The sequence below is a fragment of the Patella vulgata genome, chromosome 8 (genome assembly GCF_932274485.2).
Source record: "Patella vulgata chromosome 8, xgPatVulg1.2, whole genome shotgun sequence".
Lineage (NCBI taxonomy): Eukaryota > Metazoa > Mollusca > Gastropoda > Patellidae > Patella > Patella vulgata.
In genome coordinates, this window is record NC_065886.2 from 15583445 (window position 1) to 15727623 (window position 144179).

At 34.2% G+C, this 144179-nt stretch overlaps 6 protein-coding genes and 1 long non-coding RNA gene across 11 annotated transcripts; 5 read left to right on the forward strand and 2 right to left on the reverse strand.

The window, feature by feature from the left end:
• The first annotated feature begins 1346 nt into the window (after positions 1-1346).
• Positions 1347-84627, forward strand: LOC126830627 (arf-GAP with Rho-GAP domain, ANK repeat and PH domain-containing protein 1). 5 transcript variants are annotated; one of them, XM_050561027.2, is made up of 45 exons: positions 1347-1471; positions 14967-17450; positions 27445-27551; positions 31571-31614; positions 34429-34507; positions 34711-34773; positions 36933-37014; positions 37382-37440; positions 41031-41075; positions 41630-41716; positions 42089-42201; positions 42546-42630; positions 43151-43211; positions 43818-43871; positions 44477-44562; positions 45202-45384; positions 45804-45872; positions 46561-46594; positions 48244-48312; positions 56439-56464; positions 57891-57954; positions 58543-58604; positions 60790-60804; positions 63956-64023; positions 64341-64449; positions 65974-66063; positions 66574-66630; positions 66836-66881; positions 67842-67917; positions 70092-70164; positions 70711-70801; positions 71349-71426; positions 71769-71894; positions 72595-72700; positions 72975-73065; positions 73476-73559; positions 74044-74124; positions 74266-74346; positions 75198-75306; positions 75604-75734; positions 76138-76337; positions 78128-78169; positions 78550-78637; positions 79544-79599; positions 80032-84627. In XM_050561027.2, the coding sequence occupies exons 2-44, from the start codon at positions 15059-15061 to the stop codon at positions 79568-79570; spliced, it is 5733 nt and encodes a 1910-aa protein (XP_050416984.2). In that variant the 5' UTR covers positions 1347-1471; positions 14967-15058; the 3' UTR covers positions 79571-79599; positions 80032-84627. The 5 variants fall into 5 exon arrangements, with proteins under 5 accessions (XP_050416984.2, XP_050416985.2, XP_050416987.2 ...); XM_050561028.2 differs by lacking the exon at positions 60790-60804; XM_050561030.2 differs by lacking the exons at positions 1347-1471; positions 14967-17450 and adding an exon at positions 24238-24441.
• A 9300-nt stretch (positions 84628-93927) lies between these two features.
• Positions 93928-100187, forward strand: LOC126830636 (uncharacterized). Its single transcript, XR_007683893.1, has 4 exons — positions 93928-94009; positions 95239-95368; positions 97477-97588; positions 99698-100187. It is a non-coding gene; the product is annotated as an uncharacterized LOC126830636 (long non-coding RNA).
• Positions 100188-104119: 3932 nt separating this feature from the next.
• On the reverse strand, positions 104120-105916 carry LOC126830538 (uncharacterized). The gene is made up of 2 exons (XM_050560933.1): positions 105716-105916; positions 104120-104713 (listed from the first exon to the last, which is right to left on the reverse strand). The coding sequence occupies exons 1-2, from the start codon at positions 105914-105916 to the stop codon at positions 104120-104122; spliced, it is 795 nt and encodes a 264-aa protein (XP_050416890.1).
• A 2707-nt stretch (positions 105917-108623) lies between these two features.
• Positions 108624-111893, forward strand: LOC126830537 (uncharacterized). The gene is made up of 3 exons (XM_050560932.1): positions 108624-108824; positions 109461-110024; positions 111888-111893. The coding sequence occupies exons 1-3, from the start codon at positions 108624-108626 to the stop codon at positions 111891-111893; spliced, it is 771 nt and encodes a 256-aa protein (XP_050416889.1).
• A 2653-nt stretch (positions 111894-114546) lies between these two features.
• Positions 114547-116318, reverse strand: LOC126830536 (uncharacterized). The gene is made up of 2 exons (XM_050560931.1): positions 116118-116318; positions 114547-115140 (listed from the first exon to the last, which is right to left on the reverse strand). The coding sequence occupies exons 1-2, from the start codon at positions 116316-116318 to the stop codon at positions 114547-114549; spliced, it is 795 nt and encodes a 264-aa protein (XP_050416888.1).
• Positions 116319-118527: 2209 nt separating this feature from the next.
• On the forward strand, positions 118528-119852 carry LOC126830534 (uncharacterized). Its single transcript, XM_050560930.2, has 2 exons — positions 118528-118728; positions 119259-119852. Exons 1-2 carry the CDS (start codon positions 118528-118530, stop codon positions 119850-119852), a joined length of 795 nt encoding a protein of 264 aa, XP_050416887.2.
• Positions 119853-122495: 2643 nt separating this feature from the next.
• Positions 122496-137578, forward strand: LOC126830635 (uncharacterized). Its single transcript, XM_050561039.2, has 3 exons — positions 122496-122625; positions 135648-135849; positions 136697-137578. The coding sequence occupies exons 2-3, from the start codon at positions 135649-135651 to the stop codon at positions 137270-137272; spliced, it is 777 nt and encodes a 258-aa protein (XP_050416996.1). The 5' UTR covers positions 122496-122625; position 135648; the 3' UTR covers positions 137273-137578.
• The last annotated feature ends 6601 nt before the right edge of the window (positions 137579-144179 follow it).

Sequence of the window (144179 nt, forward strand, 5' to 3'; positions counted from 1 at the left end):
AACATCGGAAATGTATTCAGGCCATGTTACTAATTATAGTATTAGTCACAACATTCGACACAACATTTAAAAAAAAAAAGTCTGAATGACTAGACACAGTTCCTTTGGTAGACCCTCCATCCTGCATGCACCACTGACAAGGGAAAACAGGTTTAAAATCCCAAGGACCAAGGAACTCTCTTGGAGGATTAAACCTGAAACCTCCTGCATAGTTACCATCCATATATCAGGAGTGAGATTTTAATATAAGAAAAAATTTAGGTATAAATTGAGTCAAAATATGGTAAAAATTGACATTTTTGAGATTTTTCAAGTATTTGGCAGGTTTATCATGTAGAAGATTGTGTTTCAACTTGACAAATCGGCCCCGTTTGTCGCGACGCAGGAGCGCCATCACGTAGTGATCTCTAAAACTATTATGGCCACTTCCGCCTTCATTTCCATAGGGTTTGGAGCTCAAAGTACGGCAATATAAACTCGCTCTAACTTGACAGAATGAAAAATCTAACATAGCTTTCGACTTTGTGGAATAACAATCTATAATTCTACTGATCTTTTTTTTGAAAATCTTATCGGATTCCTGAGAACAGATGTAGGCCTATTTTCTTCATGATCACCATCAAAACATTGAAGAATCCATTATGTCGTAAATTTTATGTTAATTAGATTGCCATTACTTAGATTTTCCTTTTTCTCACTGTTTTATTGTCGATTTGGGATGACACGAATATTTAGTATATATTAAAGACGTCTAGAGCTATTCATTTGACCTCATTTGACGTTTAAACCTATTTAATGTACATGAATTTTAGGTACTATTTTTTTTTGCGGATGAATACAGCTGTTCTGTATTGTATTCTGTTGTAGACTGTGAAAATTTGGGATCCATGTGTCGACGCTTTAAATCACATGGATCCATTAAACCTTCTAACTGTTTAATTCCATTTTTTTCATTGAAGATTCTTATATTACAAATCTTTCCTTACACTAGAAACGTTATCACTGGGTTTCGGTAAATACCTGTTGGTTTCGGTCATTGGTCGGACCAGCAAAACCACTGGAAATTACACTAAAGAAAGCCAAATAAAAGGTTTCAGCGTACATGCTATGGATTAAGCACCTAAAAAAAACCCACACCTTCGGGGCTAGTTTCATGAGCAGCAGCAATTCAAACTCAATTAGATCTCTTCGCAAAATCCTGGTATGCTACTGTTTTTTCTCCAAACTGGGTTGTTATCAATGACGTAGATATATTGGTTGTTATTGTTTTTCTCCACTTTCGGTTTAGCAATAATATCAACCAATGATACTCCCTGCAATCTGTAGTCCGGATGTAGATTGCTGATCACGGAAGTGAGTGTAATTTTATAAATATTCGGTGGATAAAATCTGTCAAGTGGTGAAGATTTATGATGGAAAAGTGATAAAAATAATTAAGATTATCACCCAGACCACCTTACTAATTGAACAGGTAAAAATCAGTCACTGTCTTGTTAACATTTTTGTATCTTATTCTTCCTTGTAACGTGTTTGATTTATTGATAATGAATGCAGCCTGCCTTTTGCCAGTTCCCTCTTCACCTCTTGGCATATTGACATAAGAAGAGTCATGTATAGATTGCCCAGATAAAGCAGTTTTATTATCTCTGACTGGTCCATTCATGCACCTTATTATGATTCATTCATTGTTCTAATTTAGTAATTAAAGGAGCTGTAACTTCTTGTATGGCTTCTTGAATGCTTGTTTGTAGAAATATACTATTCAAAAAAAGTAGGGGATATTTGATTTTGGGGGCATAATACTAAAATATGCAAATGGCTACGAAAAAAAGTCACTATAGAACCTAACAGAAGAAACATTTCCAGTTACATGTGACGCCCAAACGCACCAATAGCTACCGCATGGAATGCAGGTGATGCCTGGGATCATCATGGGGGTCCAACCCAAGATTTGCACGACTCTGACTTTGAATGTTACAGTCATTGTGGCATTGAATTCCAGGGTGGAAACATCAGTTTAATTGTTTTAGTGACCAGAAAACAAATTTTGATATGCGTCGGCTTACCCAAAATGAAAGGTTACGTGCCCTTGGCATGCTACAGATCGGCACAACACAGGCGGTTGTGGCGCGGACGATGAATGTTTCTCAGTCTGTCATAAGCAGGCTATGGTCCAGATACCGTGATACACAATCTGTACAGGACAGACCACGCTCAGGTCGACCAAGGGCGACAACTCAAGCCCAGGATCGATTTATCCGTACCTTGGCCTTGAGAAATCGTGTCATCACAGCAAATCAGATCAGCGCTCGTCTTCAAACAGACACTGGTGTGAGAGTGAGTGGCCAGACGATTCGGAATCGACTGCATAGGGGTCACCTTCGCGCCCGACGTCCTCGCGTGATCCCTTGTTTGAGAGATCATCACATTCAGGCAAGACGTCGTTGGTGTAGGGATCGTCAACACTGGGATAATCGACGCTGGAGCAATGTGATGTTTTCAGATGAGTCAAGGTTCACTGTTGATTTTTGGGACAGACGTAGGAGGGTGTGGCGTCGTCGAAACGAGCGCTTCCAAGACGTTAACGTCATCAGACATGATCGATTTGGGGGTGGTTCTGTTATGGTGTGGGGAGGCATCACTGTTGCTGGAAGAACGGCTTTACATGTTGTTGCAGGGCGTGTTACAGGCCAGCACTACCGGGACAACATCTTGGCAGTCCATGTTGTGCCGTTCGCACGACATCATGGCCCCCGTTTCATCTTCCAGGATGACAACGCAAGATGTCACAGGGCCAGGATCGTTACAGGTTACCTCCAACAACAGAACATCACCACATTACCTTGGCCAGCACTGAGTCCCGACCTCTCCCCCATCGAGCATGTCTGGGACATGCTTGGACAGAGGTTACGTCAACGTCAACAACGTCCTGCCAATGTCAAAGAACTTGCTGCTGCAATGCAACAGGAATGGGACAATCTGGACCAAAATGACCTTAGACGTCTCATTAGGAGTATGCCACGTCGGATCAATGCTTGTTTGGCAAACAGAGGAGGATTTACCCGTTACTGACTTGGTTGTGATGCTGTGGTAACTTTGCTGTTTGACCCCGGGTATCATTTTACCCTTATAATGGTCAGTCTGTGCCTTACTTAGTCTAACGATCATTTGGAATAAATCGATGAATGTGAACTTCATTTCATTTTGTCATTTGTTTCTTCGTCAGTTTCATTAGGTGACTTTAATAACACTTAAAAATCAAATATCCCCTACTTTTTTTGAATAGTATATACATTAACTATTCGACAATTAAGAAGACAGGAGGAGTAATAATACGGGGCACAGAGAGAGAAAAGGGGTTTATAAAAGAGCTAAATCGCTATTCTTTGGCAACTAGAAATGGACACAAATGGGTTGCAACGTATATAATAATGTAACATAAATAGCGAAGAATGCATATTGAATGGCAGTCTTTGGCATCTGGTTATTCCGGTAGTCTTCCCTTGTGGGATATGTTTAGCTTAAATTTATTCACTGAATCGCTCATTACATTCTGGCATGTGATCCGTGTGCCAAGTTTAAGATTTTCATTCAATCATTGTGTCTTAAAGATGGGTTCCCGAGTACAAACTGGGTGATTTAAACTGGACTAAAAAAATATTCAAACTAATTAATTTGTTATAATTATGCTTCAATTATAATTGCGAAGGAATGCCCTGCTATTAAAATTCGATCAAACCAGGTCATGTTTATGTCACGTCTTGGAAATCAGAGGAGAATTCATTGCATACATAAGACGATGTTGTCTTTAATCGCTTACTATTTATTACAAATATCCAATCCTAATTAAATTCTCGGATTATCCACTACCTGCGTCTTTTCCCGTCATTTTTATCTCAGAAAGTGTTGTACGTCTAACTCTTCATAAAGTTTATCAACTTGTACACCAAGCGCTCAATGTTCGCGTGTGACCTTTAACATCACTTGTGCAGAAATTCTTAATCATTGTCGGGAACCCTTACATTTTTGTCCTGTATAGGCTCCATGAGTGTTTTTCGGGGAATCCAGTATTTTTCTATTAAGATTGGATATCTCTACTTTCCATATATACATGTACCAAAATTACCATACTTTTATTGGAAATAACCACCTGATAAATACTTTTCTGGGAACCCATCTTTAAATATTGGATGCCAAAACAGAAGCCCATGTTTTCACGATAAGACAACAACATTAATGTTGATTTAAATTGACCAATAAGTCGTGTTTGCAATGCCGAAGACTGTGGATGATACTGAGGTCAGGCAGGTGACCCTACTCCTTAATTATCAGGTACAAGTTTAGGATTGAAACCATGTCATCAACGGCAAACCTTATGATCTAAAGCACCTAGACTAGTAAGATCACATTATCGAAATTAATGATATGAAGCAACTGGTGGTGTAATTTTGTAGTGTATGTCTTGATCCCAACCAAGTACATATTGGGCTTTTATCATACAATCTATGCAACAATAGACAATGTCATTATCACACTCATTCATGTACAGTTCCGCCTACGGCTTCCAATAGATGCTCATAGTTAATCGAAAAGAAATTTGGCCAAAAATGTTTAAGAATCGAATGACTATGTAAGAAGGTCCTTTCATCAAACAGAAACTCTAGCAAATATACGATAAATGTATAGTAGGCACTGGTATTAATTTGACAGGTTGACACAATTTAACAGAGATTGGTGTCAAGAAATTTTAATTCAAAGTGTACAGGACCTCGGTTTTTCATCCCATCTGAATGACTAGATATTGTCCTTGTCAGGCCTTCTGTCCTGCATCAAGGGGAAAGCACGCTGGAAAATCCTGGGTAACTTGTCGACAAACACTTGGATCGAACACCAGACCTCCTGGTTAGTAGCCTAAACCAGTGCCTTACTCACTGAGCCACCACAGCACCCCCAATCGATAGGAAAATGAACGAGTTTCAGATAGTCTCTTTTGACTTGGATGAATTTTTCTAAGACATTGTCACACAGAATTAACCATTTTTGTTCCCATAATTATGCATTTATTTGCAATGGTTCCTCTTACTACATACAATGTACATGTTATTATTCAGCATCTACATGTCTTTTAGATGACACTTTAACAAGGCTAAGGGTTTGTTTACCAGGTATAATGTTCTCTAACCTTCTTTCAATATCATTATTGTACAATCGTCAGCAGATAGTTTTATAATTGGAACACAAAAATTTTTAACAGTGGCTTATATACATGTAGTAAGTTTGTTTGTCATAAACATATAATTAATTCACAAGTAAGCGTGTATATAATTATCTATATTGACTCGGTCTTATCAATTATATAATGAGGTATTAAAGATATATTATGGAGGATTAGATAAAGAGCTGGCAGTTCTCACTATAACTATAAAAGTTAAAAACTAGATACTGTCAAGGGAATTTGCTGAAAATTTCAGTCAAATTGATCTACTATGAACCGAGATTTTAGCAGTTCAATCTGCGGCCTAGCCTCGATCATCATTACTAAAGTTGGTAGGATAAAAAACATAGTCTTGATTATCCATTTTTTGATTTTATTATGAATGGAAGTTGAACAGCAAATCGGAATATAATCCAATAAACATCCAATAACATTTCATGCCTATAGAAAGACCTGCAATAGGCAGATTTAGCTCTTGCATAATGTATGTTTAACTAATCTCAAACTTGAAAATTAGACAGATTGGTCTGCTAATAATGGTACATATTATTAGTAGAAAATTTGACTCAATATTTTATTAGATGACAGATTTTACCTACATTTAATTACAATGTTTTAAAGGAGCATTATGTAAGTTTAGATAAAGAGCTAACAGTTCTCACTATAATAGTTAAAAAATAGATAATGAAAAGGGAATATGTTGAAAATTTCAGTCAAATTACTTCACTCTGAGCTACAGCTCTTATATAATGCCTGTAATATAGACCAGACAGATAGATAACAATAATTTCAATCAATCAGAAAATTGTTTCACCCTAATATAGCCTGAAGTCAATTTGTTAAATTTAACAGTGACAGTGTGTACAATGTGCACTATGACTATGAATCACCAATGTGTTAATCTGTGGGGCTGTTCGTTCATACTGAAGTATAACTAACTTTATTCGGTTTCGAAATAAATATTTTAATAAAGTTTTCACATACTCCCTCCTCCCCTCGAGCTAGTAGCCAGGCACTGTCACTTCTGGTTTCAGAGTTATACTAGTGCCGGTTCAAGACTCTACCCATGCAATCCTGGGTCAACCGCTAGTTTAAACATAAACAGGACTCTTTTTTTTTCTATTTACTCTATACTTGTTGCGTTTCACATAAAAGTTATTTTAATAGGTTTTTATGTTTATGAGTCAGTATACATATAACAGGAAGATATATTTTAAAGAGGGAATTAATTTAAAGCATAATCTAGTGATATGATTCATATGTATGTATGCATGTCTAAACACCGAGGAAATATGAAGTTTTACCTAATTTCAATAATACATGTAGATATAGCACACTTTAAATTAGGACCACAGTTTATTCATTTTTAGTTCAAAAGTAACATGATAAGCAATGTCTCCAGAAATAAATCTTTCAAGTAACTTGTATTCCATATAACTGTGTCATGTGTTATATAAGCAAATACATGAATATTATTATTGATGGGTTTATAATTTGAAACAGACATTTTTTGTTATTAAATTATTTAATTTGATTTAAAAAGTCAGTGAATTAAAGATTTATTCAGTTATGCTCTGGTGGTTTGTTTCATGCTGATAATGTATCCCAAAACTATGTACCTGTATCAGTACTGACAGGTTATTACAATGTACAAGCATACCTACATGTACATGATCTTCCTTGTTGCTACCTGTATGCAGTAGTTCTCCTTAATCAGATGGGTGTGTCCCTTACCACAATAATTATGATGGGAGAGAACTGTGGTGACTTAGTGAGTAAGACATTGGCTCGCTAATCTGGAGGTCTCATGTGTTGACCGACATGGCTCACCCTTGACAGAGGGCCTTGAAAGGGACAACGTATAGTCATCCAGATGGGACAAAAAACTGGGGTAAAAGAGCCCTTAACAGTTGGAATTAGAAATAAGAGTAGGCCTTAGCGCCACTATGTAGACAAAATTTTCTTCATAGCACACATGTACTTTATGGCGCATACCCGTATTCATTCGTCTAGACGATGCAGAAAAATAGAATGTTAAATTTAACCTCGTTTCAATTTCATTTCATTTACTGATAACTGAACATTATTTCAATGGTATGTATAATGTACAACCCAGTTATTCATAAAACTTGATTAATTAGGAAGCCAATTTGACCCTCATGTCATGATTCTAATTATAAACCAGATAACTATTGAACCCTCAGGTCGTGAAAATGTGCTATATATACATGTAAAAGATGATGACATGAGTATGTATAGGGATTGATGATACCAAACATTAATCAGCTGGACCGCTTGTTTTAACTTGATTAGTACAAAGGAAGAAGATGACCTGTCCTCTCTTCTCATGATTTAACATCACGTTTTATAGTGACATTTTGATACATATGAACTTTGTTTTATGTTTTTACCCTGTTTTTTAATATTACACCTTCGTATGTAAATAATTTAATTAAGCATGTCCATAATATAATATATAATGTAGGCCTACATGTATTGGACGTTAAATTTGTAATAAACATCGATGAGTTCGAAGTACTGGTCGTAGATGACAAAACAATTAGTCAATGACCTCAGTGCGTAGAAACATCAGAGAGTAAATTCTAGTACAATAAATTCTCACACATATCAAGCACGCAAAGTTCATCATATTCTGTCATATTTGATAAGTTAGGAAGTAATGTGGACAAGTCGAATGACATCATGTACTAGAATTTACATACATTAAAGAGAAAATTCTCCTTTCAAAATCCAGTACAAAAGGTTAATTAAAAAAGGCTTGTTAGCTATTGTGAACTACTCAAATGGTCTAGAAGGAGATAAGCATACAGAATTCATACAAATTGAGATTTACATGTAAGCCATTGGCATGTTTTTTTAATCCTTGTCCATTCTTCTTTCAGCATTCAAATATCAATACAGTTTTGTGAACTTAACATATTAGAGAGAATGGAGAAGAGAAGAGAGAGAGAGAGAAATAGGGTTGTTTAACACCCACTCAATATATGCTAGGTCATTTTGAGACCAACATATGGTGCAATTTGATTTCAATAATTCTCTTGTATATGCTGTGTGGGTGTTTTGCAGTGATAATGGAACTCATGAAGTTAAGCATTCATTACCATGACTCAATGATAGAATTTATAATCTAAAGCTCGCGCCACCTAATCCCGTTCTAGAATCCTAATCCATTGGGTATATAATCGCTAAAGACATGTATCATAATAAGAAATAAAATATTATTTAAACCAAGCATAACCTGCACATGGACGAAACTTGACTTGTCACTACAGGTACTGCGAAATAAAAGTTAATAGGGATTGTCAATCAGATTATTCAAAAGATTAAGCAGGATTCTGATTGTTTTTTAGTTAAATTTTTGGATTTAACTGTTCGCTGTTGAATAGAATGTACATAATCCTTGATAGCTATACATGTATGTAGAAATTTAAACAGAGGCTCACTGTCATGTTATGAAACAAATCCACACATAAAATACCCAAATCATTCAAACCAAAATTGTTTTTTTTTCTTTTCACCAATCATCAAAGATGGAGTATCATTTTATAATTAAGTACAGTGTAGTTAAACCCATTTTTAAAATTGAACCATTTCAAAAATATTTTAAAATTTGACTGTCCTGTGTCATGTCATTCATTCTCTTTAGTGCACAATCTCTTTAAATGATTCAACAAATAATTATCAAAATATGTCATTGTACAGTCATTCATATAACAAGGGTCAGTTTTCTGGGGGTATTATTTAATCCATGTAGATATGATTGTATTGTACTTCTATAAAGACTTCTGGTTTATTTCTGTGGATGTGCACTGTATGGATACTTTCATGATGTGTGACATTAAATTCTATTTGTGAATGAGTTCGGATCTAAATAGTTACGGTATATTTTAGTACTGGTATACATATATACATGTAATATGGTAATTTAATATTTTATGATCTTGAGAAGGAGAAGGATACGACCAGTATCTCTTTGAATTGGGTAAGAAATATAATGTCAGGTTAATTAAATGTGATGTGTTGATTTGCTTTGCAAGATGGGCAGACCCAAAAAGAGGGCGTGGCAGTCTGTGAGGCTCATGAAGCCGCAGGGGGTTGTACCACGGAAGATAGATTGAGATGATATATTATAGTTCAGTGCAAGTAAACATATTTCAGTCATAAAGAAAGATTGTTAAACAAAAAGTATTAGTGTATTGTGTAGCGTACATTGTATTTACTTTGTCTTGCTTTAGCTCATAAATTTCTCTCGGTGGCCCTGAAGATGTGTATTTTGCGTATAAATTTAGATATTTGAGTTCCAATTTTGGGCTGTATTCAAATAATTTTCTGAAACTTAAATTTAAAATCTTTAATTTTTGCGTTAAGCATATGTTGCCATTACGTTGAGTGAAAAATAATTTTTGAAGTGCGCTATCGTCGACTTTGGACCAAGAAAAACTGATCAGTCAGAACAATATGGGAGACATGAGTGTATCTAAAACTAATTGGGAGTCAATATGGCTCAGTGGGTAAGGATTTTCCAGAGTTGTCTCCACTTGTCACTGGTGCAGGATAAGGGGCCTGGCAAAGAACATTATATGGACACAGATCACCAAATATTCCTACGCCGTCACCCACGAAACAAGGGCCAAAGCTATTTTTAGTCTTCCTCTCCCTTTTCCTTTTTCCCCCTTTTGCATGGCGATTTTTGTTGACTTTTTGGTGTAGAATCGAAGAAAAGGGTTTGAAAATACATTTTTTGCCAGGTTTTGGTGAAAATTCATAATTTTGATGCGGAAGGATACAAGAGTTGAGAGGTTGGTTAGGTTGAAATGTAGTGCCTGAAATTGCATGTTTACTTGTCTCTACTTCCAGCTTGTGTATCTCAAGTTTTTCATGAAGAACCTTATACGTGCTATTGGGCAAGTGGTTGCCACATGTTGCTCCATCTGTGGTAGAAAGCGTTCTACCCAACGAAAATTTGGGAAAAGGTTAGAGCCGGTCTAAAATACGAGAATTAACATTGGAGTCAATGGGGAAATCTTTAGTGATCTGTGGCCTGTCTGTGTGTGATAAGGCTGTCACTGATATGCCTTAGTTTTGAAAATATGAAGATTAAATTCTCAGAAAATATGAATAAAATAGTTACAGAAAAACTAAAAAAAGTTAATTGAAAAAAGTTTTGAAGAAAAATTGTGATTTTACTGCAAATTTCTCAATTTTCAATTTTTATTGAATTTTTAACAGTAAGTAAAATATTCTAATGCCCAATGTTGGCTTATTCAGTCTCAGAAAGCACAGATAAAGTGAACAGTATTGAAATTTCACCAAATTTTGTCTAAAAATCAGAAATATTCACAAAAAATCTCGAGATTCCCCCCATTTCGATGTAAAAATTAATATTTTCATGACTACTAAAATGAGTCAAAATGTCTAGAAATGCCCTTATTTTCATTGCTAATATAACTTAGATGGGATCTACATGTTTGTCAGGTTTAGAAAAAGCTCCAGCTTTCCTGCAGAAAATTGAAAATTGGTAACACTGAGTTAATAATGTACAGCAGATGGGTTTGTACAAAATGTTCAAAACAGGGGTTGGCTCAATTTTGCCACTATTTTACCCAGAATAAGCTTTTTTTTCTTGTTTGAAACATTAAATTCTTGCATTTCCTTCATGTAGGAAGCAATGTCCCAGCCTTTCTAGACATTTTTTACTCCATCATTCTGTTTAGAGAGGCTATAAATGCCCCACCCCACCCTTTTTTTATTAATGTGTTTTGAAAGATTTAAATGCACCTGTGTTGACATTTAAATGATTGTAATTGGAATTTGTGGTTGAATTTTAGCTAAGAATGTTATTTTTCACCCAAAAATATTTTTTTTTGTGCATTTCAAGGATTTCTAACCCTTTTTGTTCAGAGTCAAACGTAGAACCCTGAGGCATTTCAGGCCAATGAGACCACACCCAGATATAAAACTGGTGTAGATGTGTAAATGTCAGTTTAATGTTCAATATTTTCTTATCAAAATCCAGCATTTGTGGTGTTTGTTGCATTTATGTTGCCTATAGAACAATAAAATGTTAATTTTTCTCCTCTTTAGGCCTCTTTTTATGTTGTCAACTCTGTCATGACTACTTTTTTGACTTCATTTTTTCAGGAAATTAATGTAAAGTTCAAGACATCTTGCTTCAGCACAAGGATTGCAATACAAATTTGTAACATGCCTCTGAGGTTTGAGATGTTGGAAACATTGAAATATTCCCAAATTTGTGAAAATTGTGTATTCTGTGACCCTTCTGTTAGAGAGGGGTGATCATAGACCAAATATGGCATTTTATTCATTCATCAAGGCCTATTTTTAACCATAATTCATATTTATTGCACCTATTTTAGTTTATATGTGCATATGTTAGCCAGGGATGGTAAAACATAGCTGTTAGACAGATTCCTTTGGTAATGTTAGTTCTGCAACCATAGATTAGATTAATTCAATCATTGGCATGTTCAGGGGGTAGGGATACATGTTTCAGTATAGATCTCTAATATTACAATCATTGCAACTGGTTTGCATTTTTTCTGTTTGCATATTGTCCACAGATTCTAAAAATATATTTCTTGTCCGTCCGGATATTTAAAAAAGTGGAAAATTATTGGTATTTTGAGAGATGCTACATGTAAATTTTGTACATTTTTCATCACATGGCAGTAAAAAATTATATTTTTGAAAAAAATTCCAAATTATGAGTGTTTTCTATGTAGTTTCTTTGTAACTTGTCTAATTTTTTCACAGAACTCAGATACTGCCTTTCATAAGAAAGATTTTTAAATTTTAGCACAAAAGGCCTATGGACCTGAGATGCACCAGTGTACATAAAGCAGCATGTGTACTTAAAGGGCCATCATTTTTACAGTTATTCTTTGATTTTGATTTTCTTTCACCGGCATGTTGCCAGAACACATGGGAAGGAAATAAAAAAGGCCTTTTGGTGATACCTGAAGTTTCACCCCTATATAGGACACAGATCACCAAATATTCCTACGCCGTCACCCACGAAACAAGGGTCAAAGTTATTTTTAGTCTTCCTCTCCCTTTTCCTTTTTCCCCCTTTTGCATGGCGATTTTTGTTGACTTTTTGGTGTAGAATCGAAGAAAAGGGTTTGAAAATACATTTTCTGCCAGGTTTTGGTGAAAATTCATAATTTTGAAGCGGAAGGATACAAGAGTTGAGAGGTTGGTTAGGTTGAAATGTAGGGCCTGAAATTGCATGTTTACTTGTCTCTACTTCCAGCTTGTGTATCTCAAGTTTTTCATGAAGAACCTCATACGTGCTTTTGGGCAAGTGGTTGCCACATGTTGCTCCATCTGTGGTAGAAAGCGTTCTACCCAACGAAAATTTGGGAAAAGGTTAGAGCCGGTCTAAGATACGAGAATTAACATTGGAGTCAATGGGGAAATCTTTAGTGATTTGTGGCCATATATAGTCATTCATTTATTTCTAAGTATATCCTAATCTCTAAAATGCATGTATATATTCACAAAGTAAGTGAGGTAGATACAGCCAACAGAAAAATAAATAACTTTATCAAGTCTCTGCATGTCCTATATCTAGTATTTACTTTTCAGTTAACGTCTATTTCAGTTTATGATTTTCTTGGAAATTTTATTGACATGACCTGAGTTTATCTTCCTATTTTCACTCATCCAGCTAGCAATACAATATGGTATTCTCAGAATTGACAGTAAAATGTATTGTGTAACCTAGTTTTGAAAAGAAAGTGACTTTTGGGGAAATACATTTACATAAAGCTATGCACGATGTATTATAATACTTGACAAATCTCATTGAATGTGTAACTAATTGACATGTATTTTATTGTATTAAATTTTCCTTTTTCTACATCAAGGTTCACGCACATTAAATATCTTGTGTATTAATGTATTTTTTCTACAAATATTCTGCTGTGAAGTATTTTTTGGGATGATAAACTGCTTTTGTAAATCTTCTTCCACAGGCCATCTGTAGTTAAAGTTATTGCACTATGACCCAGGTATCATTTAAACTTGGGTATTTAGCCCTAATTTCTATCACATTAATTCAATATCTATTCTTTGTTTAAAAATTCATAAAAAATGTCTAAAATCACCCAAAATAATCTTATTTGTAATTGATTATTGATGTATAATGATTATCCTAATTATGCAATATTAAATGATACACAGGTTACAGAGTGAGTGGCCAAGTAGTCTAACGCATACACTAAGGTTTGTCATTGAGTCAGGTTTGGTTTTATTCCAAGGCTTGTAGTGTAAATCTGCTCACCTGCTTATATTAGGTTTTCCCAGGATCCCTCCCACTACTAAAGACCTATGCATGCAAGTGATCATGACTTATTGAAACAAAATATGTCAGTCCCAAAATGACCTAGTTTGTGTTGTTGAGTGGATGTTAAACCCCATTTCGATCTACATGTATCTTTAATATAGAAAACTAGTTTCAAAGAAGGAAGATATTTATATAGTGTTTATTCATAAGCTTCAGTTATTACATCAATGAATCAATGTTTCATTCAAATTGAGAATGACTCAAAATAAGATGCATATAAATCAAATAATTGAATAAATGAGAGAGAGAGAGAGAGAGGGAGAGAGAGATGTCCATTTGATACAAACTAAGACATTTCAGTACTATGCTATAATGTTACTTCAATAATTCATTTGCACCCAGTGATCTTTAGCAGTGAGAGAAAACCAAAGGATACAGAGAAAACCCACAAGGTTGGACACAGACATCCATTTACTTTTCATACTTACAGAATAGATCTCTGCCCCAAATGGCCCCATGTCCAACAATTAGCATTCTGTTCTGTAATACGGTCCTAGTGTGGTTCACATCTGTGATACACAAAGAGACTAATTAAATTTTTTCAAAGCAGAATATATACTTCTCAAAATATACTTAAGTGTTTTGGCTAAAATATTCGATTTAGGACTTAAAATGTCGATCAACTAGCTTAGTGTCTGTTCTCAAGCAGAGCGAACTGTAGACGGACAACTTAAGTTTAGTATGCCAACTTCTGGGATCAAAGGACAAGCCTTCTGTAACCTGATGTAAAGTGCAGGTTAAACCACTAGTACACCCCCAGCCACAGTCAGTATAAGTGAGAAACAGGTGACTGGATGACATATGATGAAAGCAACTGCCTTTGAAATAATCTCAAATGCTCCTGCTGTTACTTTAAACAACTGTACTCACTACTGAGCTTCACCTTTGATGCATGCAAAGAAAGCATCCATAAATGATTGCTAAATCCTCAGCTGTAATTTCAATATAATTATTTTAAACTTTTATCAGTTTAGTCCATGTACATACTTATTAAATATTAAACTAAACTAACATCAGAGAATATACCAGTAAACATTTTTACATTTTTCTTCGAAAAGTAATTAGTCCGCAACATTATCATTTATTATTCTGCCCCTCACATTATTCTGAATGTATGGACACTGTAAAATTTGTAGACCAATGTTTCTGCAACATAGGTTAAATATGTTTCTGCAACATAGGTTAAATATGTTTCTGCAACATAGGTTAAATATGTTTCTGCAACATAGATTAAATAAGTGCTAACTGGATCTCATAGAAGCTAACTGGTTACGGTTAAAAACCTCTCTTGCCGAAATGTTCTTGTAGCGCCAATCTTTAGATGTATATAGTTTACTTAACTTTATATTGTTGTCTTTTCAGGTCACAGCAACTAACAGGCTGCCTCAACATCATCTGAGGGGCTGTTAGGAGGATGGAAAGTACATATTACTTAGAAAGACAGTAATCCTAAAATGGCTACCAAAGATATTGGTGAGATGGGAGACAACTCTCCACAACCTCCTGACCTACCTCCTAAATCCAGGAAGTCTTCCATTAAGGAGAATGAGGATTTATTTCACAAGAAAATACCAGATACAACCACAAAACCTGTGCCTAAACCACGTAATAAAAGCTTTTTGAAAGTGTCAACCAGTCCTACAAAACCTACACCAATACCACGGCTTAGAACCAGTTCATCTAAATCTAACATCAGCGTTAATAGTGCGAGTTCCTCATTAACTGAAGCAGATCAATCTTTTCTTAATATAAGTACGGACAAATCAACTTCACTTTATGCTAATGAATCCTTTAATGACTTTGAGAGACCAGAATCGTTAACAGGCCAATCAACTTATGCTAATGAACCCGTTGCTGACACAGCTGAGAGACCAGGGTTGATAACAGACCATTCAACTTCAATTTATGCTAATGAACCCGTTACTGACACAGCTGAGAGACTAGGGTCGATAACAGGCCAGTCAACTTCAATTTATGCTAATGAACCCGTTACTGACACAGCTGAGGGACCAGGGTCGATAACAGACCAATCAACCTCAATTTATGCTAACGAACCAGTTCCTGACATTCTGAGACCCGAGTCGATAACAGAAATAATCAAAGGGTTAAAAGTAGATCTTGAATCAGAAAATAAAACCGATTTGAATTCATCTTCTGCATCAAAAACTTCCTATACCAAACCATTTCCTTCAATCAAACCATTTACTCCAATTAAAACTACCAGTGAGAAGTTTGATTGGAATGACAATAAAAGTTTACCAGAAGGAAAGGCAGTTCTTTCTCTGTTTGACCCATTAAGTCCGGTCAAAGCAAATCCAAATAAAAGTGTATCAGAAAAAAAGGGCTTTGATTCCTTTTTTGATCCTTTAACTCCTACAAAAGCTGTCACAGAGACACCAAAGCTTGATCAAAGTGTATCAGAAGAAAAGAGCTTTAATTCCCCATGTGATCCCATAAAAACTTCCACAGGAACACCAAAGGTTGACTGGAATGATACTAAAAGTGAAGCCAGTTTTGATTCTGTTGTTGACCCCTTTTCTTCTCCACAACAAAGTACTGAGGGAAAAAAACTGGTATGGAGTGATAGTAAACATTTATCACAAGAAAGGAGGTTTGAATCTTTCCCAGATGCCGATTCCGTTGAGCAAATGATAGACTGGAGTCTGAAGCAGAAGAATGAAGCCGTTCCAGAGAGCAAGCCCACTAGACCATTATTAGAAAGAGTCAATGCTTTAGATGAACAAAATGGAAAACTTTCAAAGTCTTCAATCAAGGATCCAATAAGAATAACCAACACAGAAACAAGCCACTGTGAGGAAGTGGTCAATGAAGATCAGATTTATGAAACCTTGTGGGTGAGCAAGAAGCAAGTATTGGGGAGAAAAGAAAGTTCTACAGATGATTTTTCTGTGACAGATGAATGGGATAATGACACAAGTCTAACAATTGTTAATCATAGAACAGTTGAACCGGATCCAGACACTAACATACCAACCATACCAAAACAAAGTATTAGTGGTCGGGAAAGTTGGGGTGAATACGCTTATCTTGATCCTAATTCTGATTATGTTTCTCCCCCTCCCCATTACCCCCCTCCCCCCTTACCTTCATCATCAGATTACATTGGAATGCCTTCAGCGCTTCCACCTCCATTACCCACTATGCCACCACCACCACCATCGTCTCATAAAACTGTGACTTCACCAGATCTGACCCCTGTAAACGCTCCTCCTGTTCCACCTCGCCCCAAAGCTGAAGGTAGTAGCAGTAAATCTAGCAGCCCAGTTCCTCCCCCTATAAAACGTGATCGACCAGTACCACAATCCAAAAAACTTGAAACAAACACTGTAAACAAGCGAAGCAGTCCAATACCCCCGCCTTTAACGTTAGCAGGCAACAGTGACAGCCCCCCACCCCAGGCCTGCCAAGCAACTTCTGGAGAGGATTATATTGCGCATGATCCAATCGAAAGACAAGAGTCGGATGTGTTCAAAGGTTTACCGACTCCTAAACAGGATCTGTTTCAAGATGATCCTTTTAAATATTCCGATTTTGCTACAGAATGTTATCAGTTTAATAAATTTGAGGGACCACAAGCATCCACAGGAATGACAGATTTGCCTTTAGAGACAGACATAGATGCAAATGGGGACAATAATGTATATTTAGTTTGTGACAAAGGCACAGAAAGAAACGATAGTGATAATGTGTCAGATCAATCAGCAGAATGGTTCAACAGAGTCTCATTAAGTAATATCCCCCCACCTCCCACTACCAGTAGAAAGAGGAATGTCCAGTCCAACGATGATGAATCAGATTATGTCAAAGCGAAAGCTTTTGCTCAAGGTAGGTAACATTACAAATGTTTTATTACTTTTTTCTCTAGAGATTTTGTTGTTTTGTTAAAAATTAATATTGTAAGAATTCACACATTTTCTAATGCTGTACAGGGTGATTGGGTAATCCAGTGGTCTAACATGCACTTTAGATCATAAGATCTGTCATATTGAGTCAAGTGGAATGCTTTTTATCCCACACTTGTACAAGCTAAGGGAGTAGTGTCTCCTTCCCAACCTCGTGGGTTTTCTGCAGGTGTTCAGCTTTCCACCTACTGATAAAGACCCCTACATGTACATGAACAATGCAAACAAATTCTTTTAAATGAAATTGTGTCATATTTTAGTCCCAAAATAACCTGGTTTGTGTTGAGTGGATGTTAAACCCTATTTTCCCCTCTCTTATGTTGATGTATTGAGTTTCAAGTGGCTAAATTCTTTATGCTGTGACTGGTAATCTTGAACTTACATGTACATGTAGGGGGTGGGGTGGGGCTGAATTGTTTAACATGTGCACGTTAAATCATAAGGTCTGTCATTGAGTCAGGTGGTGTGGTTTCGATTCCCTGCTGGGGGGTTGGATGGCCGAATGGTTAGCACGTGTGTGCTATATCATAAGGCCTGTCATTGAGTCAACTGGCGTGGTTTCGAATTCCCGGTTGTACGTGACAAGGAGTAGGGTCGCCTGTCCAACCTCGTGGGTTTTCTCCGGGTCCTCCGGTTTCCTCCCACTGCTAAAAACCATATGTTAGTCCCGAAATGACCTAGTTTGTGTCTAGTGGACGTTAAACCCCATCTCTCTCTCTCTCTCATATCGATTCCCTGCTTGTACGTGACAAGGAGTAGGGTCACCTGTCCAATTTCATAGGTTTTCTCTGGGTCCTCTGTTCCCCGCCAACCCCCCCCCCCCCACACCACTATGAGACCCATACACTCAAACAACTAATTGAAATAGAATTGAATGTTAGTCCTGACATAACATAGTTTGTGTCCAGTGGATGTTAAACTCAATTACTCTCTGCCACATAAGAGGATGACTTTTAGACCAATGTCCCTATTTGTAGCCTACTACATGTATAGCAGTAGCACGTAGGGGTCTTTAGCAGTGGGGGGAAACTGGAGGACCCAGAGAAAACCCAAGAGGTTGGACAGGTTAGGTATTGATTTTCAGCGATTTCCGATAATTACTGCCAGAGTTATGGCCCTTGACCACTTCAAAAAATCTTGTGGACGCTCTAGAGGTCAAAGTTAATATTCGATTGACTTTAAATTTATACACAGTGTTTAAGGTCATGAAAGGAAGAAGTCTATTGATTTTCATCGATTTCCAATAATTACTGCCAGAGTTATGGCCCTTGATCACTTTGAAAAATCTTGTGGACACTCTAGAGGTCAAAGTTTATATCCGATTGACTTTAAATTTATACACAGTGTTTAAGGTCATGAGACGAAGAATCCTTTTGATTTTCAGAAATTTCCGATAATTACTGCCCGAGTTATGGCCCATTATCACTTCAAAAAATCTTGTGGACGCTCTAGAGGCCAAAGTTAATATCCGATTGACTTTAAATTTATACACAGTGTTTAAGGTCATGAAACGAAGAAGTCTATTGATTTTCATTGATTTCCAATAATTACTGCCAGAGTTATGGCCCTTGATCACTTCAAAAAATCTTGTGGACGCTCTAGAGGCTAAAGTTAATATCTGATTGACTTTAAATTTATACAAAGTGTTTTAAGGTCTTGAGACAAACAAGGAAATTGATTTTCAATGAATTTTTATGACTTGAACAGCTAAATCCATGATATTAAAAGTTTCGTATACTAAACGTTAGCATGGGGCAAACTTTATAAAAAACAAACAAATTCTAATGGTTTTTTGAAATTACTTAATGAGTTGTTACTCTCAATCAGATTTCAGTGTATTATAAATGTTTCAATACCGAAAAAAATAAAAAAATGCGAAAACTCTTGTTGACTGCCCGGACGATTTAGCTGCTGTGGACTTATGTTTCAACTTTCATTATGGCAACTTATATTTCTATTAGTTGTCCAGTATTAGGTGAAAAGTGATTCAGACATTAGTGTTTGTATAATTATTCTTATTCTAACCCAGTGGTTGTATATTGTTGTTGCTCCCGTCCATCTGTCCATCGTCCCTAATTTCAATTGAATACTCTACAGACTACATTTATCATCTGATCTTTTTGAAATTTACGTATGCTGTTTACATTAATGACATGAAGAAGTCTATTGAATTTCAATTTTGTACTTCTTGTTTCTAGATTAACACTTTGTATAACCTTCTGAACACTCTAGTTATCATCCGATCAGTATTAAATTTATATGAATTATTTAAATTTTCTGTAAATTACTTCTAGAATTTTACAAATAGTAACATTACTGTAGAAAATATTATTTTTATGCTAAACAAATATATCAGTACTTGCCTGTGAAAATGAAAAGAACTGGAAGCAGAAATCTCATTCAATTATATCTCCATCTGTATACCACACATGTACATAGAGGTAGTCTTTTTTCAATTCCTATTATACTGCAATATAGGTACATATACCCTAGTGAAAATAATCATAACTGGTCCTAAGTATTTGATGAATCAACTTTATTGTAATCTTTTGTAAAGATTTTTAACATATAGTGATACATGTATACATGTAGTGCCAATATTCTTTTATTGTTATCAGTTACATGTACTGACTGGCATTTGTTCAAAATTATATTCAAAAGACTTTATTTTATTATTAAAAGAAACTTTGGCATTGATTTGACTCAGAGCTTTGTAAAGTTTTCTTTAGTGCATTTATATGTTCAATACATTATGTACGATATACAATTATACAGGTAGACTTTGATATGTTTTGATTTTGCTAAGCCCTCCCAAAATACCTGTTTGAAGAAGCTTGTAAAATATTGGGATAACGTAGATATGGGATTTGTTTTGTCTATGTGAAGCAGGTTTCCGTGAATATAATCTGTTTTTAACATAAAAAAGACTACAAATTGGATTTTTTAGTTCTTTTCGAGGTGATTTAATTGTGATGAAGTAGAACTTACTGTCATTTAGTGAATTGACTGACCATTAGAATTCTCAGATAGATGTTTAATTAAAGTTAAAAAAAAGTTAAACCTCGATCAATTGTCCAAAATAAACCAATATGTATTTGATGTGTCCATTGCAACTCCTTCAATTGCATTGGTATGAGACTTTATGAGATATGTCTGGTATTGTTACGTATCAGGTTTACATATAGGTATGATATATATATACATGTATATAAGGATCATGTATTTATCAGTTATTTACATGTACATGTAAGTAGACTCATGTTTAAGATTAAACAACTAGTGAAGAAGGAAGTACTTATTATTGTTATCAAGTACAATGTACAATTGATGTTATAGATATACTGCACAATATATAAGTAAATTGTCATCACGCCAAGTATTTTAATACCAATCAATTTAGGTGGAGAGAAATTTTTAACCTGTTTCAACTTTCTCCGTTATGCGACCCATCTTGATATTGACATTGTGATGGTCTTAACTATACATGGTTAAATGCCAAGTGCTTTGTACACACAGGAAATCAACAGGATATTGAATATTGATCTTTAAATTTTGGGAGAAGAACATGGATGTCGATCAATATATGAAACTGTTGATAATGGCAGAATAAGTATTAGAATTCAGGATTTCTAAATATGAATCAGGATTCGGGATCAGATTAGTGGAAATATGTGGAGGTGGATTTAAAATTTGTTTTGGAGTCTTGAATTATTTTTTTAGTTGGGAATGTGCAAATATGGATAATAGATTGTTGTACTGCTCAGAGAACTGTTCGTACAGGTGTTTATTCTATTAGAAAAGTTATGGAAAGTTTTATTGTTTGACGGCTGTTATAAAGTTACTTATTCATTACCTGTAAACAGTTGTGTACGGATATATTTGAAGGCCTACATGATATTAAGACTTATTAATCATGTCTACTAGTGAAAGTGTGTCAAGTTTTAACACTAGAAGCTCTAGTCTACATTCAGGTAAAAAAAAAAGATGTTTTGTTTATCCAAAATAATGAAATTAAAACCACCTTTTAGAAATTTAGAATTGTTTTCAACTTTGACTTTGACAGTGACACTGATTGTAGCATGACAATTTTGTGTCTATGTGACAGAAGAACATTTTATAGATCATGTCCATGTGACACAACTTTCTATAGACCATGTACATGTATCCTGAACCAAGCCCAAACCTAGAAATTTATAGGTACATGTAATGGGTGTCGCATCTGCAAAATGTTTTGTTGTGCTGAGATTTTTTCCCATGTAAAGAAACAACTCAATCTTCCAGCCTGTTTTAAAATAATTTTATTTTTCATCACAAATTATCTATGCTCGTTATCTAACATATAAACAGCAGGTCACAAGTTACTGAATATTTTTTTGCCAATGATATCACCTTTCCAATTTACTATTATCAGTAGGCCCTACTATTAGACATTAATTAACTTATCCAGATCATAATCAACTCTCGATGCCATCGGATGCCTGGATTCAAATACGTTTTGTGCTGAATGCACTTATCGTAAGAATGGATAATCGAGACAAATGTATATAGCACAAACTGTCAGCTCTTTATCTAATTCACCATCATATCAATTCCATGTTTTGGCCATTTTGATAAACATATCTTTGTCAACATTCAATTAAGAAAACAAGAACAAAATACTATAACGCTAGATTATGTCTAGCTTGGATTCAATCGGATTTAATAAAGGCATACCAACAAATTTTTCCCTGACAACAAAATTGTGGACCGCTTTTTACATTAAAAAACAGCATACATATACATCAATAAAATTTTAATTCCATGACTCTTTGTAAATACTGCATAGAACTGAAACATATTTGGACTGATATACCTATTAGAGATTCACAATATTGTAGTTTACAAGTGATTCATATTGTTTAAAATGGTGCATCAGGACTTTGATAAATTTAAAATCTATTTCATTTATCTAATTAATTCTCCTGAATTAAACTAAATGACATTGGCATGAGTGACATATTGTCCTTGTAAAAACATACATGAACAGTTAAAACTCATTTTTAATCAAATAACAATGACCCCCTGTACAGAACTTTCTTTTGAAAGTTTAGGATTCTTATTAATCCAACCTATAGTTATAATTTAGACTGTACATTGAAATCTAAATCTAGAGGGATTAACGACAGATCATTAATCATTCAATGCAACTCAACTATTGTTTTAGACCTCAACAAGGAAGCACTATTTTATATTTTAATTGTCAATGTGTCACTTAATTTTTTATTATTATATTTTGTAAAATTGTAGATTGAAATCACAGTGAGCTGTGATTTAAAACAGATCGGGACTCTCTTTATTCTTGTAAATATTTGTAAAATTATCGATCTATGTTTAATAAATCACATAACGGTACTTTGACTCCATCTTAATTTAATATGACCAAATTTTATGTGATCAAACAAATGACACCAAAATGAATTAGTATGTGTAGCTGTTTTCTATAAGTATTTGTTATTACTCTATCCAGTTACTACATATGCCTCTAAAAGATTGATCACTGGTTTATTATACACAGACACAAGATTTTGATAAGTATTTTCTTATAGAGTCAACCTGATCAATAAATATTCCCTTGTCCGGCTTCTACTATAACTGAAATGGATGACATCGGGACTTGTTAATTAGCTTACAATATTAACTTTTTTTCATACATCCACATTTTCATGTGGACCTATTGTCGTCGCACCTAGCTGTTCGTCCGTCTGTTCACATTTTACTTGTGGACACTCTACAAGTCACAATTTGTATTCAATTTTGACAAAACTTGAAATATAGGTTTGTCTCCAAAAGATCTTGGCATGTATCGGATTATGGCTCCTGATTGTACAAATAATCTCCTTTTCTCTGTCCATCTCTTGCAAAATGTGGGCATGTCTTGCATTACAACTACTTGTTTGAATTAATAAGGAAAAAAAAGTGTTGGAAGTATATATCGGGATAAAAAATATTTCCTAATAAGTGTAAATGGGTATGTAAAATAGTATGTCAGGTTGTGTTACCACATCCGATGTAAACAATGCACATGTTATAATGTGACATCATACATAGACCTACATGTACATGTTTACCGGTAATGCACATGAACTTAAAGGTCACTCATCTTGCACAGAGTTAAAAGACAGCTTGCGCATTATCACTGTGAATTAGATGGTGTCTGAGTTTTTGTCAGGTACATTTGTACATGTACATGTACAACTAGTTTTATTAATTCCAGACAGAATAATACTATAGTTAATCTTGTAAATATTTTGACATTTTAATCTGACAAATAACAGGGTTGTCATATATTCATCAACTTTAAGTTAATTCTCATCAACTTTTAAATGACATGCACATATTCTTATTAAAAAATTATTTTATGCCTGGGGTGATTTTAAGTTATAATTTTAGTTTAGATAATTTGGTTACATGTAGTAGACTGCATATAACAAGGAGACAGGAGTTATGTGTTTACCTGCATATATTAAGTGTTAATTTGAGTTTTACATAATTTAAAAGTACCAGTATTGGACAGATATTTAAAGATCTGAGTGATACAAGAAGTGAATGAATTACTAATAGTGTTGATGTGATGATAATTTGAGTTTTACATAATTTAATCAGTGTTATAAGTACTGGACAGATAATTAAAGATGCATATATATGTGGTACAAGAAGTAAACAAAGTACTATTGTAGTGTGTACTTGATGGTAATTTGAGTTTTACATAATTTATTTTTGTAAGTAAAGGACAGATAATTGATACAAGAAGTAATACAAGAAGTCAATGAAATTACTAGCAGTGTTTACTTTAGTTGAAGGTAATTCAAGGTTAATGATTGACTAATTTCTGCTCAATCACAGCATGATGGCTATAGAAACAGATTGGACTCTGGGTAAATAATTTTTGTCAGTTAACTGTAGTTAGAGTCTAACCTTACAAGTTACATACATAGTTCTGGCCACGACCTGTCTCGGAGGAAGACATTTATCATCTACCAGTGTTGTTCAGTTGATCAATGAAAATAAAACAAAAAGAAAAACACAACACAATTTCTATGGAAAACAATCGTTGGTTTATACACATATAATAGCATGACGTTTCAACAAGTATTCTCTTATCGTTTTCAAGCACATTTTTTGAAATGTCATGCTATATGTGTATAAACCAGTGATTATTTTCCACATCAATTGTGTTGTGTTTTTTAATGTGCTCAATCGCTAAATGCCACACAAGGATTATAAAATAGAACAATATCGCAGATAGATTCTATATTTAAGTGTCATATTATACTTTGTGAGAGGTAATGGGATTACGATGTCTGCACATGTACGCCGATGACTTCTGCTTGAAACACACAAGGGTTTTAAACAATTTTATTGATTTAAGAAGTACCGAAGGACAGATAGAAACAATGAAACGATTTTGTTGATTTATTAAGACGTAATAAGAACATTGTGAAATTCAAGCCAATTAAATTTTTGACAAGATTATCACTGAAGGATATTTTAATTTTTAACAGGATAAGCTTTAACTGTGTATGAAGATATGAACTACTTGTAATCATGTTACCTTCCTGTATAGGGTGGTGTGCTATATTCAATCAGACACAGTTGAGTGGAATAGAACGTCTAATTAACCGAATAATTATTTTATTTTTTTAATTTGTTATTTTTGTGTTGTGTTATTACAAGAAATATTTCTAGTGAAATGTTTATGAAATCTACGCAAGGAGTGAATAGTGATATTAAGAATTGTGAAAAGTCCTTCACTTAATTTTGTTGATTTGTTATTTTTGTGTTGTGCTGTTTTGTTACTGGAAATATTTTCTGAGTGGATTATTTATGGTTAATGTGAAGGTCTGCAAGGAGTGAATATAGTGAGTGATATTAAGGATTGTAAAAAGCACTTCACCATATTTTTTTGATTTGTTATTTTTGTTTGGTTGTATAACTGCCTTCTATTTTGTTACTTGAGATATTTCAGCTATCTGAGTGGATTATTTATAGTTAATGTGGACATCTACACGAAGGGAATAGTGATATTATTGAAGATAGAAAGAAGCACTTCATTTTCAAGTTGATCTAATTTGAATTTTTTTTAGTAACTTTTGCATACCAAAAATATAGACTTTGAAAACCTTAGGGAAAACAGTATTATGTTAATATTATTAAGCTGTTGATTACCATTTTAAGAGTTTTTAAATCCCTTGCAACTACGGTATTGTGAAAGTTGATTCTCTCAAAGGATAGGATAAAATTGACAATTTCAAATTCTCTATACAGAAAAAATAAACAAGACAATATCAACTATAAAGTTTAGGTAAAGTAATTTTAATCCAATTGATTCCAAGCCAAGAGATATTTTGGTTTTATTTTCATAATTAAATGTTAAATAATTAATTTGAGTACCAGTATCGGTACATGATAGTGTGGATTTAGCCTTGGAAAAAAAAAAAGATATTGTCGGAAAAAAGCATGATTTGAATCGGTGACTTTAGTGGTTTCGTGCCAGTTTTAATTATTTTTATAGTGACATATTGCCCTAAACAAATTCTCCTTAAATCTGAAGCACAGGAACATGAAATCAGCGTATTTTAGTCTCAAATTACATTGATTAAGTGTTAATAAAACCCTGATAATTTATATCAGTGCAGCTTAAAATACATTACTCAAATCTCATAGCAGGAAATTGTAAATGATTAACTTAATATTTGACATTTCATTCTATAAATTGGAATGTCATGTTATTAGTATCATGTCTATTGAACATACTGGCCGTGATGGATATAGGGAAAGAGTCCTGAACTTCATGTTGTAGTGGATTATATTTTCAAATGAATGTTTTTCCAGTGGGCACATTATATTCTCTACAATTTCCCATCTTATGACATTTGAGGTTTGATCAGAAGCTTTTTTTTTTTGAAACTTTGGTGCAAATAAGACACTTTCCTGGCCATGTCTGGGAAAACCAGATTGGAGAATCACATTAAACTTTATGAGCCAACACCGGGATCACACCCAGGACCTCCTTGTAGTTGTCAATGAGCCAAGCACCATATTCTTAGAAAGACTGTAGCTCCAGAATTTAAAAGACAAATATTGAATTATACATGTTGAAATATCACTGTTTGAATAAAATAATAACGTCGAATTGTCCTTACCTAGATCGCTAACAAAACACCTTAACCATACATATACATTTAATTCTTTTCTTTTTTAATCACATATAAACAAAAGTAGCTTCTTTTAATCAAACTAGAAAAAAAATCAAATGGCGTGGTTTCGATTCTCCTGCTTGTACGTGACATGGAGTAGGGTTGCCTGTCCAACCGGGTCCTCCAGTTTCCTCCCATAGCTAAAGACCTCTACACGTAAACAAGTTATTGAAATAAAATTGACCACATGTTAGTTCCGTCATGACATAGTTTGTGCTGGGTGGATCTTTTAATTAAATAAACACTGGTATTAGCAGGAATGCTTGAGGTTGTATGATGATTGAGAGATAAAGATAGTCTGTGTTTATATTATACTAATGTTCAAATGAAAGTCTACACTGTGCATTTCATCCTGCTTCAAACAAAGTCGTTTTTCAATTGTATGCAGGATTTGGGTACGATCTCCATTTGTTTTGCCTTTTATTTGCTTAGAAATATTGAGTTTGGATGCACAAGACATGTTCAGAGTAGTTTTATCACATTTTGTTGATTTAAATAAAACTTAGTCATATTTTTAGTGTGTATACTTTCTTTTGGACATTAGTATATATTTTGATATTTATTGTTCATTTATTTAAATGTCTGTGTAGTTTGCCTTGTCCACAGGTTTGTCTTAATGTTTTTGTTTGTGTGTAGTGTGGTCCTCCTGTAATTACTATTATATCTGTTTTTGTATTTCAGAAACAAGTTTTTCTGATTTAAGTGATACTGATTCAGAAGAACCATACAATAATACTAGTAATGCTAGTAATAATCAGAGAGTTCCAATTATAACAAGAAGTCTTTCAGTAAGTATATTTATTACATTTAAAAGATTGATATGTGATTGATTGGCTGTAGTTAAATTGTGTATTAAAAGAGTATTAAATTTATATGTGACATACATGCTTATGCAATTATCTTTAAAATATACATGACATATTTAACTTTGAAATTGGTGCGGTTTGCACCATAAGACAATTTTCAGAGAAGTATGATTGAAAATTATTAAAGCATCAAAAAAGGGCAATTTTCAAGCATTTTTGCTAAGTTTTCAAATTTGAGATTTGGACAGAATAATGTCATTTTTGAAGACAAATACAGTTAAACTTGTTTTATTTTTACGTTTCTGGCTGTAATTTGATTTTAGGGACCTATTTGATGTTTCTTATTTAGTCAGATATGATCACACTTATACATCTTTCAAAAAAAAAACAACTTATACATGTACATCCTTCAAAAATACATTCAGCTTTCAAAATTTAGAGATCATTTCATTTATTTTATTGCTTAAACTAAATGGGTTTAGGGTATTACAAACTCTCAATGAATAATGACGACTTCTTATTTTCTCTAGCCATATTTGGTGGGAACTGAACAATGCGTTGTTTGTTTATGAATTTGGTTATTAATGACCAAGTGTTTTCTGCACAGCTCTTATTTCTCAAAACAAAACTTAAGACTAAATTACTGTAAATATTCTAAAATATTACCGAAATCTTGCTTTAGTTAAAGTCATTTAATACAGATATTATCATTTTAATTTTTATTCTTTAATCATTGTCGACAGTACATTTATAATTTTTTTTTTTTTTTAATTTTTGCTTGCAAAAATGTTTTATTCCATCTATGTCATTGTCAAGTACATATATGCTTTATATTTATCCTGAAAGATGGAGAAGCAAAGATTAACATCTGTGTAGAAAACTAAGGTTATTTTTTACTGGGGGTGGGGGGGGGAGGTGGTTGATATGTCTATTGTTTGCCCTTTATATAATAAGGTGATCAGATGGTGTTTAAACGTCCTATTGTTGTGCACTGATTGGGCTATTAAAGACGGGAAGGTCAAGTGACATGGTATCAATCCTAATCTTGTACGTGACCATGAGTTGGATGCATGCCCTACCTCTTGGGTTTTCTCTGGGTCCTCCTGTTTGTGTCTAAGGGACGTGTCTCTCTCTATTTATCTATAATAGTGAAGCATGTAAGATATTGATAGGTTTACAGTATTGGCCGTAATTAATAAATTCCATATTAAACTGCGTCCTACTAATTAACATGTCATAATTATACTGTTGATACATTCATCATTCACCATCTTATGATCATAGCAATGAAGTGATGAATTCAAAATGGCTACTTCTTTCTTGTATAAACTATAATTTGTGATTATTTGTGTGTGAAAATGGAGTATCTCAACTGTTTGCATTCGCCGGAACCGGAGAAAAAAGCGAAGAAATATACGTCGCTAGTGCGGATGTGTTATTTACCGTATTGTTTGCCTACGAATGACATAGTAAGTGAATGAATGTAGATTTGTTTTGATGTGGTCAGTTATTCAGGAATCCTAGGTACATGTACATGTATTATACTAATGGACAGTTGCTGATAATGTGTATAGGAGATCGGTCATATTGTGTTGGATATTTAGCAGTTCGGGTTTCTATTTCTGATATCACTCTGAACACAGTGAAACATCTTTGCGTTTGTTCTCAGATGACAGCAAATAATTTGCTCTGGAAAATCAAGTCTATAGTCGTTGCTGTTTCTTTTGTTTAAGATTGAATGTTATGGATAGTATGTGTTGAAATATATATTTTGTCAATCAGAATATGGAGCGATTGTCCTGCAGTGGAAATATTGTTGACAGTGCCTGTTATGGATAAAAGAACAATTCAATTAGAAGATTCAAGCATGGATACCCAATTACAAAGTTTTACATCTTAAAGTTATCACTGTTTATGATGACAAAGGATATATAAGGCTGTGTATTTCATTCCAAATCATATTGCGATACATTGAAATATATTGCTAACAACTTTTATACACCCACATTTTCATGTGGACGTATATTGTCGTTGCCCATGTCCGTCCGTCCATCCACAATTGTTTGTGAAAACTCTACAGGTCACAATTTTTATTCGATTTCAATGAATATAGGTTTATCACCCTAAGATCTTGGCTCCTTTTGATATGGGCATGTATCGGAGTGTAACTTCATGGATTATGGCCCCTGATTGTACGAAAAATCACGTTTTTAGCTTGTGAACACTAGAGGTCACAATTTTTATCCGATTTGGTTTAAACTTGAAATATATGTTTATAACCCACAGATCTCAGTTCCTTTAATATTCACGTATATCGGACCATAACTTCCTGAATTATGGCTCCTGATTGTACGAAAAATCGCGTTTTTAGCTTGTGGACCCCATAGAGGTAACAATTTTTATCCGATTGAAAAAAACGTGTGAATATATCACCGTTACACCCTAAGAATGGTTGAGTTCGAACTTTGTAAAAATCGGACCAAAATGGCCTTAGCTCGTTTGCAAATAGTGTCAAAATATTGCGTATCAGGGTTGTGGACCCGCTGGAGGTCACAATTTTCATCTGATTTTGATGAAACTTGAAATGCATGTTTATAACCCACAGATCTCAGTTCCTTTCGATATTCGCGCATATAGGACCATAACTTTCTGAATTATGGCCCCTGATTGTACGAAAAATTGTGTTTTTAGCTTGTGGACCCCATAGAGGTCACAATTTTTATCTGATTTACAAAACCGTTTGAATATATCACCGTTACACCCTAAGGATGGTTGAGTTCGAATTTCGTAAAAATCGGACCGAAACTGACTGACAAAATCGCCGTCCCTCGTTTGCAAATAGTGAAAAAATAGTGTGTATTGGGGTTGTGGATCCTCTGGAGTGCACAATTTTCATCTGATTTTGATGAAATTTGAAATGCATGTGTATAACCCAAATATCTTGGTTCCTCTATATTTTCATGCATATCAAATCGTAACTTCCTGAATTATGGCACCTCATTGTACAAAAAATCGCGTTTTTAGCTTGTGGTCCCTTTATAGATGAACACTTTGGAAGCCATATAGGAGATAAAACAATAACAACAAATTGATTAACAAGATGAAAGATATAATATATAAACAACAGGTAGAAACCATTTAGCAGATAACACAATAACAACAATTAATTAACCAGATCAAAGATAACAATTAGAAACCATTTTGCAGATAATCACTTGCGGTCCATGTAGAGGTCACAATTTTTATCTGATTTAAAAAAAACTTGTGAATATATAACCATTACACACTAAGATCTTGGTTCCTTTTGATATATGCATATATCCGAACATAACTTCCTGGATTATGGCTCCTGATTGTTCGAAAAATTGCATTTTTAGCATGCAGATTCTCTAAAAGTCACAATTTTTTTTTCCGATTTTAAAAACCGTTTAAATATATCACCATTCCACCATAAGGAAGCTTAAATTCGAATTTCGAGAAAATCGAAATGTAACTGACCGACAAAATGGCGGCACTTTGTAAAAGTAAGCTACAAAGGTTGTGGACCCTCTAAAAATCACAATTTTTATCCGATTTTGATGAAACTTAAAACATATTTTTATATCCTAAAGATCTCAGTCCCTTTTGATATTTGTGCATTCCAGACCATAACTTTCTGGATTATTGCCCCTGATTGTACAAAAAATCCTGTTTGTTTTTAGCTTGTTCTCTATCCATCTCTTGCAAAATGTGGGCGTATCCTGCCTGACAGCCGCTGGTATATGAATTTATGGACTTTTTAAGTAAAACTTTAGAATGAGAACCATGAATATTTTTTCGTTAAAAATGTCTAAAATTATCAATATTGTACATCTTCTTAACAAGCAATATGTGAAGTATAATTGTAAATTGTGTGATGATTGTTATTTATTAAGGAATAGTATTGTTCAGGGGCTACAGGTTCAAAAGGGGTTATTAGTTTTATTCATCTAAAAAAAATGTTTTCTTTTTTTTTCTTTCAGTCACCCAAGAATGATCGATTTGGATATTTATATAAACAAGGGGGGTAAGTAAGATCCATATTACAAATTTCTTCTTCTTTACCATCTTCAGTTTCGAGTGGAAAATAGAGCATGCACAAGTAGATTTCCATTAAATACTATCAATAGTTATTTTCTTATATTCTCCCCAAAAGATACCTGCAATTGGCTTTAATTCAGTGTTCAGGTTTCTTCTCCAGAGTGTCATTGGACAATCCATACTTTCGCTTCTCTAATTGTTTCTGAAGCAGTGAGTTATGCTATTGTAAATTTTCTAGTCCAACACATAGCTTACCAGAAATTTACTTCCTTCGATCTCCAGGAGCTGTTGTGACTCAGTAAGAAGACATTGGCTTGCTAACCTGGAGGTGCCGTGTTGTTATTCGGATGGGACAAAAAAAGCCTGAAGTCACAGGTACTCATCGGCGTGCACATAAAATAACCCTTGACATCTTCTGTTGGGTTGGACTTTGGGATCCCTAACAAATTTACAAACTTTGTTAGGAATTGAACTGGAAAGAAAAGAGTCTTATTTTTTTCCTCATAGTTTACACCATGGACCTTGTGTTGTCTTTTCATTATCGATTCTGTTGTTAAAGATGTGTAGAAAAAGTTAGCCATCGCTACCATATATTTTCTATAAAGATACAAATTTAAGGAATAACGGGGAATGAAGGTTGATTGAGAAGTAAGCATGTCCATTTAGGGAATGACGGGGAATGGAGGTTGATTGAGAATAACAGAAGTTCATTTAGGAACTTTATTTTTTAAAAGAAGTATTCCATATCCGAGTTGGTCTATCTTCAGACATATTTAAGTAAATTCCGTCTCTCCAAGCCTGAATTATCCTTGACCTACCTGATAACATTTCTCTTGGTCACAGGGGGTGGGGGGTTCCCCAAGTGTACATGACAAGGACTAGGGTCGCCTGTCGAGCCTCATGGGTTTTCTCTGGGTCCTTCAGGTCCTCTAGGTCCTACATTTTTCATCCCACTGCTAAAGACCCCCTACGCGTAAGTGAATTATTGAGAAAAAAAATATATGTTAGTCCCGAACTGACCTAGTTTGTGCAGAGTGGACATTACTCTCTCTATCTCTCTCTCTCTCTCTCTCTCTCCCTCTCTCTCTCTCTCTTGGTCACCTTGTTATGTATACTATTAAAATATTATTTCACACATACATATTATATTAGTTTGTCATATTTTATAAACTTTATGACAGGGAAACCGATTTTATTATCCCTATTTGTTCTTGTTAACCCTTGACTCATCTAAATCATAATGATCTCAACATTTAATTCTCTAGTGTCATGTCATTTATACTATTGTCATTAACTTACATAATAATTAGATTAGAAATTATAAAGGAGTTCAAGAATGTGAATCATTTAATCTTTAAATCTTTTTATATGGACCTGTTTATATGGAACAATATATGTAACTAGGACCAGTGTGTGTTAATATGTAATAATGTAACTTGGAACATTGTTTGTTTATATGGAATAATCTAACTGGTACCTGTTTATATGGAACAATGTAACTAACACCTTTTTATATGAAACAGTGTAACTAGGAATTTATATAGAACAATGTACTTAGGACCTGTTATATGGAGCAATGTAACTAGGACCTGTTTATATGGAACAATGTATTACTATGACCTGTTTTAGCTGTTTATATGGAATAATGTAACCAGCACCTGTTTGTACAGAACAATGTAACTAGAACCAGTTCATCTTTATATAGAATAATGCAAATAGGACCTGTTTGTACAGAACAATGTAACTAGAACCGGTTTATGTTTATATAGAATAATGTAACTAGAACCGGTTTATGTTTATATAGAATAATGTAACTACGACCAGTTTTTATGGAACAATGTAACTAGGACCTATTTTTATGGAACAATGTAACTAGGACCTGTTTATATAGAACAATGTAACTAAGCCCAGTTTGTGTTTATATGGAACAATGTTACTAGGACTTGTTTATATGGAACAATGTAACCCACTTTATATTATACATACACAACAAAACAGTTAAAACTATACTGTATATATTAAAGTTAAAAAATGTGAATCCCTCGGGCCTGTTTATATGGAGCACCGAAACCCAACTGGATCGACAAAATTTGGAAATTTAACACTTGTCTGCAGATTTAGACAAATAAATTACTTAGACTATCCAAGATTCCAATCATAGTTAAAGGACAATATTGGTGCCAGTCATTATCACATATGTGTTAGAGCTGGTTAAACACATTCCAAATATATTTTTAACACAGAGATCATTGCTACGATAGCTGAGTAATACAGGTTTCCCGTATCGGAAGTGACGAACGTCAAAGGAAAACACGAGTTGCTACTCTATATAACTGACTGAAGCGACGAGTGATAACAGATACACGGCCGAATTTCTACTCACTAATAATTCCCCCCAAGACCAAAAGTTGTTATATGGGACTGTAAGAGGATATCTGACAATTCAATAAAGTAATTGAATGTCATTAGATAAGAGAACACTAGAAAAATAGAAATAGTCTGTACATTTTCTTGTTTATATTCATTCTATACCTTATAAAAACATGGTAATGCACGGACTTTTTCTGTTTTTATTACGTGTTCTCTTATCTAGTGGCAGTCAATTCTTTTTATGAATTGTCAGATATCCTCTCGCAGTTTCACACAACAACTTTAACAAGGTGCAATATTTTCTCCTCAAGAACAATTTTTGTAACTCGAAGATGTGTGTCCTCTTGCATTAAACTTTCTGCACTGTAGACAGTTCATATTTCCTGATATTACCATGTGTATCTGTATGTTATATATTATTTGATTGTAGAGTGAAGGCTAACAAGGGTTGGAGAAAACGTTGGGTTGTGTTCAATGGAAGAGATTTAAGATACTATGTTAATAATAAGGTAGATTTGGTTTCATGTTCATACCGCCTTTTCTTTTATATGTATCCAATAGTGATGATCAAAATCTATTTTTAGACTTATTTTTGTTACATAATGGTTTATGAATAAAAGTGCAAAAACTATTATGGATTTTATTTCACCTAAATATTTAATCAAGAAACATATATATCTGAACATATTTGTTTTTTGTTTAATTTTTTCAGAGTCAGATATCTAAGCGGATCATACCATTAGCCTGTATGACAGATGTTGTCAATGATGTTAAGGTATGTGCTGAATAAATTGTATTTGATACACCTACATATAATGTACATGTATATTGTTATTACCTTTCCCATTGGACAATCCACAATTTCTAGTCTGGAATTCTTCAGTGAGTACTAAAGAATACTTTGTAAACCCCATTTCTCCCTCACTTCCAATATCTATAAAAAATATCATTATACTGTATGTATCTATAACACATGTTATTATACAGTAACATGTATAACACATGGTATATAACATGTATCTATAACACAAGGTATATAACATGTATCTAAAAAGTATAATGTGTGTTACTATACAGCATGTATCTATAACACATGGTATATAACATGTATCTATAATGTGTGTTACTATACAATATGTATCTATAACACATGACATTTAACATGTATCAATAATGTGTGTTACTATACAGTATGTATCTATAACACGTTATATAACATGTATTTATAACACATTATTATACAGTACATGTATGTATTTATAACATGATATGCTGTCTATTTCTGTTTAATATACAACCGCTCAAAAATTAAGCACCACCAGATTTTTTTAATATGATTGAAATGACCCCCACTGTGTATCAATAACTGCTGCAAAACTTTCCTTGAATATGTCATCTCTGTGTTTGTATGACAGCAAACTTGTATTACACATGATAAATGACTACATAAATTGACAAAGAAATGTTTAATGAACAATATTTCAATACATGAATATTTCAGCAAATTTGATAGCCAATAAAGTATCCCTGTTTTTCATCCGAAAGGTCTTGAAATAACTTGTTAATTGTCTCACTTCCTTCACCCAAATTGCAGTTAATATCGGGTGTAACCTCCTCTGACACCGATGCAATTTTCAACATGCCTCCTCATGCTGGAAATGAGTCATCTGATTTGATTTTGTGGAATATTATTCCATTCCTCTTGAAGAGCCTGTGTAAGTTCAGCAAGATTTTGCACACCAGATACCCGTGCTCGCACCCTGCGACCCAAAATGTCCCATAAATGTTTAATCGGATTGAGGTCAGGGGTTCCTGACGGCCAAGGGAGGGTGTCAATGGCATTACGTCGAAGATATTCCCTCACCACATTGGCTCGGTGGGGCCGGGCATTATCGTCCATAAAGATTGGTCGACTTCCCAACGGGAGGATTTGATTTTGATATCTGTCGCCATTGAGGTTGCCATGAACTTGAATCAGCTCCAGTTTGCAGTCATATGAACAGTATCCCCAGACCATCACAGAACCACCACCGAATGGAATCTCTGGCTGGATGTTATGCTGTTGGTAAGCAGTGCCTCGACGCCAAATCCGGGCTCTCCCGTCAGTTACATGTAACAGAAACCGACTTTCGTCCGACTAATGGACACGTCTCCAAGACCGGATGTTCCAACCACTCCTTGCGTAGCACCACTGTTATCGTTCTTGGATATGTCTCTGAGTAAGGAGAGGACGTCTGATAAGTCTACGTGCTGCCAGTCCACCTGCTTTTAGTCGTTTCACCGTACTAAGGGACAATCGGGTGTTGATTAGCCACCTGTCTCTGAGACTCCGACTTGTCGATCTTGGGTCCTGCCTGGCATGTCTTACAAGGAGACGGTCATTACGAGGTGTGGTATTTCGTGGTGTTCAAACTTCTTTGACGATCTTTGACATCCCCCGTAGCTCTGTGCTTCCTTACAAGACGACTGATGACGCTGTGGTTTATGTTACGTTGCCGTCCAATTTCCCTACATGACATGCCAGCATTTCGCATTCCGATGATTTGCCACCTCTCATTGTTATTAATAGGCCGTCGAGGCATAGGTCCAATGCGTTTTTCAATCGCTTTACGACTCTGAAACCTCTTAGCAATGACAGGACTAAACTTCAATTTTTACAGTTGTAGGGTCACCTTGGTACAGTGACTTTCACCGGGCACGTGCATGTCATGCAAAGTTGTTTTTGCATGTTACCTTTCTATAACGTAACCTAGTTTTAAACTTCATTGACCGTTTTCTTCTATGCTTCAAAATTTATTATTGAAGTTGGTGGTGCTTAATTTTTGAGCGGATGTATATAATATGTATCTATAGTAGATGTTGCTATATTGTCTTGGTTTATATCTATAATAGATGTTATTATATCTGTTTAATGTAATTGTTTTTATTGTACAGACAGAGGATACATCCAGATTTAAATTTAAACTGATCACAACTTTAAAAGACAGAGTTTTCCATTTTGCAGCTGATGAATTAGGTAATTTGCTTCATTTAAGTCAAGCTATTTAAGTCAAATTATTTTGTGAATGTTCATAATTAGTTGTTGCTGTTTTTTTTTATTTAAGTCAGTAAAACTCTATTCCTACTAACAAATAGATCTAGACAATTATTAAAAAAGTGGTTTACCAGTTTTAATCTTTTCTTGAGTGTGTCGACAGCATGGACAAATATGAAAAAGATTATAATTTAATCAACAAAATCAATTTATGTGAATACAAAATGTTATTGTTGTGACCTAATTTATTTGCATCTTGTAGTAAATTTGATGTTGTTTTCCCTTATTTTTGTGTTTGTTTATTTTTTGTTGTTGTTTATTTCCCCCGTTTGCTTGTATTTTAATTTAGATGATTGTTTGACTTGGAGTCAAACTATTATGGCAGCCATTTATCAGAAAAATGGAGGGGTATGTAATTTTAGTCTCAATTTTTGAAACATTGTATGTATGGTTATTTTATTATCCATATTTGAATAAGTTTGAAATGAAATGTGAATGAAATTATATTCCTTGATGAGGCACAATGTTTATTGCTTATCAAGCACTAAATCATAGTTAGTAATTATAAATTAAAAGGTATGGCCATACAAACCAAATATTCTGGTTCCTCGACGATCCTTACCAAAAACGTGATGCGAAAGTGAGGTTTATATTATTCTGTTTTATATTATCAATGGATTATTGATGAGTCTGTTTTTAATTTTATTTTTTGAAATAAAAAACGGTCATGACTTGGAGTATCTGAGAACCAAAATATTTTTTATTGGGCCTAATATATATAGTTATATAATAAAAGGAAGCCACACAATCGATGTTGTTACAATCTGTAGCAAACTGACCAAATGCACTGTTAGATAAATGCTTGTTGTGAGTAAAATTCTTTTGCAATTTGTGACACACACTGTTAAAATGCAAAACAAAATATCTCGGGAGTTCAAAGGTCAACAAACAACCCACTAAATAATTATGATGACTGAGTGAATATAGACAACTGATAACTATACTTAAATTTGGAAATATTTAATAATTTAATATCCTTAAAAGAGGCAGTCCCAAATTTTACAGAATATTGTAAATAAAAGTAGTTTTAAGTATGTAAATCAAACACAAGAATGCTATGATATTAGGGTATTTATCTTAAGAAGTTTTAATCAAAATATGGAGCCAATCTGGAAATCATCGCTAGATTTGCTTAATAGGGTTAATAACAACAATCAGTTAACTTGATCATCACAATGCCCATATAATTTCATTATACAATGTGGCTAACCCCATATGAAAACATAAAGTTTATTTTTTTGAAAAAAAAAATCAGAGAGCCACAGGTTTTTGTATAGGAATACGATAAATCAGTTTTATTCACTAAAATATACATTATCTGGGACTTCTTCTTTAAATCAGTTTTATTTACCAAATTTATCTAGGACTGCTCCTTTTAATCAGTTATATTTACTAAAATATATCTGGGACTTCCCCCTTTTTTTCACAAGAATATACCTGGCACGGCTCCTTTATAAGTTATATTCACCAAAATAGTACATAAATACTTGGATGTCACCAGACATTTCTATATTTGGTTTTATTATCTGAACAATTTATAAGCATGTTATAAAATAGCACTTCCTTTATAGTGTATATATCTTATTTACTTTATATGATTAGTCTCCATTATATTATATATGCATAGCAGATCTGTTTAGTATACGTTTTGTATTCCTTGTAAGAGGAGATGGGTGATATAGGCTATGCCTGTTCCCTGATCATTTGCCCTTGTCAGTGATACAGGATGGAGGGCCTGACAAGGACAGCTGTCTAATCGTTCAGATGGGACCAAAAATCCCTTGGCAGTTGGAATTCAATATAAGAGTAGAATGTAGTGCCGCTGTCCGGACAAAATGTCCCTCATAGCACACTGCATTGTATATGTCCCTCTTCATTATCCCAGTTCGGAACGGAACAGTAGAACGTTAAACCCCATTTCATTTCATTTCATTTCATTTCTTTTCCCTAGTCCATTTTCATGCATTGTTTACTAAAAAAGAAATTATCTGATGCTGCTTTTTTAAATGTTTCTATGTTGTATTATTATTAATGTTATTTTTGAATTTTGATGTTTTTCCTAACAGATTTACACCTGTTTCTGTATTGATGCATGACAAACAATTTAACCTGTTTACATATAGACATGTAATGATTTATAGATAACAGATATCCTGTATACCTACATTTGACCTACTTAACAAAACTATCATAATGAAGCAAATTAATCTTGAAGTGTAAATATATATTGAATTGATCAGGCTTGAATTGATAGCTTGGAAATTGATAGTTGATAGTATAGGTGTAAATAATATTTATATACATAAAGTAAATTTCTGTGTCATATTTAGGATTTCAAAAGGGGGCAGAGGTGTCACAAAAATGTACTTTAACAACTACCTTTAGATTAATATGGATTCTTTAAATACCTCTAGATCAATATGGATACTTATCTAGTCTTAGTTCACTACTTAACTAACTCTAGATCAATATGGATACTTGAAGTACCCTTACTACACGATGGGTACCTTAATTACCCTTAATACACTATGGGTACTTTAACTACCCTTAAAGGGTCAATCCCGATAATATGTTGGAGAATAAAACTGCTTAATTTTGTGTTAAAATCCCTGAAAATCCTCTACCTCAGGGCTGAACAACTAACTCAATATATGTGATACGCTTTCAAACAATTGAAACCTGTCAGTCTTCATCTGGAAAAGGAGACTGGCGTCACAAGCTGTATTATGCGGTGTCTGGATAAAACTAGACTTTTATTTCATAAAAATAATGTGTAAGTGAAATTACCCTAAATATTTAGTTTATTATATGAGAGGAGAGCCTGATACAGCTATACATGTAGTAGACATATTGTGAGGAAATAACTATATGAGTTTGTAATAATTGAGCCTACAAGAATTTATGTCAAGTGTAATAGGAAATTGTTTAAAATAAATCTTTCCTTTTATCAAGCTGCACTGATTTCACTCATTTAAATTACACTCACTTCTAATTTAATCAGAATTCAACAGTTGTGTTTTACACTTAATTAAAAATTTATGTTGGTCTATTGTGTGTGTGTGTGGAGGGGGAGTTGGTCTTAATTCATCATTACTATCAAATTTACAGAGTTTAAATGAAATATATTACACACATGAGTCCTACTTTTACTGCAGAGCAATTGTAATTTTGTTATCCTAAATGTAATTGCAGGAGGAAAGCACTAAACACAAACAAAGACAAACATTCGACAAGACACAAACTACACTAACACTGCAAGCAATAATTAGTTTGATTTGTTCAGATTTGTAAATGCGTTAATTAAATATCTAAAGTCGTTCTAAAGAACCCAAGTTAAAAATAAACTGTTTTTTGTTACAATGATTTAAATACTCTACAATGTCCTTGTTATTAAACCTTTTTCTTTCACATTTATAAATATACACCATCTTTTTCAGACCAGTATTTAAGTAGGTTATATGTATATATACTAAATCAATATGGCTGCAACCTGTCTGAGGTTGTGCAGAAATATACTTGTAAAATGTACACTACAACTCATGCAGGTATCATATTTTTATGCTGTTTCAGTGGAAGCTACTGTATTTAATGTTAAGTTTTAAACCATTATCGGGAAAGTGAAAAGTTGTAAACCCAACACTGTCTAATGTAGTCTAACTCAAATTTTTCGATGATTAACATAATATTTATTAGCCCAGTCGGGGCAGAACAGTAGGACATTAAACCCCATTTCATTTCGATGATTTTCAACAAATTTTAAACATTTACCAACAATAAATTAACATTAAACGTTAAATACAGAAACTCCCGCTACAACAGCACAACTGAACAATACCTGAGTTGTAGTCATATAGATGTGAAGAGGTTTAAAGGATTAAATGAGAGTTTATACAGTATGTCTGTGAAGTTATACTTATTGTATTTTTTGTTAATTACAGACTAATTCAAGTGAAGATCTTGGAATACGAAAATCTGATAAAGAAGTAAGTTATTGATATGTCTACAGATTATACTATTATACCAATATAGTTTACGTTTTCTTGCTATTCCTTTCTTATAAAGTTTATTCACATCCACAGCTGAATAGGAAAGAAGTTTAATATCTCTTCAACAAAGTATTTTAGTCATTTTGAGATAGAGTTCATTTTCTATGTTCATGTGTGTAATGCATATAGAATAGACTATAAGAATAGAGCTCAGTATCTCATTAACCCAATATTTTGTTCATTTTCTATAGTAATGTGTGCTATACATAAGGAAAGATTTTGCTCAGACAGCAGTAAAGGGTTCTTTTTTGTTTACTCCAACATGCACATGGATGGACCTCAGTTTTTTGTACCATCCGAAGGACTAGGCAATGTTTTCATTGTCAGTCTGACAGGATTTAACAAGGAAATTCTAACCTGGTGTATTACATCTTCTTGTTTTGACATTGTAAGAAATTTGGAAAATTATTTATAGAGAATAATTATTAGTTGCATTAATTGAAATTGCTCTACTCACAGTATAATAATATATTTGTTTTCTCTGATTACAGGGATTTATCAAGTTTGAAAATGGAGGTGGTAGAAAATATTTTGTATCTATCAGTGATAGCAGGTTGTGTTATTTCCATAATAGAGATGTAAGTTCTGTGACAAAAATTATAATTACTCATTTCTTTTTGACATATTCATTGAGTCTTTGCCATTGATCACTTTGAAGAATCTTTAGAACGCTCTGGTGACAAACATTCTCATCTAATTGGCCTTAAATTTAAATGTGTTATTCAAATTAGAAAGACAAAGAAGAGTATCAAATTTTGACAGTTTTTTGCATATTACTGCAAGCATTATTGCCCTTGATCACTTTGGCTCAAACAACAAAAGGCATTGTTTGGCAATCGATCTTTAAAAATTACTGATATTATTAATTATGTATTATTACTTTCTATTAATACAGAGACCTACATATATAACCTTTTGTATTATTGAGAAATTATTTTCTGTTATTTCAGGATTATTTATTGAATTCTCCAATACATGAGATAATGATGGAGTTGGCGTCTGTTAAAAATGCCTCCGTCGGTAAAAATAGATTACAGTTATCAACACATTACGGACATTTCATGTAAGTACCAAGGGTAGAGCAATCAGTTTTGTGGGGGGGTTTTGTAATCACTTTGTGGGGTTGGATGGCCGAATGGTCTAATGCATGCGCTTTAGATAAGGTGAAGTGACGTGATTTCGATTAGCTGCTTGTACATGACAGGGATTGGGGTCGGCTGTCCAACATTAAATTGAAGTATGTTAGTCCCGAAATGACCTAGTTTCTGTTGAGTGGGAGTTCAACTCTCTCTCTCTCTCTCTCTCTCTCTCTCTCTCTCTCTCTAATGCTGCAGTGATGTTTTTTATTTACCTATCTATTTCAGAGCATGATGAGATATTGTTAAACATTATTAATTTCATTTACAGATTATCATTTGAAAATGCTACAGAGTGCCAACAGTGGAAAATGGCTATGGAGGAAGCTATAGCAGAAGGTTTAGCTGATGATAGTGTAAGATTCTTATTGTTATATATTCTTCTTTAGGAATCATGGGGGTTCAGTGGGAATAGTACTTGCTCCAGTAGGTCCATGGGATTTTTCAGTTTGGTTTCTCCTTTCCCATGTTGTCCATGCTATTTGCTACACTGCTTTCATGTAAACTCAATTCTACATAAATATGTATAGAATATATTTCCAGGGATGTTTGTTAGGTCAAACTAAATTGATGTAGACAATTTGATTAGATTGTGTCCTATTGATGTCAAAACATCAAACGATGAAAAAACTTTATGATACATAAAGTTTCTTTAAAGTAATTTCTGGAGATTTATGAAAATGAAAGTAATAAAATTATCCTTACATATTACAGGTTTTAGTGAAGGTTAATGAAAATGAAAGTAATAAAATTATCATTAGATATCACAGGTTTTAGAGAAAGTTTATGAAAATGAAAGTAGTAAAATTATCATTAGATATTGCAGGTTTTAGAGAGGGTTAATGAAAGTAATAAAATTATCATTGAATATTATAGGTTTTAGAGAAAGTTTATGAAAATGAAAGTAATAAAATCTGTGCTGATTGTGAAGCTGAAGGTGAGATTTAATTGTTAAAAAATTAAACAAAACTTGTCAATATGTTAATAGTTAGAAAGTTGTCTCCCTAAAAGTATTCAGTGAAATTAAATAGATTTTACCAAAGGTTATAGGTGGTGCTGGCTTGTTTTGACTATATCCCCTTTATACATGTATTGTCTGCAGAATATGCTGAATGTTGACAGATTTTCAATTCATATATCGTTGTAAAAACTGTACAGAACAGAACAGAACTATTCACTATATTGCAGTTTACAAGATATTGAAAATGCTGATCAGTTACTTTTAGCCGAAAGTAAATTTCAGTAAATAGGCTTCATGCATAGACTTTTGGTTTAATTTTGATTGTTATCTATATAAATAAAATCAAAGATGTCTGTATGTATGTATGTATATTCACCTGTCACGCTTCGACGCCGTGCCCCACCCCCACATAAGTGGTATCAAATTAACCAGCATGACTCCATGAATGTTTTAGGCCATCAAAATTGGACCTCCGGCAAATTTTGGCCCCGGATTGATCCAGGTATCCAGCTAGTAAAAAATAAAAGCGCTTTGAAAGCTTTTATTTTTTATAATCTTTTAAATTTTTCTTAAATATTTCAGAACCACACTGGGCATCTATAAATTTGGGCATCGTTGTTTGTAAAAATTGTGCAGGTAGAATCAATTTATTGAACTTAAGATATTCATCATTAATAATTTTGTGTTAACTTACAATATTCATTTTTATTGCTCTGAAGTTTACTTAAAATATTCATTGTTTATTGCTCTGAATTTAGTGCAAAATATTCATCAAGCTTTATCATTTATTACTCTAAAGTTAACTTAAAAAACTCATTAAGTGGTATTCATCATTCATTACTGTGAGCTAGAACTGAACCAGAATAAGGCTGAAAAATATACGACTCCCATGTTTTTACCTGCTATTACTTTCACAAAGTCAGCTCATGACACCAACTTTTGTCAACATGGCAAATTTGAATCATTTGCATTATCTCTTTAAATGTATAGATTCTCTTTGCTTTCGTATCTAAGTTAGTAAAACAATCTTATACACAGGTTTTAATTCTATTTAAAACAATTACTGCTTATTACTGAGCGACGTTTCAACAAGGCAACTCTAGTATCAAACAAATGATAAAATATAAAATGTAATGAGAGAATATATACTTGTACACAACAATATTTGTGACCTGTGTACTAAATGCCATTGAATCAGTTTACAAAACAGTTTTAATTTGATTATTATTATTTATCACCAGGTATACACAGAATGTTTGACGTTGCGATCTCTAAAATACGATCTTTACGAATGGACACAAGAGTGTGGACACCTAGTCTTATAGAGGTAATTATCATATAACATATATTGTAATGTTAGGAATGCAACTTTTCTTTAATGGATCGGAGAAGTCACACTTTTTTCTGTTTTTCTGAAAACATCTCATTTAAGAATGCAAATCAAGCATTGTAATTTAAAGAATTAGTATCTTGCCTCCATTTTCTTAATGAGGGGTGGGGGCTGGGTGGTCAGGTGGTCAACAGATTCAGATCATAAGATCTGCCATTGGTCAAGTGGCATAGTTTCGATGTTAAGCTTGTTTTGGCTTTTCTCCAGGTCCTCCAGTTTCCTCCAACTGTGTTGAGCGGACGTTAAACCCCATTTCTCTGTCTCTCTTGCTGTATGATGTAAAGCATACACATTATACCACTCTTATCAACCACCCATTTACCATTCATTAAAAATTCACAGATAGTTGTGTTGATGAAGAATAATGGGTGTTAAGAGTCAATAACCTGTTATATTCACTTATTTTACTAGGAAAAATTCTATTGTGACATATAAATGACAATAATGTTTCCTTGACATACAGTTTAATACTCAATAATTGAAAGACTAAATTGTTTCTCACAAATTACCTTGGCATATATTGTGCAATGCAAATGGTTTCCAAAATAATTTGAATATGTCTTTTATTTTATACAGCTAATGAAAGCTATTGGAAATGCTAATGCCAACAGTTTTTGGGAAAGTGATCTTTTACCTGAACAAAAAATAGACAAAGATTCATCTACAGAACAGCGGAAACATTTTATACAAAATAAATATAGACATAAACGCCATTGTCAACTTCATCAAGCACATCAAGATGTTGACATACTTAATCAGGTAAGTGTAGATTACATATTGTTTATGTCATTTATTCATTCTTTCAGTTAATGTCATTCTACCATCAAGCTTAGAAATCAGGCACCTGTTGCTACAACTCTGGTATCAGGCTGTTTCTGTGGGAGTTGCTGTATTTAATGTTTAAAACCATTGTAGGCAAATTATTCCAATTCGTTGAGAATCATGGGGAAAATGGTCGAGTTTACCACATTTCTTTCTATGAAAATCTATTAATCATTTCCTTAACACCTCAGTATTTTGACATGAAACTTTCAGACGGTCTAGCATTTTATACTTAAAAACCCTGTGAATCTCACAATGCTCCTTTCAGTTCATGTTGTTTCTGTGGTAATCAGGATTGAGTCATATTTTTTAACCATTTTGACCATATATTAAGTTTGATTGAATAATTTTTCCAGGAATTATTAAAATCGGCTGGATCTGATAATGTGCTGGATACCATGGCAATCGTTTTTTCAGGGGCAGATGTGAGTATTTTATCGTAACTTTATTAATATAATCATTGAGTCATTGTCTTAAAGATCCGTAGTGTGAATATGCTATTATGGTTGAGTGCTGGTACGATATATCGTTGAGTCGATGTATCGTGATTTACCTTCTCATGATTCACGTATTGAATCGTGAGACACTGAATCAATTTTTTACGATTCTTTTTTTGTCACTTCAGTAAGTAACCTGTCACTCTTAATTATCCAAGTCACACATTTTCCATAGATGCACAAATACTTTTAAATTGTTTTGACCCTTATTTTGATCCACATCTATATTGTGATATAAAACAATCAAATTTCATCAAGATCGCCAGGACTAAATATATCGATTATTCATTTATCTTGTTGTTTTCTTGGTAAATATTGACCTGTTTATGAATCGTATCGTAGTACCTGAATCGCAATACGTATCGTATTATGACTGCAGTGGCAATATCCAGCACTAACATAGATCAAACATCGTAATGATCAGCAAAAATATTGTCTGTCAGACTGACTAACATAATTTAACAAAAGGAAGGGAGTCCTTTAAACCTTCCCACTCCTTTAAAATTGTTGTTTGTGCACACACAGTGACCTAGTAACTCCAAAGGCTATGACCTAGAATTTATGCTGGCCAGAATTCATCCATTGTACATTAATTTTTTGTTTTGAAAATTTACAGGTGTTATATCATCTACCTGGACATGAAGATACAGGTAAGATTCAACATGTAAAGTTTTAATTAGACCAAAAAAGATAATACCCGTGTTTATCTACTGAAAAGCATGCCAAGTCCAATTTATATGACTAGTTAAATGAGGAGCTAAAGTTTAGAATCATTGTGTTATGTTAGGTAACCATAAACACAGGACATTCTGGTTGTGAGGCCAGTGTCCTAAACACACAACCTTACACAAAGTAAAGCAAATACTTTACTCCATTGTCAACTTGTCATCAGAAGATTTAAACAATGTTACTAGTCAGTTTGAAACTATCACAATTTATTAGCACATGCCAAATGAAGGAATATTGAAATGGGCTCTGTATGTCCTTCCATCTGAGTTTTGTTTCCAGGACATATCTCATTAATTGGGTTTAACATCCACTTGACACAACCAAGTACATTTCGGGACTAACATATGGTTCAATTTTCTTTCAATGATTCGCTTGCGTGTATGGGTGTTTAGCATTAGGATGAAACTAGTGGACCCAGAGAAAACCCACGAGGTTGGGCAGGCAACTCTAATCCTTGTCACGTGCAATCAGGGAATCAAAACTACATCACTTGACTCAATGACTGACCGCTCCCCCATGAACACGTAAGTCATGATTAATGACACACCTTGTGAATTCACACACACGTGCTAAACTGCTAGACCACCCAACCCCCCCATCTCAAAAACCATTGACAATATCTTTATGAAACTTTGTATACATATCCACCTATTATAGTAGTTATGCCCTTTGCTAAGGCTGACCTTAAAAATATCTTTGTTTCGCCTAACGCGACCGACTAACTAAAACCACCCCCGACTTAAATTATTTTATTGCACTTTTCCACGATCTTTTTATTTTATTTTGTGTGTCAACCTGAAATATATCATGAGAGTTATTTCCCTATACTATGGCTATGGTTTGATTCATTATTGAAACTGGTTGATCAAGACGAAAGCGTCATAGGTGTCGCTTCTCAACAAAATGGTTGCAGACGAATACACGTCCATTCCCACAAAATAATTCTGCCTCTATGTCTGTGGTGCGTAGTTTTAAACATGACGACGATATTTTCAATATCCGTTTTCGAGAAAAATGAAAGCACAACGCGCACTATCGTTAAAAACGTGTTGAAGGAGTTTCACACTTCAAGTTCGTGGCTAATCGTGTGCGAGTCGGGCATCACGAAAAATCCCGATGTCATTGATTTGTTTGCCAATAAAGAAGACGAATGTTTCCACCCGGAAAATTATTAAGCTGTCAAATTAGCTCTTAAGTTTAATAAAAACTTTCAGTTCGTTACTTTTTACGTCAGACCCCAAATTCATTAAACAAAATTAATGAATCTGTAGTATACAGCTAATAAGTTTTCTGTATTGATTTCTCTGACTTTAAAAAAAAATCTGAAAAAAAAACCGACCTACCGACCCTTCTCCTCGATTGTGGGTCGGGTTTGGTGAAACAAAGATATTTTTAAGGTCAGCCTAATTTGTAATTTCTCAGATTTAAAAATTTTTTGTGTTTCCATGGAAACATATTTGACTTAGTTTACAAGTCTTCTTGTTATGTTTCATTTCTGTAACTTTTTTTCTGTATGGTAAATATTTTAAGAATTGACATGTGTAAATAGAAATATTATTTTATACTTTAGCTTATGTGATAGCCAAGCGAGCAGGTGAAAGATTACAAGTGGAATTTCTTTATCAGAATTTTGGTGATGGTAAGTTTTTATTTAATTCAAAAATGAAAATTAATGAAATGTAACATAGAAATTTTGGCAAATCAGGAACTTTTGATTCTAATGCCAATAAGTCAAGGTTTGGTCAAGACTAGCAAATGAGATTAAGATGAGAGGCCATGCTCCAACCTAATTTTAATTCAGTAGATTGAACTAATTTCATGTCATTTTCTGTGTTTACAGTATTTCAAGCGCATGTTTCGAGTGCACCACTATGGTGCAAGTCTGCGAAATAGGCCAAACGGAGGGGAGGTGGTCTATGTGTGTTATTTAGGAAAGCCTTGAACAATAGTAAATGTGTGTCACGCAAAGTACAAACTTTTGAACTAATAGAAAATAATAATAATGAACTCATTTAGACTATACAGACCATCTGCGTCAAAGATAAATGAATGCTGATTGGATGATTTTCTTTGTGACTTTTTATTTGTGATGATTTTAACATTTGACTTGATTATTTGTTATTATTATCATCATTATTAATTATTATTAATTAATATTATTATCATCATCATTATTAAATATATTTATATAGTGCATCGTTCATCTAAGTGTTCAGATTAACAATAACAAAGTAAATTACAATTTATGATAAAAAGAAAAGTTATAAAAAAAAACCAACATTTCTCTAAAAACAGTAAGAGAAAAGACAATGTAAAATTAACTACACATAAAACAGTAAAATGTATAAAATAAGTAAAAGCACTTTTAAATAAATGAGTTTTTAAATGTGATTTGAATATAATAATAAAAGGTTATTTCCGAATAGAGTAAGGTAATTTGTTCCAAAGTAATGGTGCATAAAATGAAACGTCACTCTCGCCTCAGTAAATCCTAACTGGAAGACCTTGTATTTCTGACTGGAGTGCGAATTTGTATTTAATTCGGACATGTATGGAGGATCTAAAGCATTAAGACATTTGCACTATACGACTGGTACCGTGGAATCTCGGGTAAATAGCGTTATTATCTAATCTATGTAGAATTATTCATAAATATCATTGAATTTGGCCTAATAGCATTCAATTTGTCCTTGTATACATCTTAAATCTCAACGTGCAATTTTGATTACCAAGCGTTAATTGACTAGTGTTTAGTTTGTCGACACGTGTGTAATTATAAGCGTCCCGCTTAATTTTGACGACTGTTCAATAATTAGTTGGACTGTTCAATTTCCCGAGTTGTGATTAAAATTAGTCAAGGTGTCCAATTACGCCAGGTATTCAATTCTGTTGCCGAACATCCAATTTCATATGCGTTGTTCAGATTTTAACGAAATGTTTATATTGAAGGAGTTGTAATATAGTAATGCTGCCGTGAAAACGTGTACATGTATAATGTACAGGCCAGTTTGAATAACAACAAAATGAGTTCGGTAATCTCGGGAAAACATTTACCGGCATTCTGTATCGGTTAGGATTTTTTTCTAACGCACTGTACATGCATATAACATCGGCCAAAATGTATGCAACAATGAACAACTTACAATTTTTTTTTACAACGTATCATTACATCTTCGTCTATAACTTAGATGTAATCCATCAATTATTGGCTGCTATAAAATCCAAACTTTAAATTGTCGCCTTCACTCCGTTATTTTGAGTAGCCTACACTTTCTGAATGATTCCATTCTTTTGTACGAATGCATGACCACTTGGACCAACTAATAGACCACTCGGACGAAACAAAAAAGATTACTCGGACCATACAAAAAGACCACTCGGACAAATAATAAAGTGTTGTTTTAATACGTTTATATTTGTGTTTGTATTAATATGACTACTCGAATCAATAATAAAGTGTTGTTTTAATTGTTGTTTTAATAATTGATAATAGTGTTTGTTTTAATATGCATATGTTTTCTTTGAAATAATAAAGTGTTATGTACTTACCCGTCGCATTGTTTCATCATGAAGCACATCAAAGAAAAACAATTAAATTGTTGATGTAATAAAGATATATATTTGCTAATATGTACTTACCGGCAGCGGATATTCTAAAGTTATGTATATACTCACCTATAAATTGTTCGCCTCTTTGTATTATGATACAATATGTTGTTAATGATTAAAATCATTAATAACATATTGTCTGTATTATATTTTTAAAATGAATAAGTCAAGCCTTATAATGTAATTTAATTGGCCCGTGTGGTCCTTTGGGTTGGTCCCAATAGCAAGGATAAATATGGGTCCGATATTATGCAATATAGACGCAGGTTTATTTATTTTTTTTTTTCTCCTTTTTTTCTAACAATATTTATTCAATATTTACATATTATAAAGATATAATGTTCAATTATGGGATCTGAAAACAAGCCGTACAGTTATATAAATACATTGTTTATAATTATAATCACGATTTACATACAGTTATAATTACAAAAGCAAATGCAGGTTCAATCAAGAAACTTGCGTGTTCACCGTCTAGTATAACTTTCGAGCTTCTGATATCTAGATTTTAAACGTAAACATTTTTGTATAAACTTATAGATTGCAGTTACACAGGGTACATGTATATGCAGTAGGAATTCGGGAAGTTGTACGTACAAAAGAATGGAATCATTCAGAAATTGTACTCAAAATAAGAAAATTATAACGGAGTGAAGGCGAGAATTACATGTAGGCCAACACACACGTGGACATTGTATAAATATATGACACGCGCATGTATAAACTTATAGATTGCAGTTACACAGGGTACATGTATATGCAGTAGGAATTCGGGAAGTTGGACGTACAAAAGAATGGAATCATTCAGAAATTGTACTCAAAATAAGAAAATTATAACGGAGTGAAGGCGAGAATTACATGTAGGCCAACACATCGTGGACATTGTATAAATATATGACATCCGCATGTAATGTACACGTGTGTGAAATGGCTTTATTCAATATCCGCTTCCACCGAAATGAATTGGGCGACATTTAAAGTAGATGTATATTGTCATAGCGGGTTGTCTGCGATATCACCTCGGTGGAAGCGGACGTAAAATACAACTAACTAACAACAACGTCATAGCGGAGATTTGTCGCCGATTAACACAGACAGACTAAGAAAATAGTCCCAATATTGGCGCGTTTCTGACCATGTGACTTACCGTTAAGCGCCCCGTGGAGTGGATCGAGTGCTCTATGAATTATTGATTTAGATTAACTGAAGCTGCAAGCTAATCGTATGACGTATATAATTTAAAGTTTGGATTTTATAGCAGCCAATAATTGATGGATTACATCTAAGTTATAGACGAAGATGTAATGATACGTTGTAAAAAAATTGTAAGTTGTTCATTGTTGCATACATTTTGGCCGACGTTATATGCATGTACAGTGCGTTAGAAAAAAATCCTAACCGATACAGAATGCCGGTAAATGTTTTCCCGAGATTACCGAACTCATTTTGTTGTTATTCAAACCGGCCTGTACATTATACATGTACACGTTTTCACGGCAGCATTACTATATTACAACTCCTTCAATATAAACATTTCGTTAAAATCTGAACAACGCATGTGAAATTGGATGTTCGGCAACAGAATTGAATACCTGGCGTAATTGGACACCTTGACTAATTATAATCACAACTCGGGAAATTGAACGGTCCAACTAATTATTGAACAGTCGTCAAAATTAAGCGGAACGCTTATAATTACACACGTGTCGACAAACTAAACACTAGTCAATTAACGCTTGGTAATCAAAATTGCACGTTGAGATTTAAGTTGTATACAAGGACAAATTGAATGCTATTAGGCCAAATTCAATGATATTTATGGATAATTCTACATAGATTAGATAATAACGCTATTTACCCGAGATTCCACGGTACCAGTCGTATAGTGTTGTGTGTGATTAACAATATTTTAAAATCAATTCTGAATGATACAGGAAGCCAATGAAGAATTGGAGTTAGACGATCTTAGAGATATTTTTCATGGATTTTAACTTCTTTTATGTTTACCCAACATGTAAAGTATCCTACACATAAAAGGGGACACATTCTAGGCCTGGTTCTTGAAAGGAAACCTGACCAATGATTGAGTGATCTGTCAGTTGTTGGTCACAACATTTCTGATTATCTTCAAACATAAAATTCCTAACATAAATTGTATTGTGAAACATGTTACCTTTAGAAACTCCAAGAAAATTCATGTCTCGGCCACATCTGATGTTTCTGAACAGATAGACCATTTTAACAGATACTTTAACATCATTGTTTGATCAACATGCTCCTTTACGAACCAAAAGAGTGTCCAGCAATCCAAACAGAAACTGGTTCAATGGCTCCCTTCTAAAGCTCAAACATGAAAAACGAACCATCGAAATTGAAATTTTTTTGAGAAAATCTGCATTTGAAATAAAAAGACAAATTGATGAATCTATTCGGAACCTATTTAATAAAGAAACTAAAGTGGCAAAACTGCATTATATATCTGATATGATTATCTAAAACAGGGACAACTCAAGACAGGTTTATTCAATCGTTGATGGATTTATAAAACCAACCAGAAACAAGAATGTTACTTCTCACATTGATAGTCAAACGAAAACTAATCAGTTTTCCCATTTCATCCACAACAAAATATTAGAAATTCAAAATGATTTGGAATTGAAATGTAGTGATAAATGTGAAAATGGCTTTTCTGATAATCAGAGATTAAACGTATTATAAATCGTTCAATTTGAACAAGATCCCAACGTGGTTGTTGAAATTGTGTTTGAAGGAACTACGGAAACCAATAACACATATTTTGAACTGAACACTTCGCTTCAAACTGGCAATGTGTGTAGTTCTCTGAAAGACGGGTTATTTATTCCAATAATAATGGATCCTAACTATCAGGTGCTAATGAAAATTTTCAATCTGTTTTACAAAAAGAGACAAGAGTATCGAGACAGCACTTTCAAAAGTAAACAATGACATTCATTAACTGGATAAGTAACGGTGAGTGCTGCTTGACTTGGGCACTGCATTCGATACCATTGACCAACAAATTCTACTGAACAGATTGTGTCGGAGATTTGCAATTATAGATGCAACATTAAGATGGTTCGAATTTTATCTCTCTGTACGTACTCAAAGAATACATTGAACTAAAATATGGTGTCCCTCAGGGATTAGTGTTAGGACCCTTACTGTGTATACAACTCCTATAGGGATATAAACTGTAGCCATGGGATTGACTTTCATCTTTATGCAGATGATTTGCAATGATATATCTATCTTTAAAGCCATCTGCTGAGGATAGTAATGTGAATAAACTTGGAAACTTTGTCAGTGATATAGAAATTGGATGACAAAGCTTAATGATTACAAAAAGAAAGTCATCAAATGTGTTTGTAATAATCAACGTAGTAAATTAGAGACTAAATCAATTAAAACTGTTAATTCTGACACTCCTTGTGTTCAATCTGTAAGAAGTCCTGACGTTCAATTCGATTCAAACATGTCTATGCTTGATCACATTGCTGATATTAGTAAATCATGTAACTATCATCTCTATAAGATAGGTAAAGGTAAAATTTGTCCATATACCGATTTAAAAGCTTTCATAATAGTAATTAAAGATGCATTATGTAAGAGCTAAATCTGGCAATTGCAGGTATTTATTTTGATTTCAAATGTTATATAAACTATTATTTAAACATTTATTAACATTACAAGCCTATAATCAACTCTCTAGGGCATCGGATGACCATTAAATGATAAACAATCAATGCGACATATTGTCAAAACTCCAAAGGTTGGAGTCCAAACAGTGATCACCTCACTTAGAATAAAGTAATTTGTATGAAATTTTCAATATATTCATTTTGCATTATCTATATTTGAACTATTATAGCAAGAATGGCCAGTTCTGTATCTATTTATTAAATAATGCATCTTTAATACTTTTGTGACATCAAAACTGGACTACTGCAATCACTCCAAATTATGCAGAAGATCCAAAGCTGCCTGTAACATCATCCCATGAGCCCATCACCCTTGTCTTAAAGCATTTGCATTGCTTACCAGTCTTTGTACGAATAGACTTTGAAATATTGTGCCTAACTTACGTGTTTAAATGATCCCACTAGCCCTAAGTACCTGTCTGAGTTTATCTGTGTTTAAATGATCCCACTAGCCCTAAGTACCAGTCCTGTCTGAGTTTATCTGTGTTTAAATGATTCCACTAGCCCTAAGTACCTGTCTGAGTTTATCTGTGTTTAAATGATTCCACTAGCCCTAAGTACCTGTCTGAGCTTATCTGTGTTTAAATGATCCCACTAGACCTAAGTAACTGTCTGAGCTTATCTGTGTTTAAATGATACCTGTCTGAGCTTATCCACCCATATATACCTCTAGTTCTTTAAAGCTGCTGAGTACTCTAAAATGCACATTTTAAACCTAGCACTGTAAGTTTTCTTCATAAGATATAACCTTTTTTGTAATTTGGGGTTATAAACTACATTTTGATAACCAAAAAAATACCAATAAAGGGTGCTGATGACAACGAAAGTCGAATTTCTGCATGAACTTTCAGGAAATTTGTCATGAAGAATGCTAAATGCAAGTTGAAAAAACCAAAGGGAAATTTTTTGTCGGGTATTCATGAAAATGCCAAAAACTTCTATAAAATATAAGTTCATGCTAAAAAGAGATATTGATAATCCCTCCCTTAGATTGAAAGTAGAGGTTATGAACAACATTTCGACATCAAAAACATTAAAAAAACATTAAAAAAATATCTACTCAATGTCAATCTGATTAAAACACAGATCCTATTTATAGTTCAAAATTTCATTTTACTTGTCTTAACTACAATAGGATCTGGAAGAGTTGTTATATAATAGGCGTTCTTATTGATGTGAGGAATTAGCTAATGAAACGGTCAGTTACAGCGACTTTTTGGCGTTCTCTGCGAGGAACTGTGGGTAAACCCCTAGAAACATCAACGCTGATTGATTAATCAATTAATGTCTGACGTCATAGGGTCAAAAGCCGCTCGTTTGACCCCTGACGTGAACTCCCACTTTAACTTGTCAGATCTTCATGTAGTGTAGGGCCATCGAAAGTATAAAAAATTGAAACAAAATAAAGATCTGTATTTTAATCATATTGACTCAAAGTATTTTAAAATCTATGTTTATTATTTACCTTCAAATGAGATTTTGTGATTTTTGGTTAATTCTTTGAATACATGCACAACAAGTTTTAAAATACAACAATTCGGATGTAAAAAGTAAATATTTACTTAGTGCACTACTCCGCTGCTCTCAGCTGAATGTATAAAATGATAGTCGGCGACCATCAAAAAAGGAATTTTGGCGATGTTGCAGTCGTGGTAGATGGTAGACCAAGATAATTGCATCTTAAGAGGGAATTCCTTCTGACGTCATTATGTAGATAGATGTCAATGGTCCAGTGTGAAACTGTTTCTGGAGGTAGCCATGATTGTTTGCTGCGTATGACTTGACCAATGTGTACGATATCATAATTTATTCAAGAACTGATCTAGGCCAGGGAAACCTTCTATAAATAGTTGATTTCTTTACGCTGGTATCTCCATTATTACACAACAAGAGGTCGGACTGTTACTTTACACATGGAACGAGTATGCAAAGTCTTAATAAAATTGATGTTGAAAAGTTAGTGCGTTTCATAGACTACTCAACGCTCTTTAAGATCTGCTTCCAATAATTTGCTTGTAACACCACGAACTTCATTAGCAATTGCTCATAGGCCTTTCGCTTCCACAGACCAAAAAATAGTTCTACCTTGGAAATTTTTAAACATAAACTTAAAAGTAATAAAACAGAACTTTTTATAGTAATAATAATTTTTTATCATTAATAACTTTTAATTATTGTTTTATGTGTATTTATCAAAACTTAATACTGAACTTCTTAGTAATTTTTATTGTTTTGTTCGTTTCATTTCATTTTATTTTATGTGTACTTTTTCATTTGTTAGTGTATAGCACTATCAAGCAGCTTTTAGCTGGATTTTGGGCACCTTATAAATGAATAAATTATTATTATTTAAAGAATTATTTTAATTAAAGTTAAAGCTGGATTTTCCTGAAACAAAATTCACAAGATATTAATTTTTATTTTATATTTTTTTCAGAATCCACATCAGCATCAGAAGATGATGTAAGTCCATTTCTTTGTTCGTTCTATTTCCGATTATTATTATTAAACCCTATTGTTTTTCATTTGACTTCTAGGTTTCTCCCACTGCCAGGGGGTGGATGGCCGAATGGTTAGCACGTTTGCGCTGTATCATAAGGTTTTCATTGAGTTAACTGGCTTGGTTTCAATTCCTTGGTTGTACATGACAAGGAGTAGGGTCGTTTGTCCAACCTTGTGGGTTTTCTCTGGGTCCACCAGTATCCTCCCACTGCTAAAGACCCTTACGTGCAAGCGAATTATTCTCTCTCTGTCTTTCTATTTCTGAGATCTCATTCATCAAATTTGAAGACAAAAAATTCATTCTGGGTTTTTACAAAATATGAATTTGCTCACTTTCTAATCATCCCAGCAAGAATAAAAACATGATCTACACTTTACTTGTTAATTTTTGTTTTTAGACTCTGGTTTATTTACATATTGAAAGAGAAGGAAATACAAGCATAGCCTATCTCACCTCTCTCCTTAATAAAACAATAAATATGGATATTATATGAAAGAAATGAAATGGGCTTAATGTCCTACAATTCTGCTCCAACTGGGCTAATGAAGACAGGCTTATATGAAAGAAATAGGATAATAACAGAAATGAAATGGGGTTTAACATCCTACTTTCCTGCACCAATTGGGCTGATTAAAGCCAAGGCATACTCTGCAATGTGCTATGAAGTAAATTTTATCAAGACAACAGCACTATGGCCTACGATTTTTACGTGAACGCCAATTTGTACCTGGGACCTCAGTTTCTGTGCCAATCAAACAAATAGAAACTTTTCCTTGCAAGTCCTTCATCCGGCACAACTGACAATGGGAAACATTGGTAATCTGCCAACACTGGGATCAAACCTCGGATCTCCAGCTTATAGAGCCAGCGTCTTACTCATTGAGCCACTGTGGCTAAGATAGGTGAATAAACACCAAACAGTAAACTGAATATTTAATCAACATCATACGTTTATATACATACATATTCCTGAAGTAACGACTGCAAGTTTTAAAAAAATAGCCATTGCTAGATTAGTCTGAATTTCTCAAACTTTTAGGTGCATTATCTCACTTTACCAGATACACGTGATACAAACACATAAAGGTATAGATTCGTTTGCAGCCATTGAACAAACCTTGAACTTTGCAACTCGATTATAACAGCTAGACATTTCAGTTGGAAAGCACAGTACTTGGTATTTGCGATGATATTTTCAATTAAAGAATCTGATAGGTCCCCAGCTTTGTCAGTAACCAATCGAAATTAGTGACGAAAAAATGTGGAGTATTGCGTGAAGGTCTTGATAAGAAGTATGGCGTTAAAGCTTCTATTATTAATATGTACACTGTGGCTATATGCCATTATTAGAAATTAGACAAATAACTTCTATAATTAATATTCCAGGGAAGATTACGAGAGGATGTACGACATCAGGGATATTTACTAAAAACAGGTCCCAATTTTAAAGGTAAGATTTTACATAGTTTTAGATCTTTAGTTTTTTCATAATTACAACTCTTGATAAAACAGTTATAGTTTTTACATATATTTGATTTTCATTTTCTGGGGATAGGGGTTTGTAGGGATGCAGGACTCTTGACTTCAGAGTTCCCCAGAGCCCCCCCCCCCCCCAAAAAAAACATACAAGTGTTCTCTTGTCATCTTGAAGCTTAAAGAAGACGTACAAAATTTCTTTTTACAACTTTTTTCAGAAGAGTTTAGGTCATGCCCTAGCCAAATGTTTGTTTATTAGAATATCTTATAAATGAATGAATAAATGAAATGGGGTTTAACGTCCTTCTGATCTGCTCCGAACTGGGCTAATGAAGACAGGCATACGCCATACAGTGTGGTATGAGAGAGATTTTGCCCGGACAGCGGCACTATGGCCTACTCTTATATCGAATTCCAACTGTCAAGGGATCTTTTACGTGCACGCCAATGTGTACACAGGTTCTGGTTTTTTTTGTCCCATCCGAAGGACTAGATAGTTGTTCTTGTCAGGTCCTCCTTCCTGCATCACTGACCTTATAAAAGTCAATCTTGTATTTTATAGGTTTTGATAAACGATGGTGTATTTTAGAACATGGAGCTTTAACTTATTATGATGCAGAAAAGGTACAAGACTATATATTTTAAAAATATTTCAAAATTCATTTCATTTTTTTCACTGACCACATTTTTATTATGAGTTGCTTTTTATAAAGTTTTGTCACAGTAGGCTATTTAATCAGTCACATTTATTTTCACTATATTAATCTTTAGCAATCATGTAGATTATGAAAATCATATATCATCGAATCTTCCCAAGGCAAACGATTCTATTGCTGTGATTCAATCTGATTAAAACACAGATCCTATTTCGTTTTTATACGCCCACATTGAAATGTGGTCGTATATTGTCGTCGCCCGCGTCCGTCCGTCCGGCGTCCACAATTGCTTGTGGACGCTCTGGAGGCTAAAGTTAATATCAGATTGACTTTAAATTTATATACAGTGTTTAAGGCCATGAGACGAAGAAGCCTATTGATTTTCAGCGATTTCCGATAATTACTGCCAGAGTTATGGCCCTTGTCACTTCAAAAAATCTTGTGGACGCTCTAGAGGCCAAAGTTAATATCCGATTGACTTCAAATTTATACACAGTGTTTAAGGTCATGAGACGAGGAAGCTTATTGATTTTCAGCGATTTCCGATAATTACTGCCAGAGTTATGGCCCTTGATCACTTCAAAAAATCTTGTGGACGCTCTAGAGGCCAAAGTTAATATCCGATTGACTTTAAATTTATACACAGTGTTTAAGGTCATGAGACGAAGAAGCCTATTGATTTTCAGCGATTTCCGATATTTACTGCCAGAGTTATGGCCCTTGATCACTTCAAAAAATCTTGTGGACGCTCTAGAGGCCAAAGTTAATATTCGATTGACTTTTAATTTATACACAGTGTTTAAGGTCATGAGACGAAGAAACCTATTGATTTTCAGCGATTTCCGATAATTACTGCCAGAGATTTGCCCCTTGATCACTTCAAAAAATCTTGTGGACGCTCTTAGAGTCTAAAGTTAATATCCGATTGACTTTAAATTTATACACAGTGTTTAAGGTCATGAGACAAAGAAGTCTATTCATTTTCAGTGATTTTCGATAATTACTGCCAGAGTTATGGCCCTTGATCACTTCAAAAAACCTTGTGGATGCTCTAAAGGCTAAAGTTAATATCTGATTGACTTTAAATTTATACACAGTGTTTGAAGTCACGAGGCGAAGAATCCTATTGATTTTCAAAGATTTCTGATAATTACTGCCAAAGTTATGGACCTTGATCACTTTGAAAAATCTTGTGGAGACTCTAGAGGCCAAAGTTAATATCCGATTGACTTCAGATTGATACACAGTTTAAGATTTTGAGACAAACAAGTATATTGATTTTCAATGAATTTTTATGACTTGGAACAGCTAAATCCATGATACAGTATTAAAAGTTTTGTATACATAACTTTAGCATGGTTTTCTGAATTGTTGCTCTTAATCAGATTTTAGTGTATTATAAATGTTTCATTACCGAAAAAAGTAAAAATATGCGACAACTCTTGTTGACTGCTCGGACGATTTAGCTGCTGTGGGCGTATGTTTCGTTGCCTGGCAACCTATCTTGTTTTTTATAGTTCAAAATTTCGTTTTACTTGTCATTACTACACTAGGATCTGGAAGAGTTGTTATATAACAGTTTTTCTACTTGATGTGAGGAATTAGCCAATGAAACGGTCTGTTACGGCGCGTTCTTGGCCTTTTTATGCACGGAACTGTTAGTAAACCACTGGAAAAGTCAATGCTGATTGATTAATCAATGTCTGACATCATAGGGTCAAAAGCTGCTCGTTTGACCCCAGACGTGAACTCCCACTATAACTTGTCAGATCTTCGTGTAGTGTAGGCCATCGAAAATATAAAAAAACGAAACGAAATATATATCTGTATTTAAATCAGATTGGCTGTGATTGTTACTCGTCATGATTAAATTAAACATCACTTGTTCCTGGCCAAGCCTTCCATTCTGCACAAATGACGAGGAGAAATCGCAACGGAAAATCTTGATCAACTTTCTCAGCTAACACTGGGTTAGAACCCCAGACCTTTTAGATAATGAGCCAGACTGTGCTGGATGTCACAAAAATAACCTTAGCACTGAAAATACTCACATATTCTATAAGTATACACAATATCTACCTGCAGTAACAATTACAGCATGGAAGGAGGGTGTTGCCATGACGTTTATTTTGCATCTCAATTTTTTGTTACAGCATCAAGTATTCAATGTATGTAAAATCTAAATATGAGAATTGTATTTTTATTAGAAATATGAGAATATTGTAAATACTAAAATTACTAACATTTCACTTTTCTCACTACTGTGTGTTCTTATTGATTTAGGCCATATAAAGAAAATTTTACGTTTCTCATCGGATACTCCTGTGTGTTAAAAAAGGGCTGCATTATTTGTTTTTATTTCAAATATGGAAATTAAAAATAGTCTCTTTAATTACTGCACATAAATATTTGCCCCTGATTACAGGAAGTAATTTTATAAAAAAAAATTTAGTAAAATCAGCGGTGTAACATAGGATCAATTATCTAGTACGCAACCCAGATAAATGTTATTAATCTTCATAAATTATACTGGATAATCATGCATTTCAATAAACAACATGAGATAGATATATAGTGCCTTGATATATGATGTTTATGAGAAGTCATTTAGAACATACTAGTGATTCTTTGCCAAAATAAAAACACAAAAATAAAAACCACATTTAAACAACCCCACATTCTCACTTTAATAGGAATAATGGATGGTGTTTCTTAACGGTCCCAAAAAACATAACTTTGTGGAGTTTGGTGCTAATACCCCAAAAAATATCTCACCTGAATCTCACATGTACTGCCTTCTCCCAACACTTTAATCTTCTATTTCACATTTTAATGTGTTGAGGAACTGATTCCTACCCTCTGGTTTCAAGGTAAACATTATCAGCCTTTTGTTCTCTCTAACGAGTTTTCACATTTAGAAAATCTGTGACATGCTCTGATAATATATTAAATGTTGGTAATTAAACATACATTATGTAAGAGCTAAATCTGCCTATTGCAGGTCTTTCTTTAAGGCTGAAATGTTATCTGAACTATTAATTAGACATTAATTAACTTATCCAGGCCATAATCAACTCTCGATGCCATCGTTAGCCTTCGATATTTACTGGATTTAATTACATTTTGTGATGGACAATTTAACGTAAAAATGGATAATCAAGACTTTGTTTGTTATCATACCAACGTCAGTAATGACAACCGAGACTAGCCTAGACTTCAATGACTAATATCTCGGTTGAGAGTGAAGCATATTGACTGAAATTTTCAGCATATTTTGTTCTCATTACTCTCAGCTCTTTATCTAACCTTACCTAAACACCCCTTTAAAAGAGACTTATTTATGAATAATAGCACAAGTAGTGAGAGAAATAAGCCATTTCAAAGAAGATGTTTTTAGCTTGCTTCGTCACATGATTCCCATGATATTCGGGTCAACTTTTGACTAATACACTGCATGTTTATTTTGACAAGTTGAAACTAAAAAGCTGTTATATTGTAATATAGATGCATTACAAATCAATTTTAAAAGTTATAAAATAAATGCTCTAAATAGTTATTTAGTGACATGGATTCCGTGTTCATGATGTCATATTGTCATGTGACGTTTCAAATGAAAACTTTTTTCTCCAAAATGCTGTATTGATGTAGAAATGCACGATGAATATAAATACATATATAGCATGTTTAGCATGCCACCAGAATTACAGATGATGTATCAATTCTCTCTACCCCTCTTCCTAGATAATCATTTTTTCCATGAAATTATAGTATTAAAAGAATAAACCTTCCTTTCGTCGGTGTGGGGGGTGGGGGTTGTACAATATATTTAGCTACATGATCTCCACAAAAAACAATGGATTTTTTTTTGTCCAATTTACATATCATTTCAAGGATTTCCCCCCATTATAGTTTGTAGTTAAAGATCCAATGCTTTTCTGTCCAATTTATCATATCATTCTTGATTTTAGATGAAACTTTTTGCTTGTTCGTCAAGGATTTTCCCCATTATAATTTGTACTTTGTAGTTAAAGATCCAATGCTTGGTTGAAAGGTCATTAAACTTTTGGCTGCAATATCACCTAAGGTAGAAGGAGTCATTCCCCCTCTCCCCCCAATGACCAAATGAACGAAAGGATATTCGCATTGAATCATCCATATTTAATGAATATAAATGAAAATAATTGTTGTTTCAAAGATCTAATAGTTTCCTTGATCATTATATAACAGAACTGTATATTTGCATAAATAGATGTATTATATATATATATATATGTGTGTGTATGTTGCATTCAGTGAATATTTGATTGTTGTATCTGTTTGTTCTGCATGCATTATAATTTCATTGGTGTCAGAACTGAAATCCCTTAGAAAAATCACTGACTGTGATATTTCAAGTCCATTCATAATCAATCTGACTAAAACACAGATCCTATTTCGTTTCATTTTTTATAGTTAAAAATTTTGTTTTATTTGTCTGTACTACATTACAATCTGGAAAAGTTGTTATATAACAAGCGTTCTGGATGGCGTGAGGGATTAGCCAATGAAATCATCTATTACGGCGACTTCTTAGCGTCCCATTCACGGAACTGTGGGTAAACCACTAGAAACGTCAACGCTGATTGATTAATCAATGTCTGGCTTCGTAGGGTCAAAAGACACCTGACGCAACCTCCCAGTACAACTGGTCAGATCTTCATGTAGTGTAGCCCATCGAAAGATAAATAAACAAAATAGAATATAGATCTGTATTTTAATCAGATTGATTCATAATAATACCACTTTATGGATTTTACTACTTTATGGATTTTACTACTTTATTGTTTAGTACACACAACATGTATACCTGTAAGATTCTTGAAACGTTACATTTTTAATAAACAGAGAAGTAGTAGTAAATCCACCAGTTTTTATTATTATGAATGTTTTACCTCCACTTTGAAATGTTATTCAAGGATAACATTGCCCCCAGAATTACTTTTAATTTGAATTTAGACAATTTCTTCATTTCATCATTATCATAAATCATCCATAAATCTTTTTATTACATACCAACAGTAGATAATCTCCTAGCCTACATTCATTTGGATTACAAAGCGGCTCATCAAAAGTTTTTCCCGTTAACAGTTGGTGCTTGCTTGGTTATATCATCTACAGGGGCTATTGAATGTTGTAAAATTTTCATTTTGAACTTACATTTCTTTTAGAGATTCAACTTATACAATATTATAATTTGCAAGGAATTCAAAATCCCACAAATGACGATCATCGGCTTTCATATATTGATAGTTTGTTTATGTTTTTTATTCTGTATTCCAGAGTACGACAGCTAAAGACAGTATTGAAAGAAAATCTATTTATTGTTTACGTACTACAGTAATGGAAAAGTAAGTTTATTTTACAACACTTATTTGTTAAAGAGGTATATGGAATATATATAGACATTTATTTAGATGACAAGCCCATAATCAGCTCTCTAGACCATCAGATGGATTAGATATTGAGAGGGTTAGACGATGCCCACCATATCTTCGATATGTGGCCGGTCATGGATGACGTCGCTGACAGAGACTGTTGATAAAAGGAGTTTGAATCAAGACTTTGTTTATACAAAGTTAAAAATGAACTGTAGCTTTTCCCTTCCATATGATTTACCTGTCTATTCCAATCATGCTGCTAATCCTGGTATTTTTTTATATTCTAGACAACCAGCAGCGTTTGAAATAAGTACAAGTAAAAACAACCAGAGAATTTATTTATTTGCTGCTGACAATGAAAGAGAACGGATCTTCTGGTTACAAGCTTTATCGAAGGTTAGTTCTCCACTTTACACTGTATGAAACAAATAAATGTAAAAAATCTGAATCGAAATAATACCTGAGCAACAAACTTAAAGATACATTATGGGAGATTTTAATAGAGAGTTGGCCATTTTTGCTATAACAGTTCAAAAATAGATGATGAAAGAAGAATATATTGAAAATTTCAGTCAAATACTTTATTCCGAACAAAGTTATCACCATTGTAATTTTTGACTAGAAATAGGAGTCAACTCTCTCTTCACCGTCTCGGAGAATGGCAGATTGTTTGATTGACAGGCGTTAACTCCACCTACATAATCTCGATTATCAAGTAACGTTTTCAATGGATGTGGTCCCGTTACCCTATTCGGTTTGAGACGGGGTTACAATTCAATTCGTATCACATTTAGTTTTACTACAAATTAAAAATAAGACATTTAATATATAGATAAGAAGCGAAAGTTTGAAAGGAATGGACCAAATCAATAAGGCATAATTATAGCCGACTTCTTGTTAGCCTGCGTGTACTCTTGTACTGTAACTGGTAGGTCTACGTAACTCCCGAAGCAGACAAATAGGAAACAGTGATCCAATGGGGCTGAAATTCAACTGGGGTGATGTTAGCTGCGATGTTTATCAATTTCCGAAATTTTTCTGTAAACGCAAGTGACAAAAGAGCATATAATACCAACATCCAAACTCTCATTTTAACCACAACTAAACATAATATCGAGGCCGTATATATCGAACTTTCAATCAAATTGACTGACATGCGGCCTCACTCAGCAGCGGCCTCGCTTCATTCATTCTATCATTTAGCCTCGATCTAAAATTTCCAGGAGTATGACGTCAACGTAACGGTTAATCTCCACTTACGATGCCATTTAAAAATTTAATCAATGAATGAAATCCTGTTTAAATCCAAGCCGAATCCAAGCCATCTGTGGGTCTACAGAGTTGATTTTGTGCTTGTTGTGTAAATAAAGATCTAATTTATAATTTCTATGACATCTAAAGCCTAAATAAAGACTTGCAATAATTAGATTTAGCTCTTGCATAATGTATGTTTAACTTTACTGTGAAATAGTAGAGTGGTTTAATCCAGGATGCAATTTGGGGGAAAGGCCTTCATCAACTGAAGAATTATATGTAAAAACTGAATTCTCTAGAATAATGAATCATTAAAATTGAAAATTATACAGATGTAAAAAAATGGATACTCTGGAATAATGAATTGGTATTTTTAAGAATTATAAATAAGGTTCTTGTGAACACATCTCAAATCATACATTCAAATTACAGTGAAAAAATATCTGTAGAAAAAAGATTTATCTTAAAATATATTTCGAGACTCAGATAGCAGTGGCAGAAACTGTGGTTGACAATCTGTAATAGTTGTTGGCTTTTTCAGCAATATGAGTCTATATTTCCCTGGTCATTAGAAATATACGTTCACAAGTTTTGTGGGTCATTTAGGTAACTAAGTTATGCTTAAAGGAACTTATTTTTAATATAGTTGTTGTTTTTTTTTTAAAGCTGATATGTCCTGTAGTTGTTATGGATCATGTTGGTATGATGGAGTTCAGTTTAGCTGGTAATTTCTATATGAAAGATTCAGTAGCAGAAGTAAGTTAGACAAGAACGTAAATATTATTCTATTTAGTTTCTAAGCAACTTAAAACAAATAGAACATTGATTCCAAGGCATTATATATTCAGGCCGATCTAACTTCGTGACTGTAATTCCTCTTCTATAGTTTTAAATGTCATATTCTATTAATAAATGTAACTTGCTGTCATTCCTCTCCTGTAGTTTTAAATGTCATATTTTGTATGTAACTTGTCAAATCTCCTTATGTAGTTTTACATGTCTTATTCTATCATATGTAACTTTCTGCATGTCATATTCTATTAATATATGTAACTTGCTGACTCTTGTAGTTTTACACGTCATTCCTCTCTTGTAGTTTTACACATTATTTTGATATATGTAACTTTCTGACTCTGTATTCCTCTCCTGTAGTTTTACATATCATATTCTATAAATATAAGTTACTTGTTCACTCTGTCATTCATCTCCTCAAGTTTGACACATCATATTCTATTAATATTTTTTTTTTAAATTTATTTTGACAAGGAATGGAGAAAAACTTGGGTTATGTTGAATGGAAGAAATTTTTTTTATTTAACTAAGGTAATAAAGATTTATTTTTATCATTGCATATGTTTTTTAATCCAAAGATTATGGATATTTTGAAAGAGATGTAAGTAAATGGGATACATGAAACTTGGATTCAATTGAATTTACAAAGTTAATTTAAATGAAAAAAATCTGATTTTGATTCAATTCAATTTACTTAATTGGAAAAAAACTGATTTGATATTTTTGTGTATTTTAGGAAACAAAGTTAGAGAGTGTAGATCTCCGAAAAGCCAGTAGTATCAGTAAGTGACTTTTCACGTTAAATATAAAATAAGCCAGATCAGTATTAAAAAGAGAGAAATGGGGTTTAATGTCCACTCAACACAAATTAGGTTATTCCGGGAGTTACATGGTATAATTTTTATTTCAATAACTTGCTTGTGCAAAGAGGTCTTTATCAATGGGAAGAAACTGGAAGACCCAGATAAAACATATGAGGTTGCACATGAACTATGCACAGAGTCTCAATGTTATGTAATTTATAGCCCCCTTCAGGTGCTTAGGTTGAACTGGTTTAAAAACCCTGGAGATCGTTAAACCAGTTTAACTTTGATATCTGAACGCAAATGTGGGGCAAATAAATCAGCTCGTGACCTGTCTTCGAGAAGCCTTTTTTTTTAAACTGGTTCATCTTGGCCATCAAAATGGGTTGGCTTAGAAACCCTGGCTGGAAAAATAGTGGCGTAATGCAAAACCAGTGTTATCGAAAGCATGCAAGAACCAAATAAAGAAGATGAAACTACCCAGGCGTAGTTAACTCTAACCTCCAACCGAAGAGGTCAGAATAGTTAAACTGTTTTGGCTTATGGTACGTGTGAACGCAACACAATCTTAAAAACTCTGGCGATTTAGAACTAGTTTGAAAATAAGTGAACAGGGTATAAGTAAAAACATATATTTAAAAAATTTCGTAAAAAATGGTCTGGCTTTTACAAAAAATAGAGTAATTATTACTTTATTTGCCTAAAAGATATAAAGTTGGTAGCGTGAAATCCATAGAAACCAATGTAAACTTTGAACATCCATATTTTAAGTCAAGTTAAATGGTTAATTAGTTTTTACTGTAATCATATTTTTTCACCAACTACGGTCATTTGGGAAAGATTTTTACCAGCTTCTTGCATAAGTTTGTGGTGGCTGCTGTCATTTTTCAGTAGACACTAGAATTCCCTTTGTTTACATTATATTAAATGTTTTTGTAGAACATCAGAGTAGTGAGACAGGTTGTAGTAAATGTACAGAAGTCGGCTACCACTTTGTTGTCAATGCGCCTGGCAGGTGAGTAAAAAATAAAATGTGGAAATTTGAGTATAATAATTTCTCCACATAATTACATTAATTAATCATCATTTTGATAACACAATCAAGTTATACACAAAACACAATTCTATGGAATACAAGTAATTCCACTAGACATACACAGAACACAATCCTATACATTACAAGTAATTCCACTAGACATACACAGGACACAATTCTATGGAATACAAGTAATTCCACTAGACATACACCAGACACAATTGTATGAAATACAAGTAATTCCACTAGACACAATTCTATGGAATACAAGTAATTCCACTGGACATACACCAGACACTATTGTATGAAATACAAGTAATTCCACTAGACACACACAGGACACAATTCTATTGAATAGAAGTAATTCCACTAGACATACACAGGACACAATTCTATGGAATACAAGTAATTCCACTAGACATACACAGGACACAATTCTATGGAATACATGTAATTCCACTAGACATACACAGGATGCAATTCTATGGAATACAAGTAATTCCACTAGACATACACCAGACACAATTGTATGAAATACAAGTAATTCCACTAGACACACACATGACACAATTCTATAGAATAGAAGTAATTCCACTAGACATACACAGGACACAATTATATGGAATATAAGTAATTACTGTTTATTACTGAGCCACATTCTAGCTTGGCTTCTCTAGTCTTTGCCACATTCTAGCTTGGCTTCTCTAGTCTTTATCAACAGGAAATACATCTTTAGATCTCGATCTTTAGGTTACCATATTATAAACAATAATCTAGTTTAAATGGCGAATTTCATTTAATACAGGAAATTAGCGTGGTAAATAAGTCAACGTAATCTGCCTTCGATTTAATTTTGCTATAATCATAATATCTATTAACAAACTTCTGGTGTATATCATTATCTTTCTAAGATAATTTTTGTCCCCCGCCTTTCGAAGAAAGCAGGGGACTATTAAAATGGGTTCGTCTGTCTGTCTGTCTGTCTGTCTGTCTGTCTGTCAGTCTGTCTGTCCGTCCGTCCGTCCGTCCGTCCGTCCGTCCGTCCGTCCGTCCGTCCGTCTGTCCGTCACACTTTTTGGGACACAATAACTCTCTTCCTAATTGAGCTAGAATGTTCAAACTTGGTGTATGTGTTTATTAGGTCAATGCCTTGATGGAGTTCGAAGATGAGCATTTTCCGCTTAGGGTAAGCAGAGATAAGCAATTTGATTGGTTGATGCTTTGGGACACGATAACTCTCTTCCTAATTGGGCTAGAATGTTCAAACTTGGTGTATGTGTTGATTAGGTCAATGCCTTGATGGAGTTCGAAGATGAGCATTTTCCGCTTAGGGTAAGCAGAGATAAGCAATTTGATTGGTTGATGCTTTGGGACACGATAACTTTTAATTGAGCTAGAATGTTCAAACTTGGTGTATGTGTTTATTAGGTCAATGCCTTGATGGAGTTCGAAGATGAGCATTTTCCGCTTAGGGTAAGCAGAGATAAGCAATTTGATTGGTTGATACTTTGGGGCACGATAACTCTCTTCCTAATTGAGCTAGAATGTTCAAACTTGGTGTATGTGTTGATTAGGTCAATGCCTTGATGGAGTTCGAAGATGAGCATTTTCCGCTTAGGGTAAGCAGAGATAAGCAATTTGATTGGTTGATGCTTTGGGACACGATAACTTTAGTTCTAATTAAGTGAGATTGATGAAACTTGGTGTATAGATTTATTATATGAATACCTTAACTAAGTTCGATAATGAACATTTTTTGCTGAGGGTAAGCAGAGTGATAAGCAATTTGATTGGTAGAAACTTTGGAACACAATAACTCTCCTTCTAATTGAGGTAGAATGTTCAAACTTGGCATAGGTGTCTATTAGGTGAATGTTTAAACTTGATGTATATGTAGATGTTCATTAGGTGAATGTCTTGACTGAGTTCAATAATTAACATTTCGAGCTGAAGCTAAGCAGAGCTAATCGATTTCATTTGTCGATGGTTTGGGACAAGATAATCTTGATTCTATCTGATAGAGAGTGATGAAACTTAGTGAAAAAAATAAATGTGCGATTAATTAATATGTGTCATCTATTTATTTTGCAATTTCGGCGGGGGACATCAGCCTCACTGTTGGCTTGTTAAATTTTACTTCAAATCGATTTCAGGGCATTATATATACAGGCCGATTTAAGTCGTGATACAGAGAAATTAAGGAATATTATTGAGAATGCCATAAAGGTAGGTGTAAACTGTGAGTGAAATGTTGGAAGTTCATTCAATTAGGCTACATGCAGAATGTTGGTCAAATTTTAACAGTGGGAAGGAGGATGGGGAGTGGTACTGGCCTCTTGACATGAACATGCTGGGGTGTGAAAAACCCTTCAGGATTTTTGGAATCTGGTTCACGCTTTTCAGGGTTATGACAGATAAAGAAAGTGTGTCTAGTCTTTTGGATTGTATGAAAAAGCCGAGGTTCCATGTACACATTAGCATTGTTGGCATACATGTAAAAGAATCCTTAGCCGATGGAATCTGATTAATAAGAGTAGGTAAAAATGCCATGAAATTAAGAATTACATTGTGTGTTAGTCTCAAAATAATTGTAGGCAACATTAAACCATCTTCCATTCCACAATACATTTCAATTCAAGTTTATCAAATTTCCTCTACATTTGTATTTATAGATAATGTTTTATGACTGACTGACTCAACCTGGTCGGTTTTGAAATAAAGATAACCTGTAGGTGTTTAAATGCTTCAATCTAGAATTTATTTGTTTTTCAGGGAAGTGGCATAACATTAGAAGATCAGCAGTTAACGTCTGATAATGTTCCGGTTATTGTTGATAGATGTATAAATTATATAACAAATAATGGTACATACCACACTCAGTATAAATTTTATAACACATAATGATCCGCACCACACTCAGTATAGATTTTATAACACATAATGATACGTACCACACTCAGTATAAATTTTATAACACATAATGATACGTACCACACTCAGTATAAATTTTTTAACACATAATGATACGTACTACACTCAGTATAAATTTTTTAACACATAATGATACGTACCACACTCGGTATAAATTTTATAACACATAATGGTACGTAATACACTCAGTATAAATTATATAACAAATAATGGTACGTAATACACTCAGTATAAATTATATAACAAATAATGGTACGTAATAAAATCAGTATAGGCAGGTATTATCTCCTTTAAATTACCTTTATTCAATTGTTGGATCTAATTTAAGTTTTAGTTCTTTGAGGTTTGGGGGTTTTTTGCCAGATACTATATTTATGTAGAATACAGTTTCTATTTTCCAACGTGGTTTCCCCTTGTCAGTGGTGCAGTAGGACGTTAAACCCCATTTCATTTCATTTCTGTCTCTATCTATGTTTCAGGGTTAAGAACAAGAGGTATTTATAGAGAAAGTGCTACAAATTCTAGAGTTCAGTTATTATTACAAGAACTTAGAAATGGTTTGTATTAGTTTTTATTCATTAGGCAACATCACTTGTCTTCCATAGGCTCAGTTATCAAGTACACAATCATGATAAATGTTATTGACAGTCATAAATGATACTGGATAATCATACATAACTGTTAACAATGTTGAAATGTGATGTTTGTGATAAGTCAATTAACCACATGATTCTTTGACAAAATAAAAGCACAAAAATAGAAAAATCTCTGGCATCAAATCTGAATGAAATACAATGTGTATAACTATTTTCATTTATCCCAGTTCGTGCTGAAAAGTTTTGATTTTAAAAACAGTTAATTTTTAGCTTGAAATTATCATCTCTTTTTTTTTTCTGCAGATCCTCGCAGTGTAAGATTGGAAGAATACACAGATCACGAAGTAGCAAATGCCCTCAAGAGATTTTTCCGTGGTTTAACTGCATCAGTATTCACACAAGATTACAAGGAATGGATAAAAACTTCAGGTATATATTTAGCGTCACTAAAATATTTGAAATATATATTTTTTTCTTTTTTTTTTTTAGGATTAATATCAATAATGATACTGAATATAAATTTAATAAATTGTTAAATCCTTTACTGCTTGTGAGAGTGGGTGTTGGGTGGTCAGGTGGTCTAATGCATGTGCTTTAGATCATAAGGTTTGTCATGGTTTTACTCTGAGTTCTCTGGTTTCCTCCCTGGGAGCCATGGTGGCACAGTGAGTAAGAAGCTGGCTCCCTAACCAAGAGGTCTCTGGTTCTCCCCCAGTGTTTGCCAAGAAAGTTCCTCAGGATTTTCCGGCCTGGTTTAATCATGTCAGTGTTTCAGGATGAAGGGTCTAGCAAGGACAGTGTCTAGTAATTCAGATGTGATGACAAACTGAGGTCCCATGTACACATTGATGTGCTCGTTAAAGAACCCTTGACAGATCCCTCATAGCACACTGCATGGTGCATGCTCATCTTGATTAGCCCAGTCAGTGCAGAAAAGTAGGACATTAAACCCTATTGTTTTTCATTTTACTTGTAGATTTCTCCCACTGCCAAAGATCCCTACGTGCAAGCTAATTATAGAAATAAAATTTTGCCATATATGTCTCGCAATGTTAAACCCAATTTATCTCTTTCTCTTTTATCGTTTGATGTTTGTTTTTTCAAATACTCTTTTCTGTACATATTTCAGTGATAAGTGATTTAAATAATAAATTAGCCTGGTATGGTTATCTGTTGGACCAAATGCCTGAAATAAATTATAGTACACTTAAAAAACTTGTACTACATTTACGAAAGTAAGTATTAAGTAGTATAATAAAATAGCAAAATTAAAACCATTTTACCATTATGATCCTGTACTCCACATTGACTTATACTGGTTTTCATGATTTTGAAAAATGTTGTTTGCTAACTCTGCCTTCAAATGGCAATAATTGGCCTGGTTGAGCAATGTAGAAACATTATAAAGAGAATATTAGTTTTCATGGTTTAATAAAATGGAAAATGTTTGCTAAGTCTTCCTTCAAATATGTGGGTTGAGTATATGAAATATGTCATATATATTTGCAGAATTGGACAGTATACAGCAGATAACGCCATGACTGTGGAGAATCTGGCTACATGTTTCGCTCCTTCTTTACTCATACCAGATGAAAATGAGGTAAGTTAGTTGATACATATAACAGGTATCACTTTGGCGGCGGGAACCTAGGAATCTTTCACACTCTAAAATATATTAAGCTGCCCTTTTGGATTTGTTAGATTTCAAATTGTTAAAAACTATTGGTATACCATATTGGGAATGTAAAAGTTAATAGGGTCTGATAAAAATTAAAAGGCAAAAATATGATTTTGGAATAATTTTTTGCGGTGATCTAGACAAAAGTCTAGATTAATTTGCTCAGATTAATTTGAATGAAATTTTCAATAATTTCATTTTTCCTTACCTATTTTTTAACTATTATAGCAATAATGGACATCTCTTTAACTAAATCTTACATAATACATCTTTAATGTATGATCTATGAAGATTGACTTTTGTTACATATTTGGATTATTTTTTATTTTTAGCCACGTATGAATATACAGACATCTCTGCCATGTCAGTTATCTATATTGATGGATATTATCACACATCACGACAATTTATTCAGGGTAAGTCACATCTCACTAATTAATTTATCTGTGTTTTAAACAATCATTGCATCAATAATCGTTTTCCATAAAAAATAAGTATTAAAAGTGTTCATTAGATATTAATCTAAACAATTGAAGTAAAATTGTAGGGTAGATGCCATCTTGAGCCAAATTTTCATGGATAGAATTAGACATGAAATATCGTACATGCATCGGCTAGCAATCTGTTAGAAAATAAAGATTGCAGCCTGAAATGTATAGAAAGTGTTAGAAACTTTAGATGATGTTAACTTCAATTAGATTTTGATCAATTTGAATAAGTTTGGAACTGATATGCTTCTTTTATTGTGTGTGGAGTGTGTTGGCAAGCACAAATCCAGAATATGGATATTACAATCTGTGGATATCAACTATATGTAGTGTTATCAAAGATTTTAAAGACAAAGAAATTTGTATATTGTACTAATAAACATGTAAATGGAGTATTGTCTTTTTTCAACAGTTAGATCAAGAAAAGTCAATTGAGGACAAAATGGAAGAAGCAGAAAAAAAGATAAATGAAATACAGTCAAGTCCGAGAATAGTGAGTTATCAGCTTAATTTGTACAAATACTTTGATTTCAAATTACTGGTTTGTCAAGTTGGTAAATTTGTTTAATTCTAAAATTGAAGTTTGAATTTGGGGCAATATTTGTAAATATGATAACTGTCTTTTATTTTTCAGTCAAAGACATTGATGTCATCTGATAGTTTATTAATACCTATTTCTATGTTTGATATTTCTGCCCAGTGTGAAATGGTTACAGTAAGTAAATCCTTGCATCTTTATAAATGAAATGAACTGGGGTTTCGCATCCTACATTTCTGCACCATCTACAATCTTGGCTAGCGATGACGGCATGCACCATGCAGTTTGCTATAAGGAATATTTTTCCAGGACTGTGGTGCTACACCCTACTCTTATTTTAAATTAAAACTGTCAAGAGTTCTTTTATTTGCACACCAACATGTAGACAGGAGGTCATATTGTTGTCCCATTGAAACTACCAGACACTGTTCCTCGCTAGTGCCTACATCCTGACATTTGGAAACCCTACTGGAAAATATCCTGGTGAACTTTCTCTGCCAATACCTGGATCAAACTCTGGACATCCTGGATAAGTGATCCAGTACCATATCTGCTGAGGCTCAATGTATCTGTTTATCATTATTAGACCCAAACAGAAGATTTATTGTAAAGTTCTAATAGACAACCAGGATAACTGCTCAACATAATAAAAACACAAGGAAATAGTACAATTAGATACATCATCGCAGAGAAGATACAAAATTTGAGGAAATGGTCACATGAATAGTGTAGTCAGTGGACTCTTAAATGAAAATAATAGTCAGAGACCTGATAAGATTATTTGTCATTATAGTTAAAAAGTCGTGATACACCACCTGATAAGATTATTTGTTATTATGGTTAACAAGTCCTGATACACCACTTGATAAGATTATTTGTTATTATAGTTAACAAGTCATGATACACCACCTGATAAGATTAGTTATTATTATAGTTAATAAATCATGATACACCACCTAATAAAATTATTTGTTATTATAGTTAACAAGTCATGATACACCACTTCATAAGATTATTTGTTATTATAGGTTACAAGTCGTAATACAGCATCTGAAGTTATTGATTATTTTCTCTCTAAAAGAAAAGTCAGTCAAAGACAAATTAATATACATGAAATATTGTTTAAAGGTCAATTAGGTGAGTTTATCTTATATTTAACTTATTCAAATAATTTTACAAAAGATTTTACAAAAAAATAAAAGAAATGGTCTTTAAAATCGTTACTTTTCTATACTTACCAGGCTAATTAAGAGGGGTATACACCATTCAGTGAGCTATGAGGGAAATTTTGCCTTGACAATTGAGCCACAGCCTACTTTTATTTTTTTAAGTCCCAAATGTCAGGGGATCTTTAACATGCTGCTACTGTGAAGAATCCTCCTTTGATTTTACCATGTACTTTGAAAAATTTAGAAGTTTTGATTATCTTTATAGAGAGGCCGTTACATTGGACAAATCCAGTTTATGAAGATGTATGTAGATGGGGAGACTGGTCAGAAGATGTGAGGAAAGGGGTGTGTCTTTGTTTAAAACCAACAGAATTAATAGAAAAAATAGCATCATATGTAAGTAGGGTTTGATATACAAAAAGTCTAGTTTACAAGAAAAGAAAATTCAAATGTTTTTTTTTTAAATTTTTGCAATCTTTGAAATATGTAGTCCTAACTGAAAACCCATAACTAAATATATAGATTCTTCAATTTCTTCCCATGGCTAAAGATCTATATTCGCAAGCGGATCAGTGAAATTAAATTGTAGCAATCCTGAAATGACCTAGTTTGTATTGTTTATAGGTTAAACATTATTTCTATCATTCTCATGTCAAAAGTGCTTTATATTAAACCTGTGTTTTGACTCAAAATGACCAAACTGACCAAAGTATTGTGTTTAAGAGAGATTAAACTCCATGTCATTCAGAATGAAAGAAATAAAGAATAATAGTAATTGATGTTTTGTTTTGTCTTTCAGTATGATCCAAGTAAATATTTGTTATCTGATCTAAAGTGTAGTGAAAAGAAAAGTTTTAAAAAATATACATTTGATTTTAAACAATCTAAGTTTTCGTGTTACAAAGATTCGAAGGCTTCTAACTGTTTATGGTGTTTTAACGCAGAAGATATGATTATATACTTAGGTGTTGACCCTAGACGTTCATCTATTCCATCCAAGTAAGTTCTAAATATGGCCTGTATGTATACTATTCAAAAAAAGTAGGGGATATTTGATTTTTAAGTGTTATTAAAGTCACCTAATGAAACTGACGAAGAAACAAATGACAAAATGAAATGAAGTTCACATTCATCGATTTATTCTAAATGATCGTTAGACTAAGTAAGGCACAGACTGACCATAATAAGGGTAAAATGATACCCGGGGTCAAACAGCAAAGTTACCACAGCATCACAACCAAGTCAGTAACGGGTAAATCCTCCTCTGTTTGCCAAACAAGCATTGATCCGACGTGGCATACTCCTAATGAGACGTCTAAGGTCATTTTGGTCCAGATTGTCCCATTCCTGTTGCAACGCAGCAGCAAGTTCTTGGACATTGGCAGGACGTTGTTGACGTTGACGTAACCTCTGTCCAAGCATGTCCCAGACATGCTCGATGGGGGAGAGGTCGGGACTCAGTGCTGGCCAAGGTAATGTGGTGATGTTCTGTTGTTGGAGGTAACCTGTAACGATCCTGGCCCTGTGACATCTTGCGTTGTCATCCTGGAAGATGAAACGGCGGCCATGACGTTGTGCGAACGGCACAACAAGGACTGCCAAGATGTTGTCCCGGTAGTACTGGCCTGTAACACGCCCTGCAACAACATGTAAAGCCGTTCTTCCAGCAACAGTGATGCCTCCCCACACCATAACAGAACCACCCCCAAATCGATCATGTCTGATGACGTTAACGTCTTGGAAGCGCTCGTTTCGACGACGCCACACCCTCCTACGTCTGTCCAAAAAATCAACAGTGAACCTTGACTCATCTGAAAACATCACAATGCTCCAGCGTCGATTATCCCAGTGTTGACGATCCCTACACCAACGACGTCTTGCCTGTATGTGATGATCTCTCAAACAAGGGATCACGCCAGGACGTCGGGCGCGAAGGTGGCCCCTTTGTAGTCGATTCCAAATCGTCTGGCCACTCACTCTCACTTTGCTGTGATGACACGATTTCTCAAGGCCAAGGTACGGATAAATCGATCCTGGGCTTGAGTTGTCGCCCTTGGTCGACCTGAGCGTGGTCTGTCCTGTACAGATTGTGTATCACGGTATCTGGACCATAGCCTGCTTATGACAGACTGAGAAACATTCATCGTCCGCGCCACAACCACCTGTGTTGTGGCGATCTGTAGCATGCCAAGGGCATGTAACCTTTCATTTTGGGTAAGCCGACGCATATCAAAATTTGTTTTCTGGTCACTAAAACAATTAAACTGATGTTTCCACCCTGGAATTCAATGCCACAATGACTGTAACATTCAAAGTCAGAGTCGTGCAAATCTTGGGTTGGACCCCCATGATGATCCCAAGCATCACCTGCATTCCATGCGGTAGCTATTGGTGCGTTTGGGCGTCACATGTAACTGGAAATGTTTCTTCTGTTAGGTTCTATAGTGACTTTTTTCGTAGTCATTTGCATATTTTAGTATTATGCCCCCAAAATCAAATATCCCCTACTTTTTTTGAATAGTATATAAAAATAATTTATACTGTGTTATGATATGTGCTTCACAATAGTTATACGCGAACACTATATGGACTACACTTTATATATATTGAATTTCTGGTAATAACTTCACGAGTTATTGCCCTTGAACACTTGTGAACAACAAAAGTTATCATCCAATCTGATTAAAACTTAAATGCAATATTCAGATTTGAGAAACATTCCAGTATAATTTTAAGTTCTCTGAAATACCCATTTGAGATATTGACAATAATTTCATTTTTTTTTTCAGATATGGTTTTACTTTTATAATAAGAGGTGAAAAACCAGCCAAGTAAGTACAACACATTATTACGAAATAGGAAAGGGGCTGTGGGGATCTTCAACACTCTCTGAAAAGTGTAGCAGAGGCTGGACAAGCTGGTAGATTTGTGTAGTTGCTGGATCCAATGTCAGGAACAGATTTAGACTGCCAAATTAAATGATTTGATCATGAATTAATCCTATGGAATAATCAACAGAAATAAAATAGAGTAGAGTGGTAATTTAATCATTTGAAAAAAAAGGGTCATGACTCGTAGGGATAATTTACCACACTATTCTACATAAAATCTGTTTTTACGTCTGATCTATTCTGGAAATCAATTTGGTTAATGAAACTTAAGAATTTTTTTATACAGTCATTAAATATTGTTAATTTTTTGATTATTTTAGGAAAGAAAGTGGATATTTTGGTAGAAGTGTTTGTTTCCCTTCTCAAAATGATTTATATACGTGGGTGGCAGCTTTACTTATGGCTAAGGTAAATATGTAATAATTAGGATTTTTCTCCTTTAGAGTCCGCTTGCTGAAGAGAATTTTTCCAGGGTAGTACCCATATCCAACTACTCATCATTAAATTTCAATTGCCAAGAATCATAAGGTCTGTCACTGAGACAACTGGCGTGGTTTCGATTCCCCAGTTGTACATGACAAGGAGTAGGGTCGCTTGTCCAATCTCGTAGGTTTTTTCCGGGTCCTCCGATTTCCTCCCACTACATGCAAATTATTGAAATATAATTAGTCCCGAAATTACCTGGATTGTGTCGAGTGGATGTTAAACCCCATTCTCTCTCTCTCCAATTGCCAAGAGTTCCTAATTCATGCTGTGAGCTACGGTGGCTAAGTGGGTAAGATGCTGGCTCGCTAATCTGGAGATCACATCACATTCTATCCCTGCATTGGTCAAGATTTTTCGATGTGGTTCCCCCTTGTCAGTGGTGCAGGATGGAGGACTTGGCAAGGACAGCTGTCTAGTGATTCAGAGGGGACAGAAAACTGAGGTCCTGTGTATACATTGTTGTGCACATTAAAGATCTCATGGCAGTTGGAATTCAACTTAAAGAGTAGGCCATAGTGCCGCTATCTGGGCAAAATATCCCTCATAGCACAGTGTATGGCATATGCCAGACTTCATTAGCCAGTCAGAGTAGAACAGTAGGACGTTAAACCCCATTTCATTTCCTAATGCCATTGAATAACTAGTCAACAGTTTAATTGTCAGCCCCATAGATGCTACTCCTGATGAATGAAAACTGGGCTTGAAAAATCCTGATATTTTTCACAGCCCGTGCCTATATTCAAACCCAGAACATTGTTGTCAAGAAGACAGTGCAACAGAATAGACTTCCATATATGTATATTTGATTGATAATTTGCAATATTTCAGTATCCTGAAGGTTTAGTGCCAGTATAAATATATATACAGGTTTATACAATAATATAGTAAGTAGCATTATATTATTACAAAAAGGAATTAAAGACTAGAGCCCCACCATTATATCATAACATGCTAAGGAACATACTTATCTTGGCTTCCAGCCTGTGGACCTGTCCACCACACTCATCTAGACTTCCACCCTGTGGACCTTAACACTACACTGCCACTTATTTAAGTGAATCAGATAGCTTTAACCCATTTTCTGGGTTAAGTGGGCGTCCATGATCATCAAATTGTTATTCTGTGGCTCAACAATAAAGGAAATTGTATCAAATGCCTACCGTAATACTATTAGTAAATTTCAGTCCATTAACTGTTTTGTTTGACAGATATTTTATTCCTTGGTTCCAAAAGGTCTTGAAAATGGGTTGGTTTCTTTTAAAAGATTTGTGACCCTTTAAAACATCTATAAATATTTTATTCTTCTGTTTTTACAGGTGATAAAGTTGATGCTGGTATTAAGGGTTTCCATTATTCATCACAGATTGCCCCTTGCTAAAAGATATGTATTGAAGGAGACTAAACATTTTTAAATATGATGATATTTATAACAACCGACATCTGGTCTAATTCAATATAATTTGGACAGTAGTTGCTGAAATGTTTACAATTGGTACATGAACATTATTTTGAGATTGTCTGCTAGCAATAAGATGGGTAGCGTTGTTTCTTAACCATCAGCACCAGCTGAACACCATAGTCAGGATATCTGCATACTTAATACTACAGGCCTAGAACAACTCAACTTCACCCAGATATGGAATCTTATAAGCCACCTATCACTAACATTGACATTTGCTTGTTTCTGTGTTTTTACTGGTGCAGTGTTAACAAATGTAGTGTATAACTTCAGTTGTGTCTATCTGTTGTAAGGTACAACCAAATACTAATTCTACCCCTGGCTGTAATATAATCTAGATTTGTGCAATGACATTCCTTTTATTATGGCATCCATTATTTTCTGAAAGTTCCTTGGTGCGTTTATCATTCCAAATGACTTAACTCAGAATTTTGACATGCTGTGCTGATCTTTATCTTTAGGGTTACCATGTTTTTTTTCAATTATTATGGTGTAGAAACTAAAGAGAATAGGCATAATGACATTGTTATATATAACTATTCATGTGTTGTGGCCTCCTTATTCAATCATTCCTGATTATATTTTTGGACCAAGAAATGGGCCCCAAGCGTTACTCCTTGTTGTTCTTATTGTTTAACAGTCTAAGTACAATCAATATGAAACTTGTGCATGCTTGTTCCTTGGACAAATGTGCATAGATAGTTGGACAGACTTTGATTCTATGTTGGTTGCAGTGAGGTCATACCTGGTCCATAGTACGCTTATATGTGTTGTTAATATTTCAACCCCACGGAAGAAAGGGATTTTATAACCACATAAAGTCTGTATATAACTTTTTATTTTATATTTGAAAAGAACCATTTCCTACATATCCTAGGATGACTCAAGAATATTTAAATTTGTTAAATTGAAATCATTCATGTGTAGATAGAAGACTCCGTTGAATTTATGTGTGTAAATCATGATGCTACTTAACTGATAAGATTTTCTCACCATCTTGCATATAACTTGCACTTCTATCACAGATAGATCTACCACGATTGATATTAAAAGAATTATGCAATGATTTATATTTTATAACTCACACCAGTTTTAGCCATCAAAATGAAGATCACAAAAGTTATTTGAAAGAGAATAGCTCCATTCCATGACAATTATGAAGTGCTGCAAATGTATTTAGTTTATTTATAAACTTTATAATACAAGTCTGATTTACCTAATATACTGTTATATCTTTATAATACAAGTCTGATTTACCTAATACACTGTTATATCTTTATAATACAAGTCTGATTTACCTAATATACTGTTACATCTATATTGAAATGATTATATTGGTAATATTTTATTTTGGATGAATTTATTCATATTTTATTTTTCAAAAATTATTTATTGAAGTGTAAATAAATTATTTCAAATTAAAATAGAGATGTGACATCATCCTTTTAGCAACGTGCCAAGAGTACATTATTTAAACTAGATTAAATATTGGTCTTGTGTGCGGGATAGTGTCTGTATTATAATTTGTTTAGTGATCGAGAGCAGTATCAATATATTATATGAATTCTTTCAATGGCATTTAGTAATTGAACTGGAAATACCCAGGTCACAATTCTATGAAATACAATTACTGTTTATTACTAAGCAACATTTCAACTAGAATTCTCTAGTTTTTATCGAACACTTATGAGAAATTTTGATTTATGAACTTAGAGAAACCGTAAATTAAAGGCATCCCAATTGAAAGATTACTTAGAACAATCTATTTTGTGATATTTTATTTGTAATAAATTTCTATAATACATTTTACTCTTGTTATGGAATGATTCTCTAGAATCTGTTTTAGTACTATAAATGTTTTTAAACGCTCCCATTGACATGTGGTCATATATTTCCCGTCCTTCACAATATCTTGTGAACACTGCAAAGACTACGTTTATCATCTGATTTTTGTTTAGTCTTTTATGTTATTCAAATTAATGAGACAAAGTAGGCTATTGAATTTCAGAAATGTCTGATAATAACTGTTGTAAGTGTTATTGTCTATTGTCAAAACTTGTAAACACTTTTAATGACAAAAGTTATTATCTGATCTGTTTGAAATTTATATGCATTGTTCAGATTAAACAAAGAAGTTGTTGAATTTCCATTAATGAATAGCTATACTTAAACCCCTTTGTCACTTCGTAAAATCTTGTGAAGGCTCTAGTGACCAAATTATCATCCGATTAATATTTATATGGATTGTTTGTGGCCCTTATTCACTTTGTAAAATCTTGTGAACACTCTTATAAAATTGATATACATTGTTCAGATTGGAGAAACTAAAAATCCTATCAAAAATATCTCTTTATTACATTTCGGGTTATATCCCTTGATCACTTTATATAAACTTAAAAACGCTTCAACAGCGTAAGTCATCATCTCACCTACTTCAAATCTGTTTTTGTTTCGTTTATTGCGATGAATAACAATTACAACAATTGATGATTATTTCTTACAGAGTTATTATCCTTGATTATATCATTGTATCCTGTCAATGAGCTAGTGATATTATATAGTATAAAGATGTTGTTTTGTATTTACTTAAAGATACACTGTGTGATAACCTTCATGGACTGCTTGGATGGGTTAACTGTTGTGGACGTATGTTTCGTTGCCTGGCAACATATCTGTTGTTATAATATAAACATGATTATTTTATTGGAATGTTTTTATTATTATAATATAAACATATTTATATTAATTGGAATGTTTATATGATGAAAATATAAACACAATTTATCATGATAAATATTTTTTTATTGATTGAAATAAAGTTCAAAATGTTAAAGGTTCAATCATTTAATACACAAATATTTATTTTTGGACTAACTGTAAACTAGAAGTAACCATTTTTATCTGATAATATTTAAAATGATCTTGAGTGTTTAAAATGTTTGCTCAACTCTGCTTTTACTCAATTTTCAATCCCTTGGCACTCAAGCCAAATTTACAATTAATAAAAAATTATCAATATTTCCTTTTGAACACAGCTTCAAAAAACGTAGGGCTGTTCCACATATTGTATTTTATATAAAGGGAAAGTTACAAATACATAAAGTCTTTAAGGGATTGAGGAATCCCTTGCAAATTACTCTGAAATTTGAACTCTTAAAATGATTCTATTCCATTCAGTATTTACAAAGATATGATGAATTAAAAATTTGTCAACGTTTGGCATCGTCTTTTTAATCTCATGGAAACCCAATCAGTATAATATCTATTTTTTAGCTTACTTATTATATTGTACTTGAAAGTTTGATTTATGTGTATGTTAGTTGTGCATGTGCTTTGTGAAACGGGACCCTGGACAGAAAAATGATTTGTATACATTACTTCAAAAATATTTGTTTTCTTTGCATTAATTTCATTTTTTAGTGACAGGTGGGGTGAGGGGTCAAATGTGGTCATTGGAGCACACCATTTCAATTCCCCAATGTGTGTGACCATGGACTTTATAAGGTCCATGGTGTGACAAGGAGTAGGGTCGTCCGTCCAACCTTATAGGTTTTGTACGGGTCCTCAGGTTTCCTCCTACTGCTAAAGACACCTCATGTTAAATAAATAATTCAAAGTGGTAGTGTATTGGGGATTCGACATGACCCACTTCGTCCCTCTCAAAATATTAACAAAATTTGCAATAAAACAAAGAACTTACAAAGAAATTATATCCCAAGTTTTACAGGCGTATATACAAATCATTCTAAATTCTAAGTTGTGTATCATTTATTAGTGATATAATATAAATGATATTTTCCTGACAGAAGGCCAACAAAATTCTTTTTTAGATGGTAATTTTGACAAAGCAAAATATGTAGGTATTGATGAATACAAATCAAATATATTTTAAAAGCTTAAAGTAATGTAAAGATGATGATATGGAATCAACCAGTGAATTTAATGCAAACCTCAAATGGCTGTTATTGATCTGGAACTCTATATTTGATTTTTATTCTGGCATTTTGTCCCTTTAATTACATTACATTGATTTTAGAATCATTAGTACTATATTGGTAATAACACAACAGTCATTATAGAATATAATGGTACTATATGTTACAGTTAATACATCTTTATAAAACATAGTTATAATGCATCTTGATGACTATGAGAAGCTAATTTGATTTCTTAATTATGATCATCCCCTGACAAACACAATATTATAACTATAAATGATATACCACAATAATAACATAATTACAGGTAATACGTCACTCTAGATTTTTAATCTAATGCAAATATGCACCATGTATGGATTGCATATAGAGACTAATTAATTACAAAATATTTATTTAATTGCTTTTGGATGAGTTTAGCCATTCTATTATTGTTTTATCATAATATTGTATAAAAATAATTGATTTAAAATGTGTGTATATATTTGTAATAAAATGATGTATATAGTATTAAACATTTAATATATATATTTTAAAATTAATGTATATAGTATGAAATATTTTAATATTTTCAAATTGGAATTCCATCTATCTTAGTTCTCTGTTTTTGTAGCCCTGTATTTTAATTTTCTTACTTTTGTTTAGTGAATTTTTTTTTTAGCATTTTTTGTTCATTTTGACAACATGTAGTATTTTAATTGTAATTGTATTGTTTTAGCATAAATCTTACAGGTTTCTCTGATTTCCTTTTTTTTTTTTTGCGATTTTGAATGATAAAGTTTAATATTATCAGTAGAAGTATAGAAATGCTTGAAAAAAAAAATGGTCTACAAAATAAAAAAAATTTATGGTAAGATTAAGAGAAACATGTGTATCAAGTGTTTATTACAATGATATGTATAATCAATGAAATAAATAAATCAGGTTGATTAAACTTAATAATTAATAGACTTGGGGTCATATTCATTTACGGTGGGCCTGGCAATGGACAATTTACAAGGTACCGTTTACACATTGTAAAAGATTCCTTAACAGTTGGAATTTGATATAAGAGTAGGCTGTATGGTTTATATCCATTTTCATTAACCCAGTCAGTGCAGAACAGGACTTAAACACCATTTCTTTTCATGTTCTTTTAAAGTCCATAGTAACTTAAAAGCATAATTGTAAGCTTATTGTAGCTCGGTATTGATTTTTTAAGAATGGAACCATTCTATCAGTGGTAACTATAGCTACAGCTTTTAAGAATGACAGCTCACTTTGTTAGCCACTTAAGAATGGCAGCTCACTATAGTAATCAGTTTGTTTCTAGAGAATGATTTTAAGAATGTCAGCTCCCAATGGCTATCAGTAGTATCTGGGTAAAGATTTTAAGAATGCCAGCTCCCAATGGTAATTGGTAGTATCTGGGTAATTCTTTTTAAGAATGGCGGCTCCGAGTGGTAATCGGTATTATCTGGGTAATGATTTTAAGAATGCCAGCTCCCAATGGTAATTGGTAGTATCTGGGTAATTCTTTTTAAGAATGCCAGCTCCGAGTGGTAATCGGTAGTATCTGGGTGCTGATTTTAAGAATGCCAGCTCTAAATGGCCAACTGTCGTGGGGTCCCTCATCTTCAATAGAAGGCTTAATCTCGCCTTAACTACGTACATCTTATGTTGTAAAACTCGCGATCGTTGCTTCAGGAACATGGGGGGTCCCTATCTTGTCACTATGTTCATTGCTACAGAACGATTTTCTGGGCTGAAAAACGCGTTTGCGGACGTCCAATTTTCAAAATTTTCCTTGGGAGGAGCAGCGAGGGCAACTAAGACAAATGCCTTGAAATGATGAAATAATAATAATTTATTTTTTAATACATGTATAGGGTTTTACATAAAACAGTTACGTAGTTAAAACAAGATAAAATAGTAAAAGGAATGGCACTATGGAAAATAACAATAACAATGGTGCTCAGTTAAAATACGCTTTTCTACTTTTCTAAAAAGATGTCTTTTAAGTGTACATTTAAAAGAATTTCTATGGCCCTTAAATCAACGGGCAGCCTATTCCGTAAAATGGGCGCATAGTAGACATTGAAAGCAGGTCACCATACGCCTTATTTGGCTTTGGTCGTAGAGTGGAGTGGCAGAGTCGAACTGAGTCAGGTGGATCAGTTTAAAAATTATGCACAGCATTTTAAACTCGACGAGCGACTCGACTGGGAGCCAGTGTAGCTCTTTGAGGATGGGTTTCAAGTCTGCATTAACCTCTAAGCATTGATGCACTACCAAACGAGCGCCGCGTTTTGAATATGCTGTAATTTCTTGAGTTGATACCCAAAAACCGAAAAACAAACTATTACAATATAGTCACAAATGCATGAACCAGTTTTTCGGTAGTAGGTTGATCGAGAAGTTTCCTAAATTTACATATTGTCCACAGTGAGTGTGAGGCCACCCGACACACACTAGTAATGTGTGCGTTCATGACTCCACTTCAGTCCATCACCACGCCGAGATTACGCACCGAGTCTGTCGCAGAGACACGAACATCACCAATCTGGACATCAGTTGCAGCTATCCGATTACCGACGTCCATGAAACGTGAAGAAAAACATAGTTCTTCTGTTTTTCCGTCATTCAATGTGAGTAAATATTCACGCATTCGGGAGTCACAAGCAATATACAGTTGTGTATTATCTGCATAGATCACTGAATCTAAATCATGGCGAGTGATGATGTCCTCAAGTGGAACCATGTACAAAGGAAATAAAACTGGTCCAATGACTGAACCCCGAGGAACACCGTCACGTAGTGGTTGTGCCTCAGGCAAAAAAACCCAGACCCAATAGACACTCTTTGCGTTCGACCTCGGGGGTAGCAATTTAGCCAATCGAGGGCTAACCCACAAATTCCAAAACTTTTAACAAGAATGTCGGGGTCTATGGTGTCGAAGGCAGCAGACAAGTCCAACAGGTTTAGAATGACGTCATTCTGTCTATAAAGAGCAAGCATAACGTCATTGTGCACTCATGCACTTTCCGTGCTATGGTTCTCTGGATAGACAGACTGAAATTTGCCATACAAATTGTTAACTTTAAAATAATAATGCAGTTGACAGAGTTGATTTTTCCAGACGGTAACTCTTAAAGACCGATTTTCTTTATCAAAGGACGAATTATAGCCTCTTCGATGTCATCTGACACAAATGAAGTATTTATAATAGATAATAAAATGGGAGCTAGTTGAGCTACAACATATTAACATCTATGCAGTCTTTGAATAGATACGAGCTCAGTTACTTCGTTCCCGTTGACAGATTTGAATAAATCGAAAATACAATCAGTTTTAATTTCTGACAAATTCAGAAAACTACATGTGGCAGATGATGAAGTCAAATTAGTTCAAATGTTGTACCGGCGAGTAAGTTCATTCACACCACAGTCTGTCACCTGATGTCGAAATGACGCTTAAAAAGAGGTTTAGAGTACAGGAACATCGCGATTCTTCAGGAAACAGTGTTGCTTATACTTAACCTCTACAGGAGGTAGTCGGTGAACCGTTGAGGTAAAATGCACTGCAGCTTGATCGGATGGCAGAGTTTATCAATAACAAAATTAGCAAGGCAAGAGTCCTCGGCACGTGTGAATACCAAATCAAGTCTGTGGCCCTTGTAATGAGTAGGCCTTACAAAATGTTGATCGAAACCACGAGACACGAATAGATCGGTAAACTGTCTTGCATCTGCAATGGTTTGCTCATCCACATGTATGTTTATGTCACCAGCTACAAAAGGATGACCTGGAGCTGTTAACGCCGACTCCATTTACGTACCAAATTCGGAAAGGAAACACTTTACGGTAACTTACTGACTGTCTGAATATGGAGGTCTGTATATCAGTACTAGGTTACAAACAGTTCTTACTACGGGGGTATTGTAAGGTAGTTTACTAGTTAAAAGACAAGTTGACAGGCCAGTTACTAAAAGTTGTCTCATCTACAGGGTAAAGTGTCAACATAATAACAACATGGGCTCTATAATCGGGTCCATGGTAAGAACACTCAACTATAGTCGTATACTTTCACTCTTTTGTATAAAACACCACTGACTCCAACAGAAGTGTCCAGTTGTTTCATCAATCGGCAGGCGCCGTCAACATAATGAATATACTTGCAGGTACACGACGATGCACAAAGAATGGAACACTCCAGGAAGCTCCGCACGTTAGTTGCTATTGCGTTGGATTGTGATGACTTGTTTATTAAAACCATTCTACCTCGTTCAAATATTTGTTCTGAAAGATTCATGGAAAAGCTATAGACATACTTTGCCCAGCATGAATGATTACAAATTGTAATAAACATTTTAAAAAATGAAGGCATACCACTTTATATTCAGTTATATTACATTATATGTTTTTTTAAAACCCATTTTTGTCCATTTTAAGGTTCCAAAGAAAAGATGGTTAGCTCGCCCTTAAAATCCACAATACTCATTTATACATATAGATACAAACCTCTTTGACACAAAGCAACATTTGATGTAGTGCAGTCCTGAGATCCCCATCGAAATGCCTCTCTAGGACCAGGGCCAGGACCAAGAGAGTTGCGTGTGTAATTGATGCTGACACAAGGTTTTGTTATAGGGCTATCCTTCCAACCATCTGTGGGAGCTATTGGATCTGAACTGTATGGTGCCCATTCTCCATATCTGTTCCAAATCCAGGAACTGTTGAGATCGTTATACTGTAATCCAATCCATACGTTCCTAGCTATCGAACTATTCAAATACAAAAATATATGTCATAATCATTGAAAAGAAATGGGATTTTATATCCTACTTTTTTGCGCTATCCGAACTAAAGGGAAATGTCGAATTCCAATTGTCAAGATAGTTTTTTTTACGTGCACGCTTCCCCACACGGGACCTCCGTGTTTCGTACCAACCGGGCGACTAGAGACTGTTACTTGCAAGGTCCACACCGTCCTGCACCAATGAAATGGGGAAAACCACGCTGGAAAATCCCGGTGAACTTTCTCGTCTGACCCCAAGACCGAACCACTGATATCAACTATATCATCAATAGCAGGTAAACCCGCTACGTTCCCACTATCGGTGATTTATTTGTGTCATCAATGTCATCTGGGGAATCTAAATTTTTCATCTTCAATCACGATATTGAATTGTGTTTCTGGCTCTGCACCTTCATACTTATTGTAACTCCTTTTTTTGCTCAAATACGGCATCCTGGAATTATTTTCAAAATCATGATTAAAATATCAAAACTGGATAAACTCTATATGTTTTCTTATCGTCAAAGATCTATTTTTGCAAACCACATAATTTGTTTTTCCGAGATTATGTTTTCGGGGTTTCAACGCCAAACCTCGTAAGACAAGTCATTGTGAAAATACATAGGGTGCTTAACTTTTTTATTTGTGTCATAATATATAACAATAATAACATCAAATCTTATTTTTACAAACATTGAACAAAAACAGGAGCCACGGTGGCTAGGTGGGTAAGGCGCTGGCTCGCTAGCCTGGAGGTCGGGTGTTCGATCCCTGCAAGGTGGTTTCCCCTTGTCAGTGATGCAGGGCGGAGGGCCTGATAAGGACAGCTGCCTAGTCCTTCGGCAAAATTTCCCTCATAGCACACTGTATGGCGTATGCCCGTCTTCATTAGCCCAGTATAGGAGCAGAACAGTAGGACGTTAAACCCCATTTCATTTCATTTCATGAACAAAAACAACAGAACAGTCAGTTTCAATAAAAACAAAAGAAGGGTCAAACACAGTCAGTTTCAATAAAAACAAATAAAAACTGTCAGTTTTAACAAAACAAAACTGTCAGTGTTAACAAAACAAAACTGTCAGTGTTAACAGAAACAAGTATGGTTATGATCAGCAGGAACCATGCGGGAAATAAAATGAAATGAAATGGGGTTTAACGTTATTTTGTCTTGCAACATCCCCGCTAATGAATACGGACCTACGTCATGCTGTGTGAAATTTTGTCCGAACAGTAGACCGGCGCTACGGCCTACCCTTGTTTCGAATTCCAACTGTTAATGGTTCTTTTATACAGAATAGATGGTGGATTTTTGAGGGCGATGCTCTGTTCACCTTACCTTTCATTTTTGACAAGGTTGTTAGCTCGACCTTTCTCGTCTGTTGTCAATAAAGCGGCTAACCCATCATAGCGTAGTTCCACACACCTGTTGTTAGCCGTCTGAAAGTCTAGCTCTTCGTCTAGATAGAACAATTCGTCTTCACAATCTTCGCCCACTGAAAAAAATATATTTTCTTTCAAAGCAAATTGATAAAAGCTATGAAGTTGTATCCAAAACTATAATTAATTTAAAGTAGATTGATCTGTAAACATAAATCACAGACTTTATATATTAGACATTTGTTTCATTTTCCCTCAAAACCCAAAATCACTGTCACCTTCCCTATAGCTATCCCCGGTACGCCTATGTTAATTCTTAATCCTTTTCGCTCTTTTGTTATGTCGTATAGATGATAATTTTATAGGTTTTGTTTTTTTTAAAAAAAAAAAAATAAAAACAATGATTATTTAGATCAGAAAATCCCTCCGTACCAGGATGATGTCGTTTTTGTCCTCCCGGGCGCTGTCTCATATGAGCAGGAGAAAAACACAAGCAGCTTAAGAAAATAAAACCAACAGCCAGCGTGGACATCGTTGGATGTTAAGAGCAATCTGTATAAGCTACACTCTGATACAAATGCGACCCAATTACTTGGCGAAAAAAAGGCAACTGATATGAATGATGTAAAAGCTTTTACCTATAGAATCATTATAATAATAATGGTGATTATAAACTCTTATATGATATTTTCGTTTGAAGAGACATTGTGTCGTACAATATCAATGTTCTTTGTAGTCCCGGTTCGATCAAAAATGAATTCCATCCTATACAATCCTATAGAAATGCGAACCAGCGCCTTACTCACTTAGCCGCCGAGAATCCTAAATCGGCTTGGGAATAGATCAGATTTCAAACGTCAACGAAGTAATGAAAAATCAAAAATTATTTATTTTACTAACGGCCCAAATCTCAAAAGCTGTATTGTCTCTTTAAATGACAGTGTTGGTGCTGTTCATTGTCTCATAATGAATTGAAGATGGGCATTAGTCATGCTATGGACGAAATTTTGCCCGAATTCCATCAGGAACGGCTTATTTTACGTGCGCGTTTTTCATTCCATCCGAATTCCGAACGATTAGACACTTAATTTTCATTTTAAAGTAACGTATATAAATATCAAGGCAAGCAGATGGCAGTTACATCATTATGAGGGGATTGGTGGTCGAATGGTCTAACGCGCGTGCTTTTTAGATCCAAATAATGTCTGCGTGGTTTCAATCAAAAACCTATATACTAACAAGAAGTATGGTCGCCTGTGTAACCTCGTGGGGTTTCTCCCACTGCTAAGGACCCCTACGCGAATTATTTTTTTGTTTATTTCGCGGGAAAAGTTTATCAAGAAAACGCATTAAAATCCTCTTTAGCGGCAACATTTTGGTTACAACTTGTTGCACTTCTAGGCGGTGAAATCAAAGTGTGCTTTGAATCCATTTATATTCGATTTTTTGACTCAGAATCTGTCAAAAATGTCATTATTAATCCCCGAACGTACTTTTATCTCTTTGTTGCCGGTGAATCGAAGAACGTTGGTGTCTAAATTCGTATTCTTCGATGTTTAGCACCAAGACGTCGGTCAGTGGTAAATAACGATGAGACCTAGCTGATGAACACTCTTGCCTATATGACGAATTTTGCAATGGTCTCTTCGACATTTACAATCCCCGCAAAAATACCCATCCTAGCCTGACCCAAATTTAAATGCGTAAGTAATGTTGTCTATACAGAAAGTATATATATTATACATAACACATTATCAAAAAATTATAATTTAAATTAGGTTTGATGTAGTTATATTCATATGTGTGGAATAATACTGCCCAAGTTCTGGTCACTTGTGTAGGGCTTTGGGAAAGTTTGGGCCCCAACATGATCAAGGCCCCAGGGTCCCCACCAGTGTTAATCCGGCGCTAAATGAACGTTACCTCCGCCTCAACTCCTTTGTGTGGAACACAATTTCTACCCCAAATAACCAAATTCAAATAAACACTCAGCTTTTTGAAATCTTTTAAATGGGAGAATCGTCGTAACCACATCATGACGCTAATGTAATCTAGCTTTCATCTTACGTACTGTACATTAATAACTAATTGTCCATATATTTACTAATAAACCTCAGAAAACACAGCTTAATTTTTTTTTCATACGAATGAGTTGATTATGTTGTTTACAAATCGATTTTGTCTGCTGTCTTTAATCTCTAATTAATATGTAAATATTGTCCACATCGATTTCTGTTGTGTTTGTATCTTTATTAAAATAATACAGTGTAATTTTGGTTTGTCATTTTTAATACCAATCCGGGGACGTGACAATAGAGGCGCTTCTGTAAGTAAGAGGGGAGATGTATGGATATATGGGTATTTACAATCTGTGTGGGCCATTTAATTATTGTGATCAAGTGTATGTCTAAATATGACAGGCTGTATCTATGACTACCCGATCATAGCACACGTGCTTGAGATTAATTTTATTACATAAAAACAGCCATAATGGGTAGCATTTTAATACAGAAAGTTTATAAAATCAAATAAAAATCCACTTTCCCTGGAGGCACGAGATACAAATAAAGCTATGTATTTTTCTTTTAGGTCATTGCACTTTTTACACTTAACAGAACACGGAGTTTGTTTTCAATTGTCGATAATGTGAATTATTGACATATTATTTCATTTAAATGCCCATTTTTATACATGCCTCTCTAATTTGTGAAATGAAATGCGGTTTAACGTCCATCTTTTCTGATCTAACCGGGATGCAGTGTACTATGGGTCACATTTTGCCCAGACAGTTGCATCTCCGCCTATATACTCTTCGTCAAATTCCATCCTTGAATTAAGTCCTCAGTTTTCCATAACATCCGAATGACTAGACGTTTTTCCTTGCAAGGATCCCCCGTCTTGCACCACAGGTGCAATTCTAATTTGCAAGCAGGTACATTATTTTTAATCTCAGTTAGATATCCTAATTTTTAAATTTGGCATAGTTTCTTAAAGCAACGAAACGTGATTTGCATTTTTTGTAAATTATCAAATTTCTCTCGGCTTAATCATTCATCTTTCACAGCATTGTAGTTTGCATGGGATTCCTACTGCGCTAACATCACGCCGAGAGTCTTTAATTTATGACTTTTGTACTTGTTTTCATTTTCTCTGCAAGATCCCCAAAATGTAGTTGAATTTCTCTTGTAAATCATGTTTAATATTTTGGGAGATGTTATTAAGAGAAGTCAACGATGTCTAAATTTTCCCTTTCAATGACAAAGAAATTTCTATTCCCGGAAAAAATGATGAAACAGATAATGATTGATGCCCGAAAACAAGGCACTTTATTTTCGCAAATAAAATGGAAAAAAGGGTTTTGTCCCCCCAAAATATTATATTAGTTTGTTTTTCTCTTTCCCTCGAAAATCTGATTGTCTGAATGTTTGGGGGCTGGACACTTTTAGGCAGAGTAATTTCATGTTGAATTTTTCAAATATTTTTAATTAGGTGTGTCAAGATGAAATTTATAGCATCAATGAATTGGAATATTGTAAAACAGTACACTTTGTTGATCTGAATGAAGATTGGGACATTTTATGTAGTTACAGCAAGAGTGACATTGTCCCTTTAATTAACACGCTTCGTTAATTTAAGACTCAACAATCAAGACTACAGAGGTACTAAAAGGGAGACTACTCCGAATTAATCCCAGTAACCCCTAACAAAACAGAAAAATGAGTGCTGTGCAAGAACCTTCAGCTTGTATGTTTGCATTTATATATATTTTAAATATTACTTTCTTTATATGATAATAAGTGTTAACACTTTTATTTAAATACCATCCCGCTTGTGGATGCATTATTTTAATTGTAGCAGCAGAAAGTTGGAAAGAAAGAAATACTTCCGCGAAAGACCACACCTGACCTGGGAGTGGGAGAGTGGGGTTTTGTTGACATTCTCAAATATAGTAACACTGTAAAAGCTATTTGTTGATATTTTATGATGTGTGTTAATGATAAGATCAGAATAAAAACAATATTGCAATATGTCACAAATAGATACATTAAATATTTTTTAGTAAAGTATCTGTCTGATCGAGTCATCATATCATGCCCTGTGGCAATCCTATCCCACCACCCTGACCCAGTAGTTTAAGAGAAAACAGAATGACAAATAATAGGCCTACTCTATCAAATAGAATATTTAAAATGGCATAATCTATCATTTAAAAAATTAAATGAAATGGGGTTTAATGTCCTACTTTCTTGCTGCTTTCGGGCTAATGAAGACGGGCATAAGTGGCATACGCAGTGTGACATGAAAGGAATTTTGTCTGACCTACTCTTTATTTTGAATTCCAACTGTGCACGCCAGTGGATCTAGAAGGTCTTTACTTGCCTGGCCCTGTGTCTTATCCCTGACAAGAGGGGAACCATAGAGACTTTCTTGGCCAACAGTACCGTTCATGTACATGTACAGTTTTGTATCTTATCAAAAGAACTAGGCAAGGAGGATACTTTTATGTAAAAGTAAAACGTTGATGTAAGAAAATTGAATTTGTTTTTCAAATTCTGTTCAAGTTAATTTTGTTTTGATTGAAATATATAACAGGGTTCCCGCGGTCCTTGAAAATCCTTGAATATCCTTAAATTTAAAATTTCATTTTCAAGGTCTTGAATATCCTTGAATTTCGCGGAAATAGGAAAATATCCTTGAATTTCAGTTGAGATCCTTAATTTTGTTTCAAATTGGTAATAATAGTAAGTTGATATGAAAATCCCGTTTAGATTAGAAGTTTTATAACAATAATTGGTAATGTTTTGGTTATTTTTAAGATGAAAAATTGTAACTTTAGGCTAAAAAATGTCCTTGAAAATCCTTGAATTTGACGTATATTTCTCCTTGAATATCCTTGAAAAAATGTTTGACGAAGCCGCGGGAACCCTGTATAAGTGTTTAATATATTTTTTTTATTTCAAATTTATTTGTAGTGACAACTTCAGAAGTTGATTTATCAACAGTACGGGTTGTGTTAGTTTTAAATGGCTTACAAGTTACATCTGGAATATTTAAAAAAACTAAACCTAAAAATGGATCGGTCAATGTAGAATTTGGAGAAAGGTAACTAGTTACGTTTTTTTGATTCAATAGAAACACTAAAAAATCATTGGCAGACAAAATTCAACTTGTGTTGTAAAGTATTCTAACATACTTCTGTAAATATAATCATGATTTATCTAGTGGCATTACAGCCTCTCAAAACCTAATTTTAAAGATACTTGTGGTCGTTAATACATGTACATGGAAATTACATTGTGAATACCAGTATCATAAATAATTAACTTATTCAATTTAATTTGGACTTATTATGCAACTGAGATTATGATTTTATTTTTCCTGGCAGTTAGAAATATCTTACCTTCACATAAAAATAATTTTAGTGAGTACAATAGTTGCCCTATTTGTTTTAGGATCCATTTCCTTTGTTCTTTATACAACCGCTTTAGGGTCTGTGATCGATGGCTATGATCAGAGGCACTACTCTTACGCCAATGATACTCAACTCATCGGTGTGTCTAGTCCTATGCTAATCAGAAATTCCTTACAAAAAACTACTGACTGTTCGCTGGCAGTTAAACAGTGGATGAAAGCGAACAAACTAAAATTGAACGACGATAAAACAGAGGCTCTTTTAGTAGGTTCATCACAACAACTCAAGTTACAACCTGATCTTAAAATCACCATTGGTAATTCAGAAATAAATTTCTCCAAAAATGTTCGAAACCTTGGAGTGATATTTGATCCTTCTCTGACAATGGACGCTCAGGTTGATATGGTATGCCGTACATGCTACTATCATCTACGCTGTATATGCAACATCAGAAACTATCTCACTGCTGACGCTTGTAAACTACTTGTGAGATCACTTATTTTATCAAGGATTGATTATTGTAATAGTTTACTCTATGGAATCCCACAAGCACTTCTAGCCAAGATCCAAAAGGTTCTTAATACTGCAGCCCGAATAGTAACAAGGACACATAAGTTTGATCACATCCAGAATGTGCTGGCTTCTTGACATTGGTTACCTGCTGAGGCACGAGTCAAATACAAAATACTAACATTAGTGTATAAATGTCGCAATAATGCAGCTCCTCAATACTTATCTGAACTCTTATATGACTACAACCCTATTAGATCACTTCGCTCTCAAAATAAACAGTCACTAGTTGTTCCAAGATATAATTTAAAGTCATATGGGTATAGGTCTTTCGGTTCAGCTGGTCCTAGATTATGGAACGAACTTCCACAACAGATCAAGAATCAACAAACTTTTAATCAATTTAAATCCGCACTAAAGACTTTCCTGTTTCGACAGTTTTACCAGTAGAGCCATTACAAAAAGCGTTTTGAGCATGTGTTAACATGGAGAAGACGCTATATAAAAGCTCATTATTATTATTATTATTATATAATAGGAGATATTTTTTAACAACCCCCCCCCCCCCATTTTATTTATAGTTTTATGGTTATTTGTTAAATTTCATTAAATCCAATTATTAAAGATGGGTTCCCGCGTACAAACTGGGTGATTTAATGGTATATATGGACCAAAAACATATTCAAACTAATTAATTTGTCATAATTATGCTTCAAATCCTTCTCAAACATTGTAATTGCGAAGGAATGCCCTGCTATTAAAATTCGATCAAACCAGGTCATGTTTACGTCACGTCTTGGGAGTCAGAGGAGAAATCATTGCATACATAAGACGATGTTGTCTTTAATCGCTTATTATTTATTACAAATATCGAATCCTAATTAAATTCTCAGATTATCCACTACCCGCGTCTTTTTCCGTCATTTTTATCTCAGAAAGTATTGTACGTCTAACTCTTCATAAAGGTTATCAACTTGTACATCAAGCGCTCAATGTTCGCTTGTGACCTTTGACATCGTGCGTGCAGAAGGTCATAATCGTCGGGCTGTTGATTTTGTCCTGGATACGCTCCATGAGTGTTTTTCGGGGAATCCAGTATTTTTCTAGTAAGATTGGATATCTCTACTTTCCATATATACCAAAATTGCCATACTTTTATTGGAAATAACCACCCGATAAATACTTTTCTGGGAACCCATCTTTAATATATGTGTTGTTCACCCCAAAAATTTCATCTGTATTTAAAAGTGACAGGAATTTGTTTATTTTTTTTTTTTTTTAATTTTAGATCTTTTACAATGACGGCAGAAATTAAAGATAAGAAAGGCATTCCCACAAATTATGTACAAAAAATTAAGAAATTACCAGGAGAAATAGATAAAGATGCTTGCAGTTTGGAGGTAAGAAAATAGCCTATTTAATTTTATAGAGTACACTAGTGCATGGACAATATTTTTAAAAAGTGTCCCCCCTCCCTATCTTTTTTAGGAAAACCTTCCACAGAACAATGCAAGTACAAGATTAACTTAACAAGGCATTCCGAACAAATTGTAATGGAGTTTCTCTGGTTTTTCTATAGTCACGATAAACCAGATTGTTTCTGTATGTCCCTTTTGGTCTAAAATTTAAACTCTTTTGGTGTTCAGACATTGGACATACCCTGTCTTCACGTATCCTGTCATCGAGCTATCAGAATATCTGTCTACATTTGTGACTGAAATGTAATGCGAAAATATGAATGTTATATATAAATCAGTAAATTCGGCTTCAGGAAAACGATACAATTATGTAATGTGTAGTTCAGTTTGATCCATTATGACAGAGAAATAGGGAGTTATGTTTTAGAGGTGTCACAAATTTTTATACATGTTGAGTTATTTCCCCTGAACATTCAGCTTAGGTGGACATTAGGGCTGCAAAGATTCACAACTACCTCGATTCGGTTCGATTATCGATTTTAACCATTCGATTCGATTATTTTCGATTCGATTATCAGCTACAATAGCTAGTAATTTTTCCTGTATATAATTCATTAAAAACGATAAAAACACAAGACTAAAATTCTCTTGACAACTTTTATTGGTTTGACAGGTTTGTTGTGTTTCCTGTTTTATGGGATATGTCAGTGTAGCATACTCTACAAGTTGCCACATCTTTAGAGTTTTTCCTTACACCAAAATGATCCCAAACTTTAGATTTCAAATGACCAGGTGGTCGAGAAAGTACGTCGTCTGCCATAATTATACCTTCCAGTCATGTTTGCTTGACTACAGGTAATAATCGCTAAACACGAATATATCCGAAGATAATGAACGGAATTATCAGTTAATGAGATCGTTTAGAATTTATATAACAATGACCGAAGCTATTGACCTAAATCAACACCCAATGAACATTCGGTACGTCACCAATTTTAAATAAATTAACATTCGTCAGCATACGGAAATTGTTTTAAAGGGAGGTCACTCTGTTTTAGTTATGTTTTCGAGTGACATTCGTGTCTTGTTAAATAACGTAAATTAAAAGTTACGTAAAAACAAAGTTTTTTTAAAATTTTAAGTGGACTTAATTGCTACAGGTCTTTCATTTTTTTTCATATGGTAAGGTGTACGTTGTTTTTATTTGAAATTTAATTTGCAATTGAACCGAATCGAAATTTGAACGTTGCAGATCGTGGATCGAACCGAGACGGCTAGTGTCGTTTATCGGTGCACCGAACTTGATTTGTTGCAGCTCTAGTGGACATTAGGTTGAAACTTGCATGTATTGTTAACATGGGTAACAGAGGCTGTTCTTAGAAGTTTATTTGGGTTCTATTTAAGACCAAATCTATTTGCACTTTTGATTTAAGGAACATTTTTCTTTTTCAACTCAATAGATATTGATTTGGGCCAAAAAATAAATCTGTCAATATAAATAATTTTGGATTATTTGGTGAAATGGGCATACACTATATTTAAAATTTCAACAAAAATAACACTGAAATTAGTAAATTTATGACATGTAGTTTAAAACAATAACTTACTGTATAGATCTTGTCCCGATCATTAAAGGAAATAACATACCACATCTAAAAACTTTAATGTACCCCACAATTTAAAGAAAGCCAACTACTATTGAAATGGATTGTCTGTCCGTGGCACTTTTTGTGACATAATAACTCTGCTTCTAATTGAGGTACAATGTTCAATCTTTGAGAAAATGTTGACTGATATCAGTGATGATCATTTTCTGCTTAGGCAAACAGTTTGATTCGTTGTTGCTTTGATTGAGTGAGCGTGATGTATAGTTTCATTAGATCCATACCTAAACTAATTTTGAAAATCAGCATTTTCTGCTCAGACTGATAAGTAATTTGATGATGTATGTGCAAGTAATTAATGAATGTTATCCACTTATTTTCGGATTAAGGCAAGAAAATCAGCCTCACTTTTGTTTGGTTTGTTTTACCTAAATCAAAGGGTTTAGCTCCTTAAAATAAAAAAAAAAGCTCAATTCGTTTATTTCAGTATAAGAAAGATCAAGTAATTATTATATTAAAGAAGAAAGAGGAAATATCGTGGGCTGTACAGTTATCAACATCAGGATTAGAACAAGATGAAGACGAGTAATAATAGATAGGACAGTCATCAAACTTAAACAGATCGGAGATATATCATAAGCACCAACTTGACTTATAAACACTGACTTATGTCACCTTTGCGATTGTGACAACTGAATGCAACTGTGAGTTACATAAAAAAGCAACATAATCTGTCTTGTGATGCAATGTGAATGTGAAAAAAGCCAGTTGCAGTTAGTTGCACATATTAGTTTCACTCAATCACATCAGATGACAAGGGTGACGTAAGTGGGGCGTTAGACCATGTGTTCGGTGACTAAAACATTCCAAACAGCTTAAAACAACAGAACATTGTAGTGGGATAAATTATTTCAATGGCACAGAACACAATGAAATACAATTACTGTTTATTATATTGTGTGATGTGAGTATTGCTTGATAACGACTAGACAAGACTAGTCAGAATGTTGCTCAGTAATAAACAATAATTGTATTCCATCAATCTGATTAAAACACAGATCCCATTTCGTTTCGTTTTTATAGTTCAAAATTTTGTTTTACTTGTCTTTACTACACTAGGATCTGGAAGAGTTGTTATCATTGACGTGTTCTGAAAGATGTGAGCTATTAGCAAATGAAACAGTCTGTTACCGCGAGCTTTAGGCGTGTTTTGCATGGAACTGAGGGTAATCCACTAGTAACAGCAATGCTGATTGGTTAATCAAATGTCGCTTGTATGATCTCGGATGAGACCTATCCTACAACCGGTCAGATCTTCATGTAGTGTAGGCCATCGAAAGTATAAAAAAATGAAACGAAATATTGATCTGTATTTTAATCAGATTGGTATTCCATAGAATTGTGACATATGTTTTGTCGTTAGATTTTATAATTCAGATTCCTGAATGAATGAAATAAAGATTATTAATATTAGTTTTCCAAGTCTAACTGTATGATGACTATTTTGAAAAGTTTTTTGAATGAGACCAATCATTTATTTTAGTCACTGTACACATATCTGTACATAAACAAACAATGAGGCAATATAACTATTATCTTTTTATTTTACTTGTAAATATAGATTTTGAGATACATTTTATTTTAATGCAAAATGATATGCAACAATAGTTTCTTTTTTAAAAACACAAAAACGTAATATGGAACACAATTACTATTTCAATTAAAGTGACATTTCAGTGATGGTTCTCTTAATTATCATTTACTTGATAACATTGAGAAAACCCTCAAGGAAACGTTGTCGCTTTAATTGAAATAGTAATTGTGTTCCATATTATGTTTTGTGCTAAATGTCGCTCAAAGAAGTTTTTTTTGTTTTATTGAAGAAAGGGGGGTTGGGTAGCCAAATGGTTAAATGCATGTTTTGATTCTCCGCTTGTACATAACAAGGAGTAGGGTTGCCTTTCAACCTCGTGGTTATTTTCTGGTTTTCTCCCACTGCTAAAGACCCCTAGGTGCAAGTGAGTTATTGAATGTTAAACCCTATTTCTCTCTCTCTCTCTAATGAAGAAAAGTGTGAGGAAAAAAGTAATCTTTAAATGATACTTTCATGATGGACAGTCTGAGGACCAGACCAGATGTAGGTTTATTGATGTGGGGACATATTGCAAGGCAATCAGATTAACACACTATTTGGTTGGATAAGTTATATACAGTTGTCACCATAATCAGATGGAATAACAGATTTATCTCAAACTTTACTTACAATCTAATTTAACCATCTCCCATTTAACTGTCTAGTCAAATTACTTTAAATAAACATATTTTCTTTATTATCAATTCCAAAGCACTAATGCTTCTTTATTAATATCATTGTAGAGAACACACTGTGTGGATGTTTTTATTATTGATATAATCTTGGAAACGTTTTATATAATGGGAGATTTATAATGTAGATAAAATGGGGCTTTTATTGTATTTTTTTTAAAACTTTCTTTACAAGGATATTCATTTTCTATGCATTGTATTTAAAACAAAATACTTATAATGAATTCAACAGGTGTCCAGTTTATTTGTTATTTATTATTTTGATATATTCATTTATTATTTTAATTTTCCTTTCTTTTTTAAAAAACACTCAATAATTTATTTTTTACAGTTATAAATCATGTATTTAATGTTTCAAAATATATTTCAATGTCTAATTAAGAAAATCTATATATTATCCCAGTTTTCTGTTATTTCACTTTTTTCCTACGTATTATATAAAAAAGGAAATTCTATAAGTTATTTTTACATTTGTGTATATATAATGTTTCTTAGTTAGTTTAAATGTTCGTTAAAGAATAATCTATAATCCTTTTTAAATAAATACAGTACTTAAGTAATATTTTAATTGTTTATTACTGGCATGAATGATATAAGTACAAAATCATCTGTTAAAGTCTTTGTCCGTCATTTTGTCTGATATTTCCCATGGCTTAATGGCGGCTTAGTTAAGAAAATTAAATCAAAATATCAATGTTAAATAGTCTCAGGACTTGGATTCACAGGCATTGATAAGAGGCCCATCAAAATATTTTAATGAAGATTACAGATGACACTGGATTTTGACAGATTTTCTTTAAACTGTGGCCTCTATTGCGTTCATAAGGTTTTCGCGAGCAGGAGTAACTTCGGAAAGGAATGTCACGGATCGCTGGGTTCAGAAGCGGGTTATAGCGGAGGCGGCAGCCTACGGCCTACATAGAAAATGCCGAATCTGGGGATAAAACTTGATATGGATCCCCTGAGGCAGGACCACTGTCCGATTAGAATCCCCCATGTATATCGAAAATTCTAATTGCTCAGTCATCGTGGTTTGAATAAGCTTCCCATATTCTTATTGTCACATGTTTCACCTCTGTATACACCTTTGCCACCGCGAAAATATCCGAGGAACTTTCTCTGCCAACACCGCGATCGAACACAAGATCTCAGAGAGGAATAGGCGAATACGGCACAGTTCGGACAAATTTTGCCTCACACACGGCTTCTTTATTAGACCAGTTGGTGGAAAAATGCAGAACGTTAAACCCAATTTAGTTTCTTTTTTGTGAGATTTGTGCAACGAAATCATCGTTTCCAGTTTGTATCTAAACCAACAGAAAAGTGCTCTAAATTTCATGTACAAAGGCTATTCTCTTAATCCGCCCATGACTGGGTTCCTCCTCTCATGACCCCAATGGTACGCACTAAAATTGAGCCGTTAAAAACTGTAGCCTCTATCGTGTACGCAAGGTTTTCGCAAACGGGGGGGGGGGGGGATTTTGGAACGGAATGTCATTGATCGCTGAATAACGATATAAGGTTTCTCCTCTCATGGACCCAACGGTACACACAAAATTTGGAATAGGTTCGTAAATAGCCTCTATTACATTCAGGAGGGTTTTTGGTAAAGGGCCAAAGGGTGAGTTACTTAAAAATGGAAGGTTGCCAGAATGCTGAATATCGATAGGGTTTATCATTCCATAACCCCAATGCTACTCAATGAATTTGAAATAAATCCGTTAAAAATAGTAGCCACTATCGCATTCACAAGGTTTTCGGCTGTTGGGCATAACGCTGGAACGAAAAGTCGCGGAACCCTGATTATAAATAGGGCTCGACCTCTTCCGATATCAATGTTTCAAACAAAATTAGAAAAAAAATGGTACAGAACACAGCCTTTATCGCATTCACAGGTTTTCGGAAAGGCGGGCATAACTCCAAATGCGCACTCTTTTAACGGTCTTGAGCGTCCATACACTTTGTACATATTTGACATTTTACGGCCTCTAGACGGTCCACACACTTTGTACATATTTCACATTTTGTGGCCTTTAGACGGTCCACATAACTTTGTACATATTTCACATTTTGCGTGCGGGCTCTATACGGTCAATATACATGTACATTATACGTATTTTGCGTAAAAGGCAGAACAGAATGTCCGATGCGCACCAAAATCCTTTACAGAAATCTTGGCCTCGTTGATATATGCTGTACACGCTTTGCCACTATTTGTTTAAAAGGTAGTGGCCATTTTGACGGGAAGTGTCGATCCGATTTTCACGAATTCATCCGCGAATGTTGTGTAGTGAAGATATTATACTTGAACGTGTTTTAAAATCGAATATCAATTATCGGAGAGATTTCTACCCCATCATCCCTACCCCCAACAATATAAATATTGAGTCGAGGTAATCCTTATGCAAAGTCAGCGGTCACTACAACCCTGAATTATCGGTGAATAAAACACTGAAATATAAACAATAACTCAATTTTTATTCTGTAAGAAAACAATAATATAGCCACTGAAAGTACAACAAACATAAGGTTTTACCTACTAACAAATTCATTTCCTTTTCCACGTAAGCACCAAATTTGTCCGTCAGCACTCAAGGGATTTGTCAATCTTCACGAGAGCGTTTTCACGTAATCTAACAAATTGTTCAATACCAAATCTAAAATGACATGTACCCTCTAGCTGCCATTTTACACATTTATTTTCAATGATATAATTTTTATTATTATTATCATCTCTATATTTCTTTAATATATCACTGAAATCACCTTCAATAGATTGAACGAATGAATTATTGTCTTTAAGATTTGTTACAACAACTAAAACACGTCCTTTAATATTGACGTTCATATTGAAACTAGCGTTCAATTCTTGTTCACGTACTACAAGTTCAGCAGTTGTCGTGTGTTTTGGTGGCACTTTGATGGTGCTATTAATCGACCACGTCATAGATTCCTCTCTCGTGCTTTCCTCCGTCGATCCCATATTAACCTCGCGACCGAAACCTGCCGTTGCCGCAGCAACTTCTTCAGGAAGACCCAACTTAACCTCCAGGTTAAAACCTTTAGTGAAACCCTTGGATACTTCTGTAGTACAACTAGAGACTGTGGTTCTCTCAGTCTGGAAGGAATGTTCTTGATCATTATCTGTCCAGTTCTCATAAGTTGATCTGAATACAACCTGAAAATACCAAACACTGAATTAGTTGCCTGAGAAGCCAAAGATACTCAATCCAACACCAGCCTTCAGAATAGTCAATGATTTCACAGAATAGAGGAGCGTTAACTCCATCTCAAAAACGTTGACCAAGTTTTCAGTGCCAGCGTAAAAGTGTTGTGACAAAATGGTTTGTGATTTGGTGTTCTCCTTTATTATCAAATAAACTATTCCGATCTGTAGAACGGTTTTTATGAGAATTAATTTAGATACAATATCTTATGGCAATACTGCTAAATAACCTCAACAACCTTTCAAAAACAAATACGGATTGACGACGACGACAAACTAAAGGTTGCTACAATTTTTATTTCAATAATAAGGCGCGGATCCAGAAGGGGGGTTTGTGGGGATCGCCCCCCCCCCCCCCCCCGCTCAGGTACATAATTTTTTTTGTAAATCAACACTTTTTATGAGAAAAATTTCTCGGCCGTGTGCTTTATCATTTATCGTCAGATGTGGGACAGGATGGGCACTCAAAGCACGAGACAATGATATAGACATTATGTGATATCACAATGAATGCTTTGCATCCATAAAGTTTAATCACAATGTCATTGTATTAATTCATAATAAAAATTGACGTCAAACGAGATGTTGAATTTCTCTGTTTACAAAGCTCAATGTGTATGTATATACGCCAAAATGACCATATAGACCATGCGGGAGGGGGGATACATCGTCTCAGGAACCGGGCACCCCCCTCCCCTGCAAAAATTCCTGGATCCGCCCCTGAAATTTGTTTGCGTTTAGGGATCTTTAGCAATTGGAGGAAACGCCTGAGGCGACCCTATTCTTGCTTGTCATGTACAAGTGTGGGATGGAAACCATGCTACTTGACTCAATGAGCGACCTTATGATAGAAATCACAAGCATTCTACTATTTGAACACACAATTGTTCCGATTTCTTTGAAAAGGTTTGCAACTATACAAGTAATTTCTACTCCTAGTTTTAGCAATCCTACCTGTGAATTAGGTTTATATAATTTTCTTTGTTCTTTATAATCAGGTCGTCCATGTAAAAATCTGACTTTATCCCATTTTACATCCAATACAACATCATCTAGTTTTAAATTCTTTAGATCTTTACTTCTAGTAGCAACAAATACATTCCATGCCCAGATTTTAACAACTTCTTCTATATCAGTAATACTCGTGGTAGACATCCTATAATATAACAATATATCAATATAAATAAAATATCCATAAAAATACCAGATTGTCTCCCTTTACTAGACTACCCAAATTATTACATCAGAAATTCTCTAATATACAAACATATTATCAATGTAGATAAAATATCTTTACATACCAAATAATCTTCTTATTTTTACTATAAAATATGTTTCGCTCAGAATGTGCTAAATTAATTTATTCTGGGCTACATTTAATCAAACACATTAAAAAGCGCTGAGAAGATGTGCAGAATTAACCCCCTTTATTCAGATATCTCTCTCTGGTTCTCTGAAACTTCTGACACCAGTTAAATTTATATTTTCAATTTAACTTTATATCATATACTTTCCAGCATCAAGTTTATTATTTATATACAACTTTCTATCATTAAATCACGTCTTCAAGTTTGTTATTTAAATAGTTTTAGGGTAAAATATACAAAACACATTTTACTCCTTTTAAATTAAATCATTATCAAACATGATAGACCAGTGATTCGGTATAAATACATAGCGCGGTCATTTTCTATAATATAAAGAATATTTTATTTAAAACTGAAAATAATTGTTTTACTTACATATACGTTATCGTTTCTTCCTTTTTACAGAAGCCCTGGGGATCAGATAATTCTATATTAAACAGATGGTAAGATGAATTGATGATCCAAGTGAAACATGTATCTTATATATATATACAGCTACAGGTTGATAATTATTCAAAATACATTTTAATTACTACTAACAGTTATATTGTTCTTTTAGTTGTCTCCCCCTTGATCTCTTTCTATATTAACACCCTATAACAGCTACTAATGGTTAAATTGTTTTAATTGAGTTATCATCTTTTAATCTCCCCTCATTTGACTCCGCTACTAATGGCTATAATATTGTTCTTTCTACGTATCCTTGATTAACCAGTGGTTTTATCTTTACTACAGATTAACCACTTAACTTACATGTAAACAATAACATTTAGACACCTGATCATTGAGTAATCTATTAAAATACTTGACAATGTTTACATCACTCACTAGCTAGACTAAATTAATTAGATATGACAGTTTGAATATAGCTTCAGTTTTGACTGAGTGTGAAAACAAATTTAGACAAATTACATGTTTAATGCTCGTTTAAAAGTAAAAAACAACATTGAACATTTCATACAATATTTCTGAAAACGAAATTTAATATAGAAACCACATCGTGTCCTTTAAAAGTGAAAAGAAAACCCAATACTGAATATTTTATACAATATTTCTGAAAACGAAATTTAATATAGAAACCACATCGTGTCCTTTAAAAGTCATGACTTTTCATATGTTTTTATATTTTAGTATAAACAATGTGAAGAAACCTTGTAGAGATCAAAGAAGAGATCAGTCAATTGTTATTAAATGTTATTGTTTACATGTGATGAACTAAGAGGTTAATCTATATTAAGACAATAACGCATGATAGGCAGAACGAGCAATAGTAGCCGTTATAGGCGGTTAATATACAAAGAGATCAAGGCGGAGACAACTAAAAGAACAATATAACTATTAGTAGTAATTAACCTGTATTATTAACCTGTCTAATTGTTTGTATTTAGAGTAATTATCAATCATCTACCTGTAGTTGTATATAAACCACTGGTTTCACTTGGATCATCATTTCACGCTGTACACATCTACTCCGATAATATAGAATTCTTTATTTCGTGGGTTTTCTCCAAGTAAAGAAAATAATTCCGTCTTCCTCTTTATAGTATCGTACATGTAAGTTAAATTTTACCGTTTTCAATTTAATACAAAATTTATCAATATTGTGTAACATGGCTAAATTAAGGAATTCGATGTTTGATTTGGGGATCGGCGTCAGAAGTGAGATAATTCTCCGCAAATACTTGATTAAAGATACATTATGGGAGATAAGATAAAGAGATGGCAGTTCTCGCTATAATAGTTAAAAACTAGATAGTGTAAAGGTAATTTGCTAAAAATTTCAGTCAAATTGATCCACTATGAGCCAAGAAAGAAGCGGGTGAAATTTTTGCATAGTCTCGGTCATCATTACTAAAATCATTAATATAAACAGCATAGTCTCGATTATCCACTTTTCTTGATTTAATTATCAATAGCCGTTAGCGGCATATAGGAATCTAATCCAGCCAACATCGAAGGCTAGCCTTGACATCGAGAGTTTATTATGGTCTGGATAAGTTAATCAATGTCTAATTGATAATAAAGATAACATTTCAGGCCTAAAGAAAGACTTGTTATAAGCAGATTTTGCTCTTGCATAATGCATGTTTAAAGGGGGATAATTTGGTACGTCGTCTCCACCCTCAAACAGATAATTATTCAATCTATTTCGTTTCTTTTATATAGTTCAAAATTTCGTTTATTTGTCACGAAATATAGATCTGTATTTTAATCAGATTCTGATTAGTATTTTTTGTTTTTTAAAATGTTAATACCGCCGTAAGGTCAAATTTTGCTCAGGTGATTACATAATCCAATTTGAACCTATTGGCTTATTAAGGGTAGCGTTTTAAGGGATTTGATATATAGTTTAAAATAGGAAGATTATTTGGTATGTTAAGGTTTTTGTATATTATAGAATTTTTGATGTAATAATTTGGGTAGCCCAGTAAAGAGAGACAATTGGGTATTTTTATGGATATTTTATTTATATTGATATATTGTTATATTATAGAATGTCTACCACGAGTATTACTGATATAGAAGAAGTTGTTAAAATCTGGGCATGGAATGTATTTGTTGCTACTAGAAGTAAAGATCTGAAGAATTTAAAACTAGATGATGTTGTATTGGATGTAAAATGGGATAAAGTCAGATTTTTACATGGACGACCAGATTATAAAGAACAAAGAAAATTAGATAAACCCAATTCACAGGTAGGATAGATCTCTTATATTTTCTATATTAAATGTACTTAAAAATTTACAAATAAAAAAATAAAATAAAGATGCGTTATGTAAGACTCAGGTAAAGCGTTGACCGTTGGCTATAATAGTTAAAAAAATAAATAATAGTTTTTTAAAAAAGAGAATGCAAAATAAATATATTGAAAATGTTAGTCAAATTAATTTGTTCTGAGCGAATTTATGAATATTTGAAGTTTTGACAAGAAATAGTCTTGATTATCAAGTATCGTTTTTACGATAAACGAAGCCCTGGTATTCCATTTTAACGAAGATATGGCAGATATTGTATTAGTCCGGGTTATAATTTAGGGAGGTGCCACCTGGAGAGGTAGAAATTCTCATGTGTTTTTTCTAGACCAGATTTTTATTTTGAACAAGGTAAACAGGCCATATCCTAAAACTTGCTGGAATAGTTTATTTGATAATAAAGGAGAATACGAAATTAAAAATTTCATTTTGTCACAACAGTTTTACGCTCTCACTGAAAACTTAATAAACGTTTTTGGGATGGAGTTAACGCTAAAATCATTGACTGTTCTGAAGGCTGCTGTTGGATTGAGTATCTTTGGTTTGCCAGGCAACTAATTCAGTGTTTTGTATTTTCAGGTTGTATTCAGATCAACTTATGAGAACTGGACAGATAATGATCAAAAACATTCCTTCCAGACTGAGAGAACTACAGTCTCTAGTTGTACTACAGAAGTATCCAAGGGTTTCACTAAAGGTTTTCATCTAGAGGTCAAATTGGGTCTTCCCGAAGAAGTTGCTGGAGCAACGGCAGGTTTCGGTCGCGAGGTTAATATGGGATCGACGGAGGAAAGCACGAGAGAGGAATCTATGACGTGGTCGATTAATAGCACCATCAAAGTGCCACCAAAACACACGACAACTGCTGAACTTGTAGTACGTGAACAAGAATTGAACGCTAGTTTTAATATGAACGTCAATATTAAAGGACGCGTTTTAGTTGTTGTAACAAATCTTAAAGACAATAATTCATTCGTTCAATCTATTGAAGGTGATTTCAGTGATATATTAAAGAAATATAGAGATGATAATAATAATAAAAATTATATCATTGAAAATAAATGTGTAAAATGGCAGCTGGAGGGTACATGTCATTTTAGATTTGGTATTGAACAATTTGTCAGATTACGCGAAAACCCTCTAGTGAAGATTGACAAATCCCTTGAGTGTTGCCTGACAAATTTGGCGCTTACGTGAAAAAGTAAATGAATTTGTTAGTAGGTAAAATCTTATGTTTTTTGTACTTCCCGTGGCTATATTTTTGTTTTCTTACAGAATAAAAATTTAGTTATTGTTTATATTTCCGTGTTTATATATTCACCGATAATTCAGGGTTGTGGTAACCGCTGACTTTTGTAGCACCATGGGCCTTTCTGTCAGACGTGGAGAGCGGGAGATGTCAGACCGGTCGCCACATCCTACATACGACCCATGTATCTTTTCTTACTACATATTTCTGTTATCCTTGTGATCGTCTAGAATTTGTCTCTAGCTGTCTTTACTTCTGCTTCACGTTGTGTGTTTGCTTCTTACTGGTTTTTTAAGACGTTTGTCTTACCAGGAATAACAATGCAACAGTTCGCTTCTACATTTTATATAGCATAGCCGAATACATGTATACAAGCATGGCACAGATTACAATGCTAGCTAAAACAATTTCTGCACCCTAGCCAGCCTCGCGGCTGTCTAGGAACTCAGGTGGAACCTCTCTGGAATCTAATGGAAGTCTATCTTAAAAGTTTACTATAAACAGAAAGCCTGTTCATGGCCCTGAACCTGTGCAATTTCTGATATGATTGGTTAAATTAAGCCAAATGATGCAATTAGAATAATTCCACTCACGTGTAATCTGGTGGTATTTTATTGACACATGTTTTGGCTAAATAACTCTTTTTATGTATCAACTGTCAATTACACACTAAGTTGATTTTGTACACACTATATATAATATATATGTGAATATGTGTGAAACTATTAATTTGCCAAATATATTAATTAATGAAATATAAAGTCATCTTATTTCTCTATTCTTTGTCTATAAATTTAAAAACAATGTCGCCACGACTATATTGCTACACTTTGCATGAGGAACAATTACAACATGAATGTTTATGACTGCGTCAGAATGTGGGATTTAATCACCGTAGAAGGTATTGATTACCGAAACATAGCACAAATATTTTTTTTTATTTTTTTATATTATTGGGGGGCGGAGACATACAGCAGGCAGAGCAGATTTATGAGGGCGCCGCCACTGATCGTTGGGGATAGGGGCGAGGGGGTAGGAGTCCCTCCAATAATTTATATTCGATTTTGAAGCACATTCAAGTATAATATGTTCATTACACAAATCGGACCAAAACTTTCCGTCAAAATGGACCCTCCCCTTTAAATAAATAGTTGCAAAGCGTGTACAGCATATACCAAGGTTGCAGGGAAGCCACAATTTTTGTGAAGGATAAAAAAATCTTGGATGAGTTCGATTTTGGTTCCCAACCGACATTCCGCTCAGCCTTTTACGCTAAATGTGAGGTATATGTATCTATAATATGCCGTGACCGTTTAGAGACCGCAAAATGTATGTACAATATATGTTGGCCGTCTCGAGGATGCATAACATTAAATATGTACAAAGTGTGTGGACCGTCTAGAGGCCGCAAAATGTCAAATATGTATAAAGTGTGTGGACCGTCTAGTGGCCAAAAAATGTAAAATATGTACAAAAAGTATAAATGGGCGCACTAGTCCTTTAAAAGATCTTGGGTGAGTGCTCATTTGGAGGTATGCTCACTTTAACGAAAACCTGTGAATGCGATAAAGGCTGTATTTTATTACCATTTTATTTTCAAATTTTGTTTGAAACATTTAGATCTGAAGAGGACGTACTCTATTTATAATCAACGTTCCGCGACGTTTCGTTCTAGAGTTATGTTCATCGGCCGAAAACCCTCGGTGTGCCATAGTGGCTACAATTTTTAATGGATTTATTTCAAATTTATATTGTAGCATTGAGGTTATGGGATGACAGGATGTCAATAACAGCAGCGCAGCGTCTGTAATTGGAGTGGACTAGACGATCGATGAACGCCATTGGCAAAAGGAACCACACTCTCGGAAAAGCCTGGCGCAATCCATCTGCTGTGTTTGGTCTCGGTACGACGTTATTAAGTCGCCTCTGAATTTCATTCATCCCAAAGATGTTCAATCGGGTTTATTTGCGAACTAAGGGCTGGTCAGTGCATAAAATTGACACCGTTCGTAGAAAGTCCCGAGTAACTCTAGCGGTGTGGGCGCTTGCGTTGTCATGCTGGAAAACGTTGTTTCGATGACGTGTGAAATGTGGTATGACGTGGGGTCTGAAAGCTTGATTGATGTAGCGCACTGTGATGCCGCCGCCTCTCCCTGGACCAAGATTTTGGAACACCACAGGACCGGTCCACGGTAATGGATGTTCTCTCTGGTGAGACCTCGGCGCACTGTAACGGTACTGATGGGTCTTCCATGTGTTCACACTATCTGACGTGCTGTCTCAGATGCCTGTGTGAAGGGATTCTGCACGTGCTGTCGAAGAACATGGCGGTCTCGTCGCCCTGTGGTAACCCTTGGTCTACCAGTTCGGGGGAAATCATCCGTCGTGTTGGTGGCCCGAAAGTGTTGCTGAAGACTGTAGATGGTCCGAACATTGACCTGGAAGTGATTGGCAACGGCTTGGGCAGTGTGGCCAGTGTCGAGTCTTCCAAGCGCCTGGTTCCTCTGAGCTGTCGTGAGTCTTGGCACGCTGCTGACGTTGTCGTGTGAATGATTCAACCAGGTATGGGGGTGCATTGTATAGGGCTGGTCCCGGTGAACAGCACGTGCAGCATGAGTTACATGAAAATCATAGAGAACACATGTTTTGAGAACATTTACTATACTTGTTTCAATTCTGTCTTTGGCAAGGAGCCTTATTGCTCAGGTAAAGTTGGAGATGTGGTCACAAATATACAATAAACACTTTTGGCAAGTTTTATGCAATGCGTCTATTCAGAGTAACATACCAACCTGACGTTTCTTTTGCTGCTTAGTATATGTTATAGCCGTGGCGTGCGCGTACACGTTTCTTTGACAGTTGCTGTCTAGGCAAAATGCACCTCATAACAAACTGGATGTCGCATTCCCGTCTTTATTTGAGATTAATTGCTGTTTGTTTTTACACCGTGACGTGCGCGTACACTAGTTCCTTTAGAAACGGTCTTTAGTCTGACGATGTCCGCTGACAGTTCCTATCCGTCCCTATATAGCTGCAATATGAAAATACCACTATTTCCCACCTCTGTTCTAGGGCTATTTTGGAATCCCCGTCTATTTTACACCGTGATTCTTCTTTTTTCGCCAAAGGAATCATTTCTTGCCACAGCTGACACACATTTATACTAATTCAACACTATTTTCAAGTATATAGGGACTGACAGCGGACATCGTCCGATCAGAGACAGTTCCGAAAGGAACTAGCGTACACGTATCTTTGACAGTTGGAATTCAGTTGCTGTCTCTGAAAAATGCACCTCATAGCAAACTGGATGGTTGTATTTTGAGCATTAAATTTAATTCATATTCAAGCGACGGACTGTGGTACCAGTGCCCTCACACATACACACACACACACACACACACGACGCAAATTCAAAGCTTAAAATCCCTCCACCCCCATCCTCAAACCCACCCTCAAATATATAAAGGAGAACATCTTTATCTTTCTTTATGCCTTTCTTTATAAACTATTAATTAACCATTTATTAACATAACAAGGCCATAATCATCGGATGGGTCCGACTTTAAGTAGATTAGAACGGTTCGACCACTAAATGATTTTAATTAAAAATGGTGAAGCGAGTCTAAGCTTCGAACAACAAATACGGTGGATACAATCAGTGCACACATTTTGTCAAACCTTCAAAGGCTATTATCTTCGCTCAGAATAAAGTTATTTGAATGAAATTTTCACTATATTCATTTTGCATTATCTATTTTTGAAGTAGTATAGCAAACACGGAAAGCTTTTTATCTAAATCTTACTTATACATCTTTAATATTGTCGACAATATTTAATTTAAAGTCAATAAATTATGAAGAATGATAATCAAATATGGTAATTTTATTTTTTACACCATAACAAAAACAGTAACAAATATTCTTTTATACAAATCATACAAACAGTTTTAACAAACATTTTGTAAAAAAAAAGAAGTTTTTCTTGTAATACAGAAAGTGGTATGTACAGTGCACCAGTCATATTTTCAAAAACCACTGTTTTCACAGAAATATAAAATGGTATCAGACGTTGTCCGGTATCCTTCTACATTTCTTTCCAATAGACCGACCGAAAATGTCAACTGCCACCCGATCCATTCCCACCCACGTTTGCCCCCTAGATATGCTATGGGTGCATTGCCATTAGTTGGTACATTTCATTCAACCGAAATATCCTAATATGGAATCATATTAATAGATTTAGCTGTTTATACACCTCTCTAATACACATATATTAACGATTCCATTTCAATTTAGAATCACGCGATTTTAATTTCAACTCTACAAATATTTTTTTAGTTACCACATAACGGGCTTTCGTTGTTCAATACCAAATACGTGCGATTTTATCTCCTAACAAAATAATTTTCTTTTTTCACGTAAGCGCCAATTTGTTAATCTTCACTAAGGGGTTTTCGCTTAATCTGACAAATTGTTCAATACCAAATCTAAAATGACATGTACCCTCTAGCTGCCATTTTACACATTTATTTTCAATGATATAATTTTTATTATTATTATCATCTCTATATTTCTTTAATATATCACTGAAATCACCTTCAATAGATTGAACGAATGAATTATTGTCTTTAAGATTTGTTACAACAACTAAAACGCGTCCTTTAATATTGACGTTCATGTTAAAACTAGCGTTCAATTCTTGTTCACGTACTACAAGTTCAGCAGTTGTCGTGTGTTTTGGTGGCACTTTGATGGTGCTATTAATCGACCACGTCATAGATTCCTCTCTCGTGCTTTCCTCCGTCGATCCCATATTAACCTCGCGACCGAAACCTGCCGTTGCCCCGGCAACTTCTTCGGGAAGACCCAATTTAACCTCCAGGTTAAAACCTTTAGTGAAACCCTTGGTTACCTCTGTAGTACAACTAGAGACTGTGGTTCTCTCAGTCTGGAAGGAATGTTCTTGATCATTATCTGTCCAGTTCTCGTATGTTGATCTGAATACAACCTGAAAAAGACAGAATAATATACTAATTAAACATACATTATGCAAGAGCTACATCTGCCTATTGCAGGTCTTTCGTTGGACCTGAAATGTTATATGAACTATTAATTAGACATTAGTTAACTTATCCAAACCATAATCAACTATCTATGTCATTTTATGTGTTGGATTTTCACTGGATTTGAATCCGATCTGCTGCTCAACGCTCATTGATGGTTAAATCTAATATGGATAATCGAGATTTTGTTTTTATCGTACCGACTTTAGTAATGATGATTGAGCCTAGGCTTAAAATTCAAAAGCTAATATCTCGGTTCAGAGTGGGGGAATTTGACTGAATTTTTCAACATATTCTAATTACGTTATCTTTTTATTAACTATTATAGTGAGAACAGTCAACTCTGTATCCAAACTCCCATAATTCCTCTTTAATCATCATATTGTGCCAATCGTGAAACGGTTTAATGAAGTTTTATAATAAAGTTGTGTCAAATTCTCAACCAAGGAATAGATTCTTTAAATAAATAGAACAAGAAATAAGGTTCGGTTTGGTTGGGTTTTTTTTAACTCAGGAAATTGTGGGTTTCAATTTGTAAAGATGCATACACAGGCCAAATGAAATAAGACAAATAAAGTTGTTACGATACCAAAGTTAAGTCAACCAAGGAACAGTTATTTAACGTAGGAAATTGTGGTTTTCAATTTTTAAAGATGCATTATGTAAAAGTTAAATCTACGTCGATAGACTTTTTCTTGTCAAAACTTCAAATATTCATAACTTCGCTCAGAACAAATTAATTTGACTAACATTTTCAATATATTTATTTTGCATTCTCTTTTTTAAAAAACTATTATTTATTTTTTAACTATTATAGCCAACGGTCAACGCTTTACCTGAGTCTTACATAACGCTTCTTTAATTTTTTATTTGTTAAATGTAAATTACCTTTAATATAGAAAATATAAGAGATCTATCCTACCTGTGAATTGGGTTTATCTAATTTTCTTTGTTCTTTATAATCTGGTCGTCCATGTAAAAATCTGACTTTATCCCATTTTACATCCAATACAACATCATCTAGTTTTAAATTCTTCAGATCTTTACTTCTAGTAGCAACAAATACATTCCATGTCCAGATTTTAACAACTTCTTCTATATCAGTAATACTCGTGGTAGACATCCTATAATATAACAATATATATCAATATAAATAAAATATCTATAAAAATACCCAATTGTCTCCCTTTACTAGACCACCCAAATTATTACATCAGAAATTCTCTAATATACAAACATATTATCAATGTAGATAAAATATCTTTACATACCAAATAATCTTCCTATTTTAAACTATATATCAAATCCATTAAAACACGACCCTTAATAAGCCAATAGGTTCAAATTCGAGCATGTAATCCTGAACAAAATTTGACCTTACGGCGGTATCAACATTTGAAGAAACAAAAAATACTAATCTGATTAAAATACAGATCAATATTTCGTGACAAATAAATGAAATTTTGATCTATATAAAAGAACGAATTAGATTGAAAAAATGACCGGTTTCGAAGTGAAGACCACGTACCAAATTATCTCCCTTTAATCAAGTATTTGCGGAGACTTATCCCACATTAATTGACGCCGATCCCCAAATCAAACATCGAATTCCTTAATTTAACCATGTTACACAATATTGAAAAATTTTGTATTAAATTGAAAACAGTAAAATTTAACTTACATGCCCGATACTATAAAGAGGAAGACGGAATTATTTTCTTTACTTGCAGAAAACCCACGAAATAAAGAATTCAATATTATCGGAGTAGATGTGTACAGCGTGAAATGATGATCCAAGGGAAACCAGTGGTTTATATACAACTACGTGTAGATGATTGATAATTACTCTAAATACAAACAATTAGACAGGTTAATAATACAGGTTAATTACTACTAATAGTTATATTGTTCTTTTAGTTGTCTTCCCCTTGATCTCCTGTATATTAACAGCTACTAATGGTTGTATTGCTCGTTCTGCCTATCCTGCGTTATTGTCTTTAATATAGATTAACCTCTTAGTTTATCACGTGTCAACAATAACATTTAGTAACAACTGACTGATCTCTTCTGTGATCTCTACAAGGTTTCTTCACATTGTTTGTACTAAAATATAAAAACATATATGAAACCATGGCTTTTAAAGGACACGGTGTGGTTTCTATATTAAATTTCGTTTTCAGAAATATTGTATGAAATATGAAATGTTCAATGTTGTTTTTCAGTTGTAAACGAGCATTGAACATATAATTTGTCTAAATTTGGTTTCACACTCAGTCAAAACTGAAGCTATATTCAAACTGTCATATCTAATTAATTTAGTCTAGCTAGTGAGTGATGTAAACATTGTCAAGTATTTTAATAGATTACTCAATGATCAGGTGTCTAAATGTTATTGTTTACAGGTAAGTTAAGTGGTTAATCTGTAGTAAAGATAAAGCCACTGGTTAATCAAGGATACGTAGAAAGAACAATATTATAGCCATTAGTAGCGGAGTCAAATAAGGGGAGATTAAAAGATGATAACTCAATTAAAACAATTTAACCATTAGTAGCTGTTATAGGGTGTTAATATAGAAAGAGATCAAGGGGGAGACAACTAAAAGAACAATATAACTATTAGCAGTAATTAACCTGTATTTTGAGTAATTATCAACCTGTAGCTGTATATATATAAGATACATGTTTCACTTGGATCATCCATTCATCTTACCATCTGTTTAATATAGAATTCTCTGATCCACAGGGCTTCTGTAAAAAAGGAAGAAACGATAACGTATATAGGTATAAGTAAAACAATTATTTTCAGTTTTAGATAAAATATTCTTTATATGTATTTATCCCGAATGACTGGTCTATCATGTTTGATATGACATAATGATTTAATTTAAAAGGAGTAAAATACGTTTTGTATATTTTATCCTGAAACTATTTAAATAACAAACTTGAAGATGTGAATTAATGATAGAAAGTTGTATATAAATTATATAAACTCCTTTTGACTGGTGTCAGAAGTTTCATATAACCATACAAATATCTGAATAAAGGGGGTTAAATCTGTTCATCTTCTCAGCGCTTTTTAATGCAATTCCATAACATGTGTTTGATTAAATGTAGCCCAGAATAAATTAATTCAGCACATTCTGGGCGAAACTTATCTTATAGCTAAAAATAGGAAATTCTTTTGGTATGTAAAGATATTTTATCTACATTGATAATATGTTTGTATATTAGAGAATTTCTGATGTAATAAGTTGGGTAGTCTAGTAAAGGGAGACAATCTGGTATTTTTTATGGATATTTATTTATATTGATATATATTGTTATATTATAGAATGTCTACCACGAGTATTACTGATATAGAAGAAGTTGTTAAAATCTGGGCATGGAATGTATTTGTTGCTACTAGAAGTAAAGATCTAAAGAATTTAAAACTAGATGATGTTGTATTGGATGTAAAATGGGATAAAGTCAGATTTTTACATGGACGACCAGATTATAAAGAACAAAGAAAATTAGATAAACCCAATTCACAGGTAGGATTGTTAAAATTAGGAGTATAAATAAAAAAAACAAAACAACACCAAGCAATAAAAAACCCCACTTACTTATATATTAGAAAACCTTGCCAAAGAAATCATGGCAAATGTGTGGTCAAATAGTCGAACACGTGGGTTTTATATTAAAAGGTTGTCATTGAGGCAAGTAGCCTGGTTTCCATTCCACGTACATCGCCTGTTTAACCATCGTGCTGCTAAAGATCCCTACACGCAAACAAATTATTCAAATAAAAATTGTAGCACATTCTGTCGTCAATCTGTATTTGTTTTTTAAATTTTTTTGATATTATTTAGCAGTATTGTCATGAGAAATTGTATCTAAATTAATTCTCATAATCGGATGTCTTTCGAATTTTATGTTAAAACTTGCTGGAGAACACCAAATGAAAAATCATTTTGTCACAACAGTTTTACGCTGGCACTGAAAACTTGCCAACGATTAATTAAGATGTTGGATTGAGTATCCTTGGTTGCCAGGCAACTAATTCAGTGTTTTGTATTTTCAGGTTGTATTCAGATCAACTTATGAGAACTGGACAGATAATGATCAAGAACATTCCTTCCAGACTGAAAGAACTACAGTCTCTAGTTGTACTACAGAAGTATCCAAGGGTTTCACTAAAGGTTTTCATCTAGAGGTCAAATTGGGTCTTCCAGAAGAAGTTGCTGGGGCAACGGCAGGTTTCGGTCGCGAGGTTAATATGGGATCGACGGAGGAAAGCACGAGAGAGGAATCTATGACGTGGTCGATTAATAGCACCATCAAAGTGCCACCAAAACACACGACAACTGCTGAACTTGTAGTACGTGAACAAGAATTGAACGCTAGTTTTAATATGAACGTCAATATTAAAGGACGTGTTTTAGTTGTTGTAACAAATCTTAAAGACAATAATTCATTCGTTCAATCTATTGAAGGAGATTTCAGTGATATATTAAAGAAATATAGAGATGATAATAATAATAAAAATTATATCATTGAAAATAAATGTGTAAAATGGCAGCTAGAGGGTACATGTCATTTTAGATTTGGTATTGAACAATTTGTTAGATTACGTGAAAACCCCTTAGTGAAGATTAACAAATTGGCGCTTACATGAAAATGAAAATTAATTTGTAAGCATTTGGTATTGAACAACGAAAGCCCGTTATGTGATAACTAAAAAAAATATTTGTCAGATTAAGCGAAAACCCCTTAGTGAAGATTAACAAAATTATTTTGTCAGGAGATAAAATCGCACGTATTTGGTATTGAACAGTGAAAGCCCGTTATGTGATAACTTAAAAAAATATTTGTAGAGTTGAAATTAAAATCGCATGATTCCAAATTGAAATGAAATCGTTGAAATATGTGTATTTGAGAGGGGTATAAACAGCTAAATCTATTAATATGATTCCGTATTAGGATATTTCGGTTGAATGAAATGTACCAACTAATGACATCTCACACCTAGCATATCTAGGAGCAGACGTGGGGATGGGGATGGATCGGGTGGCAGTTGACATTTTCGGTCGGTCTATTGGAAAGAAATGTAGAAGGATACCGGACGACGTCTGATACCATTTCACAATTCTGTGAAAACACTGGATTTTGAAAACATGCCGTGTTTTTGACGAGTGTGCACTGATCGTACTGTACATACCACTTTCTTTATTACAAGAAAAACTTTGTTTTACAAAATGTTTGTTGAAATTGTTTATATGATTTGTATATAAGAATATTTGTTACTATTTTTGTTATGGTGGAAAAAATAAAATTATCATATTTAATGATCATTCTTCATAATTTATTGACTTTAAATTAAATATTGTTGACCTGCCCATATTAAAGATGCACCAGTAAGATTTAGATAAAGAGCTGTCCCTGTTTGCTATAATAGTTCAAAAATAGATAATGCAAAATGAAGATAATAGCTTTTGAGAGTTTGACAAAATGTGTGCACTGATTGTATCCACCATGGGGGGGGGGGGCTCATGGATCCAGGACCAGAGGCAACCGGTACTACGATCCGTCCCTTGAATCTTGAATATGAATTAAATATATTGCTCAAAATATAAACAATCGTGTATATTCTACTTTAATGAATGAATAAAATGGAGGTTATCCACCTATTTTTTTGCTTAATCAGGCCTAATAAAGTGTGCTATGAGATGCATTTTGTCCAGACAGTAATTGAATTCCAACTGTCAAAGATACTTGTACGCTAGTTCCTTTCGAAACTGTCTGTGATCGGACGATTTCCGCTGACAGTTCTTATCCGTCCCTATATAGCTGCAATATACTGGAACCCTTACCTTCTATTTTTCACCGTAATTCTTTATATTTCGCCAAAACGAATCGTTTCTTACCATATCTGACACAAATTGATAATAATGCAATATTATTTTTAAATAGAATTTAGCGATTAATTAAACACGCGGTCTGACTGATGAGTTCAAACGTATTTTGTGTATGTTTTTAAACTCAAATTTCTACTTGAAAATAGTGTTGAATTATTATAAATGTGTGTCGGCTGTGACAAGAAATGATTCCTTTGGCGAACAAAGACGAATCATGGTGAAAAATAGTCGGTAAGGATGCAAAATAGACATAGGCGGGGAAGAGCGATATTCTTATATTGCAGCTATTTAGGGACGGATAGGAACTGTCAGCGGACATCGTCCGAACAAAGACAGTTCCTAAAGGAACTACGCGTACATGCACACCACGCTGCACGCTATTGATTAACAAAAACAGCAATTAATCTCAAATTAACCTTTAATGAATAAATGATTTTCTGATTGAGTATTTCCAATCGATACGATATCACTGATCAGACAAATTTTACTTAAAGAGACATTAGGTAAGATTAGATGAAGAGCTGACAGTTCTCGCTAGTTTAAAAAAATAGATAATGAACAGAGAATATTCTGAAAATTTCTTCACCCTGAACCTAGATATTAGCGATTCAATATTAGGCTAGCCTCGATCGTCATTAGGCCTGTTACTATTGTTACGATAATAAACAAAGTCTCGATTATCCATTTTTAGGGTTATTTCATCCACAACAAAACGTACCCAAATACACTAAATATCGCAGGCTATAACGACGCATCGATGGTGTTGATAAGTTAATTAATGTCTAATTAATAATTTAGATAACATTCAAGGTCTAAAGAGAGAGAGAGAGGGAGGTCATCTGGGATTTCCGGCGTGGTTCGCACTTGTCAGTGGTGCAGGACAGGGAGAGAGAGAGAGAGAGAGAGAGAGAGAGAGAGATGGGTTTAACGTCCACTCGACACAAACTAGATCATTTCGGGACTAACACGTTGTTCAATTTTATTTCAATAATTCGCTTGCGCGTAGGGGTATTTAGCAGTGGGAGGAAACCGGAGGACCCGGAGAAACCCCACAAGGTTGGACAGGCGACCCTACTCCTTGACACGTACAACCGGGAAATCGAAACCACGCCAGTTGACTCAATGACAGACCTTTTTTTTACAACGCGCACGTGCTAACCATTCGGCCACCCAACCCCCTAAAGGCCTAAAGAAAGACCTGCAATAGACAGATTTGCATACGGAAAATTTAATGATTTATGTAGGTAATTGCATTAATTAGTAAGTAATTTTAAAGTTGATTACACAATCATATACATAATTAATATATCACATACCCCGAGTATTTGATTGACAGACACGAGAGCGCGAGACATTATTCACGCGCGTAATATTTTATATCACATGACTACATTAGCCAATCGCCTTCTCCTCATTTCAGCAGTATTGGAATACTGACTATTGGCTGTTAAAAGTGGACGAGCCGTCTAACTGTGCGGATTTATATCTTTACCATAAATTAAGGATAATATTGATTTTTAACACGATATTCAGGTATGTTTATTTTTAATGTATATTTAAATATTTTCTTGGAACTAAAATATTTATAAAATTCCCTACTAAATTAGAAAATTAATAAGGAAATTTGGACAAGGAAAAAGACCTGGGCATATATTTATTATTTCCTCGTCTGGTTAGCAGACCTACTTATTTGCAATTTGTTTCAATAATTACGATAAAAGATACATAATTTTACAAATGTTCTCCTTTTCAACAGAAATTTAAAAATAATTAACCGAAAAACGCTTGAACAATAGCCCGAAAATAAAAAGAATTTGGAAAATGCCTGATAGAAAATGGCGTCTAATGAAATTTTCGGGCGTTTTCAGTCGACAATAATGAACTACGTGTCGAAACTCGAACAAATATTTACTTTACATACAACACTACTTACTAAGAAATTGAATTCCTTTGACCAAATATGGAATAATATAGTTTACTTAATGCATTATCCATTTTTCTTGTTTCGACATGTTGTATGAAAAATAATATCCAAAATGGAGAGGGTTTTGTCCACTTGTTGAAATTACAGTGGGTTGATTATGTAAATATAATTATTGTATTGAAAATTTTACACTCGCTTTATGATAGTATTTTTAATAGCTAAATGATCTTTATAAAGATATTGTGCAATAGAAAATGATATATAAACGATGTACAGGAGTCAAGCGCTTATATTTGCCTTCGCTGTCGATCGGCCATTTTGGTAAATCCATAGTTTCTTAAAAACAACCGGCATTGATGCCAATTTAATGCTATGCAATTCCGATACAATGCTTTCAACAGAAATATTGTTCTATACATATTTATTTCTAGTAGAGATACCAAGTAAATTAAAATAAATCATTGGATATGCTATAAATTTATTTCATGTTCTCTAGTCCAATGCAGCTGAAACGAGTTTTGTTTTACGCATGCCCCACTTAGAGAATATGGGATGCACTGCTTGTCTGTTAAATCCATTATCAGATTGATCATAGTAGTGACATTCCCTTCTTTATACTTTACTATTCGTGAAATGTAATCAGGTTGAACGTCCTACTTTTCTGCACCAACCGGGATAATGAAGACGGGTTTTACTATCCGTCTATACATTATTATAGTGACATTCCCTTTTCTATACTTTACTATTCGTGAAATGTAATCAGGTTGAACGTCCTACTTTTCTGCACCAACCGGGATAATGAAGACGGGTTTTACTATTCGTCTATACATTATTATAGTGACATTCCCTTTTCTATACTTTACTATTCTTGAAATGAAATGAAATGAGGTTTAACGTCCTACTTTTCTGCACCAACCCTGATAATGAAAACGAACTTTACTATTCGTCTATATATTATTATAAGTGAATTAAAAATTCCGCTCGTGGGTTTATAACGGGTGGTGTGTACGGGGCAGGGTATACCCACCCCTTTCCGGAACACCTGATACCACCTGACATTGAGATCACATATCCGACGGATGTTGTCTTGGTGTGTGTTCACATTGACAAAACAGTTTTAGTTACAGGAGTATTATTCAGTAGAAACAAGTAAATATGCTGGTTTTATCAAATGTTGCCCTTGGCTCTGTTCTCTATCTCTGGTTAAACCCGTTAAACTTGTCTCAATCATTTAGAGTAGCTTTTAGCCATTTTGAATTAATCTACTCATTTTAACCAAACGACAGTATTATCTGCACTAAAGAAATGTGTAGGTCTACATTCGACCTCAGTGTTACGTTCCATCCGAACGACTAGACCCTGTTCCTTGCCAGGTATTGTCAATCCTCTAAATACTACCAAATTGGTGGTTATCCTAAAACATTGTATGTAAAGTTCATGATCCAAATGAAAGTTGTAGTAGAACTTATAGGTATGAGAAATTGTATATTCCTGCCATACTAAAGCATGATAAGGAATAAGTAAGTTGGTATATCAGTACCTGCCGCTGGTTTCCAAATCAAATAATAAAGTAAGTATGCGAATTTCAGAGACCTTTCGTTCCATTACAAGAAGCCATTCAGCAGACTGTTAGACCTCTTCAGGCACTGGGAATACGACCGGGTTAGCTCAATTGAAATATTTATAGTCTTTTTTGTTCTCTAATATGTTAGCCATTAAAATAGGAAGTGACGAAAGCTTTAAATATACATTAAAACAAACAACACAACAAACAGCCTTGAGTTCTACGGTTGAATTAAAGTCTTTCCATGCGACAGCTTGAGGGAATACCAAACTCTAACGATTTTATCACAAGATTTCAAATACAATTTATTCATGCACAAATTCAGTTAACACGTTATATTAAAATGGCCGCCACTTAAAGCTTTATTTTAACTCAAGGCAGCCCTTCAATAATCATGCCTGTCAGTTAACTCTAATCACAAACATTAAATGGGCATCTTTAATTCATCTTGATGGCGGTTCTTCCGAGACCATTGCTGTAATCTTCCAAATTAAGATTTTCTGTGTTGATAGAAATCCATTCATATTAGACAGACCTTGTCCATGGCGAATTAATGACAACATTTAGTCATCTGTTTTTAAGAAAATGATCAACCTTGTTAAGGGCACCGGGACAAAGCTTCAATATTTCAAGTAACGGAATGAACAATTATGTCTCACTGACCTATTTCTTATCGTTGGATAGATACATACAGTAAATGAAGTGAAATGGGGTTTAACGTCCGACTTTTCTAATATATCTGGGCTAATGAAGACATGATATGTGCCATATGGCTGGGCAGAAACCAGTACCGCGTACTCTCTTTTCTAATTCCATCTGTAATGAGTTCTTTTACGTACACGCCAACGTGGACACAGGACCTCGTTTTTTGTACCATCCGAACGACTAGACGCCCTGGAAAAGAAGCGAAACAAAGCTTACATATATATTAAATATTTGATAATAGGAACTTGGTTTGACTAAGACAAGAGAAACTTTATGACATTTCTGTTGTGATATTTACACTTTGTGGTAACTTCCCGTCTTCATTAACCCAATTGAAGGAGAACAGTAGGACGTTAAACTCCATTACATTTGTGGTAACTTTAAAATTATACATTCCTTATCTGGATTACCTTTGGACGAAACGCTAAGACGATTTAGTGCGATAAGGAAGAGCAAAACTCTTAAGATTAGAATCTTGAAACTTGAAGAGTAAGTACTCCTTAAATTTGTCATATTGTCTTAGAAGGGGATTGCGATCACAGATTAGCTCCTTGGGTAATCTATAGATAAACTCTATTGTTTATTATGGCTATTCACGTGGTGTTTACCTGTTGTTGGTGTGTATACTGTGATCAGTGACTATTTACAGTAAACCTACATAACCACTTTACTAATGATAATCTCAAAATCTCTAAAAGCGACTTCTGTGTCTGGCATTGTATGTTCAATATACATGTATATCAGCAGGATATCATAGAAAAAATCAATTTAAAAACACGTATACAGCAATAGGGTAGTACTGTTAGTCCAGGCTTCTAGGAGTCAACCGATCCCCCGGCCCGAAAATTCTTAATCTGCCCCTGGACTGATATGATTCCAGCGCGTCGGAAGTTCGGAGATATACTGTAAATTTAGGCATCATGGGGTCAACCGACACCTCGGTCCGAAAATTCTTAATCTGGTTCTGGACTGATATGACTCCAGCGCGTTGGAAGTTCGGAATTGTGAATATCTTAAGTTCGTGTTCTAGTTAAATCCCACATCCTGGCAATTCGCAAACTGTCCAACTGACATGACCTACGATAGTAATGATATGTGAACATGACAGAAAGAATGTGGAATAACGAAAGTGTAAAATCGATGTTCTTCACTGCTCTTCATATCAATGGAAACAATGCGAATATTAATATTGTTATTAATTATTGATGGACCGGGATGTATTGAACCAAGTCAACACTCTGTTGTAAGGACCAGAGATTGTCATTGAAATATGACACCCGGTGATTTCAAGTCTGTTAATTATTAAAGCTTGTATGAACATCGATTTTCATATTTCTATTAACACCACAGGCTGTTTCTATAGTATTGTTTCATTCTCTTGTTAGCCCCAGAACACCTTCAAATAGATTCATATAACACATGTTGGAATTGTTAACTTATTTATTTGGGATGCATTATGATATGATATCATAGCAATCTGCAGTATTATTTAGCTTTATAAATGAATTACGTCTAATTTAAGATATTTGGATATATTATGATATGTAGTAACAATAACATAAATTCTACACGAATTTAAAATGTATATAATCATTTATTTCTGGGGGGTTAGATGGCTGAATGGTTAGCACGTGCGCGCTGTATCATACGGTCTGTCAGTGAATCAACTGGCGTGGTTTCGGTACATGACAGGTAGTAGAGTCGCATGTCCAACCCCGTTGATTTTCTTCGGGTCCTCCGGTTTTATCCCACTGCTAAAGACCCCTACGCACAAGCGAATTATGGAAATAAAATTGAAACATATGTTAGTCCCGAAATAACCTAGTATGTGTGGAGTGGACGTTAAACCCCATTTCTCTCTCTCATATATTTCTGCAATATTATTTGACTTTATAATGAAAAATATCACATTTTGGTGTTTAAATTTATAAATAAAAAAACATCTACTATTAGGGTGTGTACCTTTAGGATCACCTGTTTAGATGTTGATCAAAACATAAAATTTAAGGAAATCGACGCTTTTATTTTTTATTTATCAATATACACCATTTTTCTAATTTAAAGGGAGGGTTTAATTTTCATGTATTCTATTTTATTCATATATATCCAGCAGAACTTTTCATTTTAAATTTAAAAGGAATTTTGCAATTTTCACGTATTCTAGAACGCCGTTGATTTTGTCTACTCTATATAGCACTTGTATATATAACGTCAGATATTTACATTGGTTTGTTGTTTGGTTGTTGTATTTCTGAGTGTCGAGGTCAACCATCGATCTGCCTACACTACCTGGTGGTATAATAGATTTTAACAGAACCTCGTGGTGATATAATATTGATTATAATATTTAAACATTACGGCGATATATTGATTTACAACAGGTAACAGGTGGTACATATCAAAACATTTATCATGTTGAATTCAAATCATTTGGTTCTTGTTATTCCATTCATTGTATGTACAATCAACAATAATAAAATAAATCATGAATAAATGAAATGAAATGGGGTTTAACGTCCTACGTTTCTGTCCCATCCGGGGTCATGAAGACGGGATATAATACAGGTGTGCAGTTAATAAAAAATTGTAAATGGTGACGGGCATACGCCATGCAGTGTGCAATGAGGGACATTTCGCCTACTCTTTGTTCCGAATTCCAACTACTATAATATATTCTTTTACGTGCAAGCCTACGAGTACAAGTCCTACATCATGGACAAAGGGAAACCAGGCCGGAAAATATCGAGGAACTTTCTCGACCAACACCTGAAGAATCGGTTTTCGAAGTATTCAAAAAATCGAAATTAAGTCAGAAATTTTTATGAATATATTAAAATGTATAATTTCAAAAATTCATACAATCCGAAATTCGAAATTAAGTCTACACTATCTTTAACATTCAAATGAAATGAAATGGGGTTTAGTTGTTTGCCCCATCCCGGTTAATGAATACGGGATATATTATAATATAAGTGAACAGGTAATAAATAAATATAAATGGTGTTTATTTTTATTTGTGTTAGTTTAAAACATGTCTGTGCTGGACATACCTTGGTCTTATAAACACGTGACAACATACCGTTATAAGATATGAGTAAGTTGACACTACGAATTGTCACACAATTAACTTAAATCGCGAAACTAGCTCCAGGCTAACTATTTGGATAAATGATGTCATTAAGATAAATCGTTATTACATGTATATTATCATTTCATATGACCGTAAGTTACATTTTAAAATAGTTGTGATGGGTTTGCCTAGGTTAAAATACGGTAATATTGATCTAGATGCTCTTGATAGCACATTTCTCTTAATCTGTTGATCCGAATTCGGTTGCCACGTGTTGTTTCACATGTCCAGATAAAGATGTTAGCTACATGTACCCCCCCCCCCCTTCCCAAATTGTAAAAAAAAATCGCCAAGACATCCATTGAAGTCCGAACGGAGATGGAACACTAGCTTTGCTAGGAAGATGCGATTGATTAAGTTACTTTTTAACTTTTCCTTTTGAAAAGATGTGGGTGTTGTCGTTTTTATGGTCTATACATCCCAGACAATGTGTTCTAATGATACAATTACTACCATAAAAAGATGTAGACTTCTGTGTATAGGCTACTTACGTGAATAAAAACAGTACAAGTGGATCGACAAACACTCGACAGTTAGGTTTTGATGAAAGTGAAAGTAGCAAACAAATAATAGTGTAATTAGATAGAAACCAATGTAGTATCATTGTCAATTCTCATTGACCACTAGTCACTTGTCATAGTTATATTCTTACACTTGTTGAAATAGCGTCTCTTTGTGTCATCTAAAATACACAAGTCTAAGAATTCGAAGGTTCAACGTATACCCAGAGCACAGACTTTATGAAGCCCAGGCAACTGTCGACTTTAACTTTTCAGAGATAGTTTGTCAAACTGTGTTGTCTTTCTCAACCTACCTGCCTAAACTCGTGGGTTTTCTATAATAAGGGGTCGCCCCCCCCCCCCTGCCCTCTTCTAAAGATACAAGAGAATTATTATAATAAAATGGTACCAATAAAGATGACCGATCTACCCCTTTCACCTTCTCTTAATCTATTGGTAAATTGAAAAACAAGGATGATAGTCTTATTCGGTGAAAACTTGATCAATTGAGAATAGAACATGTTATTATTAAGTATCACGTGATACTAGTGTCAATAAAGTAAAAGTAGAATTCAGCATAACAGTAATGAGATTGTACGAACTTGACAATCAATATAATGTTTGTTGTTATAATGAATAAAGAAGGTAAAAGATGTGAACCTTGTCTAACTCCCTCAAATCAAACAATAGTTTCATGACCTGTGCAAACACCTTTCCTCTATATTTTACATTGACTTGCTGGATGTAAGGGATGCGGTCGACCACCGGGAGACACATGTATAAAAAATCTGCATAAAACAAAGGTTGAGGGTAAACAAAATATGATCAAACACGAACGATATTGTCTCAAAGAGCAGGGTATAGGAGGTTATAACAACGGCGGACCCGTTAACCATTTTGTTTACCTGACCCAATTTTTTCAAACTAACATGTAATTTAAGATGTCAAATTTATATTAAGTTTAAAAAATATCAATAACTATTTGATACATTACAAGTATAACACCCTCACCAAATACATGTGTATATACACCAATCAAAATATTTTGAAGTGTTTGATGCAAATTAAGATTTTTATAATAGTTTGTTCATAGAATTCTGTTCAAGCAGTCTATAAATTACCTTTGTCGGCTAATATTATTAAGATTTTTTTTTTGGTCTCTGCGATAGATTGTTTAGAATTTCGATTAAGCAGTCGATAACGCACCGTTGTCGGCTTATATTATTTCCCCAATAATTTATTATCTATACCCAGAAGGTTATAGATAAGATGTTAGAGAAGACAAATTTCATTCAAATGTTTTGATTCGCATCAATAAAAGTCGTTATCATAATGTACCCAGTTTGACTTTTCTCAATACATGTTGCCTGCATTATTTAAATGTTGTTGGTATGTGCGAGAGCCCCACCCACGCCCCGTGCACGTGTTAGATGTACAATAAAGATAAAGCACCACACAATCACCGTCTTTAAGTAACCATCATAGATAAAAGATCAAACTAAAGTATCTATAGACCCCCAGGCTACTGATATTTCACGCTTTTATAAACAATCCTATACTAGTCTACAAATCTTTTATAACATGTATGTCTTGAATACTGAATGTTTTATAGTACTGTAGTACATGTTACATTTCATAAAAATATCAACATTTATACCTTGTTGAAATTTATATGGTCGGAGCATTGGGCAAGAATCGCTTCCCTTAGCTCGGTAAAATGTATTATGTATTGCCATTTACGACTTTAACAGTGTATAAATTGACATAAGCCAACGCAGCCCTCACCCATTTTAAACTTGATAAATCAATTAAACAGGCGTTATGCAAGAGCTAAATCTGCCTACCGCAGATATTTCTTTAGGCCCGAATGAAATGTTATATAAATTATAATTAACTTACCAAAACCATAATCAACTCTCGATACATGCACCATCGGATGGCTGCGATATAAGCAGATTTAAATACCTTTTGCGGTCGATGCGGTTACCATAAAAAAGGATAATCGAGACTTTGATTATTATCGTTACAATGGTAGTAATGACAATCGAGGCTAGACTATAATTGTATCGCCTATATCTGAAATTCTCTTTTCATTATCTATTTTGTAACTATTATATTGAGAACTGTGAGCTCTTTATCTAATCTAACATAATACCCATTAGGAAACTTATATTAACCAATGCATTCAAAAGATAGTGTCTTCTTGAAATGTGAAGTGACGAGCGTCGTGCACGAATCGGATGTGCTTATTATTGCTGTATATAACTGATGCTACTTCTTGTTCTCTCATGAATCCACATAGCTGACAATTAGATTTTGCTGTGTTAAAGATAAGGAAATAACGGTGGAGCTGCTGTTGACATTTTCCCTGAAATTAGTGGTTTGGCTACCAAAATTAAAGAAAGGGGGAGGGGGCGGGGTGGTCTAAAGTGTACGCTTTGAGTCAACTGGCGTGGTTTTGATTCCTCGTTTATAATTGACAAGGAGGGGGTCACCTGTCCAACCTCGTGGGTATTCTCTGGGTCCTCCGGTTTCCTCCTAATGCTAACCATATGTTAGCCCCAAAATGGCCTGGTTTTTGACGGGTGGACGTTAAAATCCATGTCTATTTCTCCCAAAAATTCAATTCTGGACAACCATTCAATGTTGATTCTGTCCAGAACACTTATTACCATTTCTACTTTGGGGCATCAATTTTATATCTAACTACTCTATACAATTAAACGAATTTGACAGAAGGGCTTCATATATCCATCACTTTGAAATGACTCCTGAAAGATCAAAGTTCTCTTTTAAATAGAGTTATTCTATATATGAGATATACTAGTAGTAGAATTTGAAGGAATGTTGATAGATTTAAAGATAGAGTGTATAACCAGGCAGGAAGGAACAGAAGGATGTAGATGTACTCTATACTAGTATATGTTATATTTCTATTTATAAACATGGCAATATCTTCATATCAACTCTTATCATTTATACACACGCCAGCATTACAACCTGTATGGATAGCTTACTCGGCCAAAAGTAATAACTAAGGATTAACTAGATATTACAAAGGAATCGTTGCTCATCTAAGTCGGGAAACAAATATACAAGTTCTTGTTCGTCATGTTCTATTTTAACATTTTGTGAAAATGATCTATGCCCAGCAACAAAATGCTGACGAGCGGACAAATACCATTCCGATATTTTTCTGTGATTCTGCCATTCCATACTGATACAGGTGATCAAATTTACATGATACCAGTGTAACCAGGTGGCGCTAGGGGCTGATTGATCCAGCAGCTGCAATATGTCTATTGCGCCTGTTTTAAAGTGGATTTATCTGTACCTGATATTAACTTGATCTCATTCCTACTTTTATATACAACTATGTTTATTTAATCCTTCTTCTAGTTGTATATAATAAAAGGTTAAGAACACCAATGGCAAATAAATATAAGACAAGTGGTAAACAAACCTAGTTAATAAGTACAAAGATATATGTAAAAAGATATAGAAGACACGTCTAATACATTTTGGTGCGATGATTTTTCACGAAAACTTAAAAAGAAGTATATATCTTTAATTTTAAATAGTGCAGCTATTCTAATAATCGAGCTAGAGGCAGAAGGAAGAACCGAAAGAAAACAATGGTAAAAAACAAATTATAGATACAAATGAAATGAAATGAAATGGGGTTTAACAGCCTGCTTTACCCGGGCTAACGAAGTAGGCTACAATGGAATTTTTGCCAATTGTCAAGGGTTCTTTTACGTGCACGAAGACGTGTACACTGGACTTAGTTTATTATGTCCCATCCGGCCGACTAGACCCTGTTCATTGCCAGGTTCACCGCCCTGCACCAGTGCACCAATGACAATGGGAAACCACACCGGGATCGAACCCTCGGCCGCCTTGGTAGCGAGTCAGTGTCTTACTCACTGAGCCACCGCGATGTTCCACGCTTCACCCTAAAAACATCCTGGTGTTGCCATTAATCAGACACCCTACCCTTGCTTTATTTCTTTCTGACAAATTAATTCAAACACATGTAGTGTTTTATTTGTAGCCTAATTAATTGTTTGTATTGTTTGCTGGAAATCCGCGCCATTAATCACGTTGTTTATAGTAAACAAGTCTTTATATCTATCTACATGCCATCATGATCGTATGTATAAATTACTATACTAAGATTATTCTAGACAGGCGGAAACATAAGCTTGTTGTTTACAACCACAATCTGTCAAGCGCAGGAACACAAAAATCTATAGTTTCTTGCGCCGAACGATGTCAAAGGACGGATATTGAAATGAACCCCGTTTTGTTTCCGTTCAAGATAACTTTATATGAAACTTGTACAAACATCAACATATTATAGTAGTTGTGCATTTTGCAGATAAGAAAAAAAATAATCAATTTTGAGTTTCCATGGAAACAAATTTCACATGAGTTTTGGTATATAAGGTCTTCTTAATCTTCTTATTAACGTTATGATTGCATCGAATGAAAATATATTTAAAAATAAATAGTCATAGACGTCTAACTTCTATATGCACTTTATATTTTAAATATTGTTATGACAAAAAAAGAGGTATGTAAAATACATCCTGAAAGTGTAGACTAAGTTTTAAAGAAGATTGAGTTTTGGCCACAAGTTACGTTAGGGTCGACAGCACAACTTCGTTGGTTTCCACCGGGTCCTTTGGTTACCTACCACTACTAAGAACAACTTATACGCGCCATCTAATTATTGGAATAAAATTGTACTATATGTTATTGTCCTACAATGGCCTAGTTTGTGTCGAGTGGACGTTAAACCCATTTCTCCTCTCTAAAAGGGGGATCACGTGGCTAAGTGGGTAAGACGCTGGCTCGCTAGCCTGGAGGTCGGGTGTTCGATTCCTGCATTGGCCGAGAAAGTTTATCCAGATTTTCCGGCGTGGTTTCCCCTTGTCAGTGATGCAGGACGCAGGGCTTGACAAGGACAGCTGTTTAGTCGTTCGGATGGGACGAAAAACCGAGGTTCCGTGTACATATTGGCGTGCACGTAAAAGATCCCTTGACAGTTGGAATTCGATATAAGAGTAGGCCATAGTGCGCTGTCCGGGCAAAATTTCCCTCATAGCACACTGTATGGCGTATGCCCGTCTTCATTAGCCCAGTTCGGAGCAGAACAGTAGGACGTTAAACCTCATTTCATTTCCTCTCTAAAAGTTAGAATGCTGTATTAACTGGTGATAGTTAATACAACCAATTTCTAGTCGCAAAAAGACATATTTTTATCGATTGAACGTTACCCCCACCCCTCTCTCTAACTCTCTCTCTCTCTCTCTCTCTAAAAGATAAGAGTGTCTACAGAATATTAGCTGATGATAAAACCAATATCAACTATATGTCGTCTTAATGAAGATTGAATGAATGAGTCACCACGTTGCCCGGTTTTATCAACAATGTGATTAATGTCATCAAATATTAATATAACAACTTAATTAACCTCGAATACACATTAATTAATATCTTTACGCGTGGTTGATAAATCTCTTACATTCCTGAGTCAATCAAACTGAACTCAGACACCTACAACTAATTAATCTCATGAAGAAATGTGATATTGTTGAAGCGTACACGTATATGAATAACATTGAACCGGAGTGAATGAATGAATAAATGGAATTAAATTAAATGGGGTTTAACTTCCCACTTTTATGCATCAACTGAGACAATGAATGAAAGAAATCTCATTAACTAAATAATTTTTGAATTGTGAGACTAACAAGATTATTTTTGACTGTGCCATGTGAAGAACTATTTCCCAGGTAGTGGAGTTCCAGCCACTTTTCCTCCAATTCGACCATCTGCCATTTGATGTTCAGCGCACTACCAGTTTGCAAACGAGGTCCTACATCCCCGAATAAATCAATGAATGGACTTTTGATTTTTCACATACGCCTTACAAATTTATAAAATGAATGAAATGAGGTTTAACGCTCTATACTGTCCTGAACCAAACGGACAAATGTAGACTGACAAATGTGCCCTGAATACGATTTGTGTTGATGTTTTTTATTCAATAAGATAATATAATATGTTATCAATCAATGAATTAGAATGAAGGATAAATTCCCACTTCATGGTCCAATATAAATTAATTTATTAATCTTGGTACAACTGTTGACAGAATCTATCCGCGCGAGAGAGCAAGAATGAAAGATATTTTTTTTTATTTATTAACGTCAAATGTAAAAATAATAAACATGATTATAATTGTACCATTTCATAGAGGCTATACCAAATGGCTTTTAGGATTCTGACTACAGAATCCAACTATTGATATATGAAGTATATTTCTGTTTGCATGAGTGAACTAGATTGAAGATTGAATTAGTTTATTAGGCTTCAATGTGATCTGTATATAATTTACTACATTTGTATATCATTTGGTTTTATAAGCTTGATAAATCTGTTATTGTGAATCATCACATCGGAAATACATGCTCATCAGATGTATATATATCATATATACCAAACATGTCTTTGGTAAACTAAGCTCGACCGTCTACCATTCATATCATTTTTATAATGGTAAAATATATTTTAGTATATGTTTGCTCGGGGCATAACCCAGGGGTCTGTACTAGGCCCATTCTTTTTCAATAATTACGTCCATGTATATGTTGAAGTATAGCATCTTTCCGAATGGACTTTCAAACTATGTCACTTCAATAATTCAGGTTTTATATATTTCAGAATGCCTAAACCCGAGTTAACAGATATAGAAGAGATAGTAAAGACATGGGCCTGGACAACGTTCCTACAGACTAGAACAAAAGAGAACAGTAAACTACGATTTGAGGATGTAATTTTGGAAGTGAAATGGAACAGAGTCAGATTTACAAATTCTTTACCTGAATATAAAGATGAACGAAAACTAGAAAAACCCAATTCACAGGTAATAACATCTCCTTGTTTGATGTACCTTTTTGGACCAGCAACTGGTCATCTTGAGGTCGACGTGCTTCGAAAAAAGCCTGAGGTCCGGCAACGATCGACATGAAACTTGGCATGCTTATTCCCTGAACAATTTCAAGATGGCCATAATGACGTCGAAGTCAGTTCCTGGTCCATAGTACAATGATACTTTTTTTTATTAATCAAACATTGATTGAAACAGACATTATAGTCAATGGTTAATGAAACAGACCTTAGTTAATGGTGTGATATATATAAATGAATGTCGTTTTGTGGGAATTTTGTCTAAACATTTGCGCTCCTGATCAAGCAGAAACATTTAGATGTTTAATAATTTATTAATGGAAGAAAACGATAAAACTAGTGTATAATTAAGATATTTACGGTATTGGTTTACCTCAAAATTACAGAAGTAGTGTGTTGACGAGACATTAAATATCATTCCATTCCAATCATTGCGATTCATATATAGTGAGAGCAGGAGGGCCGCACAACATAAAACTAATTACACAAGACAAACCGGTGGACAAGACACAATATTCAAAATATAAACAAGAAACGTATACATCAGATCAAGTGAATGGACCCGGGGATGAGCCGTACGCACCCATTGCACTGTACAGTCCCAACATAGTGATACAGGCTTCAATCAAATGAAAACATGTATTCAAATGATGAGTCATCAATTGATCTGGTTCCATAAGTACAGTATTATCAGACTAGGTCTAGCTCTACACGGATTTAAAATCATTAGGGCCTTTAACGGAGTTTCAGGTCTCTGTTTTTGATACAAGATCATTCCTAATGTTTACTTTTTGTATTTTCAGGTTGTGTTTAAATCAACTTATGAGAACTGGACAGATCATGATCAAGCACATTCCTTCCAGACTGAGAGAACGACGGTCTCTAGTTGTACTACAGAAGTATCCAAGGGTTTCACTAAAGGTTTTCATCTAGAGGTCAAATTGGGTCTTCCTGAAGAGGTTGCTGGGGCAACGGCAGGTTTCGGTCGCGAGGTTAATATGGAAACCGTAGACGAGAACACTCACGAGGAATCTATGACGTGGTCGATTAATAGCTCCATCAATGTGCCGCCAAAACACACGACAACTGCTGAACTTGTAGTACGTGAACAGGAATTTAACGCAAGTTTCAATATGAACGTCAATATTAAAGGACGTGTTTTAGTTGTTGTAACAAATCTTAAAGACAATAATTCATTCGTTCAATCTATTGAAGGTGATTTCAGTGATATATTAAAGAAACATGGCGGCGATAATAGCAACAAAACTTACGTCATCGAGAATAAATCTGTGAAATGGCCATTGGTCGGTACGTGTAAATTTAGATTTGGAATCGAACAACATGTCCAACTTCGTGAAAGTCCGTTATGCGAAGATTAAATTTGTGATATTTTATATTATTCTAATGAACTTCTTTTAGATACTTTTCCAAATGGTGGTACTTCTGATTGGCATAATGCACGTAGTTTCAAGATCGCTTTTACCCTTTTTCAATAAAATTCGAATTAGGTCTATTAAAAACCTATACATCACAAGACATTCCTTTTCGTGGATATTACTATACTATCTATAGACGAAAATGCTTATTTTGAACACGAGATGTTGTTATATATATATTGCTGTAGATTAAACTTGTGTTCACCATATGATGCTTTTTATGCAATATGAATAAATAATTTACATTTATGATCTGAAAGCATTTTTTAAAATAGATTTTTGAAACAACCTTATTTTTGACATCGCTTTTTTTTATCGTAATGTTTTTTTTTATTTAATAACACAAACTATTAAAGCTATAGTCATCTAATTCTCTGGCCATGAATTTTTGTCAAAGTTGGGAGAGACGGCAGGAGAGTTGGGAGATAAGGGGTTGGGACTAACTAAGCTAATGGAGACACACATACGTCATGCAGTGTGCTATGAGAGAAATATTGCACAGGGGAGCTTCCGCCCACTCTTGATCCAACTGTATCTGTCATGGGTTCCTTTAGGCCTAACTCAGTTTGTCGTCCTATACGAACGACTAGACTCTATTCCTCGACAGACCCTGTGTACCGCAGAGAAGGCAACACTACGCAAATATATTACTTAGATCCTTCTCGGCCAACATCGGGATCGAACTCCGGACCGCCTAGTTATAAGGGACTTAAACATTGTCTGAGCCAACATTAAACATTATGAAAGCTCAAATTCCTATGTGTGTCAGTGGTCTCTTCCCTAAAAGCCTGTTTTCTTTGTACGCGTTTTGCCGGTTACATGGAAACGGTCCCATTACATTTGCATAATAACGACTTTTTCGCAGCCGAAAACGCATACATGAAAGACGGGCATAAGGTTAACTCTTATCAGCATATTATAAACGCGAAGGGGTGTTTATCTCACGAATCGTCAAAAAGGCACAAATCTTAACAGCCGTAAATGCATTTTATCAGATGTAAGGGCATAAACTAATTAAATACAAATAATAAAATAGAATAAAACCCCCATGCCTTGGTATTATACAGAATAAAGGCCATGCACACCTCGCATGGGATTTTCCAAACTGTTTCATAGGGGTATTGCGAAAGCCTTCTTATAACTCCGTATAAGATGACTGACCTTTATAAGTTCAAGTATGCCTCTACATGTGACGCATTATCTTGCATCATAGATCATTGATTTGATGGCGCGTGCATTGTTTTCAAATTTTCTAATACCGATACTTCAAAAACGTGTTCTGGAATTTAATTTGCAGAAGGAATATTGAGAGCTAATTAACCCGCACCGATTTAATCCCTCTTAGTGATTGTCGCGGCCTAGCGAATATTCACTGCTGATTAGTGTGGATTTCCATAATCAGAGAATTGCCTCCCAAAATCAAAGGATACTGTAAAGGTTTACACAAGGGAGGATACTCTATTATGAACTTAAATTTAAGTCTGTAGTTTTTGAGGCGAAATTTCAGGCACTCCTCGATGGTTATTATATATATAGAATAAAGCTATGTACACCTCGCTTGGGATTTTCATGTTAGAATTACCTCCCAAACTCAAAGGATAGAGCAAAGAAGGGAGGTAACTCTATTGCGAAATTTTAAATTAATATTTTAAGTCCAGTAATTTTTTTACGATAAACTGCAGCAATCCTCAATATACTAAATTCGTACAGAGTCTATACATAATTTCCACATACACAATACCTTCACTCAGAATAAAGTAATTTGAATGAAATTTCAATATATTCATTTTGCTTTATCTAGCTATTTCTGGACTATTATAGCAAAACAGTCAGCTCTTTATCTAAATAATAATAATGATTAATATGAATATTTGTATAGCGCCGATTTCACACTTAAAGTATATTAAATGTAAAGCTTAAATAGGTATGTTTTAAGTCTGGATTTAAAACACTCAATAGAAGGAGCACTTTTGATGAACACTGGAAGATCGTTCCATTTTGATTTAGCGAGAAAACTAAAAGCTCTTGTCCCAAATGTGTTCCTTCTCAAACTTGGGGTTACTAACTGTATTTGACCACATGAGCGAAAACCCCGAGAAGGCCCGTAAGTTTGAATTAGCCCAGTTAAATAGGTCAGCGATACAATCTTGAAATCTATCCTTTCCTGTATTCGCAGGCAGTGTAAAGAGTTTAATATTGGTGATACATGAGATGTTTGAGGAGCACGAGATACTATCCGAGCGGCAGTGTTTTGTATCTTCTTGATGGACTCATTTGACACATCACCAAGAAGGCTATTGCAATAGTCTAAACGGGATAGGATTAAGGAGCGAACAAGTGCACGTGTTGCTTCGGGTGTTAGATAATCTCTAATCCGACTGATATTTTTCAGGTGGAAGTAACATTTCCTGGTAAGAGCATTGATATCACTGTTTATAATTAAGTTGGAATCTATGACGACACCTAAATTTCTGACTGACGGGGAGAGAGTAATTTCGGATTCTTCGACTACTATATTAAGTGTGTCCATACGAGTCTGTGGTCCAATGGCTATCGCTTCGGTTTCGTTACCGTTTAGTTTCGGGATATTTTATGTCATCCATGCTTTGATGTCTTGGAAACAATATTCCATATTGGAAATATCACGCTGCTGGGCTAACAGGTCTAACTTTTCTATTAATTGCGTGTCATCTGCATATAGGTGGTGGTTTACATCAGTGTGGGTGTTGATAATATTCCCTTACTCTAACGTGTACAATGTAAACAGAATTGGACCATGTACGCTTCCCTGGGGAACACCACATGGTAACAAAACCTCCCTTCAGAAAGAATCGCTAACTGAAATAAATTGTTTGCGACCTGTAAAGTATGAGATGAACCACTATAACACACAACCATCCAATCCAAAAAAAATGTCTAGGAGAATTTGGTGGGTGACCGATAGTGTCAAACGGGTGAGATAGACTCACGTTTTCTGGTTCTAGTAACCAATATCGCAGTAGAATTTTGAAGATTTTGCAACTTTTTCGAGTTTTGGAATAGACTGCCAAGCGAAATTAAAGCCGTTATGAACATTGAAGCTTTCAAAAAACCAATCAAACCCGTCTTTTCCGACGCCATTTCGGATGTTAAACTTTTTGTTGTCATGGTTTTTTTTTTGTGTGTTTTTTTTATTATTGTTTTTATTTTTACTCTTTTAGATATCTTATTACAGTTTTACTGAAATTTACTCTTATGTAGTTTTATTATCTGTAACAATCTTATTTTAATTTTTATATTTTGTAAAGCGCGTAGCTTATTGCAATTTTACTGAAGTTTTCCTCTATGTAGAGTTTTATTAATTGTTACAATATTATTTTAATTTTTATATTTTGTAAACCGCGTTTAAAATGTGCCATGCTTTTTACTGTGTAAATTGTTATATTGTAGAATGCGCTATATCGCTATATAAGAATGTATTATTATTATTATTATTATTATTATTATTATCAAGCATTAGTGTGGACTGCAAGGGAAGACGACTCTGTTTGGGAGGTTTTCTTAATACATAGGACGGGCACCTTGCGCGCGTGTCATCACGTGATTTCTTCAATGACAACTATTGGCGCTAAGGAAATCATAACCATTAGCCTAGGTAGAAGAGAACCAGTGAGATTGTGTTAAGTTTATATACTAAAATAAGACAGTTAATAACATTTTAGAGCATTCGGTGAGCATTATTTTGTTCTTTGCTTTCAAGCTTTAACCTGGGATTGTGTGGAACGATATTGTCTATTTTAGTAGCTAGGCAGTCTACGCGGAAGCAATGGCCTTGATCCAGATAGTGACGTAGCATTGGTGAACTATTTGCACTAGGCCTAAAACAAGATTATTATTTATCATAAGCGCGTGTTCTCTGTATTCCAATATCCCAGTTATTGTCGTTTTAAGGAGCCACGGTGGCTCAGACACTATGGCGCTGGCTTACTATTTCCTAACAAGGAAAACCTGGACTGCCGACTCGAGATAAACCAGTAGGCCTAGTTTGGCCTTAAGTGAACAAGAATTGCAGAACAAAGTAAAGTTACTACAGTCTCAGCTCCCAGAGACTCAACTGGGTTGCTCAGTATCTGCTCTGGCAAAGAAAACTTAGAATACTATTCTGATTATTGGTACGGATGGAACGTAAAACCGGGGGCCCCTCCTACACGTTGGCGTGCACGTAAAAAAACCCTCACAAAAACCAGTGCCCGGGATTGCGGGAAAAATTCTCACCGCACACTGTATAGGCCTACTGTATGCGTTTGCTTGTCTAACCCTGTTGCTTGGTGCAGCACGCCATTTCATTATCTCAATTACAGATTTTCTTATGTCCTGTTCTTTTGTAATTTGTATACCACTGGCATCTTCCGTTGGCGTTATGGGAGGTTTTGCTGGCGCATTGGCTATAATACTAGTAGGACTACAAAATTGTTGACACTATAGAATATTGACTATACCCCATTGCATTGGTACTATTGCTACCGGGGGGGGGGGGGGCGAGAGAGTCCAGAGAGAGAGAGAAAGAAATGAGGTTTAACGTCCACTCGACCCAAACTAGGTCATTTCGGGACTAGATATATGGTTTAATTTTATTTCAAAAATTCGCATGCGTGTAGAGGTCTTTAGCAGTATGAGGAAACCGGAGAACCCGGAGAAAACCCACGAGCGAGGTTGGACAGGCGACCCTACTCCTTGTCACGTACAACCGGGATTCGAAACCACGCCAGTTGACTCACTGACAGCGCAAACGTTCTAACCATTCGGCCATCCAACCCCACTTGCTACTGGGGATTAAACATCACATTTTGTTTCTTGTACTATGTATAGCCTATTATTATCGCATGTACTTTATTTGTGACATATTATTTATTACAGAATGGGTGTTCTATTTGTGTTACTGTCTATAGTTGTATTAAATGGATTTTTATTGGAATCTTCGTCTCCCAGCTTGACAGCGGTAGATGTTACCTTCAATCTGGTAGGCCAAATTTCTACTAAGCGCTTTCCTGATTCTGAAACATTCTCAAATCCGCATTATTATTATGATTAAATAATATACATATTTCTTTTACTGTACACTTTTAATACGCCCACATTTTCATGTGGACGTATATGGCGTCGCTCCTGTCCGTCCGTCAGTCCACAATTGCTTGTGAACAGTCTACAGGTCACAATTTTTATCCGATTTCAATGAAACTTGAAATATAGGTTTATCACCCTAAGATCTCGGTTCCTTTCGATATTGGCATATATCGGACTGTAACTTCATGGATTATGGCCCCTGATTGTACGAAAAATCACGTTTTTAGCTTGTGAACACTGTAGAGCCAGAGGTCACAATTTTTATCCGATTTTGTTGAAACTTGAAATGTAAGTTTATAACTCAAAGATCTTGGTTCCTTTCGACATTTGCGCATATCGAATTGTAATTTCCTGAATTATGGCCCTTGGTTGTAGAAAAAATCACTTTCTTTTTAGCTTGTTCTCTATCCATCTCTCGAAAATGTGGGCGTATCCTGCCTGGCAGCCGCTGGTTTGAAATGCTATCTAACTATGTGTAATTGTACTATTTTAACGTAAGCATTTTTCATCGAAACTAATTTGTATATAGAAACTTTTTGTAAATATTATAAATATTAATTAATACTTATCATTTTGTTATTAAAGACTTTGTTCGTAAGCAGGCCTGTATATATTACCTTGGAAAAGTTTTCCCGCCTTTCAGAAGACGTAGTCCTTTATTCATATAGTTTCCTATCATTGACTGATTTGAAGCATTCCAAAATAAATTCATATAGTTTCCTATCATTGACTGATTTGAAGCATTCCAAAATAAATTCAATAGTGGAATTTAATATCATAGTGAAATATTATAAGTAAAATTCACAAAAAACACTTAGTTTAATTAAGTTTATGTTGTGAAATATTACGAATAATCAACTGAATTGAAAAAATGTGTAATTGTATTGTATCTTCGGATTTCAAGAGTGTTTTGCGTTCATGGTGCTCAGTATAAATATTACATCGCGCGTTTTCTGCAAATTATGTGATGTTTTTATTTTTTTAGTTAAATGCTGAAAATGGAACAACTGGCTGTCCACCTAGAGAGGATTATAAATGCCATTATCCTGATGGCGAGACACCCGGAGCTGACTTCAGTATGGTACCACTATCTACATTGTGCCATGCACTCAATACCCGAGACTGTATTATTTGCTACCATCAACTGTGGTATGAGACCAGCTGCAGTTCTAGTAAGTAGTACTGGTACCAGTATCCAAGGAGCAAAGTGCCCTTGTACGTAGTAATGGTACCAGTACCCAAAGTGCAAAGTGCCCTTGTACGTCGTACGTAGTACTGGTACCAGTATCCAAAGAGCAAAGTGCCCTTGTACAGAGATTGTTATTGATGTGATCAGGAGACATTAGTGATGAGAAAAAGTATGCCCGTCGTTAATTTTCTGCTATCTTAGTTGCCATTAAATAAAGCGCGTAAGACTAATATATTATTAACTGGGTTATTTACTATAATAAGTATTCAGCTCCTTTGAATTTTTGTGCTAAATTTGAAACATTTTTTTTAAGAACAGCCCCTGATTAGTTGACAAAAGCGGATTAAAGTATGCAAATCAACACCAAACTATAAAGTATAGCCTATTTAACTTTCCTGAAAGTTTCGGCTACAAATATTGAACTGTATTTTACAGCGCTTCGGGTAGTTACAGAATTGTTTGGTCAGGCATAAGGACTTTTATGCGAAGTTAGTCCCACTGACAACTAAACATCTATGAGCTGAAAGTTTTTGAGATTTTTTTTTTAAAGAAATGTGT

What these genes read in the sequence shown, in the direction of transcription:
- LOC126830627 (XM_050561027.2), top strand. Translation starts at nt 15,059, where the DNA reads ATGGCTACCAAAGATATTGGTGAGATGGGAGACAACTCTCCACAACCT. An exon ending in GATACTATGTTAATAATAAG is followed by an intron (nt 34,508 to 34,710) that starts GTAGATTTGGTT and finishes TAATTTTTTCAG; the next exon opens with AGTCAGATATCTAAGCGGAT. An exon ending in TTTTGCAGCTGATGAATTAG is followed by an intron (nt 37,015 to 37,381) that starts GTAATTTGCTTC and finishes ATTTTAATTTAG; the next exon opens with ATGATTGTTTGACTTGGAGT.
- LOC126830538 (XM_050560933.1), bottom strand. Translation starts at nt 105,916, where the DNA reads ATGTCTACCACGAGTATTACTGATATAGAAGAAGTTGTTAAAATCTGG. An exon ending in TATATAAACCTAATTCACAG is followed by an intron (nt 104,714 to 105,715) that starts GTAGGATTGCTA and finishes TGGTATTTTCAG; the next exon opens with GTTGTATTCAGATCAACTTA.
- LOC126830537 (XM_050560932.1), top strand. Translation starts at nt 108,624, where the DNA reads ATGTCTACCACGAGTATTACTGATATAGAAGAAGTTGTTAAAATCTGG. An exon ending in TAGATAAACCCAATTCACAG is followed by an intron (nt 108,825 to 109,460) that starts GTAGGATAGATC and finishes TTGTATTTTCAG; the next exon opens with GTTGTATTCAGATCAACTTA.
- LOC126830536 (XM_050560931.1), bottom strand. Translation starts at nt 116,318, where the DNA reads ATGTCTACCACGAGTATTACTGATATAGAAGAAGTTGTTAAAATCTGG. An exon ending in TAGATAAACCCAATTCACAG is followed by an intron (nt 115,141 to 116,117) that starts GTAGGATAGATC and finishes TGTCTTTTTCAG; the next exon opens with GTTGTATTCAGATCAACATA.
- LOC126830534 (XM_050560930.2), top strand. Translation starts at nt 118,528, where the DNA reads ATGTCTACCACGAGTATTACTGATATAGAAGAAGTTGTTAAAATCTGG. An exon ending in TAGATAAACCCAATTCACAG is followed by an intron (nt 118,729 to 119,258) that starts GTAGGATTGTTA and finishes TTGTATTTTCAG; the next exon opens with GTTGTATTCAGATCAACTTA.
- LOC126830635 (XM_050561039.2), top strand. Translation starts at nt 135,649, where the DNA reads ATGCCTAAACCCGAGTTAACAGATATAGAAGAGATAGTAAAGACATGG. An exon ending in TAGAAAAACCCAATTCACAG is followed by an intron (nt 135,850 to 136,696) that starts GTAATAACATCT and finishes TTGTATTTTCAG; the next exon opens with GTTGTGTTTAAATCAACTTA.